Raw genomic sequence first — 144,179 nt, 5'->3', positions numbered from 1 at the left:
TCTGTTAGGCTGAACATATAGACAAGTGCTGAAAATGGAAAGATATAAAAGGAAGGCTTAACTATGCAAACCCTTTGTGTGGATCCAGCATCTGTCTTAGGCATACCAGCCAGCAGAGACCTCTTGAGGCTGCTCAAGGCTTCATCTTCCTGCATGTTGGCATCCATCATACAGGGGATGCATCTAAATACTCCACCATCTGTGGGACAGCCATTTGCTCCCATGGTGTGTACATGAAAGTCCCACAGCTTTCCCATTTCTGGACCATATGCTGCTCTCATTTATATCCCATGGATTTGGAACTGAGGCGTAATGTAAATGGGGAAGCCTAGTTATCTGGCTCTGCTGTTTAATTTATGCAAAACTGGGCCACTGTCATTCTACAAATCATATGGCATCAATTTCAGGAATCCATCCATTTGCATAAAGTTGGGGGTGTCTTTTAAAGTAGATGGGAACATATGCATATCCACATCTGAATCACCAAATTCACACTTAGATATCTATTACTGGCTCATCTCTGGCTTCTATGATACTCCATTTCTGACATCTAGGTCAGATCATTGCAGACACAAATACAAAATTTACACCTAGCCTAGGTTTCCAAATTCCCTCAATATTTAGGTGGATATGCAGTTTTCAGCCAGCCATTCTCTATTTTAAAGTTTTCTTTTATGCAAAATTCTACAAAGACTCTTCTTTCTCTCTGGTAAAAATATTCTTTAGACCAATTTAATCTGTGAACATTTCGATTCTCTGTGGATAATAGAGGTTATTCTCTTTTTCTTCTGAGTTAAAATATCAAATTGATTCCACCGGGATAGGGACTGGATAATCTGTGTTTCAAGTCGGATGCTATGGATAGATCTTTCCAAATGATTTCTAATATGAGCCTAATAAGAATCTGCAGTCAAACTCATATTGTTTTATTGTTTCCATCCATGCAAACTGATATGCTTTTTTTTTTTTTTTTTTTTTTTTTTTTTTACTTTTGGCAGTAATTACTTTCAGAATATTCAGAATAGCCCTGTGGTGAGTACCAAGTAGTGCCACTGAAAGTTGGACTTTGACTAAGCTCCTTGTGTGAGCCAATCTTGGTCAGCAGCTAGGTAGCTGTTATTGTCTAGAAAAGGGTTGGGGGAGGTACAACAGGGCAAGCTCCTCATTGTGTTTGCTGCTCGCTTGCATGCCATATGCTTTTCTCAGATGACCTATTTTCTTCTGTTGCCCTGACTAAAGGCCAGATGCATAATACTCAAAGCAGTCATTGGCTAGGAGTTAGATGTCTAAATACCTTTGTGGATTTGAACTTCAATGTCTCCCTCCTGATACCACAAAACTATCACCTCTACTGTAAGCCACTGTACCACTGGGGTAAACCATTGAAAAACTGCTGGTGCCACCACTAGGCTTTTTTATTTCTATTGCTACGAAGAGTGGGTGAGTTGTTTTTCATGCCCCATTTGGCATAGCTCTGCCTATTGAGGATTCTCTTCAATAAAATAACAGTCTAGCAGTCTTCTAGATGAAGGGACGGAGTGCCTCCTCAACAAGTTTGCAGATGATATCAAGCTGGGAGGAGTGGCTGATACACCGAGGGCTGTGCTGCCATTTAGAAAGTCCTGGACAGGCTGGAGAGTTGGGTAGAGAGGAACCTCATGAGGTTCAACCAGGGCAAGTGAAGAGTCCTGCACCTAGAGAAAAATAACCCTAAGCACAAGTACAAGCTGGGGGCTGACCTTGTGGAGAGCAGCTCTGCAGAGAAGGACCTGGGAGTGCTGGCGGATGACAGATTGACCATGAGCCACAAATGTGCCCTTGTGGCCAGGAAGGCCAATGGTCTCCTGGGGTGCATTAGGAAGAGTGTTGCCAGCAGGTCGAGGGAGGTGATCCTGCCCCTCCTCTCAGCCCTGCTGAGGCCTCATCTCGAGTACTGTGTCCAGTTCTGGGCTCCCCAGTACAAGAGAGACATGGAGCTACTGGAGAGAGACCAGCATAGAGCTGCGAAGATGATCAGAGGGCTGGAGCACCTGCCCTATGAGGAACGGCTGCGAGAGCTGGGCCTGTTCAGCCTGGAGAAGAGAAGACTGAGAGGGGATCTGATCAATGTGTACAAGTACCTGAAGGGAGGGTGTCAAGGGGACGGGGACAAACTCTTTTCAGTTGTCCCGTGTGACAGGACAAGAGGCAATGGGCAGAAATTGAACCACAGGAAGTTCTGTCTGACCATGAGGGGGAATTTCTTCACTGTGAGAGTGAGGGAGCACTGGCAAAGGTTGCCCAGAGAGGTTGTGGAGTCTCCTCTGGAGATCTTCAAGGCCCACCTGGATGCAACCCTGTCTAACATGCTCTAGCTGACCCTGCTGAGCAGGGAGGTTGGACTAGATGATCTCCAGAGGTCCCTTCCAACCTTACTGATTCTATGATTCTATAATTCAAAAGAGAAAGAAAAAAAGGGGGGGGGGGGGATTGAATAGTTGTTTTTTCGCTTGTGTTTCTCAGTTCATATTTCCTTTAATTTCTGAAACACTGCCAAACAATATAGAGCTTAGGGAAATATTCGATTGCCACTTCAACTTAACACTGGAATAAGCTATCAGAACTCCTTATATCATCAAACTATGTCAAGCATTAACTGCAAAGCTACAGAAATTGGAGTCCAACAGTACCCTACTATGTCACAGTAGTGTATATAAAAGTACATGTGTAAGTGTATAAGTACCTTGAGGCACAACTGGTGTTTGCTGAATGCCTTAAAAGAAGCAAGGAGCTTGAAGGAAGGTTCAGCCAAGTTGCATATGTTGGTAGGTGATGCCATCATCTGGTGTACTATCATTTTTCACAGCATATTGTCATGACACCCTTCCTTGGCTGAGCAGTCACTGCAAGGGCTATAGTTGGAGTTCTGTCCACCCGTTCTGGCCAGGTGTCCTTTGGTGACCAGGGTCAGGCCAGGCTGTGTAAGGAGAGCTCGACCTGTGAAGCTAACAGATGAGCTGTGAGGCAGTAAGACTGTAGCATGGAGTATATTAAAACTACTTGCTACTAAAACACTTGTACAAAGAATATAGTGAAGATCTTCCTTGTATGGGGAAGGTACGACAAAGAGGACCCTCAACTAGTAAATATTATAAAGATATGAATGCTTATACTATCTGATGCTGTTGCAATTCAAAATGTGCAGCCTTGTATCACATATTGAATTCTTTAAGTAAAATGCGACAATGCTTAGCTAATGATCTGTCTCTCCCAGAAAGACAGTGCTTGTTGTGTTGCATTGTGTGAAATTTATCTCATCTCTGCTAGTTAGCTCTCCTTTTAGTTTATTTGTTGAAGGAACCAATCTTTCCCTTGTATTTTGTCAAAGGATTAAGAAGTAATTTGAGATATTTGGCTCTTTAAAGAGCAACAAGTGGAAAGATATTGTCTCTTCTTCAGAAGCCCTGCTCACGTAGTACCTGTTTCTGTGTGGCTGCTAAAAGCACAGAGAAATGGACCAAAAGCTTTGCAATGTTACATGTCATGCTCTATTTTCTGTCAGTGGTGTGTTAACTATAAGTGGCTAGTCCATGCCGTAATGCGAAATGCCTGTTCTTCACCGTTTTTGATCCCAACCACATTTCCCAGGCTGTATATAAAGCATAGTCTCCTCAGTGCCTGATTTTATTTCTCTTTTGTCTTGTTTAGAGATTTATTTATCTGGCAAGAGAACTGAAATTGACTGATGCATCCTCATTCTGAGCTCTCTAATCACCCTCCTGTACAGAATATTATATTTAGTGCTTAAATACAACTTAATGCTAGCTGTCTAGTAATGATCAGCAACTAATTATTGCCTTTCATGAGGACTATGGAGACTGTAAATAATTCAGCCTGTTAAACCTGAAGAAGAGATGCTAAACTTGCTATGACTCATGAAACAAAGAAGCATACCAGTCAAGAGCAGACCCGAGACTAATGTTCCTCTAAAGCTACCCTGGACTCCTCAGAGAACCATGCACATTTCTCCAATCATTTGTGAAACATCCCGCCTAATCAAAGTACCTTGATATTTGCGGACGGCTAGGACATAGATAACAGGAGTCAGAGGTTGGAGACAGGACTATGTACCTTGGTAAGGGTCTCCATCCATCTTCAGGATTCTTGTATAAGTTTCTAAACCCTGCAAAGTAGAGTGAATTATCCATAACGTTTTAACTTGATATGTCTGGGTATGTTCAAAGATGGCTGTTTTATAGATATTTTTACTTCTTTCTGCTTCTCCTTCTTCAGTTTCATGTGTGTGTCTCAATAGTTTTCATTCTGCATGATGATGATGGACTTTGATTTTGTGAAGGATGAGTTTTAACTAGAGTTTTGTGTTTTATTTGTCAATAATGGCTCCAGTAAACACCTAACTTACTGTGACGAATCTAACTTTGTGCTCTATTTTAGGAGTTAGGGCTATCATCAGTTATTGCAGGAAAGAATAAAGAGACACAGCCTTGAAGTACAAAAAAAACAAAATACAGGAGAATAGTATCTTCAGTTATTTTATATTTTTAATGTGATTATAACTCTACCTATTTAATACAGCTGGTTTTGGCAGCTAATTTGTTTATATAAATCTGTATAAACATGTATATTTGTGAAAAAAGGTAGATATGTGTAGAAATGTAATAGGAATGTATAATGTGTTTTTTTCCAAACTAAAGCACATTCTTTATGCTTAGTTTGGATCTCATTATATGCTTGAATAAAATTTCTCTCCATATTCCTTCCTGAGAGAAAATAGAGCTTAATTATATCTCTTGTAATACTTGCTATTTTTACCTCCAGTTTTAAAACACTTTTCTAGCCTCAGACGAGAAAGTGGAAGGCAGATAGCTGTCAGAGCTGTTCAGATGTAGACACAAAAATCTAGGCCTCCGTATTTCTAGGCTCATGTCCTGTGGATCATGCCTGGGGAAGAGAAGCCTGAGGGGGGATCTTATCAATGTGTACAAGTACCTGAAGGGAGGGTGTCAAGGGGACGGGGACAAACTCTTTTCAGTTGTCCCGTGTGACAGGACAAGAGGCAATGGGCAGAAATTGAACCACAGGAAATTCCGCCTGAATATGAGGAGGAATTTCTTCCCTGTGAGAGTGACAGAGCACTGGACCAGGTTGCCCAGAGAGGTGGTGAAGTCTCCTTCTCTGGAGATCTTCAAGGCCTGCCTGGTTGCAACCCTGTCTACCATGCTCTAGGTGACCCTGCTGAGCGAGGATGTTGGACTAGATGATCTGCAGAGGTCCCTTCCAACCTTGCTGATTCTGTGATTCTATGATCAGTTTGTCACCTACGCAAGGGCAGTTAAAGAAAAGTGCATCTGCAGGACCTGGGGGAATAGAAAGAGAATGCAGCTGCTGCTATACACTAAGTATAAATCCACTTTTTAACAGCTGTTCCAAGGTGTCTCATGGCAAACACTCATCAAGACAAAGAAGTCCTGTAGCAGAATAGTTATAACCATATAAATTCAAAATGGCCAAACTAGTGCCAGAACAAGAAGGTCTGTTATAGTGCAGCTTGACAAATATTCACCAACAGAGATAATTTCCACCAGCGTGGAAATTAGATCTTGTGCTTCAGACCTCAGATTCCTTGTCTTCCTTAGACTGAGTCAAAGTGGGGACTTGTACCATGAGTGACTCCTAGTGAGACTCAGGCAACCAGCAGGCACTCTTGCCCTTGTTGTATTCTTCCAGCCTGGTCTTCACAGAAAGCAAACTTCCATGTACAGGCCAGAAGGGAACTGCAGCAGGCTACATCCAGGCACCTGGAGGTTTAGCCTCATTTTTTACTTCTTTGGGCTTATTTTTGTATCTCTGTAGAATGAAAGGAGGATAAAATTTCAAATATAATAGGGAATGGGGGGGGGTCACAGCTATGAACAAAACATAAAATTTGACACTGTATAAATGAATATCTGACTGTTTTTGATTAGTTCTCACTTTGTCAAGATGTCAGTTAAGAGCTTGGAAAATAGATTTCTTTGTGGTAGCTAAACCAGTTCATTGGGAGGCTGCTTCTTATTTAAGGTTCTAGATTGTAACAGATGCTATCAGCCTGATTTGACCAAATGCAAGAGAAACCAAGCCGTGACACTAAGGATTCAGTATTCAAACTATTACTGCTTTGTAATGTTCTGATCCAGGATTCAGACTGTTTTAAATAACAGGGCCATCAAATGTGTGTACATTATGTACTTAGGGTTTTTTTATGTAGTATGCCATAGTGTTTATTAGACAGTCAGATAGTAGTACTATGGAATTTGTAGGATGAGTATATTAACTCCCCCAAATACATTTTTTTTTTTTTTGTTATTTTAGTGCTACTCACAATGTTAATTCTGCAGCTTTTGGGGCTTCTGGAAGACAGGGCTTAATCATGATTTTAACCCACGGAGCAAGGTATTATAAAGGGAATGGGAAAAGATGAAACTATATGATAATGCAAGTTCGTTGTGCCCTTATGCAGAGATCTTTTCTAAAGACATAGTCTAGTTCTGTGCTTGTTAAAGCCATCACAATGTCACCCCTACTCCTCCTTACTTTGAATGTATCCAGTTCCAAGGTCTATACCCACTGATTATCTCAGGCTTTATTTAAACTTCCCAATCCCCTTGAAAGTCAGAGAAATAATTAATAAAAATGAGTTATAGTCCTCTCAAGTTTGGTCTTGTGGATATTGCCTAGAAAGATCAGACAAAACTACAGATATCTCTGATGAGGTTTAGCCATGTCTGTGGTTGGTGTGGAACCATGTGTGGTTGGATTTCTAATTCCAAGGCTAGCTGGCAAAAAACAATAGTCTCAACACTGATCTCTTTAAGTGCTATGAATTCATTAATTTACACGGAAAAGATTTTGGAAAGAAAATGGACAATTAGCATAGAGTGCTTGCTCTTCAGCAAGTAGTGATGATGACTGCAAAAATAAAACATAAAACATAAAATCTGTATAAACACTAGATGGTGTAAATCAATCTATTTTAAAAAATACAAACGCAATCTTATCCAAAACTCTGGAACCAAGTGTTCCATGATACATTAATTTTCAGGATGTATTCCCTATCTGCAGTAATGAATGAGAAGAATACACTTTGCTATCTTGTAGCTGAGACCAATGATTGTACTGACATCTACTGGTACAGTAGTATTTATAACTAGTATATGACATTTGAGATAAAAGATTATAAACTTGTTAGCTGTGGTATAGAAAAAATAATTCTCTGCAAGTCACTTCTTTTCTGCATTAAAACAAATAGCTGTTATTTTTTTAATATCTTTCAATAGCAGAATGGAATTGCGTTTTCTGAAGGTGAAATGCCACTGCTATACTTTAAGTATTTTAGCAATATGCAGAATGATGTAAACTGTCTCTGGGGAGAAAATCTTATGAATATGTATTGGCTGCAGGAGAGAAATGCAGAGGAAATCTAGCTGAGCTGGGCTGAGGGATAAGGCAGCACATCTCTGCAGCCCTCAGCATCACAGCTGATCTCTGCAGAGATCGAAGCAGGAAGAGATATGCTGGGACTAAGGGTTGTTCAGGGGAACGGCAGAGGCACGCGTGATGGGTGAGACCTTGCACCACTTGTCATCCCACAGAAAGGGACTGGGATGCTACAGCCTAATTCTGCCCTGAATGTAAGTGATTGCAGGGATATAGAAGGGAATGACTACAACCTTAATGTTAGACATATGTTTACTGGATTAAGGTTTAAATTGCCCTTGGGTTGCTACTAAACTGAACTACTGTGCTATCACTTTGACATTGCACATGTCCTGCACTTGGCATCTCCGTGAGGACTAAAAGACATCCATCCCTTTCCTACATTTCTCTGTGAACAAACATATTTTGGCACTTCTTGGAGGAATTATTAATTTATACTTGGCCAAGTACATTATGAAATGAAAGGGAATCTCATTAGAAATTAATATACTAGAACTTGTCTGGGAGGGAACAGTATATGTGAATTATTGCTCTTCACAAATCATTTTGTTAAAAAGACAAAAAGGACAAATAAACCAGAATTATTAAGTGTAATAAAATTTCCAATGAAAAATATGCTAATCCATTTAAGACATGAAAGACTTCAGGTCAGTCTGTTTTAAACATCAACTTGAAAGCTCTCAGTAGGTAAATTATACTATGTTTTAGATGTCTTTGTATCTCAAAATTTAAAAAAGAAAAAAATAAGTTAAGGCAACACTTTCCAATACTGTTTCATTGCTGGAAAAGTCATATCATACAAAATGTCTAAAGTTTCTAATGTTCTCCCTAATTTTGATTGAGACTCCCCTGATGGCAGAACAGCATTCTTGATCTTGACCAGAGAAGAGAGGCAAAAAGTCACTGTGCAAATTCAGGAGTGGACTGGAGATGGCTGAGATCTTTTGTGATTTAATAAGATATGTGTGTGCTTTGTCTCTCAGAAGCTCTTTGAAGTGGTCTCTGGAATAGCCTATTTAAAAATGAAATTTGTAGGATGTGTATAGCAGCTGTTGCTTGATTTTTATTACCATCATTGAATTTACCTCACAAGATGTGCAAAAGGTCCACATAACTCTGTATAGGTCTGTGTTAGTGTGAGCACAGCTACCCTTAAAATAGCTGATTTATATTTGACCTGCAATCAGACGGAAACTACAGAGTTACAGATTTCTTAAATGTTATTATATGTTTTATCTCAGGTTTGAGATTTTATCAAAACAATGAGAAAATATGAAGCTGAAATCAAAGAAGCAGTAATCTTGATTATGAGCTTAACTTGGGAAGTTAGAATATTAATAGATTCTTGATTACTAGCAGCTTTGAATATTAGAATATTTGTATGTGTGACTATCTCAGATTCTTTATAATTTAATCATCCTACTTACCTTAAATGAATTCTTTACATTTGAGTCATACATAATTCACTATCATGTATGATACTTGAGCTACTAAGAGAAACTGCTGATTGATAGGCATGTCCTTTAGCCACTAATGCTTTTTCTTTACTGATAAGCTTTCCAAAACTACGACAAAATATGAACATTTGACCCAATCTTATCATAACATATTTTCAGTGTGCCGTTAGAGAAAATATGATGAATATTAATTCACTTTTAAATAAATGGCTGTTATTTTTAAGATAATTAAATACAGTTAGCAACTATATAAAAAGCAGCTTTTAGTTTGAGCCTTCAAACTGAATATCACACAAATGCTATTCATAAAACACGGCACTTTCACAGTGTTAATTTATGTGAATTACATTCTTTTTTTTTCAATTCCAAATAATCCTTGTATATCTTTCAATAATCCCTAAGACAATGGCAAGAGAAAATCCAAACTGAGATTCAAGGCTACAGACACTGAATTTATTTTAAATTTAATGGAAATGTTGCTGTAACTAGCAAAGCTAAATATTTGAAAATGAGAATTTAATGTCCCCACATAGGCTTAAAGCTAACATTTTATTTTCAAATTGTGGGAGTATTGTAACAGAGTTTTGTCTCTACAAAGGGAGACAAAGATAAACATACTGATAAGCTGTTATAGCTGCTTTTAGAAATTGTTCATACAATTAGATATCATACTCAGATACCTATCTGCTGGAATTGTTACCCATACACCTTTAATGTCCATAGTATGTTGCTACCTATGTTCAAATCTATTACTTACTCGATGTTGGAAGACATTATGTACCTCTGAAGCAATGTCCCTTCATTACATATAACTCTGAAGGATAAAACAGTGTTTCTACTCTGAATTTGTCGATTCACTGATGCTGAGACCATGAAAGTAACTTTAAGCATACCAGTCTGATTCCTTCTCTTTTCTGGAATATTTGATTTTACATAGCCTCTTCCTTTGTTAAGATCACTGATATATATTTAAATAAAGTTTACTTTCTAGTTAGCCATAGCGTTTCTTCCAGGAAGACATGCAGCCTTTATGAGGAAGCTTAGCAAGCAGCATATCTATTGCTTTAATTCAGAGTTTACTGTATACCTAATCATCATCACTCTTAAAACAAAAATACATGCTGAAGTTACATTCTGATTTTGTCTGCTTTAGTTAACCAAGAATTGGATCTAGAAAAAAATATATAAAAGCTCATTTGCATAATGTCACAATGACAAACACAGGACCTGACATGCTGTTTAATTGCCCTAGACATGAACCTTGGTATTTTGGCACTTTGAAAATAAAACATTCGTTATTAAAAAAAAATCTTATTTAATTTGTCTTCATGAAAATAAGCCATGTTTCAGTGACAGAAACTCTTGATGACCAGCCTTGGTCCAAAGAGTACAGTCTTTTGACATTGATAGACATTCTACTAACTTTTGTTGGGAAGGTCTGATCCCAGAGGTGGACAAGACAGGATGTTGTTGACTATTTAAAATTAGATAAAAGGTCCCTACTGGTGAACTGCCTTCCATTATCTGACTGTGCCTAATGAAGAGTGTGATAAAATTATGAGCAGAAATATGAGACTTCCTCAAAATATCTTCTCTGTACTCTGTTGTTTGTCATGTCTTTGTATTTCACAACCCTGAATAGTTTTTTTTTTAATCTTATACTGATCCCATGCAAACTTCTGTCTTCCATATGTGCAGTACAAAGAAGCATCTCCTTCTGCTTCAATTGGTACCTTTGTACCTGGTCTTGGTTACAAGGTCTCGGTACCAAATCTGGATTACAAGTTCAGTTTGAGGTCTCCTAATGTTTGTACTGGAAGGGACAATGAACTATTGTTTCCAGTTTTCCTTTTTCATGACATTTGTTGTTCTACAGAGTCCCCCAGTGTTGACTTCAGTAAGCAAAAATTTCAGCAGCTTTTATTACACCTGTTGGGGAAATATATTTGATGCTGCTGCAATCAACTAATTTATACATCTTTAATTTCAGTGTTTTAACCAAAAAACATTAGCAGTAGGTTATCATATTGTAAAACAGTGATGATATGTTAATAGCTTGTGCACACTGTGGATTGTTTATGCCCTGTACTAAATATTTGATACTTGGCTGTATCAACATGACGTGCCTATGGGGGTACCAGGAGCAGAATAGACAGGTTAGCACAGCATCCACCTGGTCTAACATACTCTGCTGCTCAGTAGGACTAATCAGCTTTGAGAGAGTACTGCAGAAATGTGGATCTAGTATTTCTGGCACCCAGGTTATCTCTGAACATCTGAGCAGGCTGAGCTGCCTATCTCTGCACAGCAGAGCATCATGCCACATAAACACCTCTGAAGTTCCAGGTAGTAATAGTGGTGCTGACAAAATACCAGGATATGTCCCACAGGCAGCTTTAGCCACCCTGGGTGGCCAATTCTGCAGAGAAATTAATGGGGACTAGCTGTCTTTCTTGCTTTATGAGCTTGTAATAGGCTTAGTAAGTTCCATTGATGAGGTACTCAATTATATTGTACACATCTCCTCATTTGACACTTGGTAAATGTAATCCTTAAATTTCTCTTCGTTTCTCTTGGGTGTTCTACTGATTTATTTACAATTTTGAAGAGAAATTAAGAAGCTTTTTTTTTTTAACCATCTGCCAAATTAATTTGAAGTATCAATCTCTTTTGTTTATTCTCTCCAAGCTTCTATGCTGACAGTCTATCAGATTTATTATTTCACTCATTAGAGAAGCACTTACTGGGTTTTAACAGATGTTCAATTTCTTTAATTTCTAGAGTTTGCAATTCCCCCCTGATCTTAATGAGTTTCTTCTGTACCTCTGGGTTATGAGATGTTTATGTTCTTATACAAAATTTGATTTCTCAAATCTCCCATCAAGGGTGAAAAATCACTTACCCCCTGCAACTAAAGCTTGTAGGGAAGATACCCTTGTAAGCAACACCCGACTGTTACTGCTCTATTTGGTACATGCTTCCCTAGCTGTGTGCTGATGCTCAGGGCCTAGTGAAAGCTGGAAGTCAGGAGTCAAAACTTTTCTCAAGATTATTTATAACTCAGTATAAACATGCTGTCTCCTAAACAAAATTACAGAAGTGAGTCTTACTGCACTATTATGAAAATGAATTTGTCTTTTGAATGTACTTTGAGCATTTCCTGTACAATTAATACAAAAGGATTCAATCAAGATGTTCCCAAACTGTAAGGAGTTAAGAGAATTTTTTCAGCCTTCTCCTGAGACAAAAAGTAGAAGGTAAGAAATTTTGATCTGAATCAAAAAAAAAAAAAAAAAAAAAAAAAAAAAAAAAAAAAAAAGTCCAGGTTAGTATGGATTTACAAATCCATTTGCTTGAAGAAAGAACTGAGATTTGGGCAGGGAGCATGTAGAATCTCAGTGATGCATTCCAGACCAAAAGTTGCCTCAGTTAGGAAGATAATCTATAAACAAGCATATTTAAATCTTCTGTCGCTTCTGAGATTGCAGCTCTTCATGTAAGATTTATAGATCATGAAGTTCTCTGGCTAGCTGGTACCTGAAACAGAAGATTGCTCCTTTCCATATCCACTTACACAGAGAGGATAATTCACGGTATGGACTGGTGTGTAGCAGACCTTGATTCAATTTTCATTCCTTTCTGTGTTTGGAACAAGGGCAGAAGTATGGCATGGCTTTCTTGATCAAGGACACTATCTATGGCATGATATTCTTATAGGGGTAAAAGCCTAAGCCAAACACCTAAATATTGCCTCTATTTTCAAATGTAAATAATGCACATGGACTGCAAAATGGAACAATATCAGTGCTAGATGTGAAGATGGTGACTAACTCAGCATAACATTCATTAGATATGGATCGCTTAGGATACTTTTGCAAGAGTATGAGTTTATATCCCTTTCAAGAGGGTTCTGATCAGCATTCATTGGTCTGAGCATCAAATTTTTGCTTAAAAACAGTGAAGAAACACCAAGTTGCCTTTTGGTTGATGCAGTACCTGGGCAAGAAGGTATTTCTAATGGAGAAGCCCGGGTACAAACCTCATAATCTGACAGAAAAATGTCTGGTTTATGAATCATAGCAGGGCTTGCATGAGGGTAGACCAAAGGTATATCAGTAAAAAAAAAAAGAAAAAAAAAGTTAATCTAGGAAACTGTAATGTCACACACTTAACTCTGATGGATCTTGAGAAGTGAAGAAAAGCAGCAGCCTTGGGTGAGACTAAGTGTTGGGTCTAGCAACACTGCAAATCTTTTTTAGGCAACCCGGGACTTTTGCAGATCTAGAGAAAGGCTTTTTGGTCTCTCCAATTGCAGTAGATTCAGTAAGAACTGATTATCCCTTACCTACCTAGAAAAGTTTCACTATGTAAGTCCCACATTTATTTTATTGCAGAGCAATGGACAGTGGTAATATTAGAAAAAGTCATCTACATGAGACATCTACAGTGAGTGTGGCCATGTGGGTACAGTAGAGAAATTCTGACTGACAGCACCAGCAATTATTCCTGCTGTGAAGTCTGTGGGAAGCATCATGCCCGAGGTCTCAGAACAGGGAGATCACAAACCCGGTAATCTGGCAGAAAGAAGGAGGAAGGCTGCTTGTAGCCTCCGGAGGGCTACAAGGGCTCTTGTGCTGTGTGATGAGGGGCTGTATGGAAATTAGTGGTATGAGAAGCCTCCTTTGGTTTATGCAAAGATCATTCCTAAAAATTAGCAGGGCTGTTCTCCTGCTAGCAGCTTTTCTCTCATCTCTCTTGTCAAGTCTTTCCCATTGAAAACTGTTCAAAGGGAGGTGAGAACTGTAGAAACATCTCTCTTGTTGGCTGCAGCAGCTCCTTTCCTCTGTCAGAGTAGAATTTGGCAAAGCAGATGTGTACTTCAGAGCATCTTTATGATTCAAGAATGGCTATGCATGATAAGGTAATATGGGGTTATAGGATTTAATAACTTCAAGATTTTTGTGCTCTTTACTTTCTCATTTTCCTACTATGAGAGAGGAGAGCATAGGAAGGAAAAGTTGATTTTTGTTTTTTTTTTTCTGGTTGGGTTCTGTTTATTTTCTGAAACAGCATTATTATTCCTCATTCCTCCTGCATGTAAATCAGATTCAGAGTTCAAATATTAGTAACAGCAGCTTTAAAATTCATCACTTTGCAGTTGTTAAATCCATTTCCTCTTGGTTTGTCCCCTTGGCAACAAAAATTAAAAGTTAACCATATGATGGAAAAAAAATTGCGGTTCATCTGAGCCTGTTTTTTCATAACACAGGCTGAGATTCTGACTGGCTGTAGACTTGAGGTTGGCTCAAGTTAGAAAATTGGAAGCAGCAGGTTTATGAGTTGCTTGGGACCTTGTCCTGTCCTCTGTACACCATGAATGCTTAAAGGCTGGAGAAAAAAATGGAAACCAGATTAACAACAGTGTTGACAACATCTAGATAGGAAATGAACTGTTTTCTGCACATAAAATTGGAAGTACAGATAGGTGTGTATTTTACTGCTGGAAGTGAGGGGTTCAGCTTACTAGAGTTATGTGCATTTATATGAAATATTCATTCTTATTTTTAATTATTATGCAAGTTTCTGACATCTACTGAGCAGCTAAGCAACAGCTTCTCATGGCAATGCTACTGTGAGAAGGAATCCTTATCTATAAGAGAAGCAGCTGACCAAAACAAATGAGGCGTACTTTGATCTAAAATAAGAGATTTACCGTATCAGCTTCCTGCTCTAACACAGCTCTTTTAGAGACACACTAAATTTGTGTTTGTTTCATTTGCTGAAATGATTTTGATTTAAGACTAAATTACTATTTAAAAATGAAATAAGATTGACCTTACAAACAGTTGTCAGATGTTTGTGTAAATGGGTTTATTCCAGAAACATCAAGTTCTTTTCAGCTTTCAGTCAGTTCCTGTTTTCTAGTTGTGCTCCTTTACAATTCTCTTAGTTTTCCTAGAGGTGTGTAGAAATCCTAAACTCCTTTGCACTGTCTACCTGGGAAGGCAGGTCAGGTACCAGTTCAAGCCTTTTGCAAGGATTCTTTTATCAGTGAACCTGCCTGACACCTTACAAACTCTGTCAGTTATAAAAAGACCTCGTTCACATCTAGGCTCACAGCTTGTAGCTCAGAGCATCAGCAGTCTCCTCCTTTCATCCTGCTTACCGAATAGAAGATGTTCTCAGTATGAGAAAGCTTCTCAACTTTGCCTGTCTTTGCAGGTGCTGACCTTGCTAGGCAAAATAACATGGGTAGGGAATGACCTGGCAAGCTGCTAAAAGCCGGTTTCCTGGGTAGCCTCTTCAAGAAATTAAAGCTACTTTCCTGGCAATGCTGCTTGGTCATCCTTAAATGACTGTTCTCTGAGCTGACCTAAAGGAGGAATATGCAATTTGCATGTTCTTAGGCAAGGTGATGCAAACTTTATATGTTTAAAATTTAGATTCTCAAAATCTCCATACTGTATATCAACACGGTGTTGATAAATCATAGTCTGTAAAAATCAGATATCCTGCTGCAATATGTAATAATGGTATTAACTGGTAGTTTAGTACAAATAATACTATCAGAACCATAGAATCACAGAATCAGTAAGGCTGAAAGGGACCTCTGGAGATCATCTAGTCCAACCTCCCCGCTCAGCAGGGTCACCCAGAGTATGTTAGATAGGGTTGCATCTAGGCAGGCCTTGAAGATCTCCAGAGAAGGAGACTCCACCACCTCTCTGGGCAACCTGGTCCAGTGCTCTGTCACTCTCACAGGGAAGAAATTCCCCCTCAGGTTCAGGCAGAACTTCCTGTGGTTCAATTTCTGCCCATTGCCTCTTGTCCTGTCACATGGGACTACTGAAAAGAGTTTGTCCCTGTCCCCTTGACACCCTCCCTTCAGGTACTTGTACACATTGATCAGATCCCCCCTCAGGCTTCTCTTCCCCAGGCTGAAGAGGCCCAGCTCTCGCAGCCGTTTCTCATAGGGCAGGTGCTCCAGCCCTCGGATCATCCTCGTAGCCTTGCACTGGACTCTCTCCAGTAGCTCCATGTCTCTCTTGTACTGGGGAGCCCAGAACTGGACACAGCACTCGACCTTCTTGGCCACAAGGGCACATTGCTGCCTCATAGTCAATCTGTCATCCACCAGCACTCCCAGGTCTTTCTCTGCAGAGCTGCTCTCCACAAGGTCAGCCCCCAGCTTTTACTGGTGCCTACAGTTATTTCTCCCTAGGTGCAGGACTCTGCACTTGCCCTTGTTGAACCTCATGAGGTTCCTCTCTGCCCAACTCTCCAGCCTATCCAAGTCTCTCTGAATGGCAGCACAGCCCTCAGGTGTGTCAGCCACTCCTCCCAGCTTGATATCATTTGCAAAGTTGTTGAGGAGGCATTCCATCCCCTCATCCAGGTCACTGATGAAGTTGAACAGGATGGGACCCAGTACTGAGCCCTGGGGGATGCCACTAGCCACAGGCCTCCAACTAGACTCGACGCCACTGATGACAACCCTCTGAGCTCTGCCTTTCAGCCAGTTCTCAATCCACCTCCCAGCCCACCCATCTAACCCACACTTCCTGAGCTTATCTAGGAGGATGTTCTAGGAGACAGTGTCAAAAGCCTTGCTGAAGTCAAGGTACACAACATCCACTGCTCTCCCCTCATCTAGCCAGCCAGTCATTCCATCAGAGAAGGCTATCAGATTGGTTAAGCAGGATTTCCCCTTGGTGAATCCATGCTGGCTACTCCTGATCACCTTCTTATCCTCCATACGTCTGGAGATGACCTCCAGAATGAGCTGTTCCATCACCTTTCCAAGGGTGGAGGTGAGGCTGACTGGCATATAGTTACCTGGGTCCTCCTTCTTGCCCTTCTTGAAGACTGGAGTGACTTTGGCTTTCTTCCAGTCCTCAGGCACCTCTCCCGTTCTCCAGGACCAGAATTTAAATTTAGTCCTTAAATAAAATGCAGATACCTTTAGAAAGATATCCTTCATCATATTTATGAGTCATGATACATGGTAAAAGATATAGATGTAACTTTGGTTTTTCCATTGACATAACTTAAAATTGAGAGGCCAAGGGGCCAAGCAGAAACAGTCCCCTTGGAAAAGCATCTTCTGAAGGGTTGGGGGGAGGGGTGTCTTGCAAAGTCTCTCCCTGCACAGAATCGCTAGGAAAATTTATCCATAAATCCCATGGTCATTCATTGCCCTCTTTACCAGTTCACACTTCTGATGTCTGAGGCTGGAAGTTCTTTCAACCCTCAAATACACTGAAGTAAATCCAAATAGAAACACCTCTCCAGTTCTGTAGTTTGAGACAGAAGCAAAGAATTTAAGTAGACATAGTCTTAAAGCTAGTCTTTATTATACACTGTGTAGGAGCAAATCTCAGACACATTAGCTGAATAGCATATATAGTGGAAAATACTGGTGATTTGGACACTACCACATATGGGATGATGACATCTATGTAATAAACTGCAAAGCTATGTGACAAATTGAGTGTATGCATACTGGTCTGCTTTACTTTAGTTCCAGTAATTTATCTTCAAGAGAATTCATTCTGAAAATAAATCAATCTGTCAGAGAAATATTTCCTTTTTTTCCTACAAATATGTCTCTCTTCTATCTATAATACACTTTAGCTTAGCTGGCTGCAAAGCTAGTTAATTACATGGCCTTTTCAGTCAAATTTATATCATTATTCCCATATACCACTACTTAGCAAAGAAATGCTATAATTTTTAATATGTAACGTTAACATGAGCGACCGCATACAAAATCCTCAACTGGTCGGTTCTTCCAACTCCGTGTTTTTGAAACTCAAAGCAATCTCATGTAGGACCCATCTATTTTTCTAACACAAAGTTTATTAAAAAGATATCTTGCCTTTTTAATAACTGGAACGACCGTTACATTGGTGAATATCACATGTTGCTTCTGGACTGTCCCCCCCCCCCCCCCCCCCCAAAGCATTTCTGATGAAACCTCTTTGAATCAGACTTTCTGTGAGTAGGGTCCATTAAACCTGTGGTCACCCTGAGGAAAACACAACGCTTCTAAAAATAGTCTTAAGCTGACCAGGACAGATTCTTCTTGTAGGTATTCTGTGTCTGAAAAATCTATGATAAGGTTAATACGCTTTGTCATTTATTTGGCAGCTACGGGCAAGGCCTGTGGTTTTAATCTTATTTGTGGGTAAATAAATGCCCTTTTAGTTTACCATAATTTCAAGTATTTTGTTTTGTAGTTACGAAGAATTAACATACTTTTTTTTTTTTTTTTTTTTTTTTTTTTTTTTTAAATCTGTTCTACCTTCTAGGGCATACTTTCTCTTCTGGACACACATGTAACCTCCAACAGCAATAACAGTTATGAAGTATATCTCCAGGGGAGACAATTTCCCTAAAAATTTTTAAAATGTAAATCTATGCAATGTTCTTGCCAAAATGTATGCTCCAATAAGTGAAACTAATATTCTATATTTGCCAGCATAATAATCCAAACTGAAATAAATTCCAAACTTAAGAGCAAGTTTGTAATTTTAACTTTGCATAATAACATGCATGGTGTTACCTCCAACTGCATAGTTACTTCTTGCCATCTGACTTTTGAAGCGTAACTTTTATGTTGAGGTGAGGGAGGAGAAGAGTGTTATGTTTTATTTGATAGTACGCTTCTGCTAGTAAAACTTCTGGAAAATGTAGTACAAAAGTATTGTGTTCTAACCAGTTCCATGGAAAAGAAGAATAGTGATGCAGCCTTAATCAGACAGATAAGGATAGAATGCACAACTACATGCTTCATATACTTAGATTAGTTGTTATAGCAATTAGGATCACTGTTACCTTTGAGCTCATGCTGGTTTTCTACTGTTTAGTTGTACATAATGAGATGGATTATTTTTAATGTACACATCTTGGAATAACATTTGATCTATAATAATTACTGTTTTCTAACAAAGAAGATTGTTACTAGTTGTGTTTAGCCTAAATTACGAATAAATGCTCTATTTGATAATATAATACTATGTCTATGTATACGCACACTCATATTCAATACTGTAAGTATTGAGGGTAAGATATAAAAGCTGAAATTATACTTTCAATTAATATTTCTGAAAAAAGTTTATTGGAATCTTTCTTTGTGTTTTATTCTTAATACAGAAACAGAATTTTTCAAGCAATACTTACACATCTGTGACTATATATATATACACGCAAATATAAAAATGTATAAATTATATGTAGTGTTTATATTATATACATATAACATATATAACATCCAACAGCAATGTCTATACACAGATACTATACCCAGAGTGATTAAACTAAACAAATTTTTGTGAATACACCTTTTTCTTAGGAGATAGATTAACTTGTGCCATAAATGCCATCAAATATCCTTTAGAGGCAATATTCTTTTTCTGGGGAAATCAATGTTTATGACTCAAATAGAGTAGAATAAGAGTCACTCTCATTTAATTTTTTAGATCCTGTTCCCATTACCATTTTCAAAGATTCCCAACAGTGATCTAATTGGATGACATAATGGACACTTAGCTTTCTATTTCTATTTATTTTTGTGCATTTACTTTTCCTTCACATCTTTGAATACATCTATGCAGTGCACTGTTAATATTAATCTGTGATATTTTACTAGCAAGATGTGAATACTGTAACTAAATCAGAAAGACAGATATCTCATCCAATAATGATATTTCTGCCATGAGTATTTTTTTAAATTGGTTTCAGAAATGAAACATTACTGGGGGCTAATATTAAACAATATTGAATGTTCTTAGTTTCTCCTTCATTTCCTCCTTGAGAGTCTTTTCTGACAGGATTTACATTAAGACTTCTGTTGCAGGTCTCTGAGGAAAGCTTGTTTTACAAAGCTATTTGTAATTTTTATTTAAAACCACATGCATATGTGTATGTAGATAAATTGGTTAATCTTTAGTTCACAAATGATTTGTATACAAGTAGATTCTCTTCTCTCCCAGTTTAAGAATGATGGTATCCTTCCAAACAACACCACACTCACAAGTAGACCACTCACACTAACGAAGCACAATACCACCTAAACTCTGCATCCAGCACACGCCAGCCAGCCCACCCTGTGGGACCATCAGCAGTTTGCGACCTTCTTTCTCTGGGAGGTAGCTGGAGAGATAACAGGGTTACCACTGCAGAGTTAGTAAAATGATGATCTGTTTGTCCTACTTGGTAGCACTTCCTGTAGAAAGAAGAAACAAGTGAATAGAAATTGTCTATCGATGTCTGTCTAGTGATCTCCTTAAACCTATAATTAAATAGATCTGCAGGACAGCTACTGTAGTCCAACCCTCAATAGTTTTATTTGCTGAAACTATGTCTGCATGAAGAGAATCAGTTATTTTAAGTGAGTTTATTATGTTATGGTGATGTAAATTCCTGGTACAGATGTGTTATGACTATCCACCAAGTGGTTAGGTTTGTGGGTACTGCTAAATTAGTATAATTATACCCATCCAAATACTTTTAATACAGGCAAAGCCTAAGATAGCATGATTCTTTGAACTTTAGTGAGTATAATCTACTTAATATATACTTCAAAAACCACGGCAAAATCTGAGTATAATAGCAGATGCAATTCTACCTGAGAATAGCAGATTGTACATTAAAGGAATTATCTGGAAGATACATCCCGTACAAATACATGCTGCCATGGGAAGAACTGTCACACAGTTGATGGATGTTTTTACACATCAGAAAGAATAAACTGTCACTTGGACCGATTTTGGGCCAGCTTTAGCTGCAAATACGCTTACTAGTGTCATTGTATTTTATTTCAGTGGGATGCCATGGCTACAGCCAGAGCAACAGAATCAGTAACAACAGCTGTCTGGTATTGCATTCAACTGACGTGCTGTGGTTCATTTTATTTATTGAATAATGAGGTATGCAAACAAGCTGTACCTTCTTTCTGAGATATCATTTTGGAGTCAGGCAACATGGAAAGCTGGTGGAGTGTTTTATGGAGCAGCCACTGTTATAACTATAGCACACAGACTTTCTATAATTTAAAGGATCAATATGTTAACCAGCAAATGTTGGATCAAAAATGTGAAACTGCAATTTCCAGATCTTGAAAATGGTTAAGTTTTTCTCAGGTAAGACATGGAAGAACAACTTTTAAATAGGCGTCATTACATACACGTTTCACGTAAAACAAAAGAAAAAGGTAGCTAATCATCTGGAGTTTTTCAATCTGACAGTTGTAATAAGCAAGAAAAATATGATGTGGGGGTAATCATTTTTTCAGAAGATAATATAAAAAATTAAAACCAACAATCCTGGAAGTGTACAAAGAGCTGTATTTCTTAAACTTTACACAAGAGATTTCTAGCTTGTGAAAGTGCTTGTATCAGAATTGCATTTAATGAGCTTCTTTTAAATATGGAATGGTATTTTATCTCCAAAATAAAGAGTTTTAAAAAACTGTTTGTGAGACAAAAAAGAAAAAATACTATTACATGAATATGATAACACAATTCAAATATGTTCGGAGGAAAAAAAATCAAACCAGAAGACAAGCAAAATAACAATGAAGCAAAAGAACAATGTACCAAAGTTCAACAGACTAGGAGATGACATATTCAGTAGAATGGTCCAGATTTCTTTTAAGCTTGAAAGGTGCTATTACAACAGAGCTGACTGAGTAAATATAATTGGCAGCAAAAAGGGGAGATCGTGATCCTGATCACATTGACTAGAAGAAGCAAATACAAGAAATAAAAAGCAAAATACTTGGACTTTCCGCTGAACTAATTTCTGTTGTCATAGCAATCACTCCAGCATTATGTTCTTACTTGTATGATGTTTATACACATATACACGTATGTACAAGGCACACAGCATCTTTTGATTTTTACTTAAGACACTTATTAATCCGTAGTTGCTTAAAAAGGAAAATCATCTCCTCTTTAGTCCTATGACATTATTCATTGTTTTGTCTTATTTCATCATGCTTTCCTATTTCCAAACCACTCCTATTTTTCTCCATTCAAACCTAGGCTTGTCGTCTTCAAATTGTGTCGGGAGGAAAAATGGTGGTTTGTAGGGGAACAAGGAGATGGATGCTCTTGCACTTCTGTAGCGGCAGAATGAGTTACAAGGCTAGGCCCAAACTTTTTAGCAGGCATATCTACAAAATGTGGAAGAGTTTCTTAGAGACATGGTGCGCAGTATCTTTTTATATATTTAGAGGAGAGCATAATTGCACTTGGTTAATTTTACAAAGTGCAAAATTTGAGAAAATTGGTGGCAACTCTCCTCCCTCAAAAAAAAAAAAAAAAAAAAAAAAAAAAGTAGTACGATCTATTTTTAGATCTAATCAAGTAAGCCAACATTTGTGCGTGCTGAGCCACCCTGCCCAGTTTGCCGCCTTGCAGCAAAACGGAGAAACTTCATTGGGGGGGGGGAGGAAGGGGGCACGAATACAAAAAAAAAAAAAAAAAAAAAATTAAGCGACAGGGAGGGGTAGGTCTGGGAAGCCCCAAGCCGGCTCTGTTTTTCTTTTTCCCCTTCCTTTCCCTCCGCACGATGCCCTGCGGGCCGGCGCCGGGGGAGGCGGAGAGCGAGCGCGGGGCCGCGCCGCGCCGCGCCGGGGGGGCGGCGGGCAGGATTAGGTTTCAGGGCCGCCGGGGCGGGCCTGCGTGCGCTGCCCCCGCGGCTCGGCGCCGCTGCGCGGGGGCGGGCGGGGCGCAGGCGGCGAGCGGGGCCCGCGGAGCCGGCGCGGTAAGCGGGGCGCGGGGGGCGGCGGCGGGGTCCAGCGCCCTTCGCCGGCCTCACGGGGCGGGGTGCCGGCCGCCGGCCGCCCTCCGCCGGCGCTAAAGTTTTGTGTTTATTTTATTCGAATTTAATTTATTTTCTTTATTTTGCAAAGTTTTTTTTTCCCTTTCTTTCTTTTTGCTGTCCCCCGCCGCCGGGTTTTGCCGGGGGGCGGTGGTGGCGGTCGGGAGGAGGAGGGAGGCCGCGGAGGGAAGGGGGCCGCGGGCGGCGGCGGAGCCTGTTGCTGCTGCCCGGGTGGAGCCCGCAGCCCCGCGGGCAGCGCCCCGGGGTCCCCGCGGCACCGCTCCGCGCCGCTCCTCTCCGCGCCGCGCCGCGGCTCCTGCCCGGCCCCGGCGATGCGCCCCGGCCGTCGGTCCGCGGGGCCGGCCCGGAGTCATCCCCATGTAAACAAAAGCCGGGTCTCCTGTTGCTGCAAGGCTGGCTTTCATTTTTCTTTCCCTCCCCCCTCCTCCTCTTTTCTTCCCCCCTCCCTTTTTTTTTTTTTTTTTTTTTTTTTTTTCAGTGAGGAATTTTTCACCCTTTGCAGAAAGTCTCCTCTCTCACCCTTGCTGCTCACCTGCTGCACACTGAGCACACGAGACCTATTTTTGAAGGTGTGTTTTGCAAGTGATGCCGTGGTGGTTACAGCTCCCTCCTTGAGCAGGGCTGGGCAGGCCTCTGAAATCCCGTATCCCGCTTTTGTGTGTGTGTGTGTGTGTGTGAGTGTGTGCGTGAGTGTGTGTGTGTGTGTGGTGTGGGGAGCTGCTGCGGCGGGAGGGGGGGATGAGGCGTGCTGCAGACATGTTGCATGCGCAGTGGCCCACGTCGGGCCCGAGTGGGATGTGGATTATGGGAACCAGCCTCCTCCTGCACCGCTTGTGCCAGGGAATTTGCGCAGCGCTGTCAGCCAGCGGCTGCCGGAGCCCTGGGCGACGGCGCTGAGGCTGGCTCTTCGGGCGGGAGCCCCTGCTTTGCTGTGGGGTTTAGCTAGAGTCCGTGGTCCTGGGAGCACCCTGGTTCTCATCCAGGACTTCTGCACCAAAACTCTTTTAAAGTGAAAAACAGCAAAACCCCGAAGGCCCAGCCAAAGCCGCTAGTTCAATGCATCAGGTCTGTGTGAAAGACTCCATAAAAACTGGCTGGCTCCTTGACATCGTTGTAACTGCTGATAAGAGGTCACGAGTGTTTTTAGTCTTATTCCTCTATCTTATTTTATTTATGTTAGGGATTTCTTGCAGTTATGGTCCCGATTATAGCTTTCTAAAGTCCCAGTGAATGTTTATTTAAACATATTAATCTACAATGTGCGGTGGATTTAGGCAAAATGTAAGCCTAAATTTTGCCTTTTGATAGATCTCGCCAATGGAAACTGCACAGGTTGTATTAAGAAAAGGATATTATTTGGGGGATAGTTTCTTTTGCTGTGTGGTTTTCATTTTTCCTTCCAGGATATTCATAAATTATGGGAAAGAATAGTCGTCTGTCACAAAGCTGACAATTTAATTCCCTGTACTGCATTTTACAGATTTAGTGAACCATGTTTTATCCTTTTTCTCTCCTCTCCCATTTATTTTCTTCAGTTGTAAAAATAGCACCTTTTGCATTTGTATTTTTGGTCTTCAACACTTGTAGGAAGTTTTGCTAGTACAACCTGTTGAATGGAAATTGTCTTTACTACTTACGATGCCAGAAAGTACAACAAGAGATTTTGACCCAGTGAGAGCCATGGCCTACATTCAGAAGGTCTGAATTCTGCTGTCCTTGAAGTTTATTTTGAAATGCCAGCTGGTATCAGTATCAGCAATGCATTTTCCTACAGAACAACTGCTTGGGAGGATAGAATCTAAACTAGGAAGGAGGAAAGTGGTAAATGCTCTTGGAAAATGCTACTTGAAGCTCCCAGGCAAATAGAAAGATGTGTAATGTTAGAAAAAAAGAGTGCAGAAGTGAAATATCTGAGGATGTATTTAAGTAGCTATTGACTAGCAGCAAGGGTTTTTTTACAGCATCACCTTAGCTTTTCTGTTTTTTCCCAAACTTTTGTCCCTTTTTAGCATATATCTTTTTGTACTTCCAGCCTATTAACAGAAACATGCATGTAACAGTTGCTTGTTATCACTGGTGTTTCCAGTGGTTTCTTTTGTGCTTTCAAGTTTTTCTTCAGGAATTGGATACATTCTTCCATCTCTGAGAATGAAAGTACACTAGGAAAGCTAGATCAGTATCAGCACTAGGGAAGAAAGAGCTGCACTACTTACATTCTAATTTTCTATCTGTCTGTGTCATGAGCTCTGTGGGAATTAATGCCATACAACTTCTTAGTCACTCAGCTCACTGTAAATGATGTTTCTCTGTTTTTTTATTCTTTTTATTATTTTTTGATCATTATTTAGTCATTGTAATGAAAACCATTATGAAGATCTTTAGATTATCTGATCTGTGTTTCATATATAGAAATTTAAATTTCTATGGATAGAATTTAGTAAATTTTCTGTCTAAATGGCTTTGTATTGAAACACCCCATGAAGGCAGTTTAAAGCTAGTGGAATACCATGCTGGTGGTGTGCAGCCCTACCGTTGGAAAGGATAGTTTAATTTCACCATTGGCCTTCCCAGCAAGTCAGAATCTGAATATGTCATTTTGTTTTCAGTGCCCTCTGTTCCCTGAAGGAAAGCTTTGGGGTACTGCTCACTCCTGTGTCTGGAATAACTGGCTCAGGCCGTATTGGGGCATTTCTCTTACAGGCTTTTCAAACTTGATCCTAGCATCTGAGCGGCCTTCTGCAGTATTCTTGTTACATGTTGCAACAGTGATCTGCACTGCTCTTCCTGTATTTTCACAGCACACAATATTTATTTTATAGTGCTGTGAGATAATAAGGAAAAAAGTTTTATTTGTTCATTTATGTATGCGATTTTCATCTCTATGGAGTATCCAGTGTGTGTTAAGAGATGCGACTGTAGGAACTAAGTTTAATTAAGTTCAACTGAATTTAATAAATGCAGACATTAATTCCTTATGCTAAAAGAAAATAGAAAATATTAACCTTATATATAATTGTTCTTGAGATGTAAACATACTTGGATTTTACATACTTATTTGATGTATATATATAATGAGACATGTTTGCTACATATGCTGAAAATTTGCTTTTTGGTTTTTGAAGATAATTCTGTGTTTTAAATGTTTGAAGAAAGTGATTCCAGTTAATGCAAATTTAAAATATTTAATGAAAGACCCATTTTTCTGAACAGATTATCTATTTGTTCCGTTCTATTTGTTCCTTACTTTTCCTTCTCCCCCAAAAAAGAAAGGTTCTCCTAATATGTTATTGCCTTCATAGGCAACACTACTGCTTAGTTCTGAATAACCTGCATTACACATATTTGTCAATGGGTGAAATCAATAAGTATATTTTAGGCCCAATTCTAAATTCCGCTTGTAGCTTGTTCATCAACTAACAGGAGTATTGCAGTCATGCAGAGTACCTTGCTGAATCACAGGACATTATTAATTAAAACAAAGTGGATAGATAGCTTTATCCAAAAGCATTATAAATTTCTCTTGAAACATTATTGTGACTTGTACAGAAACTTAAAATAGTTGAACATTCAAAATCCCTTGTTCATAGTTGCTTCAAAATATATAATACTATTTAGCTCTATCACAGTACATTTTGTGTGACATATGAAGTTACTGCTCTTACCTTTTAAAATCTTTTTGGTGCATTCAGTGTGCTAAATTCGAAGAGGCTAGTGGCACCACTTTTCAAAAAAAAAATACTTGCAGTTTTAATGTAAGATATACGTTAGTTTGTGAACTGCCTTTTTGTTTTTGCTTTGAATGTTTCAGAACAATTTTTCCAAAGTGCAGCTTTTAAAGGTAAATCTGAGGCTTCTTGTGTTTTTGTCTGTTACATTCTAGCTAGTCATTGGAAATCTGCTTTGTGCATTGTGGAGTAATGCATATCACTTTTTCTTGTATTAAATCCTTAATACAAATTACTTTTACTTGTATTGAATCAGTTCTGTCTTCTATCATCTGGAGCTGTGCAGTCCAAGCTCTCTTGGCTGATAAAGCAAGCAGTTGGTGTTAATTTTGTACATTGCTGTCCTGTCAGTGAAGCAGTAGGATAGCATTTTTTTTTCCAGTGTCTGTCTTTATGTTTATTGTTTCTGTTTCTCCTTTCCCTGCCTGTCACTGCCCTCCATAATTTATTTATTTCCACCCCCTTTTCCTGCATGCTAAAATATGCGTATCACTTTCATTATGAGTAGTAAAGGCCATACAGCCAGGCTATACTTGTCAGATCTCTGCAAAATTGCTTGTAAGCCTAGGAAGAAGGTATGTAATAACAGAATTCCCTCCATGGGAGTAGAAGGATAACTAGGAAGAAAAGAGATTTTTTTTTCCCAATATCCCTTGTATGTTTTTAGATGTTTTTATATGGATGGAAAACACACTTTTTCCAGGAGTCCAGAGACCACTTTAATTTTCTTCTCATGAAAGGCAGCCAGTGTGAGGAAGGTAACTGAGTGAAACTGAAGATCTCCTGCTGTAAATTGCAGGCAAAAGAGAAGCTTTAGCAGTAATTAGTATCTTCCCCTTCCTGTATGGTTTGGTTTTCCTTCCACTGCTAAGTGGTGCTAACACAACGTGCCTGCTTGCGTGGTAGTCGCGAAGTAGCAGAGGGGAAGGACATGGGATTTAAACCAAGCACAAAACGGTATCTCCAGCTCAGCAAAATTCAGGCCCAGGTGTTGAAATGTAGATTAAACATTTGAAATACTCGTTTTAGGAGCTATAAGCTGTATGTTGTGATTACTGTGCTGTTTAATTGAACTGGAGTTGGTTTTAATCTCCCACGCCTCCTGGCCAAAATTTGGGCCTCGGTATCGTTCTTTCTGTTGTATCTTGAGCACACGTCCAGTAATGGAAGAGCTATACAGCAAAGCCTGTTACTAGTTTCTATCTTTGGCATTGCATGTTTGCTAATCCACTGCTATGAGCATTAGTTTCTAAGGTATTATCTGAAATGGATTTGTGAAACGGTAGATGGAGTATCAGTCAGTGAAACAGAATAATTTTCCTTATAGAAGATGCATGATCAAGCATGGAAGAATAGTTTGTGAACCTTCTGGCTGTACAGCCAGAAGACTTGGATAGTTGCAATGAAAAAAGGGAAGAAAAGTCAACATAAATTTCATGGCTGTGTTTTGTAAATTCTTACACTCATGGACTTTAGTGTTTTAGGACTGGGTGCTAAGAAACCACAACTGCAGACTGTCAACTGTTTTCTGCCTCAGAAGAAGGGCACCTTAAAAATGAGGATGCAAATATATTTTCGTGAGTCAGCATGGGAAGAGTAAAATTTCAGAAGTGAAGTGCATCAGTGATTATTTAAAAGGGATCATCTTTAACTTTTCACAGAATCACAGAATGGTTGAGGTTGGAAAGGACCTCTGGGGATCATCTAGTCTGACTCTACCTCTACTCAACCAGGGTCACCTAAAGTACGTTGCCTTTCCAGATCAGTTTTGAATATATCTAAGAAGGACATATTTTATATATCTAAGAATGTATTTTGAATATATCTAAGAATATTTCTAAGATATCTACTCTACAACCTCTCTGGGCATCCCATCCATGTTGCTTAGGCACACTCGCAGTAAAAAGTTTATCCTTAAATTGAATCAAAACTTCCTGTGTTTCATTTTGTGCCTGTTGTCTCTCATCCTGTTGCTGGGCACCATTGAGAAGAATCTGGCCCCATCCTCTGTACCATCTCTTTAGATACTTATATGCATTGATAAACTCCCCTTTCAGTTTTTTCTTTCTGCAGGCTGAACAACCCCAGTGCTCTCAGCCTTTTTTCACATGAGAGATGCTCCAGTTGCTTCATTATCTTAGTGGCCCTTCACTTAGTTTGCTCCAGTATGTCCATGGCCTCTTGTACTGTGGAGCCCAGTGCTGACACCCGTAAAGATGTGGGCTTACCAGGGCTGAGCAGAAATCACCTCCTTCTACCTGCTGGCAACGCTCTGTCTAGTGCCATCCAGGAGGCTGGTGACCTCCTTGGTTGCAAGGCTCATGGCTACCTTGAAGGTAACCCCAGGATCCCTAGATCTGTCTCTGAAAACTACTTTCGAGCTGATCAGCCCCCTTTTGTGCATGCTTTAGGAGATTACATGACTCTTACAGTGTTTCTTGGCTAACATTATCTGTGTTATACACTTTCCTATTATGAAACAGAAAGAAAGAAAGGAAATGTGTTTTCATTTCCAATGCCTCATCTTTCAGACACCCATGACTTTAAAAATCTGAGTTTAACTTTGTGTTTAGCTAGCAATATTTTTTCATGTTGCCAATAAAAAGGTCTAATTCAGTTCATGCTCTTATTACTGTGAAAAGATTAATGAACTTTAGTACCGAAACACAAAAATAGTTAAATCTACTTTAAGCTAAGCTTGTAAGCTCTTTGAGGCATGAACAGTGTTTGTATCATGTATAGAAGGGCTGGTTTTGGCATAAGCCTACTGCAAGACAGTTGGCAAGAGCACAGAAAGTGACAGAATCAGAAATAAATTTATCTTTTGTACATCTAAAAGCATGTGATGGTATTATAAAAATGTTCACTATAGCAAATTTCATTCTTTCCACAAATAATTGTGTATGCCTCCATATTTCTCCTCAGGCAAGTTTTGCTCCACTGCATAATTATTAAAGTATTTGGAAAAAAGCTTTCTAAAGACCAGGAATTATATTTGCAATGAGTGGTGGTGACTATGTGTATGCCTACGTGGTGCATTTTGGACAGACATATGCTTGCTTCTCCACTACCTTCGCTATGTTAAAATGATATTAGGCTGGTGCTGACAGGTTCTGCTTGTTGGCATGGATGTGACACAGCAGGGGCAGAGTCATGTGGCTCTCTGCCATTTCGGAGTGCAGGCAGGCACGAACGTGGGTCAGCACAGAATACAACATATAGAAATACCTTGTGTGGCTGAATACACTGCTAATGCCTCTGGCCTGATTCTGTGTCAGAAGTAGTGTCTTGAGTGAAAACATGCTGATGGCAATTTCATTCTGCATCCAATTTTTTGCCACAGACCACAGAAGCATTAAGCAGATCAGCTGACAAGGGAATCTCTGCTAATACAAACACAAAATAAGGAGATTTAAAGAGAATTAAAATAAACTGAGAGATAAAAATTGATTTGCTGACATTAAGATAGTTCTGAACAATATTCCTACCTGTAAAGCAAGGGGCAGAGGGGCAGAGAATTATAATGTAAGATTCTTATGTTATCTCAAGAGCCAAGCTTGTCTTTTCATTGCAAATTAGATAGAATCGTCTTCATCCATATAGTGTATTTAATGACTTCTGTCGGTAAGTGTCTGTTTTGAGAAAACTTCCATTATTAATCATCAGAGATCTTGTCTCTAGGCCTGCATGAGCATGGTGGTGACCTTGTCCATTCTCTCACTTGTGAAACATGCTTTTCACAGTACACCAAGAGTAAGATTTTAGGCAAGTCTGGTCAAAATTTAAAGCAAGATCTAGCTAGTTAGGATAAAGAGATATAGACTGTCTTTATAGGTGTCCTCTTTTTTGAGGCAGTCAGAAGCCAAAGCAGAACAGTAGCCATGTATTTTTATTTTTCCTGCTCAATTCTTCTGAAGGTAGAGCTGAAGATCTGATGCCCATTTCCACAGTCACTTCTGTCAGTTGTTTGTCACTGTGCCTGTGCAACCTCATCGGTTGTGCTGCTACACGCGTGCGTGTGCAGGAGCATGATAAATAGGATCCTCAGACTGAGGCAACTTAAAATCCATGGGTATTTTTTTGTTTATTTCTTTTTTCTTTTTTTCTCCCCCCCCCCCCCCCTTTTTTTTTGACTCAGTTCTCTGGTTGCATTCACTATGCAGCCCCATAATAGAGAAAAAGCTGTAATGGTGAAACAGGAAAGAGCACTGCCACTGAGAAAAACAACGTGGCATAAATGCTGCTATTAATACATAGGGGTTCTGAATAAAGGATATGATTGTGGTTTGTTGATATGGAAGTAACCTTCCTTGGTAATCTTAAAAATTCAACCTTTTTCATATGGAATAGATATTTTTGTCTTGTTTTTATAGGTTGATAAAGTAAAAACATAAGGTCATCTTTGGTTTAATTTTCAGATGTGATAATCGAATTCTGGCATTTACCTTGCCAAATGAGAGAACGAATTCATAAAAGCTTGTTTCGTTTATTACTATATTTACATGTATTTATTACTGACATGTATGACTGTGTAGTTTAGATCATAGAATAAGGTTACTCTAAGAAACTGAATTTCTTGCCTAGCCCAAGGTGGTAGATTGTGATAAAAGGATCCTCAGTGATTCAGTATCAATGTATCTACCTATTCAGATGCAGTAAAATAAACTGATATGAAGCTTCAGGCTTGTTGAAACTGGAGATATTTTGGCAATAAAACTTAAAACAATTTTATATTCACTTGAGTTTTCTACACAAACTACAGCTAATACAGATTTTTCGAAATATTCAGCCTGGCGTGTGATCCTTCCAAGCAAATCTGTGTTGTCAGCTTTTTCCTCAGGTTTATTGTGGGGATTGATGCATGCTAATGTGTTCGGGTTGTATGCCTAATTGTCCTTTTGAGTTTTACTTGGGCTCTCTTATACCGTTGTCTGTCAACACTATCTTTTAGCTATTCATTTTCTGAGTTTCATTAAAATTTGCTTTTCCTGAGTGAGAGAACATAACTCTCGTAGTATATCATATATAGTAGATCATAGTACAGTAATAAGCTTACCAGATTTAAATTGGGTTTGTCTATTTAACTTCTTTGCTATTATCAAGAATACAAAGGTACTAATGTGAAAGATATGAAGATAAAATGCATAGTTCAAATTGTAAACCTATGATGATATTTGGACTCCTTCCTTGTTTTTTTGCGCTGTTATCCGTCTGCATCAAATGTGTTCAAACACTCCAGACTTCTTAGCAACTTCAGATAGGCATTGAAAGTAAGGATAAAAAATAAACAAACAAACGCCACACAATAAAATTTGTATTTTTTCCTTCCAGTGTGGAATTTCTAGCTGTCTAGATCTGGGTTGGCAAAAATTAGCTGTGGATCAGAACTGACTCTTAAAATCAGTGTGTTGATAGTGGAGGCTGTAGTGCCTGAGTGGCATTAGGGCTTCGTGACTTGTTATTTTTAAAAGGTGATTTGAAAAATGTGCTATGGCTCATTCTGAGGCTCTTATGTTTGCACTTAAAAATGCAGCTGAAATTGTCAACATAGGTCTTGAAAATGGTTCCCATAGGGAATGTTGTTATGAATCACTGAAAAGTAAAGGAATGAAACTGTAACGTATCAGTGACAGCTATGAGTCATAGCTTCTGATGGAAGTAATGTAGGACAGTTTGTGCAACTGTATGCAGACAGCAGCTCTGATATGGAAATGTGAAAATACTACAAAATATATTCCTAAAAACAATTTGCAGGCAGGGTTTAAGCTCCAAAGGGAATCAGAATAGGGTCAGTTCCGAGGTTATTTTAGTTATCCAAGGAGACTGGATTTTGGTTCCTGGGTTGTTATATTTCTCTGGTTTTGAGAGTTCTTTTATTTTTTTTTCTCCTTCAAAGCTTAGTACTTGGGATTCTGTAAATGTGACCCTTTTCCCTATCTGTTCTTTTTCAGGGAAATCCTGTACTAGCTGCCTGTTATCATTTTGAAATAGAAGCTGAGAAGCTGAAAACATGTTGGAAACAATTGGTAATATTTATCAGCCTATTTCTGTGACTAAATTAAGCGTGCCTGATAGATTTAGGACATTACTATACATAGCTGAAATACATTTTGTCAAAAATAGCTACTGCATTTAGAAATATATTGTATATTTTATTTTTGCATTTTGTATTGAAAAACACAAAGATGTATCATCATTTGTTTAGTGTATTTAATTTAGCCTGTTGTCTTAATTTCATTAATTTAATTTTTAATAGTATTAAAACAGTTTGTATGAAAAAGACTTCCCCTCCCCGCTTTTGGGTCTCTCTGTTGCTTCTTATTTACAGTTGCCTGTAGCCACGATTTCTGCAACTGAATTTTAATGAAGATTCTTATGCATTTGCAACCCAATTCTTAACGAACAAGAGTGCAATTTCCTTTGACTTCAGTTTTGTGCTTTGCCTGTGACTTCCTGATTAATTAAGACATGTTTGGGCTGGGATTTTTTTTCAGACCTGAACCATTCAAGTTCCCTCAACAAAAGAGGGTGATACCTTAAACTCTGTTTACCTGCTTGTACGTGAATCTTTCTAAACTGCTGCTGACTGGGTATGAATGTCACTACAGATACGCATCGGGCCCTCCAGGCCGTGGAGCGCTTGCAGGCCAGGCTTCGGGATCGAGGTGATACTGCAAATGAGGAAAAGCTGAGCTTACTAAAATCAGTGCTGCAGAGTCCCCTCTTCAGCCAGATTCTCAACCTTCAGACCTCTGTTCAGCAGCTGAGAGATCAGGTAGGAAAATCCCCCTCCCCAGCTCAAGAGGAAAATTGATTACAAGTTGCAAAATGTATGTGTCTCTTTGCATGCTGAATAGTGAAATGGGGTAGCTTGAATTAAGAGCTGATCGAAGGCTTCAGAGAACCGCAGGAGAGATAGGCACTGACTTCACTGGGCTTTGCTGAAGCCCGCAGTGTGTGTGTTTTTATGTTTTTGTGTACTTGCTGTTACTTATTGATGTGTGAGGTGTAGAAATGCTGATGTTGGGTGGAGTGTTAACATATGACTATCTCTGCCCTTCAAAAGGAAGCAGCAGACATATTTTGGATGTGGTCTTAAGACTCTTAGGAACCTTTTCCTGCTCTTCTGCATCTTACCCTGCTAAAAATGAGAATATGCAAGGAAAATTGTTTCCATAATACAGACTTTGTAAGGAAATGAGTATTGATCCTTCTTATTATTTAGAAGTAAGTGATTAAAGACAACCAAAGCTCCTACTGGGAACACTATCCCTTCCCTTGCTTGAGATAGTGTTACTTTTCTGCATGTCCTCAGTGAGGGTAAGGAAAAGGACATCTGTATTTTAAAGATTCAGTTAGTAGTATTATTTCCTTGTCATCAAGAGTAAAAACTTGAATATAAAAAGTAGTTCAGCAATTTGGTTAGGACTAGACTGTGCATCTAGCACTGCAAATAATAGTTGCTGCTGTTAACTGCTGTAAGATGGGTAGCTCTGAGTCTGGTATGCAGAAATGATGAAGTGGGAGGAGACAGCCCCTGCAGTTTGCCCTTGCTGGCTGCTTGGAGTTGCATCTGGTCGTTGACAAGATCGCCACTGGTGAAAAGTCCTAGTGTTCTGGAGCCTGTCACAGCAGAAAACCACGGCCTGGCTCTTTGTTGTTTATTGTTGATCATCTTGGTGCTATTTTTCATACAGCCAAGAAACACGCTGGAGTGGTATTTACAGCACCATATATTACCCTCTTTTTCCAGTTTTGATTTTTTGGTATGTAGAAACTAGGTTACTTGAAATGATTGGAGTGATTAAAAAAATTCTAAGAAAAAAGTTCATTCTACTATATGAAAAGGAAAATCTAAAACTGACCTCCAAAATTTACAGTAAATTCTGTGGTTTATGGCTCTGGAAACACATCCTCAGAAGTGAAGGTGTGCCCGAAGCTTTACTAGGAATTTGCTGAAAAAGCAAATTAAATTCTCAATGCTAGACATTAACTGTGAGGTTAAAGGATACTTCTCTGCTTAAAAACACTCACCAAAACTAATTAAATGAAGCAACTAAACTGATAGCGGAGATAGGTAATTTCAGATACATATTTTTTAAAAAGCAAATCAGACACTCAGCTGCCCTGTACCTACAGGTTTATCTGTGCAGTAATTTTAGGGGTCTGTGCTTTTGGACGGTACCTACCCAGTCTTGCTGCCATAGGAACTATTTGTGTTCTAATGTGTGTTAATAGGAACACTTTCGCATGCAAATGTATGTTTCTACGTGTTCTTAGATTTGGGTCAGCTCTTTAGCAATGAGGCCAGTGTCTCTGTAAAACCATTTTTTCCCTGGATTTTAGATTACAACATTATCTGTTTCTTCTTTGCTTTATTTAAATGTTTATAAAGAACACTATTGAAACAGGACAAATAAGAAAATAGACAGAAAATAAGAAAATACGTTAAAGAAATTAATTTTCTTGGTATTTTTCAGTTTTGTTCAAGACCACTCTTCACTTTTCTATTTTTGGTTGGTTTGTTGATGTTGTGGTTTTGAAACTCTTAACTTACTGGTTGGTGAGATTGCAAGGCACATGAATGGTGGCGCAGCTTTTTCACTAAGCTCTGGCAGAGAGAGGAAGGAGGCAAGATGTTTCCCAAGCACTTGGAGTTGTCTGTTTGGGCCATGATATCAAACGGAGCTGAGCTGTGCAGTGACGAGGTGTTGTGGGGTGATACTCAGTAAAGACTTAAGGTAGCTAAACTTATTTTGACTTCTCACAGTGACCTGGACTGAAAGTTGTACTGAAGTCTCTTTCTTTTCGGAGTTAAGCATAGGTGACAGTTTAACAATTTGTTCATTATTTTTTTGATTGTTTGTGAGTTTTTAAAGAGTTCTAAGGCTCTTGCAAACTCAGGAGAGGGCCATCTTTTAGGAAAGAGTGGGCTGGAAGAGAGCATGGAAGCAGAGGAGTGGCAGTTGCAATTTATTTCTAAATCAAACTGATTTATTGCAGGCATCAAAACGCAAGTAGGTCACTAAATGAGACCTGCTTGTGGGTGTATAGTGGCCTCATCAATGATTCTGAGAGTGGGAGATAATACCATTTGGAGCAGCCATACGCAGAAAGCATAGAAATGATAACACGAACCGCATCTTTTGTTTGTGTAATGAGTCTGGAAAGTAGTTTGAGAAATCGAATAATTGCTGTGTTTTCCTAGACAAAAGACAAGCTGGAAATGTCTAGTTTTCACACACAAATACTATTAGCATTCTTGTGACAATCACTACCTTCTTTTAGGGTGTAAAATAGAATGCTTGTTTTTTCTTTCCTATGGATATGTATTCTTTTAAGCACCAAATGAAGATGCGAGACAGCTTGTGTTTCTCCATATGTGGTGGTGTTTTGGAATACGTTACCCAGTTTCCTTAAAGCTTCTCTGTGTTAATTGGAAATTGATCCCTTTCACTGTTGGTGTGTGCTACCAGGAATCTCTTGAGTTATGCACAGTGGTGTGGACTTACCGGCATGTTGCTTCATCTGAATGTTGATGAGGCATGCTGACTTTGAATCTGATACTTTGATGCCTATTTATACGTGCTTTAAAGACTTTTTCTTAAATAGGCAAACAAAACATGTTTTCATTGCAAAGTGAAGAATTTGAGTAGGAAAACTGTAGAATATGATTGTATTTATTAAATGGGTGTTTTTTTGAGAATGACTGTTATGACTTCACCAGTCACTTGAACTGGGGAGCACCAAAATAACCAGATATTTTTTTCTCCCACTTAATATCTTCATTCTTCAGTAAGTGTTTGTTTTCTGATGCTGAAAAGCAAGCTCAGTGTTTGAAGATACAGGAGTGAAACAAAGTAAAATTAGAGATTGTGTGTGCCTAATTAATGTTTTCTTTTCCTGACAAAATAATAATATTCAGGCAGCAGTGGCAGTCCTTCCCTGTCTCTTGTTTCCTTTCCTTTTTGTCTCTCACTTGTCCAGCTCCTCCTCCCTCCTCCACTCAGCTCAGCTCTACCAAAACAAAAAAAATCCTTTCCTTGGCTAGGCTACATTCCTCAGATTTTTTTTCCTTGCGAGTTTGACCCTAGTTATTTCCACACAATGCAAGAATGGAAAAGCACTTTCTCTGCAGTGCAGCCACATACTGGATTACACGTGACAGCTGGGTGCTCAGCACTGCACAGCGAATTTAGGAAAGATGTGAAATGGAGAAACTATACCTTTTGAATTGTTTGTGAATAGTCCTTTAACTCAGTGATTTGCACAATGAATGAGAACGTTTGGTTATTATTTTGAATGCTTGTCTCCACAAAAACATTGTGCTGCCATTTGAAACAAAATATTTCACATACTCAATTAGGGGGGGAAAAAAAAAGAAAGAAAAAAAGAAAAATCCGCTGCGCAGGGCTGGGGATGGAGCCCGTTCCCGGAGCAGTGACGGCGCAGCGGCCGGAGCTGCTTCGGAAGGGTGTCTCCTCAATAGCTGGAACTGCTTTTTCTCCTCAAAAGAGGAGTTTGGGGGGAGGGGCGGATAGACTTCTGCGAAGGGACTTTCGGCGGGTTCCTCGCTCCCCGTCCCCTCCTGCAGGATTTCCGCCGCAGCCGAGCTGTGCTTCGTTACTTTTCGTTACTGCTGTCACTCGTGTTGACCTTTTTGTTGCTCAGCACGCCCAAATACCAGATGAGATATTTCCTCGTGTTGCATGTGATCTTAGAAGGTGGTGGGCTCAAAGCCTGAGATGCAGAAGCGCTGAGAGTTTTCCTTTGAATGCTGAAATCTAGAAGTGCTGATTCTGTTCCTTTAAGTGCTGGTATACCGCAGACGTGACTGGAATAGTGTCTTTTTTATTAAAAACATCTTAAGCAACTACATGTAAGCAGTATTTGATTGCATTTAGCATCTAACTATGTGTGTCTGTAGCATAAGTTTTATCACGCTCTGTGGTATCAGTGAATTTTCTTTTTGTCTAATGCCAAATTATGTCAATATTGCAGATGTTACATACCGTAAAGAGAAAGCCAATCAAGGCAAATTAGCATAAGCCAAATTATAGAACAAAGCAATATTCTTTCATGCAGTACTTACATAATCACAGTGCTATGAAACACTTTCATGATGGAATTAAAGTGATTTTATTACTGCCAAGTAGTACAATTTATATTTTATGATTTTTTTTTTTTTTTTTTTTTTTTTGCAACCACAAGAGCATCATTTTTCCAAGATTTCCACTTGTGGTGTATTTTTCCCTCTGGAATGACCTATACTTGTGTGGTTAGCAATAATACACACCAGTTTTTCTCCACTTTTCCTCTTAAGAGCCTGTATTTGGGGAGTGGGAGGGGCGGTGAACAAAAAGAAAGAGATCATGACATTTCCTTTTCCAGTTCCTCTGGGAATTCTGAACTCCAGCCTTTGGATTCATTATAAATGTCATTATAAAATAGCAATTTTTTGAGATTGTGTGTTTGGGGAGAGAAGGGAAGATTGATTCTGAAATACGTGTTTTTGCCACAGATATGCAACACACTGTTTTGTTAACAGTTTGGTGTTTTTTTTTCCATATGAGTTTTGATCACAAATCAGAAGCCAGTTCATGTGAGGCAGGATTTTCCTATTAAGCATGTCCTCCATTGAACATTTAACTCTATTTCCTTAAAAACAGATGTAATCTGAATGAAATGCCACTGTCAGTTATTACAGAAGACCTAATGTTTCACAGTGCATTCTAGATATGCCATAGTCATGAGTTTTATTGCAAATTGGAGGTGAAGCTTTTAAAAGGTCTAATTAAACTGCTGTAGATTGGAGAGTGCCTCTTCCTAGTCTATGAAGAGTGCAGCATTTCTTTTCAGCAATATTTCAGCTAGCATGCAAACCTCAGAAAGAGGGATAGTTCAGTGCTGTTCTCTGCAATGCACAGAATGATTTAGAAAAAGAGTATCTTTCTTTGACTTTATAGCATTTAGGATACCAGATCCATGTACAATGGCCTTTGAGTACATATTAGAAATAATTTGAGTTTGAGCCTCAAAGGCCACTTCATCATGCCTTGGAAATGTAAAAAGATTTTTAGGCAGAAGCAAATTGTGAATCCTGCTAATTGTAGTGATGTAATAATAGTCCTAAAGATAATCAGTTGATCCATAAAAAATGTTTGCAGTAAGGAATGTGACAGTGGCATATATTAAAATATTTGAAGGTGAATGAGAGCAAAAAATGAAGCAAACTGACTGACAAAATTTCAATTATATATGGACAAATACTGAAACAGGTGAGGTGTGAAGGTGAAAGATCTATTGTGTGGATGCTTATGCAGGTAGGAAAACATGCTGTAACATGACCTTTATGATTAATATGATTACTTTAACAGAAGTGACATATTTAAAAAGTTGAAACTGATGCATTAATCATTTAGAAAAAATAGAGTTTAGAAAGTAATTTTAAAAATACACTTAACATTTAGATTTTTTTTTCATTTTTGAAATTTGAAAATAAGATTTTTAGGAAAGAAAAAATTCCTGTTTTCTGTACTGAAGTACAGAAAGCTGTGGGTTTTTTGCACCATTGAACTATTAAAAGTATTTAGTGCCACACTGTTGCAGTCTTTGAAATTATTGTGCCGTGCAAACATGAAACAGGTTGATTTGAAGTAAAATAGTTCTTGCTGGTAGTCAACAAGCAAGTGGGACAATGGACAAACTTCTGCTTCTCCTGAGGTATATTCATTTGTATAAAGAAACATCTGCATTCTGCTACTCCCAACCACTCTATTAGATGGATCAGCAGACTCCTGGTTGGAAATGGGCAGTTAACTGTGGCTGAGCAGGTTGGAGGTTTTTTCTACTTTTATTTTCTGCTGTGAGAAATAGTTGTCTTTCTAAAAGTAGGATTGTGATTTTTCAAACCATCCTGGTGATTTTAGACTTGTAGACTTATCATTTTTTTTTCATTGCAAAATAATTGATTACTTTATCTTAAAAAATCTGGATTCTATTGAAACAGCTTGTTCAGACTTTTTTACCACTATGTAAAGCTACCTTTTTTTACCACTACCTTTGGGCTGCTGTGTTTGTATGATTAAAAAATTTCTAGGCAGAGTGTGGAGAACAGTTTTATATTATTTCTATCAATTTTGTGTTGTGTGTTATGCTGATAACTTGAAACTTCACATCAGTTATTAATGTACAAAACATTCTTTTTGTAATACTGAGATACTAAATATTTTTAACAAACAGTTGGCTAACCATAATACTGTTTAATCAGTAGGATGAGTTTGTCTGTGGCTATAGATGTATATACTATTACCAATCTTTTTCAGGTAAATATAACACCTTCCATACATACCACTAGTGAGTTCCCTCAGCTTCTCCATCATGGTCTGAGTGTGGGTTCCTCACTGCATAATGAGTCGTATTTATTGGCTCAGCAGAACGGCAGCACAGCTAACGTACTGGAAGCGTCGATGAGATCTGTCACTCCTCAGATTAATGGAAAATCCTCTAGTGATGACTTTGAGCAGCTGATCAGAAATATGTCCCAGGTAACTGTGTCTTCTGGTAACCATGAAGTATATATCACCATTTATCTGGTAGATTAAAATATATGTTTACTTATTTTAAGGGAATTGAGTTATTAAGCAAACCTCAACTCTTTTGATATATGAAACAAAATTAGCCTTTTAATTTGAGGAACAATTGTGAAAGAAGAAAATGGTCTTGGAAAAATAGCCTTGATGTTGTCACTGCCTATTTATTGTCCTTTGCTGGTCATCTCAGGTTGGCACGCTCATGTGTAGGACAGCTGTCCCACATGAAGGGACTGTTTATCATAGTATGCTCTTGAATGCACAACTAATTAAAACCTTATTTTGATACTTGATTTCAAATAAGATGGAAAATTCCTTTTTGGTCTTATTGTGCATTGTTCTGTAATTTTAAAATCATTTCCTGTGGTAGGCCACAGTCATGTGGCCCTTCAGTTCTTGGGGCAGACATTGGCCCAGAGTGTATTCCAGCATGTTTCTAGTTAACCTTTAAAAGATGTTGGAAGTCTTTTACCATTCTCCTGGAAAGTCTTCTACAGAGTCCTGTATTTTTCCTCTTTCTGAAATTCATCCTGTTTTTTCTAGCTCTTCTTCAAAGCTGTGCTGTCCCCTCTAAAAATGCATAGACATATGAATCCTGCTTTAGCTACTGTTGAGCTCTAACTTACGTATGAAACTGCTTTTCCTAATCTTCTCTTCTTTATGGCTGCAATAATTTTTATTTCGCATTCTGTTGTATTTTCAGCCTCTGTATCATAGTGAGAAGTCAGAACTGAACAACTTTGTTTCAATTATTGTTTATCCTTCTCCAGGTGTAGCAGTCAAATTGAAACTAATTTACCAAGCTGTTTACCATACTCACATGCTACTTTCCAACATTTTTAATATTTGTACCCTTTTCTTTTCTTCTGCTGAACAGGGTCGTCTTGTTGAGACCATTGAGCTTATTAAACCTTTAAGTGGTGGTCTGGGCTTCAGTGTTGTGGGCCTGAAGAGTGAAAACAGGGGAGAACTAGGAATATTTGTTCAGGAAATCCAGGAGGGGAGTGTGGCACATAGGTAAGATTACAAAAGCAGTATTTCACTATACCAAGTATTACTGTGACACTGTAGTCTTGATGTTGTTTTTATGGCACAAGGACTTGTTCTCTGTTAGTCTAAGCCATACATTCTGGCAGATTTATATTATCTATTTTATATATATTTTTTATGACATTAGAACAGAGAAACAGATGATACATACTTGAATTTTGCTCGGATGTAGTTCCTCTGTGGTATGCTTATGTCATCTCCCTTTCAGCTGAGGAAACAGGGAGGTTGGAGTTGAGAGCAATATAGATTTTGACACCATTGATTATACTGAAAAATAATCTAGTGCAAAAAAATCCGATGCAATTAATCACATTGCTTGTGGGATAGAGTGCCGCTGAGCGGGTGTCGGAAAAAGCTGTCAAATGGCTTTTAAGTCAAGCTTGACCTAAAGTCCTTGGACTCTTAAAAAAGCTGATGTTACCAAAAACTCAGCAATAATAACAGCTTGCTGAAAGTACCTTTTTGACTTCAGTCCTGTTCCCACAAGTCCTGTTGGAGAGAGGGCAGAAAAAGACAAAGGTAGAAGGATTTGTGCTGTAAGAACAGCCTGTGGTAGCAAGCGAACTCGGTAGCGAGCGTTAGCAATGCTGGTCCATCGCAGAGCGATGTTTGTGTTGCTGTGCAGTGTATGACTGCATGTGGATTTGCTGACCAGGCTTCCAGTGGCTGTTAGAGGTCACATCTGGTGTCACCGGTGCGTTGTGCAGGGGCTGAGGCATCGTCTCCATGCTGTTTCTCTCCCTGCTGTGGGGAACAGTTTTCTGGTGACTTAGATCTGAATGTTGTCATTTTAAGAGTGCAGAGCATGGCCTGCAGAGTTAATTCAGTTTAAGAAAAGCAGCTTGCTGTATGTCATTATGATATACTCTAATTTGCCAAAAGTGCCCTTTCATTTCTTGTTTTTTTTATTGTCCCTTCAAATGGTCTTTGCTTTTTCTCCTCTTATTCCGCTATAGAGAGTAGACCTATCAATATCTATCTATATCTACATTGAGGCATATCTGTACCTACTCAGGTCCTGATTCCCTGGTGATAACAACGCGGGTCAGCAAGTAATATAGGCTGCGTCAAATACAAATCTAGAGCAATAATAAATCTGGAGAACTCAGAAAAATTACTCAAATTGAAAAGTAAAATATTGCAGCTTGGAGCTAGGTAGCGTTTTTCCTGAATGCTGTTGAGTATTTTGGCTTCTGTACTATAAGTGCACACAAAAGCTGGCATAATAGGCATTATTGTTTTTTTTGCTGGCCTTTGTTTCGTGAAGCATTTCTGCACAGGGATTCTGAAGATGTGACCTCCAGAGTCTTTGTTTTTTATTGTAGAAGCAGGGGAGAAGACAGAGAGTAACTTGTCTGTGTGGGCTTCATGAGCTTTCTTTGAAGTAGGTCCAGGGAAAGGCTCAGTATGTGATTTTACAGTAGTGCTTCCTTTATCAGCAAGTGAAGAATTGTTTTATAATTTATTCAACTTTTTTTTTTTTTTTTTTTTTTTTAATTTAAAAAGGATTTTTTTGGGGTGTGTGTGTGGATTTTGTGCAAAACAAAATTAGTTTCCCTAACATCTTGATGAAAATGTGTTCCACTCTACGGTTTGATGAATATTCAGAATGGATGCACTGAACAAAGTAGAGCACTTGGTCTGTTAAGCAGGAGGCTCAAAGTTGAGAATAAACATAAGTTCCCAGGCTATGGTTGGGAGGGACTGAGATCTAATATGCTTAGTCTCGGATGGGGGTACAGGGAGAAGAAAGCTAGCTAGGGGGTAGCAGCCAGGGGAGAGTGGCAGTGGGATTAGCTTCAAAGGAGGCGATCACCAGGGTGCCGCTGCAGCTCCTTGTAGTAGAACTGCAGGGAGAGATTAAAAAATGGGGAAAGTAGAGAACTGGATATTAAGAATACTGGAAAATTGTCAAAATACTATAATTTCTGAGGCAACACTTTTTTGTAGTTTCTTGTTTGCTTGTTTTGTCGTCCTCATTCCCTCTTTATATGTATGAGACAGAGATGGAAAGCTGAAGGAAGCAGATCAAATCCTTGCTATTAATGGACAAGCACTCGATCAGACAATTACACATCAACAGGCTATCAGCATCCTACAGAAGGCAAAAGATAATGTCCAGTTGGTTGTGGCCAGGGGCACTTACCCTCAGCTCATCAGTCCTGTAGTTTCCCGATCCCCATCTGCTGCTAGCACAGTTTCAGCCCATTCCAACCCGGTGAGTATACCCCACAAGTGTCTGTGTTCAGTTCTGGGCTTGTATGCGCTTATTGCGTCTAGTGTTTTTTTTTTTGAGATATTTTTTGTAACTTACATGTGCATTTCCTTCACAATTTTTGACTTTTTTTTTTTTTTTTTTTTCTTCCATGTATCTGTGTTGTACCTTTTCCCCAGCAAATAACAGAAAATACCTAGGCTTGCTAAGAAGACATTGATCTTGGCCATGTTCCTATTCCCTTACACCAAATTCTCAATATCTAGCAGTGCAAATAGAGCATGTTTACCTTCTATTATAAAACTTTATTTGGAGGTAGCATTTTTTTCCTCTTTTCCCTCCACTTGGACAAACAGATTTCCGAGGCATTACAATGTGATCTGCACTGCCAGCTGAACAGGTGCTTTTCTGTTTGTTCCTCTGTTGTCTTTTAGCAGTGGAGCTCAAACAAAGCGACAGAGAGGGCCATCAAGATGCTGTGGGTGGGGAGAACACTTCAGGACCCACAGAGAGCAGCTCTGCTGCAGTTCCTTTCCTTTGAAATGTGTGGTGTTGCTAGGTATGGCAAAGATAGTTCAAAATCAGGTATTAACTGCACATTTCTCTTGATCTCTTTCTCCTGTAATGGACCATATATTTTTGCTTGCCTGGAGATGGAGTAGCCTATCTTTTGTTCCTGTAGGAACATTTGACTGTTCAGATATCTGCGGCTTTTCTTCAAGGGATTCAGAAATCAGTGGTGTGATGTCTTGAAAAGGCGGTTATTTTATTGTTTATTTTAACCACTAGCATAAACTACTTAGTGAAATTCATAATGATTTTCTTCTCTATGCAGATTTTTACATATAAAATGACTTAAAACTTCTTACTTAATTACTTAGTAGTACATGCAAAGGCCTACTTTCTTCCAGCAGTCCTGTTATATACTTCTTTCTCAGTTTGATTACCTCCATTTTCTCTGAACAGCTTCTTTTTCTTGAAAAAAATTCTTATTAAACATACCACGGTTCCTTCTGTTTTCTCTCCCCCCCTCTCTCTTTCCTTTCTCTCTCTCTCTCTCTCTCTTTTTTTTTTTTTTTTTTTTTTTTTTAATACATGCCTTTTCCTTGTGATCTCTTAGCTTTCAAATGCTGTGGAAAGCAGCTTATCTTGAGCTGTTTTTCCTACTGGCTTTTCTTTTTAGTCATCGGTTTGTGCTAAGACTATGCATACCCAAACAAGTACTTCAGGTCTTTGAATTTACAGTACCTTGATTATATCCAATATATCTATTAAAGATGCTACCTGGCAGAATGCCTGGTGCACTTTTGAATTTTAGATTAGTTTATGATGTGATTTGTCCTTACACCAGAAGCAGACCTGTGTGAACTCCAGTACTCAGTTCAGTACCATGGAGTAGGAACTAGCATTTGTGTTTCTTTCAGAGCAGTTGCTCTTCTGTCACAAAATGAAGCCAACCACCAGAATTACTTCATTCTGATACTGTCAACATCAGATAATCCAAAAATCTTTGTCTGCTACACAGGCAGATTTTGCAAACATACATCTCATAATATCTAGTGTGCTTTCAAACTTAGTTACACCTGTGAGTTGGGCTTATGCTTTTTTTTGATGTTGTTCTAGTTACCAGTTTGAACATGCACGTATCTGAATTTTTAGTCCCGTGAGAATTCCTGTAAGCAGTACTTTTGTCACTGATCCCAATGGGGCATTAAGATGGACAATTCTGGGCTGTTTCAAAAATTCCTGCAGTGTTCAGGTTCCTGAAAAGGACTGCTCGGCTCCAGTTTTTACCACAGCAATTCCAAATGTGATGGGATGAACAATTTATTATGTTAAATATAATGTACTCTTATACTTATTGGTCCTGTGTTTCCATCCTCCTTTATTCTAAAGCCTACCTGAGAAATAAGAGAAAATATTTTGCCAATTTTTAATACATACGTCCTTACAAACTTATATTTATTCATTTTAGATTCACTGGCAGCATGTGGAGACCATTGAGTTGGTGAATGATGGCTCTGGTTTGGGATTTGGAATAGTGGGAGGAAAGTCAACTGGAGTGATAGTTAAGACCATTCTCCCAGGAGGAGTAGCTGATCAGGTAAATTCAACTCAACCTAGTGTTTGCCAGTCAGTGCAGTGTGAGGTTACTATTTCTAATGCTTTTGAGTAACAGTAACTTTTTTCTCCTTACAAGTATAAGAAACAGAGGAAGTGCTTACCTTAGTAAAGGTGTGTTTAGTGCATGGGAGCCTCACGTGTAGGTCCAAAAGCTGGATTAGTCTTTAAATCACTTTTCCAGACCAATTACAGTATACCTGGATTACGCAAATGCGTGCAGACTACTGTATCTGAGACAGATATCCTGGTACTAGTCCTGGGGAAGGACTGAGCAGTAACGGTGTGTATTCCTGCCTGGTGGGGCTCAGATGAAGTGAATTGGGTCAGCTCAGTCAATGTCAAGTTCATCTGGTGGACAAGTGCCCGTATGATTGTGCTGCTGCTGCTGAAGGGCTCCTCTGTTACAGAGGAGGTCGAGGGCTGAAGAGACACCGAAACTCATCAGTCTTGTGTGTACGGGAACTGTGCCTTGAAGACAGGGCTTTGAGGGGCATCGGCAGAATCTGTGAGCAGAAAGATGGGTTCTTTTTCCATGTCTTCTTCAGTAGATAGGCTAGTTCATGTGAAGCACTTTATTGTTTAAAAGTAAAATAAATTTGAAAATAAAAATAAATCAGTTGGAGAATAAGCCATTATAAAGCAAGATTGCAGATCACAGCAAGTGAGAAACGTGTTTTGTTCTAGAGATATGGCTAATCATGATGACAGGTTTTTAAATAAAAGCATAAAACTTGAATGTACTTTTATATACTCTCATTTGAAAGTGTGTTTGGAGGTGAAATTCTCTAATGTATGTATATATGTTTTAAATAACAACTAGTCTTAAATTGGAAGGATTTTTTTCATGCTCAGGTGTGTGTCTTTTTGAAAAGGGATTCATCCTTAATATTTCTGTGGAAGTCTGTAGTAAAATTAGTATGTGCTTTGATAACCTACTTTTCTTCTGCATACTATTAGGATATTGACAGGACATTCAAAAATTAAAGTTACTTAGCCATATATTAAGTGACTATAGCCACGTAGTAGTCTTCTAATGGAACGACTTTTCTGATTTTTTTCCATGATACATCTGAGGGAAATGGCAGGATGTTACAGATTTTTTTCACGGTTATTGTCACTCACTGGTTACTTCCTCCAGCATGGCAGATTATGCAGTGGAGACCACATCTTGAAAATTGGTGACACAGACCTGGCTGGAATGAGCAGTGAGCAGGTGGCCCAAGTCCTCAGACAGTGTGGAAATCGAGTGAAACTGGTGATTGCAAGAGGTCCTATTGAGGATCCACCCCCACCAGCAGTCCCCCCAGGTACACCAGTACCCACCCCTACACCAGAGAAACAGGTAAGTACCAGCGAGAATGCTTAACTTGTGACAAACTTTTACTTCAAACTCTTTATTTATTTTTCAATTGCTATTGGAATACCTTGCACATATGTGTTCTCTAGAGCCAGTATTTCCACTCCCACTAGCAGCGTTTTCAGCCTGTGGTCTGGGAGAATTTACACGCTGTCAGTCACAGTGCACTGAATACATCCCTGAGGCCTTTCAGGGTCCCAGCTCAGAGACAGAAGGGTGATCCAAATGACTTCTGGGTTGATTAATTCATTAGCTTGCTTGTGGTTATGCACAAATACTTTGGAACAGCAGAAACTGTTCAATCTTCCCTTTAAATGGAGCAAGCTGGCTCTGCAGCACTTCGCTGTCTCCCCGTCCTTTCCGTCTCCAGGAGCACTTTTCATTCCCGTGTCATTGCAGCCGTCCGTCAGACAGCTCTTCCCTGTGCCAGCCAGCACACAGATGCCACTTTTTTCAGACGTCATCTGGCACTGTTCGTTTGCTAGTTGTTTTCCAAAAAACCAGTCAGCCAGCTGCTACCCGTGTTGCCCTGCAGATGACTGCACTCACTCTGCTCTGTTACTCCTCAGACTCGTCGTGACTCCCTCAGCCACTTTGAAAGTGCTGTAAACATCATAATGTTTTGTCAGCTTAAAGCCGCTACAAAATAGGTCATTTGTGTGTGTTTACAGCAAAGTCTAGTTTGGGAAAAGTCAGCACACTGGTGTTTTGTGATATGTAGTTAATGCCAGATACGTTTAAGAGTTCTGAATGCACGTGAAATCAGTTAGTGAGAGAAGAAAGAGGTGGTTGCTTTTGGATTTGATGCAGATACAGCTTATGCCCTACAAAGATTTCTTTTTCTCTTTTAGTTTCCTGTTTGCCTCACAGATACAAATTGCATTTCAGATAAGTCACTTTAAAAAAAAAAACCCTCTCCTCTGACAGTTCCTTGTGTGATTACATCTTTTTACAGCTATCCATTTTAGTGGTATCTATATAGAAAAAAAAAAAGGCAAAATAGCACATAGATATAATCATCCGTTCAATCTATAAAATTAGACTAAGAAAATTAATCTTAGCACATGCACTGATTTTTTTCTGAGCAAATGAGAGGAAGATTGGGATTCTGGTGTTTGTACAGCACTCAGAGGTGTGAGGGCCGGACTGTATTTTTGATAGAGGGATCAATAAAATCAAGATTATTTATCTGTGGAGTAGTTGTCTCAGAAGAAGGCTGAATTGGATAATTTCCTCTATACTGATTTCTTCTGTGTCTATCCGCAGTTATGTGGTGTGATGTTGAATGTCATGTCTGCAATTTCAGGAGCATGCGTGGAATTTACCGAACTGAGGGCTGAAATGCCCCAGGGAGCCAAAACCAACTTTTTTTGCCACCTTTCTCTCCATTTCTGTCCTTTTCAATGCACATCTCCTGGCAGGAGGCAGGCTGTTTTTAAGTAGCTACCTCTGCCTGGACGAAGTGTTATTCTTGGAGGGAGCACTCAGTGAATGATGCTGCTGCAAACCTCATTAACAGGGCTCTGGGTATTAAACACCACTGGAGCAGAGATGCTGATGAGTGCAGCTCGGGATGCCTGTTTCTTCCTGGCAAATACAGAGTAGGTAAAAATGTCATTGTGCTTCAGGCTGTCGGTGGGAGCAGAGGAGTGGGCACTTCTTGTCGCATCCCCGAGGTCTCCATCCTGTAACAGTCCGTGAGGTCATGGAGATAGGAGCAGCTTTAAAGTAGCGTTACATGTGGCCAAAATAATTGTGTATTATGGAGTGGAGATGTAGCAGAAGCTGTAGATTTTTATTTTCATGATGTTGGACTGTGTGGACTTTCTAGATGGAGTTGTTATGACAAAAAAAAAAGAAACCAGATTCTTATTTGACAAGTAGCATCACAGTTCTGAAGTCTTTTTTTTTTTTTTCTTTTTTTTTTTCTGCATGCATGTACCCATTTAGTCATCAGAGTGGGTTTAGTTGGTATCTACCTGTTTGAAATACCATCTGTTTAAACAAATATGCTGCTATACTTTTCATAGAGAAGAAACTGGATAAAATAGGGGTATGCAGAAGGATCTTAATAAGTTTGTACTATATATATGAATTTACATTTCAAATGCATGTTAAAATATTGAAATTTGTTTAAATACAATGACATTGAAGCCCTAAATTTGTACTCCTGTATTGATACATACCCGCTATGGAAGTATCCATTTTAGACAACTAAAGGATCAATATCTTTGGAAAAGAAGTATTTTGAAGTAGTGGAATTAAATTCTTTTAGTTTTTTTTTTCTTTTACTATGAATGCAATATTCTTAAAATGGAGTTTTAATATGCACTTTCCTATGGCATTAGAAATAAATAAATGAATTCATTACAACAAAAATTCTTTATTACAGAAGTTCAGAGGACTGTAGTGGCTGTTAGTGGTGATTGTCATTTAACTAGCTGGAAGTGTAATTGCTACTTGCTGAAACAGAAATTTTAAGCCCTTCTAAAAACAGGAAGCATGATTGTTTCAATAGAAATAGCTTTCATTATATTTCAGACTCAATGTGCATAGGAAAAAAAATTAGCTAGCATTACTGAGAATAAATTTAAACAAATAGAATACAAAATATAATTTTGATCGTTCTTTTGTTTTAATACAACAGTCTGTGAAGCTGGTGCTTAGGAAGTTCCAGAACGGAAGCGAGCTACAAGTTACAACATTTAAGCATGCGTTGTTTAATTTAATCTAAGTGACAGTCAGTGTTCAATTCGTTCAGGTTTCGCCAGTCATTTTAGTTATGAAATAATGATCTTATAGGCTAGTACCCCAGTGAGGAGGGGTGGGAGTGACTGAAACTGCATTGTTACCTATGTGTAGTATATTTGCTGAATACCAGAAAAAAAACAGAAGCAAATTTGCTACTTTCTTGGTGTCATTTGTGTTTAATGTTGCATTTTAATGTTAGTGATGTAAGAGAATGTGTGGACTTCCCAAGAACAACAAAAAAAGGTTTCCTTTCCAATCACTCTTTTCTTATTAGGCAGAGGCTTCTTTTGACAACTGTGAAGATGGAGAGAAGTTTAACGTGGAACTCACTAAAAACATCCAAGGTTTAGGAATAACTATTGCTGGTTACATTGGAGACAAAACCTCAGGTAAAGAATGTCCTAGAGCTTGCTTCACGTTCTGTTGCGTAGACTGGCCTGCCTGCAGTGCAAGGTCAGTTTGAGGTGTGGTATCGCATCTCTGAACAAAACCTTCATTCTCTAAAACTTCTAAAGCTTGCAACAACAGCAACAACAAAAGGTGTTTTCCTGTAGGAAGTATGAAATCCAGATTACAAACAATAGGTATTCTTTAGAAAATCCCTCCTCAGGGTCTTGCATCATTTATTTTTTAAAATTCACTCTTAGCTGAAGCTTGTCATAGGTATATTTTTGGAAAACATTTCTAAAGTAGACTGAGACAGCCGCTTTTGTTAGAATAGTGGTGCTTTTTAAATCACATTTTCATTTTAAAAGACTCTCATAAAATAATACATTAATATTCTGAGCAGTTCTAGGAGCATTTTTTTCTTTTGAACTATAGATAATGCTGATTGCAGATGAAGAATTCATCACAGTGATGAAGATCTTGATGTTGTTAGCTGACCTCTTGATTTACTGGAAATTTACATTAGTGTATTTGGGAGGCAGTCAGCAGCCAGTCAGTTTAAATCAGTGGATTCATCCACGGTCATGTACAGTTGCTTGTTTTTGCCCATAATTTCAACCGCATTTTTAGAGAAATTATTGAGAAGTATTGGGGCTCACTGTTTGGCAAACGCAGTACTGTCATGAAAGGCTGCTTGTGTCATAACGCTTCACAAAGAGTTCGTGCTGTGATTCTTACTCATATGTATATTTTTAGAAAAAAGTATGGGTAGGTATATCACACATCGTTGTTGGTTTACGGACATAAGGTATTGGCTTTGAGAAGCTGAACTAAGTTTTAATGGTCTATTAAGTTAGGTTCCATAGGATGAGTAGTTAGAATTTATGTAACTTTACATTCTAGCATCTTGAATAAACCATTAAAAGGCAAATTAAGTTGTAGAATATGTGATTTGATTGGTCATTTTAACTGATCTAATATTGGAGTATCATAATCCACACTTTAAGTTATTTTGCTGCATGTAACTATATTTAAAAATCTTCTTGCCTTTGGAACTGATTGAGCATTACACTTAATTTTACTTAACCACTTAATGCATGGTTGAAGAATTTCCAGGCTATCACAGATACAGCAATAGAATTACTGGACAATGAGATCTGCAATTCAGTCTTTTTCACCTTGGCTAATAGAAACTTATCATATTGCCACATAGCTGTTACAGAATGTAAAGACACTGTGAAATTAGGAAGACTATCCATTTAATTATTCACAAATTCTGGAAACAACAAACTAAGATAAAAACAAAAGGGGCAAATGTGGACTGTTTTGCAAAGAAAAAAGTAGTGATGTCATGGTGTAAGTATATTTGTTTTCTCATTCTTCACAAGTTAAGCCTAGTCATTAGAGATGCCTTAGTGCTAACTTTTGTCACATTGAGGCTGAGAAGAGGATGATATTAGGTCTGTTAAGGCACTGAGGTTTCTTGAGAGCTTAAGAAGTAGATTATCTTCCCATCAGAGATTATTTGTTTAACCAAAACAGATTTCTTTTTGTAAAATATCCCTTCCAAAGGTGCTTTGTATGTCTGACTTTTTCTCAATTCAGAATTAATGGTTGCCTAAATGAGTTTGTTACTGCTGTGTTTTTTCTTTTTGAATCAAATTCTGGCTTATAGCTGTAGTTAAAAGTTAAAAAACATACATTGTAGTTCTGCTTGTTTATGTTCCGTGCATTTAGTTATCCAAGATTCATTTTCGTAAGGAGGTATAGAAAATATAATAACAGGTGGGTGATAAATAGTTGCTAGTGTACTCAAACTGAATTTTCTCTCTCATTAGTTATAAATTAGACCAAGAGTTAGAAATAAAGCTTTTTGTCAATGTTGTTTCAAGATTTAAGTTAAACTAGAATTTTTGTTGCTCTTTTAGTACAGAAAATAGGATTTTAAGATTGTTAAATTTTTTGTGAAATATGGTAGTGTGAGCTGTTAGTCAGGTTCATCCTTTTGAAAAATAGTAATACGTATGTTTCAGTTTAAGCATCTACTTTCGTATTAATTCCTTATTTTGGAGATTGTGTTTTCTTTTTTTCCTCTCTCTTTAGCTCCTGTCCCTAGCATGAGATTGTAGTGTTATTTGGGTTATTTCTGTAATATATTAGTTAATTTTCTCTGTTTTCTTCATTCCAGAACCTTCTGGTATCTTTGTGAAAAGCATTACGAAAGGCAGTGCTGTTGAACGTGACGGCAGAATCCATGTTGGAGATCAAATTATAGTTGTAAGTAAACACAGAAAGAAGGCTGAGTCTTCTGGATCATGTATGAAATCACCTGTCTGTAAAAAACTGTAGTTTTGAAAGTTGCAAAGTAAGGCTTATGTAATACTTGTTCAAAGCATTTGAAATTGGCCTTTAAATTATAAGCCCTTTTTTTTGTCTGAGTATTTGATCACATTGTCTTTTTGGATTATGTTATCGGTGTGCAGCTCTGTTTCTTAAAGAAATCTGAGAGTACGAGTGTTGTGTTTCTTAGCAGTATGAGCTTTTTAGACTGCTTAGTAAAGGCAAAGTGTAATATTTGGTTTCACACAAATTAAGCAATGATTTTCAAAATCTTTTTTTAAAGTATGTCACTAAAGTTTTGATACCTAGCGAAAGAAGAAAATATTTATCAATATTAGGAAAAAATGCATAAAACTTTACATCTGTTTTGTGGTGAAAATTGAGATATAAATGCAGGGACCACTTTTCTGCGACTGTCTCAGATGTGACTTCTCACTTGTGTGAAGGAAGCATGTAAAAGTGCTTGGTATTCAGCTAACTAGGTATGTGCCTGAATGTGCATAGGTAGAAATATATTTCGTTTTTCTGATGATTTGTATAATGAGTACAAACTGAAATAGAATATTGCTAAATTTGACCTCTGCTGCTGCTGTAGGTGCAGGAGGAAAAAAGTGGCTTGAATTGACTTAAGACATCAGAATAATAAACATGTTTTTAAAATCTGTTTTGCTTAAGTGTGGTGGAAATAAAGATAATACCGGCTCAGTTTAAATTGTTTTAAATTTAGAAGAGCACTGGAGTTGAAAGAAGTTCAGAGGAAGGCAACAAAATGATTAAGCATCTGGAGAGATTGATTTTTTCATGAAGGAAGGATTAAAATAATGGAATATGTGTAGACAGACTCAAACAGCGCCTGGGGTTAGGGGTAGATCACTATTGGGCATGTTTGAGAAATTACAGTCACCAAGGGGTGAAAAGGAGAAGGAATGAGGAAATTTGGAGCTTGCAGAGAAGAGGAGAAAAAAGGTCTATATACTAGGAATAATCAGATGAAACTGATAATCCTCATCGCCTTCCCCTCCACCTTGCCAGTTACCGGGGGGATTTCAGCCTTTCTGCCTGCAGAGGGGATGGTTGGGGCCAGGAGCGGGCGCAGCGGGGGCTCTGCCCTCTGGCGCTGTGCAGAGCAGACCACCTGGCACCGCCGCGTTCCCACCGCTGCTGCCCTGTGCTGCTGGTCGGCGGCTGTGGGGCAGTCCGGTGAAAATGCTTAGTGTAGCTGAGGCCACTAAAGCTTCTGGTTTTTTTTTTGTTCTTGTCCCTCTGTTTGCTTTGTGCTCAGCCCAACAGCCGCTGAGCCCTCAACACAGAGAAGGATGAAGAACGTGCAGAAAGTGACCGTGACCGTTTTCTATGGGTAGTGTCTTGCTGGCTAATAAGCTGCTTAATCCTGCAGGTGGATGGAACAAATCTTCAGGGTTTTACGAACCAGCAAGCAGTGGATGTTTTGCGGCATACGGGACAAACAGTTCGACTCACTTTGATCAGAAGAAGGCTTAAGCAGGAAAATCAGACTCAGCCCCAGGAAGACTTCAGTGCTGCTGTTGAAAAGGACTTCCTGCTCCAAATGATGGATAGTGGCACAGCCAAGGGTAATTAAAATGGACTTTGCTTCAGAATTTGCATGAAATAGTTTTCTTCCCAGTTACAAACTGGAAGTAATGGGCCAGGTTCATTCTGAATAGCTATTCTTGATCGCAGAGCTGTTTCCTGTGAGGGGATATTTGGCCTAATATGGTTTAATTAATTTTTAGAAGCGAAGCTGTTATTTTTTACATTTCCAAAGCAATTGCTGAAATCACTGCACAGCTATTCTAGCTAATTTACCTCAAGAGTTTCATCCTGCAAGCTTTTGAATGGTGAGAAGGCAGGGAACATTGTACTTGGGCTTAAGGGTGATAATTGCATTCAAGTGCAAGCGCAGATTGACCCTCTGCACTGAGCACAAATACATCTTAGATCCTTTTGCTCTTGCATATCAAGTTCAGGATCTAAAAAAAACTGGCCTATATGTGGAGTTTATTAGTAGTCTGATAGGACATTAGCTGTTTGTGTGCACATAGCTCAGAAGTTGATGGCCAACAGTAGATCTGCCAGTACTGAGCTGGAATGAGACTAGGGACTTTTCAGTGGAAGCCCTTAACTTCATATTTTGTTCATATTGAAATCCATACGTTATACCTTTAAGTCAATGTGTTTGAATATCCACACAAATACTGGATGCATAAGCAGATTTTTTCAGCTACTTATGTCATAGATTGATGTCAACAGAGGTATATTGCAAGTCACAGTTTAAGCCATAATCACCCCCCTCACATAAGATTTTGAAAGACAGAATAGTGTGTTCCCAGTATGGCATCCTGTTATGCATACATTCAGCAGAAATTATGAAGGAGATAATGAATACTGTTTCTCTTGCCTAAAGGTGTTCAAGCCAGCAGCCAGCAACATACCTAACAAAACTATTGTAATAGAACAGGCTTTCTAAAAGTGTAAAATCGGTGAAGTATCCAGATCCCAAAGTATATAGAATTTTCTTTGTGCAGCATCAGATTCTTGAATTGCGCACAAGAAAGAAATAGGAAAAATACAAGCATAGCTTTAGCGTGTGTATGCTAAAGAATGCTAACTTTGTATGCTTTCCAGTAGCTGTTCTTTCAGTCATAGGCAGAGATACAACTACTCGCAGATGTATTTTCATATTTTCATTTTTAATTTAAAAATTAAATTGGCAATTCTGCATTAGCAGAAGACAAAATATCTGTAAAATACAGCATTTCTTCCTAATTCTTTATTCCACACTGCCACAGGAGCCATTTCCCAAATGTGGATCCTCTGAAGTCATGTAGAATACAAGACAGGCATGCCAAAGAGCTTAACTGAAAATTGCAATGCATAAAATAGCTGAAGAATCTTCTCCTTTTTTCCAGAAAACAGTGAAACAGAACAGGGATCTCCATCACTGCCATACAGCACCAGTGCGGTAAACATTGGAGAGGACATTAAACAACAGGAAACAGGTTCCCGATATTTAATATTTTTTTCTGTGAAAATGCATTCAATTATGCTTACACAAAAAGTTAGTTTTTTTGTGTGCCTTTCCATCTTACATGTGCTGCATATCTGAGGTTGTACAGCTAGAAAGTGGAAATAATCACACATGAAAGCATGTGCTCTGGGCTCTACAGAGAAAATATGGTCATGGACAAATACTGCATGTGGCTGAAAATAGTAATTATGTCTGTGTATCTGAGACCTCGTGTGAAGCAGTATGTTTTGGCTACATATTCATCCTTCTGTTTAGTCTTTCTCCTTCGTTGTTCCCCTCCCTCTCCACCACCATGCCATATCTTCCAAGCTCCCTGCAGCTATCTGGCTACAGCTCCAGGACTTTTACCTCTTGCGATAAGCTTCCTTTTAACAAATTCCCCAAAATCCAGGCATTTCAATCTATGTTCTCTGATAATGTTTGCAATTTGGTTGATTGTGACTCACTGATATAGTCTGATTTTCTCATTCTCTTTACAGAAATTCTTATTTTCTGACAGGTATTTCCTTTCCTTCTTAAGCTCTCAGGCAGAGTGCTATGTTTCAGAAGTCCTGTCAGGTGATGCGTTTTCCAAGTTGATAGAGCACTAGATGTGTGTCATAACATTTTATTGCATCTGGAGTTAGAGAGGAGCTGAAAAACATCACTTACAAGAGTTCTGTAACGTATTTCTCTTCTGTATATCTTTTCATAACTTCTATTTGCCGTTATTCTAGAAAGCTGAAGAATTTTAAGCACTTTCCTTCAGACACTGCTGTATCTTCTGGGTATGGGGAGGAACCTTCACGTTTAAATTCTCCACAGCATCTAAGCAGCTGGCTTTAGTTGTAACAAAGTTTCAGGGCAATGACTTTAAAACACTTTATGAGGCACTTTCATTTTTTTCCTAAAATCAGTGTGAGTTGGGAAATTATTTTGTTTGTTTGTATGAAGATTCTGGCCTTTGTCTGTGATAAGCATTCAGATTTGAAGAGTTTATTTTGATACTTTCTGTGTGAACAGCACAGTCCTTGTAACTTACATAGGTAGATTTCTGTTAAAACTGCTCAGTTTATTAGATATTCCATTCAAATACTGTGTTTGTTTCCTATTGTACAATCTAAGCAGTTTTAATGAGGACAAAAAAGGGCAGAAGACAACTATTTCTCTGTAGTTTGAGTTTGTAGATAAACTTTAAGTCAGTTTAAGAACTCCTGCAGTTTGCCTTCTTGCCTGTCATTTTTCTCACATCATCAGTATTTTTCTTCTCCGCTTCTCTTCCAAAAGACATTTCATTGCTACTCTTCAACTGTTAGAATTATTTCTCTTTGTACGTTTGTGTGTGTGTGTGTGTGTGTGTGTGTGTGTGTGAATCTAATGGGGAAAAAAGAGCTAGGACTTGCGTTCTGTCACTGCTTTCTAGGGCCTTTTTTTGATTTCAAAAAAATCTTCTCCAGTCATTCTCACAGTTTTGAGAACAGTTTTTCTTTTTTTTTTTTTTTTTTTCCCCTTCACTTTGACACTTTCTGTGAAAGTTCATCCACACGTATGCTGGGTCTGTCTGAAAGGAGCCATGTGCAGTGTGATGGCTGTTGACATTTCAGCTGGCCCACCAAATCAGCCTGAGCAGCCCGCATACAGCCTGATTTAGCAGGTGCCTGGGGCATGTAACTTTTTCCTTTTTTCTGCACCCGTTCTCTTGGTAGGGTTGCATTAAAGTAAAGACTGAAGCTATTTAAATGTTTGTCCTCTGAAAAAATATGGTTAGTTTTGGAAACTGGAGGTGAATTTAATACTATTTGATTACAAGCCCTTAACAGGCCAACAGGGAGGGGACTTATGAGCTGAAAGGGGACAAAATGTCACTACCTCATCTTTTTGAAAGATTTTATTCTGGTTAATCTAAACCTGCTGACGCAAAACATGTCAAGTTTTTAGTCACACCTAGGTGAGTGCTGGTGTCACCGAATAGTTCTGAAGTTCTCCATGATCCACTTACTTTATCAGTGGTAAGAATAAACAAGAGTGTTTTGTTTGCGTCGTAGTAATTTCAGACATAACTTTTAGATTTCCAGTTAACTACTGCAGAAGAATTAGCTCTGAAGAATAGATGGCAGAGAATTATGGGTTCAAATTATGAAATAGTGGTAAGTAAACTTTTATTATTGTTATATTGGTTACTTATATGTATAGTATACATTATATTTGCGGCTTTATATATACAATGCATTTGTGTGCTCCCTAATCTGCTGAGATGATTTTATTTCAGTTACAAATTTTGAATATAGATATATATTTTTTCTACAGTGACTGGAAAAATAATCACAGGCTTCAAAGATTGATACGCCTTTGAGTACTGATAGCTATTTCACAGGTCTCCTACCTGCCTGGGGGGTTAATGTGTAGTCGGGAAAAATAAGTTTTTGAGATGAACATCAAAACTCACTTGATTGATTAGCAAGAATTTCAAACTAGTATCTGAAACTTCCTACCCACCCTATGTATTGAATGAATCCTCACTTGTTGTAGCGATCTAAACAACATACAGGACACTTACTGTAACTACAATTAAAAAATCCAATATCCAAGTTTAGGACTTTATTTCGAAACTATATGCCCCAAGCTGTATTCTCTACAGAAGTTTACTCTCTTACATATGTGGTCATCAAATACAGTTTTTGCTTGCATATGCCGAAGTAATGCATTTATTGTGACAAAAGTTCCAGTTTTTACCTGACTGCTCATTGATCCAAGTATCTTTACACAAGTTCAAATTTAGGTGCACATAGCCTGTTCCCCATCTCACAGAGATCCTATTGGATGAGATTTTGTTTCAGTTGCTGCACTGCAAGGACTTTTTGGTTGTTTTTGCCTCAGAATCTGAAATACCACAGTAAAATAGATAAAAGAAAAAAAAAAAAGATCTGTTTTGCTGACCTTTTATTTGCACACATAGGGCAATGTAGGCATGTTACTCCAGTTGTGTCTGTTGGTTCCTTGGTGAATGATACCACAGCAGTAGCTTTTCGGCAGAATAGTCTACTAATTTGTGATTTCATACTTTTCACTGGTACATATGGTCTGTACATCTTAATCTTTTTCCAGTATTTGTCCCTCGTGGTGCTTTTCATCTCACTGGGAAGTTAAAACTGGATGATTTCTTTTGGCTGCTGCTGTTATTTCCCATAGTTTTAAGAAATATAAAACCCAAACTAGTAACTTTGAATGTTTTTTGCAACCTGAAAAGTTGGATTACACATGATCGTATTTCTAGTTTTTCAGTTCTGAAATACTTCACAGTATGTGAATTGAAATGGAAAGTAACAAATGTCTTTAATATCATCATCAAAAATAACTTTTACTGTATCTTCTTTTAGGTGGTTGTAGTTAACAAATTTAGTGAAAGCAGTGGGTTAGGGATAAGCCTTGAAGCTACAGTGGGACATCATTTCATCAGATCTATCTTACCAGAGGGGCCAGTTGGACGAAGTGGCAAGTTGGTTAGTGGAGATGAGCTGCTGGAAGTAAGAAAAAATTCTGACTTCATCTTAGTCTACCTTCAGTAAGATTCTTGTGAAATGACTTGCTTTTCACAGGTGATAACTTGGGAATGTAGCTTATCTTATTGTGCATCAGCCCTAATGAAAAATGTTTTGAGTAATCACCTAGTGTGCCTTCCTGTATATGTTTATTTATGTAAATGATTGACACATGTCTCTCAGCTAATTTCTGATTTTTCAGAGATATAATTCAAGGTGACCAAAAAAGAATTCTTAACAAAAGAATTAAGGCTTGATAGAACTATCCCTACCCCATGACAGGAATAAACAACTCTATATTCTTACCTTTTATATTCTACCTGGGGGTTCTTGCCTAAGAAGTGCCAGCAACCAAGGTTGATTGGCAGTTTGTGGGACTTACCCTTTCAGCTCAAAACTTATTTAGGTGCCACCAATTCTACTAAATAAATAAATAAAACAGTGGAACCATTGATATTTTCTGTTAGTAATATTTTTAAACTTTTTAATTTTTTTTCATTATACTTCTACTAAACACTTTTTATTCTTTGTTTCTTGAGGTAAATGAGATCTCCTTGCTTGGAGAAAATCACAAGGATGTGGTCAATATCTTGAAAGAATTGCCTATTAAGGTGACGATGGTGTGCTGCCGTCTGGTGGCTTCCCCTATCAGTCACCCAGAAGTAACGGACAGTCTAAGCCTCTCTGAGGTTCAGCTCACAGAAAAGGTATTTTGTTTTAAAATTGTTAAGAAAAGAAATGTGTCTTTGAGCGAAACATGCAAACTTAAATGTAGAAGATTAGAAGGACATTTTAGTATTTTGGGATTTGGAATCAAATAAATAGAAAAAGACAAATTATATCCACTAACCCCAATTTAAGACAATCAGAAGCTATAGATATTAGTAAAGAGTGTGTGCGTGGGGCAGATTTGAAATCCAAGAATATTTACCCAGGTACCTAACGTCTGTTCTTCAGGTAGGCTGTGTTGGTGTAGCAAATTGAGCTATGTATTTTTTGAGAATCTGGATATATTTAATCCAATTTTGAACTTAGCTTTCTGATTTTCCTTTCTGTAGATCTCCCTATATATTCTCTGATACATGTTTTTTTCGTCATTCATAACGTCAAAGCTCTGGGCAGCCTGATGTGCCAAACATGTAGAAAGGGTATTTTAATGAATTATTTCAGTTTTGGGCAAGGGAAAAAGTTTGGCTCATTTTTAAGCATTTTCATGAAGTGAACCAAATAGAAAAAACATATATATGTATATATGTATGCACAAGTGTGTGCTTGTATGTTTTCTTTTTTTAAATGTTTTGACTTCTGTTGTAGTGGTATGTTCAGATCTATGCCTGTTTTTTTAATGTACCTTCTAGTAACAGGTATTGTCTTTGTATTAGATAAAAGTATTAATGGGTGTTTTCTAAAATGATTAGTTGGACAGAAATTCCATTTTGTAAATATTCTTACTAATGAGTGCTTTAATGCATATTAACTGCTTTACAGCATAGGTGTTTTGTTACAAAGATCCATGATTTCTATGTTAGATCCGTCAGACATGGTTTTTAACAGTATATGAGTGCTTATACTTTCTCTATGTTTAGGGAAACATAACTTAGTTTTTTATCTTGTTTTGATGAACAGTTTAGTCTCTGCTTATGAACGTTGTCATATATGTGTGTATGGTGGATATTCTCTGTTTTTTCCAGGCTCACGTAGAACTTGGTTTCATTGGCTCCTCAGACACAGAGGGAAGAGCTTTGGAAATCACTGATGATGATCAGAATATGGAAGACGTGCCAGGCTCTTCCTTGGCAATGTGGGAAACAGAAGTACAGCACATTGAGCTGGAAAAAGGGAATATGGGACTTGGATTTAGCATATTAGACTACCAGGTAACTTCTATATTCCTTCCTCTGAGCAGAGAACATGATACTTTGCCTTGTTTGGATCTCATTATGTGATCTGAATATGTTTTTTTAATTGTAAATGTTAACATAAATTAGACAATATAATAAAACCACATGGATGTCACTGTTAGCAGGCAGTCCATTAACTGTGTTACTTATTCTTCTTGCTGTGTTAAGACTATCGCTTCTCTCATATTAATCCAGAAAAATAATCAATCCTCAGATCCTCTGAAACCTCACCTCCTGGTGCCCCAGGGGCAGCGAATGATGATATTCAGGCATCTGGCCATATATTTTACATCTGCAGTTGGGTGCTTAGAGCTAGATCCAATAAAGGACTTAGGTGGTTAAAGCAGGATTTACTAAAATCCAGAACTGCAGTTCTGAAATCCCTTGCTTAGCTACTGTCTAACCGGGACATGCCTAAATGCTCCAGTTCATTTTGTGTTTGGCTTCAAAACTCCTGGCCTCTGAGTCTGTGATTCTTGGTGTGCCCAGATGTTAGGGCCTCTCACTACCTGCCTGCTGCCTGGGTATCAGGATCCGAGAGCAAACACTCCTTCGTTCAAGACAGGCACCCAAATTTTAGAGAGTAGAGGGGAGGTTATCTGTTTCCTGTTGTCTCCATGAGTACTTTTTGTAAAGCCAAATAATTTCTTCCTACGGTCAGTATAGGCTTCTGCTCCAGCATTTAGTGATGCTGCAGAAATGTTAGTTACCCAGTTCTGCTTTGGATCTTCTCTGTAAAAGCATGTCGCGTTCACATCCGGACTTCACCTGCAGATGGCAATGATGCCCGCAGGGCACTGCTTAGAGTTACTCTGTGCCCTAGTGATATTTTGTGTTTGCAAACTGATAAAGGTGTATGCAGAGCAGGGAGTTCCAGTATTGAGCACAAAATATGAAGATTAGAGGCACGATCAAACATCTGTTCTATACAGCAGTGATTACAGTTTAATGTGTTATATTTGGTGTTCTGCATTGAGATACCTTAGTTGAGCCTGAGTATTTCCAGTCCATGTCAGCAGAAAGTAAGGCATATTTTTCAACCTCAGCCTTCTATCTTATCTCTTATTGATTGTTGAAACAAACTAGGATTGCCATATGGTCAGCTGCAGCATTTCATTTATGGGTGGTGATAATGAAGAGTTATGGGAAGTGCCTTATAATATTAAGTTAGATTGATTATATCCTATAGTTCTAGGAATCTTTCTGAAACTTACTTATCTCTATTTAGAATTTTGTGGTTGTGATTATTTATTCAGTAGTCTTTCCTCTAAGATGTGGTTAAAACTTTTCAGTTTGTCACTGAAATTTATTCTTTCATTCTGGGATTGTGAACAATAAACTAGATTTATAGTACATATACGTTCTATCTTTGTGCTTTGCTATTTTTGTTGAACTTTAGTCATTCTTCATTGAAGATAAATTAAAAATTGTGGGCTATGTTCATACTAACATATTTATCATTTTTTATACAGTTGCAGGCCTGTTCGTGTTCCATTTTGGCCTAACAAAAACTGTCATGTACACTACAGAGCTGATTTTTTTTTCCAAAGAATTTGTCATACAGTGTCATTTCATGTGTCTGTAAATATCTGTTGGGGAAATAATGAGGAAACAGTGTTCAGTCCCAAGTAATATCTTCAGCAATTCTAGTTCTGATTCAACTTGTAAATTGTCTTATTGCTCTGTGCCAGTGTCCATATTGCATTAATTACCATGAGCTGTCAAGGAGCTTCTTACTCTCCATCCTTCCCTCTCCCCCTTTCTCTCAGATTAGCTTAGAACAGTATCCTATTCCTGTATTTTCAGATGATGATTTTATGGTATTCCTCTTATCAGTTGTACATCTTGGCATGGAAACTTGTTACAGTTGCATGCCAATTTGTAAATATTTTCTTTGCTTTTCTTTTTGGTTTCAGTAAAGCTGATACAGTGTTACATTTTCTTTTTCTTCTTCTTTTTTTTTTATGCATGTGCCCACAAGTCCACAAGTGAATTAAATGTATTGGTAGCATTAACATGTATCTGTGTTCCTTATGAATATATTCTGTAATGATTATTCAAAGGTATTCACCTCTGATAACTGCTACAACAGAACGGTGTGTTCCTGTTGTTAGCATTTGATGGTAACACGTTTATTAAAATCAATGTATGGGAGAGTGTGGACTATAAAACAGTTTTCTTTTTAAAATCAAACTTTGCTTTGTTTGATCTTGTTGATTGAAGAGTGCTCTACTGGTATACTCCTATCTCTCTTGCACATACAAGCACTTTTCTATTGTAAAGTGCTTTCTCAGCTGAGTGAGATCTGGTACCATGAAGTACAAGACAGATCTTGAAAATAAGCCCTTTGCTCCGACAGCTGAGGACAAGGGAGGGCTAAGCCTATGAACTTTTCATTACAGCAGAAATATTTGAATTTTTGGTGTGTAGTTATTTATTACAGTAAAAAGTGCACTCTTTGGTTTAGCAAAATTTTTGTATGGACATGGAGCATCACCTGATAATAATTCTCACATTTCAGGACTGAAAATAGGGGAAAGTGTAAATGCATGGACAGGCGGGTAAGCACCTGCTGAGGGTTCATCTGGAGCAGGAACTGGTTTCAGTTCTTAAAAGTTAATGCATAGAAATTACCCTCTCAAGACGTAAAAGAATAAATGAAATGGAATGCTTTTCTTTCATCTGATCAGGATCCCGTGGACCCAGCAAACACGGTAATTGTAATTCGCTCCTTAGTTCCTGGTGGTGTGGCTGAGCAAGATGGCAGGCTTCTTCCTGGAGATCGGCTCATGTTTGTCAACGATACCAACCTGGAAAACGGCAGCCTGGAAGAAGCGGTACAGGCGCTGAAAGGAGCCCCGGCAGGAACAGTGAAAATAGGAGTTGCCAAACCACTGCCTGTAAGGATTTGGGAATTAGATGGGTACTTTTGATGACTTTTAGGTTGATACATAGTAATTCTGACTTCCATGTACTCTTTGCATGCTTTAGAATATAGTTGGATGACTCAGAGCATCCAAAAAACTATCTTAACCAGATTCCTCTTTGCATACAGCGGAGGCCTGTGTAGTGTATGAATATTGTCATGATTCCAGGACCTAGCATGCTTGTCTTTTAGGTCGGGGGTTGTAGCTGTGGAAACAGCAAAGCATCTTGCAACCAACACAGTCTTTCAGGGCTGCAGGCTACCAGACATAAGTTTGTAACCTTCACAAAATCTTCAGGTGTGCAAAATGGTGACATGATGTCAGTTTTATGTTGTTCTCTGGAATTTGCAAAGTTTGCTTTGCAAAGTCTGGTCTGCTGCAGGTGTAACACATAGGCAGTCTGTATTCAGACTGTACATTTTATATTAGAAAAATGCTAAGTAGCCTTCAGCTCAGATATTATGGGCTTAATGGTTATTTTGATTTGTCCATAAATAGTATTGGGCTTGATTTTGGAATATGATATTTAACATTTAGAATAATTAAGTTGTAGAACTGTCCTCCTGCAGCTATTCAGGGGCAAAAATAGCTAAGCAGTTTTCAGAGGGAGCTCAGTAACTTTGAGATTTGCTTTGCATGATGGCTCGGGAATTACAAGGGGCTCAAGATGTAGAAGGTGCAGTAGCAGGATTACCTAGATAATGAGCCTGCAAGGATGCTGTGAAGTTACTCATTGCTGCAGTTATCTTCTAACAGTTCACTATCTGCGTTTGGGACAGCTAAGAGTCCTCATTTGCACAATGCCGAAGTCTTCATGTACTTTGGAATATGTTAAGAGCTATAATTTACAAATAAAGGAGAATTTAGAGGATTGCCCAGGATAGAAAACAGCTGTTTTAAGATTACATGGGATACAATTAAAGAAAAAGCCCGTGACTTTTTGAGCTGCGTTTGTTTCCTCACTGACATTTCGGAGAAACAGATTATAAAACCCCAGTGCAACCCTCTTGACTATTAACCCTAATTTTTCAGAGTAAAGTCAGAGTGTGGACTGGAGGTCCTAGCGTATTACATTTCAATCAGTGGAATGGCACTGGTCTGTATGAGTACAGAAGATTTGGCTCTCTGTTTTTGGAAATCCGAAAGTTGTGTTTTGGGTTTGCCTCTTATGAAATGTTTATCTTGCAGTCCCTGAGGATGCAGATTTCAAATCTTGGTTCTTAGTGGTTTTCTGTGTGGGAAGTGGGGAGGAATGGGTGATTTTTAAGTTACTGGGAACTTTTCTTTCCTTTTCAATGTAAGAGGGCATTTTTTAGGCTTGCTTTATGAAATTATTTTTTTGTAGTGGAGACTGTATGGTGCACACCAACATGTCTTGAAAATCAACATTTTCATGCTTAAGAAAGTGTCTGTTCAAAAGAGGGCTTGTGTGGTTGTTCCATTGCTGTTCCCAGCATTATGTAAAGCTTCAGTATTTGGACTTTAATGTTACACATATTCACATGCTAATTAATTAAACATTTCAAATAATCTTTTTTTTTTTTTTTTTTTTTTTTTGAAATAATGGGCAATTGTATCTAAAATCAGATTTTGTGGAGAAAAGCTACTGATTTTCAACGATAAGTATCTTTTATCCTTTTGTGGCTGCTCCACCCAGCAGTTATAGTCTTAACACATGCGGTGGATGCAGTTCTTACCTATTGACATGATTACTGTGTGGCTAGTGAGGCCTCTGCTATTGGGCTCAGTTCCTGGAGGAAGCTCTGAGGGCGTTTTTAGAAAACGTTTGATAATAAGAATAGAAATCTAAAACAAATGTAGACTAAGCTGTGAGTATTGTGGAATGCGTACGTATTTTTCATTACTTGTGCATATAAAATAATATTATGGAGCTGAATCAGTTCAGATGAATTAAAAAAGACGTGGAAACAAAGTTTGCTTACTTGCCCAACACTGTAACTGTGACTGAGATGAACTCTTTGCTGCATTTGGTATTCACTTGCCTCTCTGAACTCCCTCACGTAATGCGCTTTGCACATCTTCTCTCCTGGCCACTCATCCAACTCAGAGCTTCGTTCTCTCTGCAGCTGTCACCAGAAGAGGGCTATGTCTCTGCTAAGGAAGATTGCTTTTTCTGCACTGTCCAGTCACTTGAGGAGGAGGGCCCAGCTGATGCAGCCCTCTTCCGTGCTGAGCTGGCTCTGGTTAGTGGCCCAACTTACCAAAGATTTTGTTAAGTCCTTGCGTTTTGTAATGAAAAAGGTTGCTTTGTCACTGTTCATGTGGTTCCCCACGTGGTGGAAACTGGCACCTGGAGATCTTGTCTGTTTGCATGAGCTGTGGATCTGGCCTGTAATATTTTAATTGCTGAAAAGGAAGGAAAGATTCTGCTGAGATTTTCAAAAGAGCATGACCACCCACTGCTGCTTGCATCCATTGACCATCCCTTTGAAAATCTCACCTTGTGTTGAGAAATGTTCATGCACTTATTTTATAAATAAATCTCTTAACCTGTATTTAATAACATACCTCTTTCTGCTTTCTCAGACACCCTGAAAAGTTTTTGGAACTCTGTTTTTGCATGTAAACCAGCCTTATGAGGAATGCTGTCTGTCTTCAAAAGTTTTCAACACTTCATCTTAATAGTATTCTTTAGACTTAGCATCAATCAGTGATTATGAGATTTGCAGGGCTAAAGAGTGTTTACTTGTGCAGAGAATACAACTTAACTGCCTTATATAGCCCAGAAGTTACCAATAATAATTCACGTTAAAAAAAGACAAAGGATAAAGGACTCCTGTATACCAAAAAAAAAAAAAAAAAAAAAAAAAAAAAGTTTTGTGTTTTTCTGATTGTTCATACTGATCTGAGCCTGATATTTGAGGTTGTTATGTCTCCATTTGGTTGGGACATGAATAGGGAAGCAGATTCTAGTAAACAACAGAATTTAATGTGTTAAAAAAACAAATCAAGCAAGAAAAAAAAATATAATTGGATCCTTCCTCACAGAAAAATCTCTGAATTACTGATTCCAGTATGTTTGTTGTCTTCTAAAATATTTGCAAATGACAAGGTGTTTTTAACAACATGCTTTTAAGGAAGACTTCCTGTCTTCTCTTCCTTAGTTTGGTATATTGGCACAATAGTTAGGCTACTAGTTACTTCAGAATAACAGAATTTGCCTTCTTCCATTCATTGAGAAGAAATATGAAGAAACTAGGTTAGCAGAAATATACTTTAAAAATATGTGGAAGAGATCAGATAAAACTTAAGGACATAAAAAATTGACTTCTGTGTGTAACTTACAAAAACATTTTTAAAATAATGCTGAAAAATAGTGAAAATGCATGGCAGATAACAATAGGGTTGAAGTCAAATGGGCTTTCTAACTTAATGGGAATTGAATGAACAAATTACACAGCTGAGGTTGGGCTTGTAAGGTATTGAAGGTTCACAAGGAATTATTTTTCATTGATAAATCCACAATCATATTGTAAAGATCTTTCCTCTTTTTGTACAATCCCTTTTTAGTTCCAGATTCCCTTAGCGTTAATATGTATATTTTGCAGAAGATGGACTGGGAGTGAGTTACCTCAAGGGAATAGTCTGAATTAGATGTTCTTTCTTTGGAGTTGAGACAAACAAACAAAAAAGGATCATTTTTACTCTCCAGAAAATAATATATCTTCTGGTGTCACTGGAGATTTTTGCTGTTGTGAATCTTCCATGATCAATTCACAGTATGATTAACCATAAACCCTAAAAAGCCTGACACTTAGGTCTCCTTTCTGCAGATTATTGGCTAGGTGTCCTTAGCTGCTTCCCAAGAGTTTCTAGTATGGTCATGATCCTAAGATCGCTGTGATGCTTTATATTAGCATACACTGTGTTCTTGAACTCTACCAGAGGAGATGAAAATAGAATCAAAGTATGGTATGTGAAGCACTGTGAAGTTGTTTTAGGACTGAATTTTGCCCTAGTACTTGAAAAAATGGAAATCTTGAAAAATAATCTATTTTGTTTTAGGAAAGAGAACAAAAAAAGATTAGAAAATACCACATCTAAAAATTTATTTTTCTTTTGTAAGACAGGAGAATGGTCCGTATTAATCTTATTATTATTGGATATTTTGGAAATGAAAGTATAAAACCATATATATCTTAAATATTTCCTACAAATGTTTTCAAAAGTATTACATTTTCCAGCTGGTTATATTTTGTGTGCTTTTAAAAGCAACCAAACCTATGAAGTTGAGGAACAGGAAACATTCCTGAAATGTGTTGTTTAAGTGAAGCTTTTTATTGTTCCAGCATTAATTCTTATAAAATAAAAGCAAAAAGAAAAAAATTGTTAAATAAACCCAAATATTGACCACAGGGAGTACAGCAGAATTTTCCTTACATCCAATATTTCAAATATTTGGCATTAGCCTGTATCAACTCTAAAATACATTTCAGTTCAGACTCCCACTTAATTTCACATACTCCTTGCAACCTCTAAAGTTGGAGTAACATGAATTGCAACTGGAGGCAGAAATTTTGCGTGCTGTGCAGCGTATATAAAATTCCATTGCAAAGCCTAGGGAGGAAAAAAAAAGAGCAGCCAAGTGCCAGTCAGTGTGTAGCGGCTGAGGTGCATGTGTTCAGGGCTTATGTGGTGTGGAGGTAAGAGAGATCCCAGCTGATTAACTTGCTGTTGTTGTTAGGTGGACTCCAGCGAGGCAGATCTGGCGGACGAGTCCACCTTCGACTCGCAGTGCTCCCCGGACGATGACAGCACCTTCCGGGCATCCACGGTAGCTCTGCGCGGCAGCGCCTGCAGCGATGAGCTCAGCTACAGCCTCCCTCTCCCGTCGTCAACTCCCAAGGTAACCAGGAGGATGGGTTTTATGGATGACAGACCTTGGCTGTGACTGTGGAAAAGGCTCGGTGTCCCTGTGTGGCAGCAGTACTGCTAGATGTAAAAGCATCATGTTGTCACAGCTCCATCTGCACCTACGTTTGCTGCCAGATAAGGTGCAGTTTCGTTTCGGGGTAGCCCTGGTGTCTTTCGGACGTCTGCATTGAGGAGGGAGGCAGCCAGAAGGTTCAGAGTTGGGACTGCGTTTTGTATAGTCGGGTGAACTGCTGTGAGATTTTTTGCAGTGCTAAAACTGTGGTGATCAGCCTGCCACAAAGAGGTTAATTGCTACTAATTCAGAGCTGTTTAAAGAGTGGTTGCACAATGTTAACTGCATTACTCTGCAGTATTTTAGCCATAAAAAGCAAGAGTAACTTTCATAATAAGTTTTGCTTTTATCCTGTATGGTTATAATATATGATAAATTACAGGGCTTTTGAATAAATTATTCACAATGATACTGTAACTGAAAGTGCATCTGTAGCATATCAAGCCTCTGGTTGCTAATTCAGTGGTATATAAAATAGTAAAAGAAGATAAGTTCCTTAAAAGTATTTTTATTCTTGCCAGCCACATACCTGCGTTGAATTGTTTTTTATATCAGTAACGGTGTTTTGTTTCTTTCCATGGTTTTTCTTCCTCCTTCTTGGTAATCTGCAGATTTATTTCTCTAATCCAGAGTCTTTAAGGCCATTTCTTCTAATACGCATTGTCTGTAACAGTAGCAAAATGGAACTTTCCCCAAATCCGGCCTTGCACAGAGTAGCTGCCTCTTCTCCTTCCACACCTGAGTCTCAGTAACTGCCTTTACCCTTTCCGGACTATGTTCAGCCCTTGCAGGGCACTTGTCCGAAAGCTGAGTTCATCTTCTAATGGACTCTCCTAATCCACAGTAGAGGCCGTCTTTGCTATGCCAATGGGACAGCTTGCATTGTTTAACTCTGTAATTGTTACTTAAAGGGATTATGCATATTGCATGCTGAGAAGCATTTTATGAGATACAGACTGGATTTATGTTCTGTACAGTGCTGAAGCTGCCAGAAGTCTTGAGTTATTTATGGCACTGGCTTGAAGACTTGTTCACTTTTTGTTTAAGATCATGGTCCTGACATTTCACTGTTCTTTGTTGTGCAGTCATATGAACCAGTGTGAACTGACTGTTAACTTCTCATCAAACAGCATTTTTACTCTCTGCAGAGTTAAGGGTGGCTTCGTGAAGTAAGCATGAGGAAATCAGTTCTTAAAGGAGGACTTTTCAAGCAAATGAGAGATGCAGTAAACAAAAAAGTGCTTTAGATGTTAGGAGGAATGCAGAGGTGTTTCAGCTATTTCTGGTAATAAGGGTGGCTGAAATACAGGCTCCAAATGCCTTTGCTACTTTTAAAATAGATGGTGTAAAAATATTTTAAAGCAAAGTAATATTAATGGTCTAATGAGGCCACACCTTCCTGCTGATACAAATTCCTGATGTTAACTTTACCTTCAAAGATTAACGCATTGACCTTTCTTTAAGTGAAACAAAAATAAGAAAGGGTGTGTACTGCTGCTTTATGTCTAGTAGCATATGGAATAAATGTTGAATATAATCTAGACTTTGGTAATGAGTGTGTTTTCACAGATACGGAAATAGATATATAAAAAGGCTTAAAAGTAGACATGGCAGCTGTTACTGAAACCTTGTAAAATCATTTAAATAGATTAGAGAACAGAACATCAGGACTCTAGAAGGTAGGAAATGATTTCTTGATTACATCATGCAGATTAGTGGTATTTAGGCTTTGCTCAATTATCTTCTCAGAAGTTACTTAAAGCAATTGTTCACAAGTGAACCATTTTTGATGATTGTTTGCGGACAAGTTCCTCCAGAAGTAGTTGCCTGCATTGTCCACTTTCTTTCTTCTTTTTCTGAGTTGTAGTGAATTTATTGGGACTCTTGCAAGCATGGTATTTACATTGATATCTGAGCAGGAGCTGGCTAGCTTGCATCTATATCCGGAGTTTGTACTTGGATGCTTCTTTGTATCAAGAAAGCTGCAATGTTAATTTGCACACAACAGAAAGCAAGAAGCAATTGTTTTTGAGTCTCATTTAGCTTTGCTGGACCTTTATTTAAAATATCACTGAAATTAGGGAATTTCCCTCATGAGGGATTATCTGCTCATATTTATATTCCAGGAAGTGGTATTTTTACTTTCTGAAAAGTGAATCCTCTGATATTTTTAGTTGCATTATCTGCTTACTTTTAGAAATGTGTCAGCAAGCACTGAAGCACTTTGTGAAGAGATGAGGAAAGTCAGTTCTAATGCCTTTGGTGCACAATATTGCAAAATTGCTTTTGTGAATTTTGATTTAATATCTTCCATAAAATAAACTGGAGAAATGCCTTTTCCAACTTTTGCGAAAAGGAGTAGAAGTATTAATAGGGCCAATAGATAAGAGACAGACATAGGTAGAGATTCTTGTGTCCACATTTACTATGTTAGACAGAAAAATCACTAGTATTGATACAGAACATTTATGTCCTTGATGCATCTTCTTAGTAACTAATGGCCTATGTATTTTCAACATCACTTTGAAAGCTCAGATAGGGAGTACTTATTTATTTGTCTATTTAGTCAGAAGGTGGTTGTTGGAATCGCTTATGTATATGAAGTTAGGCCACTTAGAATCTTGAAAATACAAATAAATTTTATGTGGAGGGCTTAACCTTAGTACTGCAGTCATTATGAGTGAAGCTTGCAATAAGTACTAATTGCCAACGATGTTGTTACAGATGTGCTTTTTGTCAATGTGCACATCAGTGCTGTTATACTTCAAAACCTCTGTAATCACATTTTGCCCAAGTTTGACTGAAGGTTTTTCTGTATTCCTTCTTTGCATAAGAGGGATAGCAAAATATATTTCATTAAATTAACTTTATTGTCAGATTGTAAGTTTATTGCATAAACTGCTTGAAGTTTCCCTTACCTTGTTATGTTTGCTATGTATTTGGAGAATAAAGATCTTGATCTTACAGAGTTTTTCTCCCTGGAAAAGTGATTGTAAACTTTAATTTTAATAACTTGCTGTAGCTATGTCTAGTCTAAGAATGTACGAGTTGACAGTGCTGAAATAAATAGAGTTACATTGGTGAGCACCAATTAGAATTTGGCCTGTGACGTTTGGCGATAATGTTACTTGTTGCTCTCATTGATTTCTGGTACTATAAGTTGGAAAAAATTGTCTGAGGAATTAAGTCAATTTTATAGTAAGAAGTCTGTAGCAATCTATTGGAGATAGTGCCATGACAATAAATATATTCACAATCTGTAAAGTTAGTTTCTGTTGAAGATTTTAGAGTGACATACACTTTTTAGAGAAGAATGTTAGTTGTTTACCATCTCCACTGTTTGACAGGCTATTGGAGAGGAAAGTTCAAAAACTGCAGCTGATTTCCAACTATCCGGCAAGAGTCTGTACAACATGGATCTGAATCAGAGAGTTAGAGAGAAAACATCCCTAGCGGGCAAGAGCTTGGAAACTGCCTCTGGTTTTACTAACAAAGAGCTTCTGCCTTTGGATGTTTCGGATATCAACCAAAATGAAAATGAAAACACAGCAACTCAGACTGGACCTCAGCCAGCAGCAGAAGATGCACGAAATACAAACCTTGCTACTACGATGCAGCTGGATCTCACTGGAAAAGTAAAGATTTTTTTTTTTAATAAAAAATAACCATAGAAAGGCTATATTAAATCATAAAAAAATTCCTACAGAAATTGACACTGGCTAACAGCCATTCATGGTTATTTGATTATAAATGTCAGTCAGATGTGGTAAATCACATCAAAGCGAATGAATTTAGAGCCAAAACAGGAGATGATTTGTGGTTCCAGAGACTCGGGGTATGGAGGGATATAAAAATTTGCTCATTTCTCATGGCAGTAGACACTGGTGAGCCACAGCTGGGCAGTTGGCCTTGCTAGAGCAAGGCTTTTCTTCTCTCCCGTTAGCCCCTGCCAAGGTGCGGGCATAGGCGGGAGGAAGGCACATAGCTAGAAAGTAGGACTGGGAAGCCAAGGGAGGAATTTGTGGGAGTGCTTTACGTTCTGGTGCTCATGCAAGGGCACCCAGTTCAGCTCACAAACTAGTCTGTGATGCTACAGTGTGTGCAAACAGTTTTTCCTAATGACAGTCACTATATTATGTGTTCATATTCCTTCCATGCTGTGATTTATTAAGGAAGTCTTTTTTTTTTTTTTTTTTTTTTTTTTTTAAGTCTTGGCATATTTTCAGACATCTGTGGAGAGTGTGTCAGAGAGCCCTAAATTCATACCGCTTATTTTAGGAATGTAAGTGATGTCCCTAAATTAAGATCATACTTTGCAAAAGACTTCCTGTATTATATGGAAGAAAACAGGAACCTCACATATGTCAGTCTGATCTCTGATGGATTGTCTTCTTTTAACTATGTAAGGAATCCATATTAATTATGCTCCTAGTTTTGGTATAAGGTAGGATGAGCTGAGGTCAGACTTTCTGTCTTGTTCTTCTGAACTGATGTTATTTTTCTTTATGTCAGGATCAAGTGCTTTTAATGGAAAAGAGCTGCCCAGTATCTGTGGAGGGAAGTTCTGCAGTCCCAAATTCAGTCAAAAACATGTATGAGAGGACTATTACTATCGCAAAAGGCAATTCAAGTCTAGGTAAGGTAACTAATGTCAACATTTCTGTAACCTCTTCAGAAACATGATTTTCTATTTCTCTCCTGTGTTTCATGTTTGGAAATAAATGTCTGCGCATTTTCATTTTAGTGGGAAAAGCATGAAAAAATATTAATATTTGATTGGTTCAACAAGGGCAAGTGCAGAGTCCTGCACCTAGGGAAAAATAACCCCGGGCACCAGCACAAGCTGGGGGGCTGACCTGCTGGAGAGCAGCTCTGCAGAGAAAGACCTGGGAGTGCTGGTGGACAACAGGTTGACCATGAACCAGCAATGTACCCATGTGGCCTGGAAGGCCAATGGTCTCCTGGGGTGCATTAGGAAGAGTGTTGCCAGCAGGTCGAGGGAGGTGATCCTGCCCCTCTCCTCAGCCCTGGGGAGGCCTCATCTCAAGTACTGTGTCTAGTTCTGGGCTCCCCAGTCCAAGAGAGACATGGTGCTACTGGGGAGAGTCCAGCGTAGGGCTACGAGGATGATCAGAGGGCTGGAGCACCTGCCCTATGAGGAACGGCTGTGAGAGCTGGGCCTCTTCAGCCTGGGGAAGAGAAGCCTGAGGGGGGATCTGATCAATGTGTATAAGTACCTGAAGGGAGGGTGTCAAGGGGATGGGGACAAACTCTTTTCAGTTGTCCCGTGTGACAGGGAAAGAGGCAGTGGGCAGAAATTGAACCACAGGCAGTTCCGCCTGACCGTGGGGAGGAATTTCTTCCCTGTGAGAGTGACGGGGCACTGGACCAGGTTGCCCAGAGAGGTTGCAGAGTCTCCTTCTCTGGAGATACTCAAAAGCTGCCTGGCTGCAACCCTGTGTACCATGCTGTAGGTGACCCTGCTGAGCAGGGAGGTTGGACTAGATGATCTCCAGAGGTGCCTTCCAACCTTACTGATTCCATGATTCTATGATTCTTTGCAGCTCTTGGTCTATTTAGCTATGATGATAGTGAATCCAACTGTAACTGTAACCACCTTCAACAGGGAAATGAAGCATCCAGTTTCAATGAGATTTTCTTTTTTTTTTCCATATAGAAGAGTTGTGTACTCACTCCTAAATGTTAATAGCATATTTTAATACATTGTCTTTTATTGTCTATACATTTATGTAATACAGTGGAAAAATATGATATAGCCAAAGAGTTCTGTACTGTAGCATGAAAAAGTCTTTGGTCAAAGGATTGCAGACTAGACTTTCAAATGCAGGTAAATAGCAAAGGATCCTGCTTTCTGGGGTTACTCCAAAAGTCTAAACTTCTTCGCTTACTTGCTTCTGTTAGTGAACTTACAGCAAGTGAAATTACTTGCTGCTGAATTTTATATGTATCCTTGAGCGTCCTGATATTTACAAAAATTGGATCACTGATCCCTTTAATGGCAATGTCTTTAACTCAGATGCTTGGACAGCTTAGGTAACGAGCGGCTTTACAGACCTCACTGCCAGGCTGCAGAGAAAGCAAGACACAGTGCAGTCCCACACATTTGGATTTTGTTAAAACAATTTTGTTAGTAATAACCTCTTAGGAAACACACAGCTCTACTTAGCTATGTGGCTATGAGTATTGTAAATGCGGTGAGCATACAAAGCATGTTTCATGACACATATAACAATAAAGCATAAAAATACAAGCCTGGGGTGGGGTGAGAGCTGTCAGACCTTAGGAGCATGAAAAGCAGGAATAGCCGCATATTGTGTATCCATGTTATGAACGTGAATTATGCTCTCTCTTGACTGTAGATCTTCCAGTCTGTACTCTAGTCTGGTTTGGTGCCTGGGCTCAGTGCTGATCAATTTACACACATGGCTGCACTGCTTTTAACTTTCATTTTTACAAAAGGAGCTAAATCAAGAGATGTGAATGAAGTTGAAAGCTGCAGCTGCATTAATTATTTCAGTTGAGAACTGGCATTTTTTTTTCCTTTTAAATGACAATACTCATGGCTTGCAATAGCTCTTCAAATCTAGCTGTAACTGGAGAAAAGTGAGAGCAGTGAGCATCCACATGAAAGAGGGCATCTGTGATAGGATTTCTGTGATGTGTGGGTGACTCAGCAGTAGCATTTACATTTTTCACCTGTAACTGTCTAATGTGTGATATCAGAGTTGCAGTTATGTTGTAATGAGGACGTGATCATCGAAAAGTAGAGTCATATTTTATTTGAGTACTGCTATGCTAGCTTTAGTGAAACTGTGTTATTGGCTTCATCAAGTAATAAACATAGGCTCAGAGTTTTAAACCGTATTTTATTTGTTTCCAGAGAAACTGGCTTTTCTGTGGGTGCTACCTGTAATCTGGTGCAGAACTATGCCTACATTCAGATGTGACTGAGTAATCTGTGCGAGCACATCCATAGAGAGACCTTTGTTGGAAGGATTAAATGAATGTAAATAGTAGGTCATCTGTCTTAGTGTAGCACCTGTAATTTCCATCTGTGATGTGTTCAGTGTTGTAACACCACTGACCTTGGAGGACGAATTCAGGTAGTATATCTCTATTGTATACTTCCTCTAATGGCAAGAGATAAATCAGGGGCATTGTGTTTCTGTATCAGAAGTCTGATATTCCCCTGTTTAAATTATATGAAATGCAATTAGCCTAAGCACAGCTGACATAATTACCTGGAAAATCCTAAATACAAATCTCCATTCTTCAATAATTCCATAATCTTTCATCTCTTTAATACTAATTGCCATCAGGAAGATGGGGTTGTGTTCTTTCCAAAATGTTAAATGATCACTTCTACATACCAAAATAGACAGGTATATTTCTGTGTCTAAGAAGATTATTGAACAGCTCCTTGCTAGTCAGGGCCACCTTCTTTTTATAGCTTGACAGTTACGCTGGTCTCAGCTGCAGATGGATGTGGGGAGCCAAGACCAGTAAAAGCTCTGGCTTTTGGAAGGAGTTTCTGGAAGGAGTCCTAAAAAACACAAGTGAATATTAGTGTTGTTTTCTAAGATTACGGTATTTTCTTTTCTCAGACAGATGCAGAAGCAGATGTTTTTATGGTTGGCTGAGTTTGTGTGCTCTGATGGTTAGAGCTGTTTTCTAAAACCTACTCAGCCAGTTCATATTCTGTAGTCGGTCTCCCAAAGTATGCTTACAGAGTGATATGTTCAATCTTTGTCTTCTGTAGCCATGTGTGCATATAGATGGTTTTATATATATATATATATATATATATATATATATATAAAACCTTTTTTTTCATAATGAGTGTCCTGGAAGCTTTTGCTGTGGGTAGCTATCACCTTGGAGATCCTTCTCCTTCCATTCACAGCCTAGACAACATGGTAGAGGTCTGCATCAAGTTAGCAAACCCTGATAGCACAGTTCTATATGTGTTTACTTGCAAAACCAGGAGAACACAAGTGGAGTTGTCCTGCTGCTTTCTCCAGGAAATTTTGCTGTGTGATGCACTGTTTTTTTCAGCTGCCTGATATTGTTACTAAGGGACAGTTTCTGTGTTTGTCACTCCACAAAAAAGAATAAAAATAATTTTTTGTGAAATTAAGACAATAGAAGCCCAAAACTATTGAGAGGAGAAGGCTCTGCTGTCCTTGCAGGTACATTTTGCTTGTCTGGCTAGGGAAAGGCACTTTTTCCTAGAGTTGGCATCAGTATTATTTCTTGAGCACCAACTGCCCTGAAAATAACAGTTGGAACTCATGCATGTAAGAAAGACATGTGAAACGTTATGCTAAGAGTAGGTCAGAACCAAAAGGGGATGAAGGGGGGGGGGGGAAGCGTGTTTCTGTCTCATTTCGTGTTAGAGGAAAGAATGTGGCGTTAAATGGTGTGTACATCTAGAGAAGCATTGCACTGCTGTGCCGTAGGAAGGATCATTGGGTAGCTCAAGGAATATGCTGTATCCTTTGGTAGTGTGTGGGCTCTTGCGGAAGTCAGGATGCTCTTCTGGGCCACCCACAGGCATTGGGAAGACACTGCTGTCTCTGATGGGGTCTGATTCAGGCCTTCCACCAGGGACAAAGGGTATGCAATGCAGCTGGGTTATTTGGTGTACTCTTCTCCGGCCTTATCTACCTCCCTCTTTTCTTTCGAAACAGAAGCCCCACAAAGCACAGCAAAATGTGAAATATGAACTCAGTGAAACATACAGAAGAGTGGTGAATTAAGTGGTTTTAGAATCAGTTTCATTGTGTTGAGATCTATTTGTTCTTCTTCTGTTTGTTTATTTGAAGCTTTTTTGGCTTAAATTTTCCACAGCTTTTTTTTTTTTTTTTTTTTTTTTTTTTTTTTTTGGGGGGGGGAGGGGGAGAGGGAGACATTAATACACTTATATTAAGCTTGATAATTGTGGCTATGCTTTGTATCTCCTGTCTCGTGTTGGGAAGAAGGAAATGCAAGGAGAACATGAGCAATGCACAATAGCTTTGCTGATACTCGCAAGTTGGTTGGCTAACTTTTACTTTCTCACCTCAGTTTATGTTCTCTCCCTTGAAACTCAAAGCAGTAGAGAATGTTTTGACTTTTATAAAGATGAGGATTAACTGTTGTTTGTTGCCTGCGTATTTCACTACAGGGATGACAGTAAGTTCCAATAAAGATGGCTCAGGAATGATAGTCCGCAGCGTCATCCACGGAGGCTCGATCAGTCGTGACGGACGGATTGGTGTGGGGGACTGTATCCTGTCTATTAATGAAGAATCAACCTCTAACTTAACCAATGCACAAGCACGGGCTATGCTAAGGAGGCATTCGCTCATTGGACCAGATATAAAGTAGGTGAAGCTAAAATATGAATTATGGTAGGAAAAGGCTAATAATTAAAATTGTCTGTAAATATCTTAAATCAGAATTTTATTTGTTTGCTTTTACAATGTGAATTCACCTATAAATTACAGCTTCATGTGGATAATTCATCTTCAAATTACAGCTTCATGGGTCTGAAGGAGAAAATCATTTGTGTAACAGGCTTTGGATGGTTTTAAAAAAGCGTCTGCCATTAGTTATCATTGTCACTGCTCTCTTGACTGGCTTTACTGAAGGAATAGGATAATTGTGAGTATTTAATATGGATTTGATTGGATTTTTTTTTTTTTTTTTCAAAAATCAGGCTGTTTGATCCAGGATTGTCATTGCTAGAGAGTTGCAGTCAGTGGTATGACATGTGGCATTCATGGTATGACTCTTCTAAAAAAAGTAAGGTTTTTGGTTAGGTATTTGTGTTTCTGAAACATGAACTGTCCTGGCCATTGCACAAATGATTTTATTTGATGGGTATCTTTCTAATGGATTTTCTTTTTGACTGCCAGACAGAAAGTATGACACTTGATGTTAATGCAGAAAAATAATGTTTATAAATTTTTCAGTACATCTTTGAGAAACAGTAGAATCAATCTGTTCTGTGAAGTCACTTCCAAGTTTTTGCTACTATATACAAAGGAGCTGTTGTTCTATTATGCAAATATCTGTTCTTCAGAGTACCTCTTAAAACTTTCATTTTTTAATAAGAAGACTTGAAAAATCCACTTGTTTGATGATTAAAATTTCTTCGAGTTCTATCAACTTACGAAGTTTTAACGTTTCTTTAAAGTGATTTTTTCTCTAGCTTTCCTAGGTTATGGAGTTAACTTTGCCAACGTGCACACAATTTAGAAAGATCAGATTCCTAAGTGTGTGGACAGTATTCCTGATCCATAAATGCTGGACTTATAGCTCAAAGAAACAGTTAGCTGTTTTTGTGAAATCCATGGTAGCATGATTGTGTCAGGTCTGCTGGTGACATAACTAGAGCTATCTGTACTAGAAGCCTCTACTTACTTAGGAGAACGGCCCTGAAAAGGAGCAGCTCAGTCCAAGTGGCAGGTAATCATGTAGTTTCTAATAATAAAATGGGCTGCACAACATTCCCTTCTTACCCTCAAACTGTTCTAATTTTGAACAGGTCTAGCTTTTGAGGGAACAGCTATGCAGGGAGTCTTCACTGTGGGCTGTAGGTTTAGTTGTCTACCACATAGCTGTCATGTGTTTAGGATTTAAAGTTCTTTAAATGATGGAATATGCTCAGATAACGAATTACATTATTGTCAGTGCTTTCACAAACATGAGTGAGTCAGTGGTGATAAGACATGAAATTGAATATTATTCCAAGCTGTCAAACTGCATTATAATTCCCACTGCTGTTACTGAAATTGACTTAGTATGTGCGTGTGCATGTGCGTGTATGTCTGCTTAGATAGACAAATGCAACAGCACCGTTTTTCTGTGAGGAGTCTTTTATTAATGCCAAAGTTATGCAGTCAAACACAGATGTGTTCATTAGTTGTGCTTATCTTTTTATAGCTGCTACATTTTAAACTATGTGAACAGAGGTTTTGTTTGTAGTCATAGCCTTTTTCCAGATAGCTCTGGAAGACCAAAATCTCATCTTAAGACATGAAGTATTCAGCTGTTCTGAGAAACAGCACCACCGTTCTGAGAGATCTCACAGGAAAAGGGCAGTTGCCCATCCAATTCTGACAAAGATTTTTGTCTTTCACTTTATATTTTTCAGTGCATTCCTGTGATAGGGGTTCAAAATGAAGCCAGCTTCTTCATTTCAAAAAAATGAAAGACCAAATCCTTTGCTAGCTTCCAAAGCTTGCAAGAATATAGACAAAACTTTTGGACTACATAGTTTTGGTAGAAAGCTATTCTGTCAACATGACTGAAGTTCTCTTTAATTTGTACTTTCAAGAGTAATACAAGATCCTAGAAACATATTATGATACAGATCTCCAAAAATGTGTCCCATATTGGATATTTGGAAGTATGGAACACTATTACGATTCCTATTTACTCAGAAGGCTAAAACACACACCTCCTGCTGCAGAGCTAACATGGTGTACCACCATGCAGGAAGTCTCTGTGATTTAAGAGTTTACCTTTCAAGCAAAGCAAAAACTGGGTCTCTGTGGTGTTATCATGGGGAAACAAAAGTGCACAACCATCAGATGTGACCACCTTGGTAATTGTTCCTCTTTATCATACAGAGCTTCAAGGTTGAGACCTCAACTGTTAAGCTGAGTATTTTTGGGTTCCAAAGTGGCCCCAAAAGGTGATTCGGCAGAAGTATTTTAATTTCAAAATTGTATATTCAGTGGCAAATGTTACTTTCTGAGCAAACATCAAACCATTTTTACTTGCAACATAAAACTTTGTTTTATTTTATTCAAGGAAATTTGATTTTTAATAGTTCAAGGACCAGCAATCTGAGTTCCAGATTTATGTATTTAATTTTTTATTTTTGTGTGTGGAAAACTAGATGTGTGGTCTTACTAGAAAGCAGTATGTTTCATTTCTCACTCCACCTTGCCAGGAGTTCTTCTATTTCTGCAAGAACAGCCAGGGGTTTGTGCTCAGCAGCAGCTGCTTGTAACATCTGCAAGATAATCGCTGAGCTGAATCAGAATTCACCTGCCTTAACCTAAAGTGTGGGGATGAATTCCTGATCAAGGAGTACAGTATTCATTGCAATTCAATTCTTCCATGCTTGTTAAAAATCACTGTTATAGACACTAATAAGGTACAAATGCTTTCTGGGGGAGATGTAGGCAGAGTGGAGGTGGAATGGGAGAAAATAAGGAAAAGAAAAAGACGAAAGCAAAAAGAAAAAAAAAAGCAGCTCCAACTTTTAACTACGATATTTTAACTACATAATTATGCCTCACACTTTCAACCATGAGACATTGACATTTGTTAACACCATTGTAAAAAGATGCTGCATCATATGCTTCACATTCTAGATCTTCTCCAGCACCTGCTGATGATCAGGCCCTCTTTTATGTGTGAGTATTGGTGATTCACAACTCATTACGGCTCTGTGTTGCAACTTGTCTGTAAAATCATTTCATGCTTTTACGACATCCACAATGTCAGGGATATATCCAGATATAGGTACATATTCAGGGTGTGTGTTTGTGTGTGTGTGTGTATGTAGGTGTGTATGCTTCTACAAGTCTGTATGGCTTTAAATATGAGGATTGGAGCATGCTTCCTAAAACTGGAATGAAATCACCTCTATTCTAAGAAAATTACATTTTTTAATTTTGTCTATGTTAACCATCCCAGATGTGCTCAGAGCACGTGTGTGTGTGTGTGTATATGGTTCACTGCTAGAATTGGCATGAGTATGATGTACTGATATCTGGATTAATCTCAGTGTCATATTTTCTGTGGCACTCTACTTACATTTTATTTTTGTCACGTATAAAAAGGTTCAAATTAGATCTTAAGTGCTAATGACAGTAATTTGTCCTGAACATTTTACGTACTTCGTTATTTGGTTTGTTGATGTTTCAGGGGTTTCTGTGTGGCTGTTCAGTCTAGCATGTGACAAATGTTCCTTCCCTCTGTGCTGCATGCAGTGTTGTGTTCACAAGACGTTTTTGTGTGTTCACCACGTGGTGTTTCATTGTCACTGCTTTCACTGCTAGTGCGTATCTCTGTTGGCTGGGGGGTTTGTATCTCTCAAAAAAAGGAAACAACACTTTCTCTTTAAAGCTGAACAGCTATGAAAGAGCAGAAGTGGTCAACTTTGCATATACTTTCCCTTGAAGCTGTTAAATCTTAGCTTCTCTTGCAGATAAGAAATGCAGCACAGTAGTAAAGCAGTCATTTACTTGTTTCCTCTATTTTCTCTATTTTCCTCCCTATTTCCTGGCATTTCTTTTCTTACTCTTTCTTTCCTTCCTGTGGTGTTTTAAAGCAGATCCTGGGCCAGGTGCCCAGGTTGTTTTTTCCCCTGAAGCAGTAGTGAGTACACCCACACCCTCGCTGTTAGGGGGCTGGCACAGAGGTCTGTCTGGAGGCATGCCCTGAGCAGGGTAGGGACATGCCTGGTATCTTCAGTCTTTGCTGAGACCTCCAAGAAGAAAGCTGTGATAGCTATGAGCTATGAGAGACAAACTTCATAGCTGTGAGAGTTATATCCAAATATTAGAAAAGGAACAAATTCTTGGCAGATGTGAAAACCAAGGGCAAGGTAAATCCAAGGGCTTTAGTACAATCTGATTTTACTGTATCTCACAGAAAGGAGCCTAACAAATGGAGTAGGAGAGACAGCCACTCAGCACAGATTAATTTCTACTGAACACACTCCCTAAAACTCTAATTTTCAGCAGAGCTAGCTTTGTGGATTCATTTCATTTCAGTAATAATGTGCAGAAGAGAGAGGGAAGGTGATTCTGGCTGACTGTCATATCAGTAAGATAGCTAATAAAAGCAGCTAGGGAAACCTGTCTGATTAACTAAACTTGGGAAAATAGCAAGCAAGAAACAGACTGTGTAATTTAGTTTTCTTTTTTATGATATTTTTCAATATTCAAGTAAATATTCTGGGTTATATATGTGAAATACATGAAGCATTGTTGATATTTATTTGCAGATAAGAACAAACAGCTCAGCTAAAATAAATGGAACGTTCCTTTGCTTAAAACTAGGTAGTTACGTGTATAGATAAAACACTAAAATACGAATAAAGTAATTCTCAGAAGAGCTAAAATTTAATAGCTCCCGGTGGTACAATCCAAACTTGAATTTATCTATGGAAGTTAATTAGGTAATTCAACTGCTCAGTTTTAGATGGCCAGGTTTAAAATGGGCAGAGTGAACTACTTTACTTCTCAGTTTCTGTGCACTGTGCAATACAGATATCTACCTAACAGAGTTGTAGGGAGCTCCTACTCAGTAATATATAAGGCCCCTTTAAAGCATCTTTTGAACTGCATCTTTCAAATACCCTACTTAGCACAATGTCAGTTATTCACTGATACAGTTAATCTATGAGGTGTCCCAGTTGTTGGGGAGCATATACTCCCCCCCTACCCCTCCGCTTTAGCTGAGCCCTCATGCTAATGTTGCATGGATGAGGGTGAGGGGGAAGGACTGCTACTACCCTTGGACCTTGGGACCCAGCAAAATCATTTGCCTTGTGCTCCCTGAATGAAAGGACTGGGCAAGAGTTGAAATGTGCTGGACACCCTCCCATCAGCAGTCACTCCCTACTGTCTCATCTGGGCTGAATCTTGAGCCGTGGTGCATCTGTTTCCCATTTAAGAGCCTGCCATTCTCTTTTCTCTTCTATGAGCAATAGCTTCAAGCTACAGTTTAGCATAAAGGAGATGCTCCAGCCAGCAGAAACATTGCTTGCAATTCTGATGTCTTCATTGCAGTTGCCTTTCAGAGGAAAATGTATTATTTCCTACTTATTTTTATGGGATGAAAATTGATAAATTTGAAGGATAGGTGAATGTAACTGGATGAGTAATGCATTTTCTTTCATTGAAATGCAATTTGCACATTTAGTAGCATTTATAATGGCAAGAATCTTATGGGCTTACGGGTTGGAACATCTGTAGCAGCATTTGTCCCTGTGAGAGTTTTATGAGCTTAACATAGCACATTAAACATGTACAGAATTGGAGATGGCTGATGAGCAGTTATAGTCACTTTCAAAAACCCAAAGAACTTTTCAAAGATTATTTCTAAAATCATCATTTCCATTCTTTCCCCTCTTAGTCCTCTCCATTTCACTGTTTAGGCTTGAAAGAGTAGGTGTGTTGTGCTGTTGTGTGTTCTGGCTTGTCCTCAGGAAAGATAGATAAAAATCAGTGACCATATGTTGACTAATTCTTATTGTGTGTTACCTTCTGAGGATTTCAGAATGAAAACGCTGAATACATGGCTCTTGTGTTTGAAAAGAAGGCTAAGGCAGAAGAGGGAATAGATTTCAAGGAAGAGAGAAAAAGCAAGTGGTAATATATAGGGACTATACAGTCTTAATAGCTATCTGCTGCCCTTTTCAAGGTATGGTGGCTATGAAGGGAGATAGGGAACATGCTTGGGCGTGGATGAAGAAGACGAGAGAGCATTAGTTATATAAAAGTTTATTTACTCTGCTTTCTGTCACTTGCTGTATTCAGCAAAAAAACAATGGCAGAATGAATCATTGGCTGTTTCAGACAATGATGAACAGGAGAAGGGCTGCCGTAAGCAAGCAACCTCTAAGCTGAAGGATCCTCAGTGTTTTCCATATCTCTGTGAAGTGGGGAAGATACATTTTTTTGCCCTACCTGTTCTGTAGGGAAATAGGCTCGTATTTTTTTCAATTATATGCTGAATGGGAGGACATCCTGTTTGTTGAGCTTTTTTTTCCAACCTTCTTGACAGACTTGGAACTATTAGCTAAGCTGTTTGTCAAACAACTGAAGATTTTTGGCACGACAAATGTTGGTTAAACTACTTTTTTTAGTAGTAGACTGTCTCCTTTATCTAAAGGTCCTCAATTTGATCATGATGTCCTTCTGTAGCTAAAGGGAAGTTTTTTAAGAAAGATTTCTCATGTCTTATTCTTCCTTCTCTCTGTATCTCTGTGCCAAATCTTTTTCTGGTGTTCAGTTATGACTAGGTTATGCCAGGGCTTTAGGAGTCTGCATGTCATTTGGCCAGTGAAACATGACTGTCTGCTTATCCCAAGCTGACTGGAAGTGTACAATGAATTGGTAGGAAGGATCTGAGTACAGGCTGTGGATTGCTCCCTGCAGCTTTGGTGATGTGCTGTAAAATATCTGTATGTCCAAATCCATGGAGGGTTCTTCACCAAAATCTAAAACGTATCCAGAATTTGCCTTCTGACTTCCAGAAGCATTTTCAGCCAGCATGTGGAATGCACACCTCCCAGATCATTCAGTGTTTTTCTGTGCACGAAGTATCTCTGTTTTGAATGTGCCTTTCAGCAGGGCTATCTCAACAGTGCTTCGTTACTGTCCAGGCATCATTTACTTGAAGTGGAGTGGTGAACCCTAAATAAATTGCATGCTGTTCAGCTACTAATTAGATCATAGATGCTTCTTTGTGTCAAAGTCACACAGGTTGTATATAGTTTCATATTCCCAAGATACCAGCATGGTGGCTTTCGAGTCACTTGCGTATGAAGTAGTCATTAGTGGCGTTCATATACTCATTCCTCACATACCAAAGGCAGGACCAGCACTTCTGATGTTACTTTAATCGTGTTCTGTTTTTTACAGTATTACCTATGTGGCAGCAGAAAATTTAGAAGAGTACCGAGCCAGCTTAGGACAACAGACAGAGGGAGCTGTGCCACTTGATCTTTTTTCTTCACATGCTGTCAAGTGAGTCAAAAGACTTATCTCCTGATGAGTCTCTTTGGTTTAACTTTTTCCATATACTGGTAAACTTTGCATTGTTCTTCTCAAGGAAATAAGCTTTGATTTAGAAGATTTGAAAGATGAATGATCTTCTTCAGACCAGCAGACATCACAATGAACAGTTGTTGAGAATTCAATTTTTGCTTTGGGTAGCAAACTCCATAGACGCTTGATATATGTATTAAGGAGATTATATGCTGTTTCTTCCTAAATTTCTCCTAAATTCTGTGTTGATAGACTTTTATTTCTTTTACTTGCACAGATAAATTTTCTGTCAAATATGCAGACTGTGTGCAGGTATTCTTCTTTAATTTCTCCTAGACTTTTTTAAGACTGGTTATCTGAAAACAATAGGAAAAAATACTGATATGATATCCTAATATGAAATCTGATGAACAATAGAAATATATGTTTCCGTCAAATATGATGTTATACCATAGAAGTTATTGTAAGGGTGAAGCTATCTGATTTATATGTGACCATGCATACTCAGTCCTTGCAACGTGAGAGTTTAGTAGTGGTTGTTTCTCCAGACTGTATCTGAAAAGTGTGAGTTGTGCTGTCCTTTTCCTTTGGTTTCAGGAATTCATTACAGCTATAACCCAAGATACTCAAAATGACTAATAATTCTTTTCGTCCGGTTTTGTGATCTGCTCTGTGGGCACTTTGAAGACACTTGATTTTTAGAGTATGCACACGATAGTTTCTAATAAGCATTCTTTCTAATTACCTGAAATAAATCTCCCAAAGCACTAACTGTTTTTGAGCACTGCTGTTGTTTTTCCTTTCATTTTGGAAACAATAAGCAAAATGCAGTCTCCTTTGTTCTTTAGGTGTCACTTGATTAAAAAAAATAATTACAGAGGCAAGGGGAAGGGAAATTCCTAAATGCAATGTGTGTTTGAGCAGTCTGCTTATAAGGAAATCTACTGCATGACTGCTGTCTCTAGATGGTTTGCAGTTGTACTATAAATATTTTCTAGGTTTTCTTGTAACATAAGGGAACACTGAGGGGTAAATATGGGTCTAATGCATTTTAAATACTTAAAATTACTTTCAAATGGATTTCAACTTTTTTGTTTAAAAAACTTCTTTTAGTAGTATGTATTTTTGTGTCTTGTGGAAACCTACAGAGTTCTTTTATTCATATCATAACTGCAATTTACAAGTAATGCACAAATTCTAACACTGGCAGTATGGTCCAATACATGAAATTTTGCTGTGAAATCTACTGATTTTATTGGCATTTTAAAAATGGATTGCATATTCCTGTTTATTAGCAGAGAAATTCCAGAACTTCCAGAACGTGAAGAGGGGGAGGGAGAAGAAAGTGAACTTCAAAATGCAGCTTTCAGTAACTGGAACCAGCCCAGAAAGTAAGTGCAGATCTAGTTCTACAGTGAGTGTGTAAAATCTCATCTCCAGAAGTTCAAAAATTTGTGAAACTATTTCAAGAAGAATAAGAAAACAACAGAAATAGTGCACTTATGTATCATGCATTGCAAGAGTAATTCAGTGTTGATTTTTATTGTCATTGGGCTAAATCTCTGCAATCTAACAAGTTGTTGATTGCCTTGTAGACTGTATCTATGAGATCACATAGGAAGAGATGAGGAGAAGGATTCAAAGATTTAATTAGAAGCCAAAATAAAATGAGGGACAGTAGACACAATTATAGATTGAATAAATAACTCCCACTGAAAGACGAAAAACTTTGCAGGAATAATTATGGAATCACAGAATCACTGAGGTTAGAGACCATCTGGTCCAACCTCTCTGCTCAAGCAGGGGAGCTATTCATGAATGAGTTATTCATGAAGAGATATTCATGCACAGCTTTTTTAAAAAAGTGTACAGATAGGTGGAAGGCAGAGTAGAGAGGGCATTATTATAACACAGTAGATTTTCACTTATTCTTGTATTCATTTTTATCATGACAGGGTTGAACTTTGGAGAGAGCCTGGCAAGTCACTGGGGATCAGCATCGTTGGTGGGCGAGGGATGGGGAGCCGCCTGAGTAATGGGGAAGTGATGAGGGGGATCTTTATCAAACACATCCTGGAAGACAGCCCAGCAGGCAAAAATGGCACACTGAAAACCGGAGATCGAATTGTGGAGGTACCAGCTTCCTTTTGCTCGCAATACCCCTTGCATCTCCGTAGTCACTGAGATGGATGCTCGGTCCTGAGGTGATGACTGTGTAGCTGCTCCAGCAGTCAGCACTTGAGCTGACTCAAGTTTATTTATTATTTTTTTATAAACACTGTAGTACCATCTGCTGATACTTGCATGCCGATAGCTTTAAGTTGTATATATGTTCTGCAGTATAGGTGGCTGTCCGTGTTTACATGGAGTCTACTCAGCCTGTGGCTCTGCCTATCTCTTTTTGAAGCCAGAGTGTCCAGGAAGGAGCTTATTCTGGTAAAGCTAAGGAGTTCTACCAGTGCATACTGGATAGGAGCAACAGTGGAATGAGATTGGGAAGTCTTGCAAAGGAATGCCAAGCTTATCTCACTGTAAAATCTTTCACTAATCCCAATTCTTGCTCACCTTGTGCAGGAATTAAAGATTTAATCTTTCTTTTTCCTGCTGACATGAGGGTAACTGAATTTGATAGGGGGATGTTGCAGGGAAGCTGAGAGTATGTATCCATGACAGAGAACAGATAAACCAATGGTTTTGCAGAGAGCAATTTGTACAGATTTCTCATCTCCTTTTTAGCCAGTTCTTTGCTTTTAAAGTTATTTCAACTTCCTTGTTCAAGGAAATTGGTGAATTAGCATGCTGAAAGGAATTTATCTTTCCCAAGATGTTTTGCAGTAAGTCAAACATTACCCCATCTCCATCATCAGGCTGCTAGGAGCTGCTCTTCTCTTCTCCCTCGTGGATGTTGTTAGCTGGCTCCACCAGTGCAAATGTATTGAGCCAGGTGGTGGAGATGTAACTCTTCCTCTGAAAGAAAGTGAGCCTACTTTACACTGTGTCATTCAAACAGGTGGTGTACAACTATTCTTGATACAAGATCTAAATATAAGACCTTGAAATAATGCAGAAATATAAGCAGCACTTTCTAGGACAGGATGGAAGAGCTTCCAGCAGATTCAGAGATGGAATTTTGCTCAATGGCCACAAAGTTAAAAAATACTCATTATAACTGAATATCTGGATTTTTATGAATGCAGCATTTGTCTCTGTTAATGGTGCTTGCAGAAGTGGAAGTGAGTGAGCAAAAATAATAATTAATACTGAATGAGTGTTTCTGAATGGATAGTTTCCGTTTCTCAAGTTGAGATGGTAGCTATGCTTTCCTTTCTGCTAATGTACATAGTATTTCAGACAGGGGAAGTCAGAAAACTGTAACATTACTCTTCATTTCCTAGATTGAGAATATTCTCTTTCAGATAATTTCTCTCCTTATTTTACATTGGATGGTTAAGCCTGAGATAGAGTTATACAGAGGCAGAGGTAACCCTCATTGTATAACTTCTTGTGCAAGAATTGCCACTAACAAATAACCTATGTTAGCTTCTGTCTTTTATTGTTGTCACTGTGAGAATGCTTTTCTGATGCTAACCTCAACATAACACGATTCTTACCTGGATAGCAAGAAAAAGTATTTTACACACAAATACATAGGAAGGCACCAAGACAATCAACAAGAACAAAAAATTTGTTCTTAGCCATCCTTTGTAAATGCTTTCTTTAAGAAGAGAGAGAGCTTTTCAGCTTTAAAAAAATAAATTCTGGGGAAAATGTCAAACAGCTGTTTATTAAAAAAAAAGCAAGGAAAAAAATGCTATATGCTGACATAATACCCTAAGTGAAAGATCCTCCAGCACTTACAAGTTTCACTTTGTTAAATGTTGGGATGTACTGGAGAGGTAATTTACTCTGAGAAGGGATTTACTTGCAGCAGTGTTTGGCAAATGCTATCACTGTTCTCGTATAGTTGTTTCTCTTGTATCACATTGCCTGTGGGAAAACCTATGGAGCTTGAACCAAGAAGGTTGAATAACCTGTTTTGAAAACCTTTGAGAATATTTAAAACCTGAAATTTGATTTTGGGCAAGGAACCATCCCAGTTACAGTTGGAGTAGAAGGGGACTATTGGAAGTCCCTTCAGCGCTCTTGTAAATCTCAATCCTGTATGTGCAGACTTGGCTCCACTTCAGGCCAGATCAGGTCAGAAACCTCTCCACTGAATACAGTGGTTTGAGCTTAGGTTTCCATAAAAGTTCACAGATAAAAACCCAAACCTGATTTGTAATACTGTTAGCTTCTCGTGATGATAAGATGAGGACTTCCAATTACAGGTGGATGGAATTGACCTCAGAGATGCCAGCCACGAACAAGCTGTGGAAGCCATACGGAAGGCAGGCAATCCTGTAGTCTTTATGGTACAAAGCATTATAAGCAGACCAAGGGTAAGCATGAAAAATATGGAAAGAGACATAATATGTAGTAATAGATTAAATAATTGTTCAAGGTGGTGGTGTTTGGGAATGGGATATTTAATCCTGAAACTTCCATCTCAGCTATTCTAGGAACAAAGATTTGATTTAAGTATTATTTCCATTTAGAATGAAATCGATTTGGAATTGGAATTACCCTCCAGCACGCCATCCTCAAACTATTTTGAAAAGCCTCAAGAATGATAATTTGTTGGGGGGCGGAGCAGGAGTCTAACTAAAATCAACTCTTAGCAATTGACAGCATGTCTGAGGAGCGCATGCAGAAATACAACACCTGTTAAAATATTCATTGGACATTAATGAAAGGACTTAGAAGTACACGGAAGTTTTCCGTCACTAAGCTGCATGGACATTACAGACACAAGCTAATGGGCTTTAATAGAGTAGCTTGCATCACTTGAAACTAAACTTCCTCATTGTAGAGTCTGTGTAATCTGCATGTTTATTTACTAGTTGTCTCATAACTCTTGTTCCCCAGCCAGAGTCTCTTTATAGCCCTTCTTCAGCTTCTGCTCAGTGTGGGCAGAAACCTACTAACCCCTTTTACCATCAGTCATCTCAGGTAAAGTTGCATGAAAAAAATTTGTTGAATGTTAGTTTTGATACTTGAGATGCTGAAATGGCTTTTGTATTTGCTGTGATATGAGCAAAATTACCATTACCGAATAATCAGACCATCGTATGGGATGTGAAAGCTGCCATTACTTTATCACAACTTACTTTTCTTACTTAGAGAATTCTCCTTTGCTATTTTTAATTGCATTTCGTTCTCTCTTTCTTCCACTTATTAAGCTTGTTAGTTGTTTCTTGGTTGTTTATTAACAAACTTCTGTTTCCCTGTAAGCAGAAACATTGCAAATGCTCTTACTGTATACATGCTTTGTGTTGTGATCTTTGTAAACAGCATTATTTTTATTGTCTTCATTTTCTGAAACCTGCATCTGTACTTTATATTAAGATCTTTAAGGGAATTTCCTGTCTTCATTCATGTGCAGTCACCCAGACAGCTAGCTGCCTGCAGACAGTAGCTGTAAATATGGTACTGCTATGTATTTAGTAAGGCAGTCATTTTCAAGTGACATGCTGCTAATGAATCAGATTCTCTTTCTTTCTATTCTTTTTTTTTCCTCCTCCATTCAGGCTGCTGTAGGTAAAATGGGCCTAAGCGTACAGCAGATGGCCGAGATAATGCAAATGAGCTGTGTTGCTGTGAGAAACTAGTTCAATAATTTTGATTGCAAGCAGTTATTCATCAAATCTGTGTTGATACTGCTCTGTTTATTTCTAAGTAAGAATTAATCTGTCACTGGAGTTATGGTCTCAGACGATCTGTAGGGCTACAGTATTATGCTTTGCAAAATGCTTGCTTCTGGTACCTAAGCAACCTGAACACATTTGTGAAAAATGCACACAACAGTAAAAAAAAAAAAGAAAAAAAAAAAAAGTTTTGCAAAAATCAGTAAAAACCGCTTTATTTTAGTACTTGTTTTGATTCTCCTAAATTGTGCAAGAAAAGTTGCTTCATGCATATTGTATACAATATACCTGTGTCAGCAGACTGAAGTGCTCCATAGTTCATAAAGTTAAGCAGTCCCAATTAATACAATACAGTTGCATGGGTAGAAATTTAAATTAGCAGTTGTCTCATGTGCTATGCCATCGTGTCCAAACATGAAGATTTTGAACTACTGTGGTTATCTGTTTTCTGTTTCACTAGGACTTCACTGTTTTTATGCAAAATATTTGTGATGCTTTTTTTCTTTGCATAACATTCCATCAAGTTACAGTTTAAAATTTTATGCAGATGGCAAATGTGATAGTTAAAGCGTAATAGATCATTTTACTCATAAATCACTTCTCCAAGACTGTCTTTATGCAAGACGAAGTGAAATTTGAATTGTGTACATAAGTAGAAAATCCTGTTGTGTAGAGAAAACTTTGCCTGTTGTCTTTGAGTGACTGGTCAGTGATGAAATCTTGTTCATGCACAGCTTTACAGCTTTACTTCCTCGGTACTAAAGATGTGGTGGAACCAAGATGTTGTTTTATGAAATGATATTAGTTTTTGTTTTGCAAAATGAAACTTGAGAATAAATATTTAGAATACATCTGTTTTCAGGAATATTTTAAAAAAAGGAAAAAAAAAAGCCTCAAGAAAATTTTAAATGGCATATATATATGGATTATGTTCCTAAATTTATTAGTTGGTGTAGCAAGCCTTTTACATTATTTTCTACTTATTCTACTTATTTTCCAGCAGCATTAAGGAACATTACAGCAAAGACACATTCAGGCAATAACCAGAAAACACATTCTTTTCAGAAATTATTTTAAGTATTCATTTGACAGTCTTTCCAACTTACTTATATCAGGGTTATTCACTCTTTCTTTCAGGTAAATAAGTTTGTTCAAAGGAAATCTGATCTTGAAAGAGTGCTTTGCAAGAACTGCACTGGGAATATGAAAATTCAAATTGCATCCTTGATTTTTTCTAAATACTAGAACACTTTTTATGTTAAAGTAACATGATAATATTAAGCAAGCACTTTGTACTTTTAAGGACTAGAGAGTTTTATTTTACTAAGCTATAAACTGTACACACATGCTCACGCATACAAAGTGATCTATCAGAGGTATCATGAAGGTAATTTATAAAGTTATCCAACACTACTAAACCTTCTATTTTGAAACATACACTGCTGGTATGTCACCACATAAGCTAATTCAAACAATGAGAATTAATCTGAAATTTAAAAAATAAACTAAAATTTGTGCTGGGTTATCACTAAGAATTACATTTATTCTGGTCCAAGAATCCGCAATTTTGTAGTTATTAATATCAATGTATAAGAGAGTTCCTTGTGCTGAGATTCTTGGACAAAATTTTGCAGATATCATAAGAAGTAAATTTTCTGTTATTCAGACTTTATGGTTGGTGGGCTAGGGCAGGTATGAGGGTCAGTGCTTTTGTCCGCTCTCCCTTTAGCACGGCTAGTATAGCCACAGAGCAAATGCAGTTTTACCTGTGTTCATGCATCTGTAGCAAAGTGCATGAAGTGGATCTTTTCTTTCATTTAGCACAGACAACAAAATAAGTATGGTTTGTTTCATGAATCCCAAAGGTTTAATCTAAAATTTTTGCTTAGTTTCTATTGTGTTTTCCTTTTAGAACCCCTCCCTGGCTTTCCTGCAGAACAATCTTTTCTGTAGGCCAGCCGTCTTCAGCAGCACTAACCCGTTTGTTGATGCTTCTCAGTTCAACACTAACAAGGTTTGATGATGACAGACTGTTTGCCGAACATTATATATGTGCTTCTTCATCATTTGTGTCTCTCTGTGCTTGTTTTTTTAAACCGAATTTGGATAGAATACTCTGCTGATGAGGATGGAAAGTCTGTGTAGTGAGTTTAAAAGATACAGATCAGGCACCAGCATGGAAAAGTTTTGAAGAAGTTAAAAAAAATATATCAGCTCCATTAATCATGACTACTCAGTCTGAGCTGTTCAGAACTACTGAAGGAGTAGTTTCCACCTGAGCATAAATGATCCCTCATCAGTGTGAGATATTTTGCTGTTGTATACTTTATTTTTCGTTTTTGTGGTTAGGACTTTCCAGCTATGATTTCTCTTACTTTGCATGAAAAAAAAATTTTTTTTTGAAAGCTTTCATTTGATAATGGTGAAAATATTTCCCCCCTGCTTATTGGAAGTTCTTTTGATGCCCCTTGAACAGGATGCTGACATCTTTGGAAATCTGAAAAATGTTAGATTCTGTTCTTTTGTGGTTAGTGCTTACTGCATGTTATTTGTATCGGGAAACTGGTCTCTAACACAATATGAATAAAGGCTGAGTTCTTATGTGCATGCATTTCTGATTTAATACAGTAGTTCCTAGTTGCTTCTACATCTTCAGAGTTATTGTACCCTCTCATTTTTTCAGTGTTGCAGTATGTCAGATGTCTCAAATACATAAAGAACGTTTATGACGTGTGCTGCATAGCTGTATGTGTATTTTTGAAATCTGTATAGATATTTTTTACAGTTGTGAGGAGAGGAAGTATCATAAAAGTAACATAAAGTATAACATGAATGATGGCTTATTTTCTGTATTTTCAGAAGTATTTTGGGAAAAAGTTTCACATATTTATAGAGAAAACCTTACGTTTTTGGCAGTTTCTCTACAGCTATATTTTTAAAAAAATCAGATAAGACTGGCCTTTTGCCTTCTCTCCTACTTCTTCTGCAGAAGTGGACTAAGATTTAGATATGCAGAGTAGGATACTTTGCTGAATCACCATTCTTAACTCCTTAAATAAATGCAGTTGAAAATTGTCTGCAGATAGTTGAGTTAAATCTATAATTTAAGCCAAGCTGTTTGTTAATACCACTCTGTGTTGCCGAAGATACTGTGATGTATGGATTGCTGTTTTCTGTTGTTGTAGGAGGTATCGAATCCAGTTAGGGTTACCTTCCGTTGTTCCCCAACTAACCCTTTTGCTCCCACACTGTTCAAGGTTTGTCTTGATGCCAGTGAGTGGGTCATACCCTGTGTGTGCTGTGCATTTGTGTATGGCGTGTGATAACTTCCAAAGTGCTGCTCCTTCTTCCACGTGTACCTCCTATGCTGAAAGTAGAAGTGCTCCAGATTTGCTGACATTTTTAATATCCGCTTGGCTGTGACCAGAGCGACCCTGGCAGCCAAAGAGTTCATATACTGTCTGATGTCTTGCCTTTCAAATGGCATAATATGAAATATTATGTCATGGCACGTTGGAAATATTTGATAAGTTAAAACGGTATAGTGTTTTCCTTGAACATGGCCCGATTCAGGGAGCAAAAGTCTTATGTGTGTGTAAACAGAGGGAGCCACTGTCCGCTGCCAGAAGTGCAGCGTGGCAGACTGGGTGCTGAACGCAGGTACAGCCTTTTTACCCTTCTCACAAAAGAGCCTTGTTTTTATTTCCATTTCAGCATTTCCTTAAACGTAAAACATTCAAATTTATGTGTGTTTGTGCGGAGGTGTGGAAGGAAGCATGTTTTCCATCAATGAAATTTTGATGGCTGCAGCTGATAAGGGATTATTTGTCAGGTGTAGCTATATATCCACACCTTACAGATATTCCAGAGTTCCAGAGTAGTGTATCGATTTTGAATTTAAAACACATACACTACAGTAAGGTCTGTTCACACATTGTATTTTCTCATTTCTTTCTGTACATTAATTAGTTCTGAGTTAAACCTCTAGGAAGCAGTCTGGTAAATTAGTGCATTTATAGAACTAACTCACCCTTTCTCACCTTCTTGAGGTAATATTCTGCCATTTCTCTGTGTTGGATACATGAATTTTTGATAATGAAAAGATGTCTTGAACTTTGGTTTCCACCCTACTCTGATTCTAATGGGTAAAAATGTCTTTGCTATAATTCTGCTGCTTCAGTTGAGGTTTATATAAAAAACTATGCTGTAACTATTAGCATATTTTAGGATATTATTTGCATAAGCTGTAAAATAATTCCAAATGCAAATTCAGTCATGTAAGATATCTTAACTGAGTGCTATGACTTGTTTATATGACCCACAGATTTGAAGCACAGACCAACAATACAAAAATTTGTTTTTGATACAACAATACAAAAATTCATATGGCATTTACATGACATTTTTAATGTAAACCATTGCCTTGGGTGCCATTTTAACATTTCCCTCGGATTTTGCAATTATTGACTTCTTAGTTAATTTCCTAGAGGAAATTTTTGAATAAGGGGAAAATCTTTTCCAACCAGAAGCAGAAAAAGGGAACTGAAATAGGACATTTGCATTTTCTTTATATCTTTGGAGTACACAGAGAATGAAGGTAGCTTATTTCCCCTGAGAGATGAGAACTTTCTTAAATCGCAATATGACTAAATTGGAGAATTTCTTGTTCTCTCAAAACCTTCACATGAAAGCTGCACTGACATACAGCCCAACTTTGATGTCATCCAGAGCGCATGTTTGTTATCCATTTCACTGTTGTTTAGACCAAAGAAAGTGTCTCAGTTTTTGGCTCCCAGAGCTGCCATCTGAGGTGTTGTGTTCAAAGTTTTGCTAACTGAGGTACTGAAAAATGAAACGATAAAACTGCTAGGAAGCAGGACAATACCTGAAAATCCTAGTCCTTGAAAAATGCTTTTGGTTTTCATCTAAGGTTGATGTTGTTTACATCAACAATTGTTATTGCAAGTGAAATTCTCTTGGGCTTGGATTAGCTTCTGAATGATGATATTCAGGCATGAGTTTCTCGCCCCTATGTTTATTCTTGTTTATGGTACAGAGCAAACCAAAAAAGTACAAATTAGTGACACTTGGCCAAATCCTTGATCCGGATCCATGTTCCCATATTCCCCAGGGAAACTGACCTGACTGGAGTCTTGATAGAGGTTGGATTTAAGTATTCAACCATTATATTACAGTATTCGTATGTGCTTATACTTTGGGCTTTTTGTAAACATGAAGAAAATTGCACATATCAAGACCAAAAGTATTTTTGTCATTTTATTTATTTGATCTCCCCCATGCAGCTTATAGGAAACCAGTAAATAAGACTGAAGAAGTCCAATTATTGTGATTTTTTTTTCAGTTATATGTTTTATTTTGTATTTAAATTTTCTTTCGGTTAATACTCCAATTATTCTCCTTGACTGGAGGAGTTTTTAAAATTACTTAGTTTTTTTTCCTTTCTCTTTCTTCCTACATGCTTCCAAAGTGTATCACAGGAAGAAATTACATTTACTGGCTTTTAAAAGTAAAGTAAAATTCTTCAGTAAATACAATACTAAAAAAAATTCTTGAGCCTTCATATGAGACTTTTTCAGAGATGTAAAGTGGCCACATAAAACTTTACTGAATTGGGCTTTGATTGTCAATTCTGTTTGCTTCAAAGTACATTTTGGAGTGAAGTTGGTTTTTTTGCCTTGCCTAGTGTTTGTTTCCGTCTTTGATCTCTTGCAGCCTTTCTGTGCTGTGTTTTTCACTTAGAAGTCCTGCTACTTGGTATTTGAATTTCAAAGCTGTAGTCATTGCCATTTTGACATTTTTGTATACTAGTTTGCCCTACACAGCGTCTCCCTGTGCTTAGTCATTGCATTTTTCTTACTCTCCACAGGCATCCAGTCAATCAGATTCAGAGCCAGAAAAAACTTCATTTTGTAACTTGCCTCTGCCCCCTCCTTCAGCATTTTCAGGAATGAGCTGTGATGTTGCACAGTCATCTTCCAGCAAAGTCCCAGAGGATGTGGAGAAAGAGGATGAGTTTGGTTACAGCTGGAGTAAGTCTATCCTTTGTTACAATTTTTGAACTATTCAGCGTTGAAATAGCTATATAGCAGAAGATATGGGGGGTCTACTTTGAACTACTTTGTTTTTGTATGCTTTGTGGTTTGGGTGTTAAGTGTTGCTGTCAGCATTTAGTTGTGCGTGGTCAGATGCACACAGTGAAATGTTAGATTAATTTGCTCTTGTAGAGGGCACTGTAATCTCTGTGTTCCTCAGTGGACCAGACTCACTGTTCACATGTTGGACTACTTGAAGAATTTCACTAGGCTTTAGATAACTGATTGCAGTAATGTAAGATTGTTCCTGTTACTTGAAAGTGCCATTACAATGGAAATTACTGCTTTTCAATGTAAGTTCTTTCTTTCTTTCTTTCTTCTTCTTCTTCTTCTTCTTCTTCTTCTTCTTTTTTTTTTTTTTTTTTTTTTTTTTTTTTTTTTTTTAAGAGAAGTTTCAGTTCCTCCAAGGATAGAAGGAAAACAAGTGACTAGGAATACTATTATAAATCACCTAAGGCTTAGCTGAAAAGAAAGTGTGCTGCTGTACACTTAAAATTTCTCATCCCCAGTTTGGGATTCTACTCTTAAGTAGTGCATGTTGGAGACTGACCTTGGCTCTTCAGGTGACTGGTGAAACTTTATAATGTGAATCCAACCTCTGATTTTTACATTTAGAAAAGATCGTGCAGCGCTATGGAAATTTACCTGGGGAGCTACACATGATTGAGCTGGAAAAAGGAAGGACAGGTCTGGGACTTAGTCTTGCTGGTAACAAAGATCGATCCAGGATGAGTGTCTTTATAGTGGGAATTGATCCAGTTGGAGCAGCTGGCAAAGATGGCAGGTTACAGATTGCAGATGAGTTACTAGAGGTGAGTTCTTGCAGCTTGTCCTGAATCTCAAAAACAAAAGAGAAATGATTCAAAACAGAAATAAAATAATGGTGCAATATGTTGTGTTCTTCAGTGAACTGTATGACCTTGAAAACCCAAATTACCCAACCTGATAACACCGTGATACCAAATTTTCATTCCGATGTGTGTCAGATAATTGCAGTTGGGATTTTATATATATTTGCATATATATGTGTGTGTGTATACATATATACATACATATATACATATATTTTATGTATATATGTGTATATATATGTGTTTGTGCATGTATGTATACATTTAAAATGGCTAAAAATGGGTGAAGACGGGTGCTTTTGTATTGTGGAGATGTGTGGGAGGGGAATGCACTGTGGACCACGGAAACACTGCAGCCTGTTCATCCATCCACCTGTGGAGTTCTACAGACTTTCTAACTACAGATCAGTCTAATGAAAGTGTGGTAATACAGAATATATGCTGTGTACTGTATAAAATGGAAACTAAAAAAGGGAAATCAGGAACAGATCCGTTTGTATCATGGACTCTGATTGCATAACACGTTCAGGCTGTTCCCTCATCATATCATGATATGATATGATGAAGAGACCCACGAGCTTAATGCACATCTAGCATTCTCACTGTTTATATGAGCATAAGATGACTTTTTTTTAATATTGCCTCAGTTCAGTTATGATATTTGCAGGTATATTCTTTGCTGTTACTTTACCCACTCTCTCCAGAGCAGTAGGTAGCATGTTACTCACATGGAGATACTCCATGTAACTTCAAGACTGTGTTTAGAAGTTTGCAGGGATGCACTGGGAGATGATACACTGAAGAAAGGGTGAAATTCAACAAAGCATGAGGGAGACCCTGGAAGAACAACCTATATGGACTGGCATGTGCAGACTAGGAGAAAAGCTAGAGAATTTGTAGCTCTGTCGATCCAGCTGCACAGAGGGACTTGCAAGCTGCAAGTTCAGTGTGATCTGCTAAAAGGATCTCTTAAGTCAGTTAAAAAGTCCTTTTTTTAAAAAAAAAAACTTAATGCTGTAGATGCCAAGTATCCTCAGAACTCATTGAAACACATACGGCCTGAGCCGGTTCTCAAATAATCCCTTGCTTACTGTCTACACTATAAATATGCAAGATGATGCTAAGAGATGTCTCAGCCTGAGCACTCTTTGAGGAGGGATAGTCTGAACTTGCTTGCATTCACAAGTCCTTGTTGGTCAACGGTGGTGGCTGTGCCCCATCGCTAGCTGCTTTTCCTGATCACGGTCCTTCACAAGTACATATGAACACCAGAAGTACTGCTGCATCTGGGTTATCACCTCCTGTGTGAATGAAAGGATTGGGTATCCCTATAGTAATGCCTATTAGATGCAGTCTGCATGGGAGCTGAAGGATTGCTGTTATATTCAGCCCACTGTTGATTTTATTGCTTGTGTTGGTCCTACAGACTTTTGGTTAACCACTTCTCTGTGTCTATTAGTAGTACCTCGGTGTGCGTTGCATTATTTTCTCTCTGTGTAGGTCCAAGCTGTAATTTCCAAGTCTTTTCCCCATTCTTACAGCAGACTTTTCCACTGCAGCTTTGCATTTGCAAGAGCAAATGTAATTAATAAAATGTGAGTAAATTACGGCCTGATTCTGCAAACTCATATTAATATCTCCAGTGTGAATAAATTATGGCCTAATTCTGCAAACATTGCTATCTCCAATCTTATCTGAATCACATGAGCATCAAGGAGTTTCAGTGAGTCTGCTCTGTCAAGTAAAGACGATGACTGTAGGGTCAAATCTTCAGGTTGTAAATGAACCAGCATTCAGACTGCTGTGTGTAATGTGGCTGTCTCAGAGATGAGATGCAATGAATAATATTAATCTTGTTGCTGAATATAGATAATTCGTTTGTTATTTGTAGAATTTCTTATGACTCTGCTGTCTCCCTACATCCAACACAAGGTGATCAATGACAAGTGGAAATAGATGATGTGCCCAGTCAACCCACTATAACCCAAAGGGGACACTTTTAGTACTGTTCATTGAAGAGGGAGTGAAAGCAGGACAAAATATATTCCAGAATTCTAATATAATATTTAAAAAGCTGTTTTAGTAAGTGATGTGGAATAATAGTGTGTCTTTAAGGCTTATACATTAGTTTAAGGGAATTTAAATCTCCTGATAATTGTTATTTTCTTTAAATAGATAAATGGGCAAATACTCTATGGAAGGACTCATCAGAATGCGTCATCAATAATCAAATGTGCAGCATCTAAAGTAAAAATAATCTTTATCAGGTAAATTCTGTTTAAAGATTTTGCTAAAAAAATATTTTAAATATACTAAAATTCTTGAACAGGGAGAATTTCTGTTTTTGATTTTGGTGAGGCAGATGTGCCTGATGTGCTTTCTAACACAGTCCTTAGTAGTTGTTGAATATGTCATGTGTTTTTGCTTTTGGTATTTGCATTCTGACTGCCAGAAATAAAGCAGAAAAAAGAGCTAGAGTTAAACTTGTTTGAAGAAATATAATACTGCTTTATCACATGCCTTTAACTACATTAATTGTAGAAATAAAGATGCAGTAAATCAGATGGCTGTTTGTCCTGGGAAGTCAGTAGAGTCCTCATCTTGTACTTCAGGGGCACTTCAAAACCAAGAGGTAAAGCAAATTTTTGTTTTTTTTTTTCATTTGAGTGAATTATTAACATTATTGTGAGTAGTGCTCCATTTACTAAACAAATAATGAAAAATAAATTAAATGAAAAAATAAATGAGATTTTAGTACAGCTGTTACAGATCATGTGCTAATTCTATTTTACTTAATGCTCATCCAAATTGAGCGGTACTATGAAGAGAGTTATAGTGGCTTATATGGAACCATAAGACGATCTGACCCACTTTGAATGTTTGTTTTGTTGCTACTTCAGTTCAATGCAGAAGGTATTTAATTTTGAAAGTAGTTGCTCACAGATATGTTTTCTTTCTCTGCCAGACTGATCTCAGTGCTACGAATGCTAATGCTTTTGCTGACTTTAGTTCGTATAAAACCATTCAGCATGTGGAGCTACCTAAGGTATGTTTTGAAAATTAAACTGAGCTACCTAAGGTGTATTTTGAAAATTAAACTTAATTCAGCCACACTTGTGTCTATCAACTTTCTCTGTGTAATAGAGTCCCTCTTAAGCCAGACAGATTCTGTCCCTTTCTTACTCAAAGTCAAAATAGAGATTTCTAGTGATCTGCCCTTCTGGTCTGTGAATGCACTGCAAAGCTTCCCTGACCTAATGACCCTCTTTGGCAACTTCATGAGGCTCTGGCAGTTTATTTTAATTTTCTAATTACTGCGTGTCTTGGGAAGAAGGCATCTCTTGTGATAGCTGCAAAACTTCTGGTAGACAGGCTGTGGCTGAGTGCAGCGTGGGGCTGCTAGGTCTCTGCCCCCAGCACGGTGCAGTGAAGGGGGCAGCTTGGAGGCGTTTGGTAGCAGGTCGTGGAGGGCCAGTGGGCTCCCCCAGGCTGTCCTGCTACAGGATTTCTGTTGGATCAGACAAATTAATCGAAGAAAGAGAAGTGTGTGTTCTGACCACAGCAGAAAACTGGTTGCAGTGTCATGAGAGACGATAGACTGCATTTAACCAAAATTGGTTTCATCCTCTGACATACATCCACATTTTTCTAGTGGTTTAACACCTGCTTGACACTGCCTCAGGTAAAATAATTGCCTGAGTTGTTCCAAGTAAATTCTAATTAGCAGATTATGAGCATGGAATCCCCCAAACTAACATATACATAGTAACAAAAATCATGCGTTTGGAAGAAGATGACCAGGTGTTCTGTAATTATGAACCTTCCAAAGGAGAGTAAAATGGCTACTGCTGCTTATTGGCATGGCATGGAGAAGACTGTTGTATCGAACAGGCAGAAGTGCTGAGACTTTAGGATTGTTGGTTAGTTTGTAACTTGGCAGGCATCTGGCCTTGTTAACCTGGACTAGATGTTACAGTATGGTATCCAGATGATTTATTTCTAGGTGAAAAGTCTAGAGAAATTTCACTCTGCCACAACTATGTCCTAATTTTACAGGAAGAGCATGCATTTTTCCATCCTCTAAATATTCCATTCCTGTATGTACTTCTGTGGTTTCAAATACTATATTTAAGTAATATCGTGAAATTCTATTTACCTCAGTCCACAGTTTCCAAATATTCTGTGCGTCTTCCTTCTATTTATTAATTTAACAACTGATCTACATTTTTAAGTATTTAAATGGGTTTGAATTTAGAAGTATTTCAGATATATCTAGGTATCTGATATGCTGTAGGTAGGTTGAAAAATTCACTATTTCAAAAAGAAATTAGCTTGCAGAAAAAAGATTGAGGCACTGTGAATATCTAAACCTTTGTTATGTTGTGAAGCTTCACAGATGTTTAGTGAAAATGTTCTAACATTTTGATAAATGCAGGACCTAATTATCTGCGTTTTTCTGTTTGCTCAGGATCAAGGAGGATTGGGAATTGCTATTAGTGAAGAAGACACAATTAGTGGAGTAGTTATTAAGAGCTTGACAGATCATGGTGCAGCAGCAAAGGTGTGAGAACATTTAAAGTCCATATAAGGAAGGAAAAATAATTTTTGGAGTAGCAACCAGAGCTAATTTTTTTTTTCTATTTTGTTTCTAGGATGGACGAATCAAAGTTGGCGATCAAATCCTGGCAGTGGATGATGAAATTGTTGTGGGCTATCCAGTAGAAAAGGTGATTCTGGAGTAACAGGAAAATTGTAAAAACTAACCCTAAATGCTTGGAATGATTGTTTCCCTAACAAAACTAGAGTTTCCACAGCTATACTATAACTGTATTTTCAAAGCTGACTAAAGACCTGAAGACCTTCTCTGTAAGGCCTTGTCTATAAGACAAAAACTGTTGGGGAATAAGCCAGAATTGAAAGCTTAGTTTAGCTGTTATTTTTCGTTAATCACTGCTTGAAGAGTCTTGCTCTGTACTGCTTTTTTTTCTTTTCTTTTTTCTTTTTTTTTTTTTTTTTTTGGGGGGGGGATGTTTGTGTTTCTGTGATTTAGATTTATCAGAGGCACCTAACTGTGGAATAAAAACCATGAATTATTGCTGAATAATGACCTTTCCTAGCTATTGGACTTTAAAAATATTGGAACTTGTGAAAATATTAGTTGTATATTTTAAATCAGCAAATTGCATCAATGTTGTATCAGGTCACAAACTGCACTTATACATGGGAAGTGACTGTAATAACAGTCTTATATTATATTCCAAGTCTGGTATTTTAGCCTCTTGGGGAAAAGTAACTCCTTTCCTAAATAACAAGATATATTTTTAATTTCTAACTCTGCAAACTCAGCTTGGGTTCTGTAGTGAATCAAGGGGGGCTTTTTTATGGAATCTCCCTTGCTACCAAAAGAGGTGATTCTTTAATGGGAGAAGATCATTTTCCGTTTGTTAAAGGCTGAGAGAGCATCTGTCTTGCTCTCTGAGAGCACTGCTGTCTCTGGAGTAAGTATCAAAGGGGTAGCGAGGTTCTTTGTAGGGAACTAGGTAAAGTTTGGAAGAAAGGACAGAGTGATTGAACAAGAACTCATTTTTGGAAAAAAAAAAAAACATTTTTCTAGTTCTACTGATATGTTAAAGTTCCGAGGGGATTTGGTTTCTTCCTGTGCATCAGTAACACAAGATTGATCCTGAGTTTATTTCAATTCTGTGTTACAGGCCAGCATCCTTCTCTCCCTCCGGTAGTGCGGATAGTATTTTCAAGCTTTTCTTCTGCTTATATGTTTAATTAAGATGCTTGGATGGCATAATATCACGTTCATTTAAATTGAGAGATGTTTTGGCATTGACTTCAGTGGAATCAGAATTGGACTGCACGATTTTTCTACTAATTATTGTAAACAGATAATATTTTGTCCAGAAAGCTGTCCAAAGACTGCTGCATTCTCATCTACTGTAGTGTGGCATAGTTTTATTGAAGCTTGTGGATTAGCGAGATCTGGCCCTCAGCTATTAACTCTACTGCTGTTTATCACAGAAAACGTCAATTTTTGTCTCACAGGATTGCCATCCTAGCTCCTATTTCCAGAAAGTTATTCTGCCTAATCTTTGTTTTACAGCTGAACAGTCTAATTACTCTCTTTACCACCTGTTCTCTTTATCATTCAGTTTATCAGTCTCCTGAAGACATCCAAAACCACAGTGAAGCTTACAATCAACTCAGCGGAGGTGGACAGCCTGACTGCAGCACCAGTCCCTGCCAGCACTGCCCTAGCAGAGAAGAGGAATATCCAGCAGCCTGCAACTGTCCCCGCTTCAGGCTCACCAGAACCAGAGGCCATCAGAAGTAAGCTTCCTCCATGCATGTCTAGCTTCATGTTATGGTTGTAGGATAAAAAAAAAGATCCGTCTTACAAATACCTCTCTTCTTCTTGTGCGCTCAGCTGTCTTCTGGAATATAGATCAATCTAAATAAAGTAATGAAGCTCCACATGTAAGCTCTAGTCCTCACACGGGCCAGCTGCAGAGGTGGGAGAGGGGAGGAATTTCCTCCTCCATCCCAAAATCTGTGGAGTGAGTGCCTATGCCATGGTTGTCTAAGATAAGATGGGAGTCATTTCCATTAAGAGTGGTGAGAAAAATCACATTGTCCCTCCTAGCACAAGAGAATAGTGAGACTGTCTTGTGATGTATTACTGGCCAAGTCCAACTCTTCTCCCTTTAGTCTGGAGACTAGAGACACAACTGATTGAAATGATTATCGTGGCTGTTGATAAAACAACACGCCACTAAGAAGCTAATAATATCTTAAATGATGAATGAACACATCACAGTATTAACCTACATGTATATACCCATAATTATTACTTATTAATGGTTCTATTATGTATTATTAGTAGTAGCACTGATACAGAATTATAGTACTATAAAAATCTTAAAATTGCATGAAAGCTACTAAGTTACAATTCTGTTGCCTTTCCTTCTTCGCTTGTATTAAAGTTCCTTAAAAATCTGTCCCTTCTTATCCCACCTTGCCACATCAGGTCTTTTGGACACAGTCCTGATGGAAAGTTCAGCGTGCTGTTCAACGAGACTCTACCTCATGTACTGGGGTTTTCACAGCCCTACTGTCTGAAGATCTATTTCCTACGCTCCTTTGTTCTACACCTGATTAAATAGCTTATCCTCATTTTTAATTTTCCTAAGCCCCCTTATCACTGCCCCTGCACCTTTTTTTTCTCTTCACAGCCCTAATTTATTTTTCCTCATTGGTCCCATTTCTGCTACAATTGTACCTAAAATTGGTGTTGCCAACACTGTAACATAGCAGATTTTGTCCCAGCATAGTGTTACTGATACAGCTAACTAGACGAAGGCCAGTTTGTATCCCAAGGCTTCCTTCCAACCCTTTGATTGATACTAGTTATATTTCATTTATGTTAAATATCTTCTGGGCAGAATTATCTTACTTTAGCCTTAATTCCCCCCCTAAGCATAAGCAGTTTCTCATCTTACGCAGAGGGAGTTTGCCCACCGGAGCAACAGAGCTACCAGTGAGCCCACACAGATTTACCCTTGAAACATCATCACCCTCTGATTTCTGTCTAGCCTTAGCTAGTTTTGAGGCTTACTGTTCCAGTAGAACCAATTGTTCACACTGTACCTAAATATTTCATTAATATAAATATGTATTTCTGAATGGTCTATTTCTCAGTTTCGTTGGAACTTCTTTTAATCAGCATCTTTGTTTTAGATGCCTAAAATTTATGATTACGCATAAATTACTGCTTAAAAATGTACATTGCAAAGTCAGGAGGAGCTTTTCAATACAACATGTGGTTACACTGCGAGAATATATATTTACCCCGTGAGACTTCTTCCTGCAAATATCAAAAGTGACTTAAAAGGTGGACTGGCATACTGGTGTTAGTAAGCCCTTACTGAGGGCCATTAGATCTAATAATGTGTATGCAACCTTTGGCTTGTCCACAGATTGCTAGAATTGGGAAATATCACTATATTTGCCTCATATTCTTTCTGTAAACACATGGTATCAATCTGAGTCAGAGGCAGACTATTTGCACCTTAACTTTACCCATTACATAAGTTGCATATATTTGTTTAACACATATAGTATGTGCTTCATTTTTCAGTGATTGATATTTCATTGTTGTTGGAATAGATATTTAAATTAAAATTATCTTAATATAAGCAATTATGTGTTCCCTAGTGACTTTGGCTGTCCAAATTATGAGAGCTAGGCAGTACAAATGTAGGGTATTGTATGTATTAATCTTCCCAACAAACTCAAAACTGTGAATGTGGTACCTGCTGGCATCAAGACTGGGCCACTGTGACTGAAAGCTCGGGACAGTATTTGTCTGACGTGGAGTGAGAGCTGCATTGTTATGTGGGTGTTTTGAAATGAGAAGGTATTTGGTAACTCAGCTATTGCTGTTGGGTTATCAGTGGACGCTATTTTATGGTTACTTTTCTGATGTCAAGCCTGATGTTTAGCGTAATAAGGGTATTTAATTGTTGTTTTAGACACAAGCAGATCTTCAACTCCAGCCACGTTAGCTTCTGACCCAGCTACATGTCCCATCATTCCTGGATGTGAAACAACCATTGATATCTCCAAAGGACGGACTGGTCTTGGTCTGAGCATTGTTGGAGGAGCAGACACTTTGCTGGTTGGTTGGAAAAAAATCTGTGTCCCTCAAGCGAAATGGCAATAATGACATTAAAATATCTAATAGGAAAGATTTTGTCTTCATTTGGTCCTGTAGACTAAGTTTATAGAAAGATGCTAAACAGACAGGAAAACATTAGAAAAACAAACAAGCCAACCAAAAATTTTTAATTGGAAGTAGAAGAGATTTTCTTAAAAATTTTGATAATTTGTTCATCTGTCAATTAAATGTTTGGTTTTCCACCCTTTGGTTAATTTTATTAGGATATTTTTTAATAGCTCTTGTTTCAAAACAAGGGCGTGGTATACTTGCAGTGCAGTCTGTGTTCTTGCAGCATGCAATGCATTTTTGTTATCTATCCACAGGGAGCAATCATTATCCATGAAGTATATGAAGAAGGAGCGGCATCTAAAGATGGGAGACTATGGGCTGGGGATCAGATATTAGAGGTGTGATGTTTTTTTTGGTCGCTATCTATTGTCATCAATTACACATCTTCTATTTACATTGGAAAGCGTGGCATGGTTTATCCATTTGTGCTTACATTGCAGGTGAATGGGATTGATCTGAGGAATGCCACACATGATGAAGCAATAAATGTACTCAGACAGACGCCACAAAAAGTTCGTCTAACTGTATACAGAGATGAGGCCCAGTATAAGGAGGAAGATATGTATGATGTACTCAATATAGAGCTGCAAAAGAAGCCTGGTAAAGGCCTTGGACTGAGTATAGTTGGGAAAAGGTATGAAGATTGTGCGTGGAGGGTGAGCCTGGGATTTGGTGGGCAAGCTTGCGCTCTCCGTTGTGGTGCAGTGCTGGTGTCCTTTGAGCATGAGGGGAATGCGTCAGGGGATGGGATGGGGGGATGAAGGGAATGATCCTGTCTCAGAATCACTTATTTGCCCAAGCTAATTAACCTTACCTGCAGAAGCTACCCAAACACTGCTTGACACAAAACTGAGGGGACATCATGTTAGTTACAGGCAGGAGCCTTAAGAATTCAAAGAATGAAAATGATCTGTCAGCTCTGCTGTGATGCAAAATACATGTGTGTGTTTGCAGAAATGATACGGGAGTGTTTGTGTCAGACATCGTCAAAGGAGGAATAGCAGATGCAGATGGGAGATTGATGCAAGGAGACCAGATACTGACAGTGAATGGAGAAGATGTTCGAAATGCTAACCAAGAGGCTGTTGCAGCTTTGCTAAAGGTATCAGTGAAACTGGAAGTAGATGAAAGTGTAAATCCACATTTTCTGAAAGCTTAAGTTTTATTCAAAGTCAGAGTGCGTTCAGACTGTTATTGAAATGGCAGTAGGAATGAGCTTTAGCTCCAAGCATTCAGATTTTAATACTTTTCTTGATGGAACTGGGAACAGAGGTGGCACCATAGGGCTATAAAAGACCGTTACCTAGATCAGTCTAAAATCTATCCCTATAGTTCTCTAACAAACTGTTAACTAGTTAAGTATCTCACATTTTTGGAAAGATATTTTGAATTGACTTAACTGACAGAGAATTCATCAGATTTGTTGTTCCAGTAAGTGATATTTTCACAGTTAATGTGCATCTGATTTCTTCTGTATATACCTAGTGTTACCTTACATCTATTAAATTCTGTAATGTCTTTTCCAGTGAGCTAGTCATCTAATGTCAGAAATCATTTTCCCACAAAGATAACTGAAGTAACCTCAGATCTGCAGCTGTTCAGGAACCAGAATTTCTGTTCACAAGGAATTTTGTGTTTCTGATCTCCTCCCCCTATTTCCAAATCTAAATGAAGTCAGAAATATAGAATTTCCTGTGGTCTGGCAGGAAGTCCTGCTGGTCAGCCAGCTTGTCTGTTTTCCATCCACAGCTTTGAGACATTCCTGATGTATGTTAGGATTCCATCAAGTTAGCATTTTCCGATGGAAAATTGTACCACTGGAAAATTTTTAACAGATCCTACTCATAGCTGACTCTGGGATGCATAGACCAGATCATGCTTCTTTGCACTCAATAGCTATTAAAAGGTAGATTTTTCCAGGTCTTGAGCAGTTCCTGGAGGATTTTGGTTTTTTGAAATGCTTTTCCTGTATTTTTAGCATGTGCCCGTTAGTAAGTGTGCCAGAAATGGTGTGTGTTCAGGTAGTGAACTCATTAATATACTCTTCTCAGGCAATAGTACTTCTCCATTCTTACCTGATACTTCACTTATACGTATTTCATCTGTTGATGTGCTTTTACATCTCTTTTTAATTAAAGTACTTGGAAAGTTTCATTTTTATCAATTGATGAGAGTTTCGGGGTATCTAACCAAACACTTGTGGTTCCCATTTATCATTCATATTTTAAAGGTGTAAAGACTTAATCTTACTCAGTACTTGTAATTAATTGTCCTCATTCTGATGGAAATAAAGGCTTTTAAAATAATTTTCACATTGCTGTTAAAGGCTCAATTTAGTTCTTGCGGTATAAATGGAGTAAAGCATGATCTCTCACATGTAGGCAGTCACTATTTTTAATTCAGGGATCAGTTCTATTTTCACCCACAAGAGTAAGATCTAGGAGATCTTTGTCATGAATTGACTGAAATATGTTAAGTTAGAAATCTAAAATAAATTTTGTTAGAAAGTTATCGAGAATCTTTGGAACATCCAAATGCATTTTAGGTAGTGTGAGTCCACTCAACTGTGTCCTCAGGCTTAAAATTCTTCCTGTTCTTGCAGTTTTTATTTTTAAATATCACTACGACATATGAAAAGCTGGTGATTCTTTTCCCTCATTTGAATTAGTGATTTATCAAATGTGAGAGTTGGGGAAGAGAAAGGAAGTCTTAATAAAACTGAATGTGAATTGATTTATTCACGAATTTGGTTGGAAAGTATTACCTCCCAGTTTCACACATAATAACTTTTAAATCTCATTTGTGGGTTTGCATTTTATGTGAGGATGTGGTAGTTTTAGGTACAAAGACTGCTTCCTGAACTTTCCATTTTGGACAAGAGTGGTACATATGATCTGATATTAGTCAGTCATAGCACTAGGAAAGACTGCTTTGGCCTGAGCTCTGATCATGTCAATCTCAGAATATAGAAGAAGTCAATTATATTTAAAAATATAAAGAATAATATGTAATAAATCCCTTCTTAGTGTCATCCTAAAAGAACAGTAACTGTTTATGCTAGTTGTAAGGTACAGAAACCTTATTTGAATGGCTATAGCCTATTGTTGCTTTTGATATATTGGTCTATTTCTTACCATGAATTTTCTGTCAAATACATTTCTGTCAAAAAACGTTATTGGGATGCATGGATAAAGGAGTCTATATTAGCAACTTCCCTGTGGAAGAAAGAAGAAAAAGCAAAATAGTAATTACACACTGAAACTTCTGTATTTGAATATATTGCAGATAGATGTTGTTTTGACGCTTCTAACTAATTGCATTATTTCAGAAGTCCAGATTTTTAAATGTTGTTTGTGATAGTTAGATATCTGTATGTTTGCAAAATCAACTAGATGTCTTGGTTTCTAAATACTTGACTCCATGCTGAATTTTCTTCTGAGACATGAATTTCATGCAGCCATGTAGATACTTAACCCTATAATTTAAATCTCAAAGAGTAATGGAAGGATTTGCTGATGTGCAAAAAGTCCATCTTACCTAACCTCCTGTTGGGAACCAGGTATAAAAAGGGCAGTTAAACTACAGATGGATGTTTGGAAAACGTTCTTCTCAAAATCTGATTTCTTATGTTGGTGAAGCTCCAGAATAAGTGGTAATTTCAATAGCAGGAGTAAGATGGCTAACTACCAGTTTAAATAACATGCTCTCAGCTGCGTAAACAGAAATAATGATTGATAATTTGAGATTTTGTACTGGTTTTAGTAATTGCATTGAAAATACACTCCACTTCTATTAAGCTTTAAAAAATGATCTATTGAAAATATATTTTGGCATTACACTTCAGGAATCAATACTTCTCCAATTTAGGTGAAAGGTAACAGAATTAGGCTCCTTCATAATTTTCATAACTGCATTGTACTATTGGTTAATCCAAAATAATTTGCCCTTCTTTATTGGTGATTTTGCTGTACCTAGTTGGTAGAGCTCTGAGCCTGCCATTGAACTCGGTGCTGATTGCAGGGTTCTTAGACCTATATTTTCCCCTCTATTTTTCTTCTTCCATCATCTAATAAGTGACTTAACTATTTAAATATGCTTTAATAGGACTCCTGTAGTTAGAAGAGACACATTATAAATTACTGGTTCTTCAGTGTTCATTAGGTACAGTAAGACTAGAGGTCGGAAGAATAAAAGCTGGTCCGTTCCATTCTGAGAGGAGAACATCCCAGAGCAGCCAGGTTTGTAACTGTAAAACTGTTTAGTTTGGAAGAAATCAAATGTGGTTAAATAATGAAAGCAAATAAAAAGGACTGATTTTACAATGACAGTGATTTTCCACATACCCGATCCAAGATGAATAAATGTAGGGGCTTTTATGTACTTCACAGCTTTCTGGTAGCCATTTTATGTGCTCATTTTCGCATATTGTATCTGTTAAAGACATGATCCAGCCCCCAAAAATTTCCAGAAGTGACTCTGCTATGTTGTCTAAATATGATTTTTAGGGCTGCATCCTGGGAAGTAGAGAGAGCTCTAGTTCTCATGGATATCAGCAGAACTTGGAGTGGGCTTTAAGCCTCTTGGTTACTTTAGAAGTGCCTTTGCTGTAAGGGAATATTGTTTCTGCAAACTTAGTGAATTTCTCCCCTCCTTTCATACTCTTATCATAATCCTGACCACCAAAAGCAGCAAACTTGCATCTGTTTTTCAGGCTTCTCTGGTAAACTTGAACGATGTTGGTGTAACTGTCATTAGACAATTAGTGTTACAAACTTCCATCAGTTTCTACATGTGACTGTGTCTTGATGTGATAACAGCTCACATTGTGGTTCTCAGGTGATAAAGCATGAGGGTTTCCAGGAGAAACTATATTTCTGAAGCACTTACAGCTCACTTTAGAGCTGCTCTGGGTGTAAATTGTATATACAGATCGTACAGGGGTGAAGATAAACATAAAAAGTTTATCTCAAATCGTAATTAAGCAAAGAGACCTTCTGACATTTGAACTTAAACAGGTTAAGACTGAGTAAGGGCTAAACTGTTAGGTTCTCTTCAAAAAGGATAATGCCAGCCAAGATGAAAACATGTAGGCTATGTGAGGTCTTAATCCATGCTATTAAATTAGAAGAAACTCACAGTGAAGAACATTTTGAAGAGTCCATGTCACAGTCAGTGAATTAGACGCAGCATGAGCCATGTTGTTTCTTTACACTGCTTCACGAGTGTAGCAAAAATCTTTCTCGGATTTCTGCATGTGTAGCTGAATGGAGAGTCTAGTAGTTTTAGCTGATGGGAGTGTCTGGGTGAATGCAGGAGTACACATGATAACACATAAATGTTTTGTTTGTCTGTCTTCTGTATTCTGTCCCTACCTTGATAATTGTGGCTAACTTTTATGCCCGAAAATCCTTATGAAGTGATAGAAAATATAAAAATAAAGTCATAATCTGACCCTCAGAAGCAGAACTTCAAAGCCTTGTGCAGAAATTTAATCATCCAATCTCTGTTAGTCTAATGACATGTTTTAAATTAATAGTCATCTAGAATGCCCTAAAATACGTAGAAATTTAGTGTGTCAGCTTTTAACTGACAGAAAAAGTAGTAAAATGACTGAATATGGGAGATTATGCTTTTACTTTCTATCAAATTGGGAGTTTGAAGCTGCTGTCTAATCTCAATGTAAAACTGTATTTAGGTCAGTGAAGGAAGTGGCAGTCTCTCATCCTTCAGTTTCCCAGTTTCTGGTTCCAGTGCACCTGAGGTCTTTGAAAGTGGTCTGAAGAAGAATACCAGTAAGGTTCCTTTGCTTCTTTCACTGTTTAATACCTGTGAATTGATACTGAGATCTTTTGCTTTGTATAAAACATTGTCATTGTGTACTGTGGGCTTGAAAGTAATTAAAATCCTAGGGGAATGGTTATTGTACAATACATTTTGTTTACCTTTAAGTAGCCTTTTATGAATGAAAATAGCAACTTATCACACCAGCAATTTAGATGGTGAGGATATATGTTGAACGAATATTTTCTGTTTAATGTAAGTATGTCTTCAGTTAAACATTCATGGAAATCAGTGGTCAGTTGCTGATACAGTACAGTTGTTAGGATAGATAACTGAATTGGGATAGATGTGGGATTGTTTTCTGGTGCTCAGAAAGTTGCAAGTCACTGCAAAAGGTTAACAAAGTTACTGCCAACCCAAGTATTGCTTGAAATAGTTTTCCTGTTTTATTTGAGCGCTCTTGGCAGTCTTTTTTCCAGAAGTTATTTAAATCAAGAGAATGAATGAATGACCTTTTTTCATCCATCCTAGAAGTATTTCAATTCTGTTAATGTAATGATGGCCACTTTCAAAATCTGTTTAAACGTATACATACGTCTGTAATAAACAAAAGTTAGGCTGATGACCGTGGCTTGGATGACTTTACTGGAAAAGCATCTTCAAAATGCTAGTTTTAAAAAGCCTGGTTTAACTTACGTTTTTTGGAATTTTTTTTGACAGCAGCTTCTGAAATACAGGGATTAAGAACAGTCGAAATAAAAAAGGTAAGCTGTAATATAAAATTACATGTATCAGGAATATGTTCTGTACATACTGGCAATAGGTGTGTTTACGTAAGAGTAGAAATCTGGCCTTTTTAGTTATTTCAAGTCAAAACTATGTGACTCCCATAGACTTTATTCTTGTGTAAAATCAGTGTGACTCATATAATCATATTTTGTGACCTGTTTTGAAAGTGAAGGGAAAGAGCTAAGGGGGCTTTGTTTTATTGCTGTAAGATTAGGTTAAATCCACTTTTCACTAAAGTCAAGGGAACTGTATTAAAATTGCAAGCCCATTGCTTCAGATTTTATATTTTTGTCATTGCAAACCTTTTAGGTACTTATATAACAGTTGGCTTTTCTCTGTTCTGTTGATTTAAAAAATTGTTTATGTGTGTATTAGGAGACTGGTTTTGATTCTTAGCAGATTTTCAACAGTGAAATTCAATTGATACACTCATTTTCAGGATTATAAGATCTAAGTCAGAGACTATTTCTGATTGTCCAAAATGTATTTATTTATTTGACTTTATGTCATCCAATTTCTTTGTTTATATTTAGATACTCTCTTCTCAAAGTAGAATTTTCAAATACCACTTTATGGTAGTGGCTTTGGTTCATAGGTAGTGGAGTAACATACTGTAGTGAAGTAAGCTATTTTTGTCCGTCAGTAGTGAGATGCTAGGGGGAGCATAAAGATAATTTCTAATCTTCAGGTGATTCTTAATAGGAGATTGTTACTAAAGATCATGTAATTCCATCTATCCAGTTGTTGTTGCCCATGCCCTCTATACTTTACAAATCTGAGACTGGCTTCTCTAAGTATCTAGTTAGGTTAAGATCAGACATACAAGTGTGTTAGCAAATTTTCACCTGCAGCTGATAGGAAAAAAAAATATGTTGTGCTTTTTATGCTTTCTTAATAGGAAGAAAAATTCATTAACTTAAAATGTAGCTTGAGATAATAGTAAGATAAGGTGTTTGGAATTTTTTTAAGTTATGCCTGCAAATTCTCTCATATTCTTTCCAGAAAAAATCTAATTATTTTTCATGACTATAACAGGGCCCTGCAGATTCACTAGGAGTAAGCATTGCTGGAGGTGTAGGAAGTCCTCTTGGAGATGTCCCTATTTTTATCGCCATGATGCATCCAAATGGAGTTGCAGCTCAGACTCAGAAACTCAGAGTAAGTTAATTGTTATGGACTTCGTAAAGATTGCATTAGAAATGCACAAGATGACCAACATGTGGTATAGCTGTGAGTTCTTCTGGCTGTAACAACAATTTTTGCTGTTTAGATTGACAGCACAGTAACTCAGATTTGTGACATGCTAAAGGGTAATTTGTAAAAGGTATTAACATGAGAAAGAAGTTTTAAAGCACACTTGGATTGCAGAACTACTAAGGTTTTCAGAATTCAAAGCAGGGAGCATGGTTCAGAACAATAGGTTCTGTAAATGAGCTCTGATGATTAGTGTGCTGGTCGGTCCGGCAGCTGCAAAATAAATCTATTTTATGTCACGTTTTCCGTACTTGACTGTTTTAGGATTGAGTTAAAATGGAAGGTGAATTGCAATCTTATTTAATACCGCATGCACATGTGTACGATATTCAGCCTAGACCAGAGTCTGGTTTACTTTTTCATTGTTGAATTTGAATCATACTCGTTGGGAAATGAAGGGATTATTTCAAGATGAATTTGAACACATAATCTCTGGCATTAGTCTACTCCTTCAGCCTGTCTTCAAGTGATGCACAAAATGGACTTCTGTTTTCTGTATACTCTGTTTCGCTAATACTAGGATCGATTCTATAAAGAATCATTATTTTCTTACACTGAAAAGAGTAAGTCACCCTGAACTAGTGTAATTTTTAAATTGTGACACGAAATTTTCTACTTCTGTATCAGCTCATATGCTGGCTCGCTTTGTGCCTTAGAGAGAACATACCACGTGCAACTGCTAATTTCTTTCTTTATATCTTGCATTGCTGATAAAAACTAACTAAATCCGGATATTCATATCTGATGTTGTTGAAAGAAAGTGCTAAGTAAATCTATGTAACTGAACTATTATTGATAGCTGGATACTGTTTTTAATTCTGCAGGTTGGAGACAGGATTGTTAGCATCTGTGGAACATCTACCGAAGGTATGACTCACTCCCAAGCTGTTAGCCTCTTGAAGAATGCTTCTGGCACTATGGAGTTGCAGGTAAAAAAAAAAAAAAAAAAAAGTGACATTTAGAATATTCTTTGTGGAAAGGTCATATTGCAAGGAAATGTGGGAGAGGCAGTGGGTTCCCAATGCATGCTTTTGCTTCTTGGAATTTTAGCAAGTGGTCCTTTTTATGTAAGAAATGAGACAAGTTATGATGACTGTAGCTTTCTGAATGCCATTTTGTTGGCTGCTATATTGAATTGTTTGTGGATCAGCATTCTCATTTTACTGGCATATGAACTCTGTTCTTAGGTTGTAGCTGGAGGAGATGTGAGTGTCGTAACTGGTCAGCAGCAGGATCCACCTACATCCAATCTTTCATTTACAGGGCTAACTTCGACCAGCATTTTTCAGGATGATTTAGGGTGAGTATTACAATATACAACTTCTTCTGCCTCTTATTTTAAGTGGGACCTCACCTAAAATGCTTACATATTCTAACAAATCATTACCAAATGAATCGTTTATCATAATCATAGTGGACACACTTGGTATACATGGCACCAATAGGTCACATACCCAGTATTACATTTTTTTCCAATAAAATTCACTGTGCTGCTTTTTGCTCATCTGTAGAGTTACAGTGTCATTTGGTTTATTCTCCTCTTCCTTGTGCCTTTGTAACTGAACTTAGGTGATTCACCCAAAATATTTTTTCTCAGACTTCAATATCAAAGTCCAGGTAATACATATGGTTCCTTCCATACTGTGCTTTCTAGCACTGAACTATCAGAAACCTGTAACTTCTAACTTCGGAATACTGCAAGGCAGAGCTCTTGCTGTTGCTTAGCAAGTTTTATCTCAAACTCTATGATAAATCTGAGGTATTTTTCTTCTAGGAATAGGAAAAGAGAGAATGAGGTTCTTAAGTCACACAAATGTACTTCAGAACACAGAATTTTAAGAAGTTCTTATAACCAAAATACATTTACGGAAATATACTATGCCTGTACACGGTCTGTTAAAATACATATATACAAACATACAACCATGTATCTAAAGAGGAGAAGAGCACTTAAACCTTGCAAAATAGCTGTTGTGGCCATTTTTAGGCTTCTTTTAGCAAGTGTTAGAAGTTTCAGGATTTTAAAAGTAATTGTTTGTTATGAATTGTACCTTCTGTTCTTTGAGGTTAGAGATGCTGGTATTGCATCTGTATACGGCTGGGAAAGCACTGCTAAAGGAGCCTGCCAGCAGTAATTATATTGTGAGCTGGGTGGAAAAGGTATGAAAGGAGTGCGTAAAACTAGCTAAATGAAGGCCTTAGACAGAATTAGTATTTTACACGGATTAAAATGTCCAGCACATTGTGATTAAGACATCTGTAATTACAATGGAAAGCAAAATGTATTACTTAATTTGAAAGGAACGTTTTGTGTTGAGTATGCTACATGTCAAATCTTAAAATAAGAGAATGTAAAAATACTGTTCTTTCTTTTCTTTAGACCTCCTCAGTACAAAACCATTACACTGGATCGAGGACCAGACGGCCTAGGCTTTAGTATTGTGGGGGGATATGGCAGTCCCCATGGAGATTTGCCCATTTATGTGAAGACAGTATTTGCAAAGGTGAGTGAGTGTAAATTTGTTCAATCAAGCCATTCTTTTGTTAGTTCTCAGCAGCCATTTTCTTAAAGCATGGCCTGAGTTTGAGGCCAGACTATTGCTAGCAGTTTCTAACTGCTTTCCTTGCTAATACAAGTGCTGTTCAAAATGTGTTTGCACCATTTGAAGGAAGATTCAGAACTTCCACACTGTGCATGGCAGAGTCTGTTTCAACTCTCAGGTGCTGGAACTGTGCACATATTTTGAAAAAAGAAAAAAGCCCACACCTTGTACTGAGATTGTTTAGCTTCAGGTAGTGGATAGGACCATTTTATTTATTTTGACTGAGGGTCTGAAATGTAGACAAAGATAAAATAATGGAAATCAGTCCTTTGGAAAAGTTCCTGAGCAAGCTGCTTCGACTGCCTTGGAGATAGTCCTGTCAGCAAAAATGGAATCAAGTACCCCAAACTTTTATGGTAAGTCAAAATACAGGGCTGGGTTTGATTACCAAATTTCTAATACCAGTTGCTGAAACATTTGTCAGAAAAAACCTTACTGTTACCATTCCAGGGCTTAAAAGTTATATTAATTAGACTGGAAGGGTTGTAGGAGCTTGAAAGTCCTGTAGATCCAGCTTCAAGAGGAGATTCAACTTAGAGAAGGCCAGGGCACAGTGCAGAGCATAGAGACCATGCTGCTGTTGACTATAGTCAATAACACAGCATCACAGAAAATAAAAAAGGTTAATGGGCACTAAATCCATCCTATTAAGGCCATAAGGACAGCATAGCAGGGAGGGAGGAATACATGAGTCTGCAATTACGTATTGTATCGTTGCAGGGTGCAGCAGCAGAAGACGGACGCCTGAAGAGAGGGGATCAAATCATTGCTGTGAATGGGCAGAGTTTAGAAGGGGTCACCCATGAGGAAGCAGTTGCTATTTTAAAAAGGACAAAAGGAACAGTCACTCTGACCGTTTTGTCATGAACCAGCTGCTCAGAGAAGTAGGGTCAACAAGACCTTACTATTTACATTCCACATAGCAAAGAGAATGGAAGTGTTTATATAGCCTTCTTGTTCTTCTGGCTTCTTAGGACCATGTTACTTCACTGAAGAAAAATAACATTTAATCATATTTTTGTATATGATAGAAGTATTTGTCTTACGATTAGAGCACTGGGATGGAGTTACGTCACATCTATGGTAAAGTTATTTTTTCCTTGTAATATTATGATGGTGACTTGTGATCCACCAAAAAAAAAGTTTGATTTTTGATTTAATAACCATACAGAGAAACTGGAATGTTTTTCTCAGAGGCTTTGAATATTTGAAATATATGGGAAAAAGTTTGGATAAAATAAAGTCATCAAGTCAGTAAGGGGATGGCAAGGGCAAAACTTACCAAGCAGAAAGTGTAAGATTATTGAAGAAAGAAAGTATTGACAAAATATGGAAGTTTTGGAGGAGACAGAGAAGTAGGTAGTATGGAGGCAGATGATTCAATAATTTAGATGATTATTTGCATGATTTCACAATGCCCAAGTGGAAGGAGCTAGGAGGAAGAGCTGGCTTTTCTGTTTGTGTTGTTTTGTTTCATGTTTTTTTTTTTTTTCCTAAGTCATGGTGTATCCAACAAAAGGAAACTATTCTTTTTAGTTTCACTTACCTTTTTTTTTGGGGGGGGGGGGGGACAAGGGGGAGGCAGGGGAGGTGCTTCAAAGGGAAGGGAATTGTACTCAGGACTGAAAAATCTGTTTACCAGCGGAAACTTTCCCTGGTAAACAAAGAGAGCCCAACAACTGCAGTATTAGAAGGATTTAGAAGGATTTAGACTTTTCTTTTATCATAGTAGTATTTTCTAGCCTGTGTGGGTCTGCAAGTAACCTTCCCAATGTAAAGCGTGTGCAAGTGAGATCTGTCCTTTTCCAACATGCAAGATAAATTCAGTATCAGCACTGAAGTTCCTAAGAGCTGCTTGAAGCAGAAGTATGAACAAGCTGCTCAAGGCAGATTTGCCTTGGTGCACTGAAAGCCTTACAGATATTCGTTGAACTAAGGTGGAGGAAGTTAGTGTTACAGCTGTAAGTAGCAGCAAAGCTAGAGCCAACCCTGAGTGAGGAGGGCTAAAACTAGTAGCTGGAGGTGGGCAGAGAGCTGGAGACCCTCACAGCAAGGGATGGTGAGTGAGAGACCGTCGAGAAAGGTTTTCCTGCATCAGCATCAGGAATCAAGCTGAACGGGGGGTCAAGGGCCACAGACATTATATTATTGATATTATCACTAATTTATCGGACACTAATATACAAGCCAGTGTCTGGTAAGTAAATGCAGGTATGGAGTTCTTCGGGCAGCACCTTGGTCAATAAATGTATCAACATCCTCGGCTTCCTAAGAAGTTGGGATCCTCACTAAAATGTTTTCCCAAAACCTTACTCGCTGAATTTCTGTAGCTTTGCCCTTGCTGCTTTGGCAGGGAGCTCTTCAGCTCGTATGAATCTTGGAGATAATGCACACTTTGGCCACAATTTGCCTTTCTACAGAAAAATTCCATTAAGACTTCTGATGGAGAAAGACAGATAGCTAATTAGGATGCTATATATGCTTGTAATAGCAAGGCCCTTTGTGTTAATTAGCACAAACATTGTAGCAAGAAGGCCAACGTCAGCTGTCATTTAAGATAAACCACTGAACTCAAAATGCAGGAAATGGCTCAGACCATTATTAAACGGATATGGAAAAGACAGAAGACTAGCATTTGTTTTAGTGGCAAATAAAAACAGTATTAGGAATATCTGTGAAATAATATTAGCAAGTAGATCTAAGTGGATTAACTAAAAAACCCTCTTTGTCTCATTAACTGTTCTAGAAGCTACAGTGTGATAGCCTATGATGAAAGAAAACAGATGATATCATTACTAGAGGCTATGGTGATGAATTGGTCTTCTGTACTTATTCCTGGTTTAGAGTGAGAAATGCCTACATTAGAGTATGTAAAGTTACTTTAAATAGTATCTATATTTGTAACAGAAGTAGTGTACAGTTGTTTTATTACTGCTGTTGTGTCTAAGTGGAGGATTTAAATGAATAAATATGAAACTGTCAGTGATGAAAAAAAGTTGCAGATGTGTTTTTGGCTGCTTCACAATGATATGCTAATTTTGTTCATTCTGTTGTGAAAGGTCAATTCACAGCAAAAAGTTAATGATGTTACTTTCTGTTTGGAACTTAAAGCATCTGCTAGAAATAGCTTTATTTGGATTTTAAGATTTTGTCTTAATTCCCCAACTCCTAGCAAATCCATGAGACCAGGTATCAGACTGTCTGGGAATGAATACGAAGTTGACTTACTATTTTAAAACATAGAACATTAACAGTTGAAGTCCAGACTGTTTAAAAAGCAGCCCTTAAAGCGTTGGGGATCAAAAGAGTGAGGCGTGCAGCCTGGGCAGAGGCTTTTGGCTGTGACCCACACCTCTGTGTGAGAGTGCAGTGCAGGACCCCTGGCTTCCCCAGCCCCAGTGTGGAAAGCATTGCATGTGCATGTTGCATGACCCCTACTTTGCTGGCTGCCACAATTGGACCATGAGGTATAAAAAACTTTGCAAACCTAGGAGTTTTGATTTTCTTTGTTGTAAGGTAATCAGTGCTACTTTCATATCACATATCACTCTAATCCTGCAAGATGCTGAGTACTCTGGCCCTGACTCTGCCAAGTTCTCTGGTTTGGGGTGTGTATTGATTTTTCATATGACTGTTAACTACAGGATTTGACAGGACTAGAGCTGAAGGGCCTGGCATCTTATAGGATAAAACCATTATCTGTTCAGCTATCCAGTCTTTTATTTTAATTCAGTGCTAACTTAGAGTGATACTAATAAATCTGCCACCTTTTTTTGAGTTTGAGTCTGGACTGAGGACAGCTGGTGTAGGGGTATACACAAACTCCATTCCTTGGCCCTTGGGAGGTATCATTGGCACAGCTGCTTGCCTGGTGATTCCAGAAGGGAAATCCCTGCTGGATCTTATTTCTGGGTTAGCTTTATGGAAGCATTGGTAATGATATTTTCCAGTTGGAGCAAAGGGTGGGAGTTAGTAGCCATTGAAGATCACCTTATGCAGTGTATTTTTAAAAGAAGCAGCTGTATATTAAGTGGATCCTGACAGAGAGTTGAATAAATACATCTCTATATATACAAAATTGTATTCTTTGTTCGCAAGTGGCAAAAAGATTTTTTTTTCATTTAGTGATAGAAATTTGCAAATAACATGCAAATAATATTTGCATAAATATTTGCAAATAACATGGAAAAGCTGTCTCTATTATAGTGTCTTGCAAAGTAAGCATTGTTCCAAAGAGACATTGAAAATAGACGAATGGTACAACCGTATTCCCCCTTTATTCTTGCAACTGTTTGAAACTACTAAGAATAGAAAAAGTTTGTTAGTTCCTTTACAAGTGCTATTAAAACTGTGTCCTTATCACATTCAAGACCTGCAATATATACACAAGATAATTTTGTTTCTTTCTGACTTGTAGACCCTGCATCTTTCTGCACAGCTGTGTAGGTCTTGATTCATTTTATTCCATAGTCAACATTGCAGAGTTATTTGTTAGCTTGTGAATTTGTGCCACAGATATTCAGGAAAATCCAGACAGAAGCAGGTTTTACTGGTACATTTCAAACACTTGAAAATAGTATGCGTACTAATAGGAGATGATACCTGAGTAAGTTTAGCTTCCTTAACTTTTCCATACCTTTTCTTTTTCCCTGTGGTATTATCTTGCACAATATTAAAGTTTCTACTCTCAATTAAAGAGGACATTTGAAATATGGAGAAACATGTAGCTGTTGCTCTTGTCTGGTTGTAGAAAGAAGAGGAAGGTAAAACTAATCCTGCTGGCTGCCTACATCTCAGGTGAAGCAATTGGAATTCTTCAAACTAGATTATTAATTTTAACTCAAGACATTTATTAAGTTGCAGCAGCAAGTTTTTACAAAAAAAAACCCTCCTTTACAAGGAGGTTTGCATTAAGACTCATACAAAACAAATTTTTTTCATCTAAATACTTTGTAGTCACTCCACGTTTTTGATCTTCATATAGTTTAAATATTTTTTTTATTACATAGAAGTAGCATTTAGATAATCTTGAAAAGGTTTTATCTGTGTTTGTTCTTAGCTGAGAGTGCTATATTGGATATTTTAAGTACTTGGAGTTAGATATTATATGTCCAGTTTACCCATATATAGCCAAATGAAATGAAAAGTTTTTTTTAAAGATAAGAGTTTTAGATTTGTCATCCTTCGTTCATGTTTTCTTGTATTTCACTATTTGGCTGTGCGTTATGATTAGTTAAGAATACACTTCGGCTGAGCAAGATAGGCATTACAGATAAAAGGGAATAGCATTTTAGATTTTGCACAAATTCACTTGGCAGAGTAGATGAAATTCTATGCTTTCAGGAGAAAATGTTCTTTCTGAGTATTTCTGTGGGGTGCGGGCTACATCTTTGAGACTCTCAGCACTAGACAACAGAGCTCGCGGTTTGGTGAATCTTCATAGTGTTTTTTTTTACACTCCTAATTCTTCATATCACAGGAGGGAGCATGTTACAAGACTGGGAGGGTGGTACCTGAAGAGTACATTTTCAGAATGCCTTTTCTCAGGTTTCCCTTACTGCACGCAGAACAGAGATAACTGGGTCTGAGTTTCATGTCGGGCACTGTGCACCAGTGTTTAGGCAGAGGTACATAAAAGGTCTCTGTGCTGCACTTCACAGCTCTGGACGTTCAAGTACTTCATCACCGTAGAGATTCTGCAGCCTCCAGGTCCAACACTTTTGAGTTTCCCATTATTGGGGATTTTACAAAAATCAGTGGGCAGATGAGAGCAGCACCTGATATAGTTGATGGAAAATGACTTAATTTCCACCTGTTTAGGGAGAATCTTTCTGACTGAAACTGTTGTAGACATACATATTTCAGTTTGGCTTGAAAAAAGTCATTATTTACTCAGTATTAAATGTGAATGTGTCTACTATTGTGCAGAAAAGTCAGTGTTGCAGGTGAATTATATAAATATCAATATAGTCCTAATGATTACAGCAGTATGTCCTGTCTGGGCAAGTCCTGTCTGTGACAGGAACCACTAAGAACAGCAGATAATGATCGTTGTCATATGGGGAAAGTATTAACCTTTGCTACAATGACAAAGAGCCGAAGATGATTAAAAGTGACTGTTTATTTTTGTCATGCTTTTCTGTTAACTTCAGACCAAACACAAGTTACTCTTTTTTCCCAAGCTTATTCTTTTTTCCAAGTTTAAAGTGCTTGCAAAAAGCTAATAAGGTATTATTCATGTGAAATTCTTTGAATGAAAAAAATAATCATAGTTACAGACAGATCATTTTTGTTGCCTTGGTTGGATATCTACATAAGTAAGTAGTGAAGGAAAAGTCACTCTTAATGTTAGACTTCTCCTGGATAGTTCAAGCAAATCCAGACTGAGTTGGGGGCTTCACTTTTGCTAGTTTGTTATTCCAGTAGAACAAGAAACACATTTAACAAAATATGTTAGTGTTGTTTCATGGTAATCTTAAGTACTGGAAAATACTAGCTGCCCCTGCAGAGCTCTGCAGATGGTGCATATTAAATTGTGCAGCCTACTAGTTTTAAGCATATCTGGGACCATCTGAGATCACAGTGCCTATGTGGAGACCCTGTTCCTGCTATCACTTGGCTTAGGCTGGGGAGGCTGCATTCTCTCAAATGGCTCTGTAGATCTTCAATTGAGACAACAAAGTTTTACATATTTACTTTTGCACTTTACATAGGACTTGTTTTTTACTTTGAGTTAAAAATGCTTTAATTATTAAAGAGACTGGGTTTGATTTTTTCTCCTTTCTGCATGTATCTGGATGATTTACTCGTTAAATTCCCATATTCTGGCTAAATACTGTAGCTACTAGTCTTAGGTTATCATAAAAAAGTTCCAGCATTTCCTTTGCAACTCACATTTTAACAGGAAATAAGGTCCAGCATTGTTTTAGAAAAATTGGTTTTTGGTTTCTGTTGTTCTGTCTAATGAGAAATTCTAAGTTTTTGGTCCCAAGTGGACAAAAGCTCAGATACTGTTTGATGGAGGCACTTGCTTTCTGAGAGGTGTGGTAGTTAGAAACCCACTCCTGAGCATAGCACTCCATGTTTCCCTCCATGATCGGATTGTGGCCCTACCGAACACTTTCCCAAATGCCATGCAGATGTCTACCACAAAGCTGGGGAATTTTACTTGCAATCCTAGAAGCCAAGAAGACCAAGAATGTTTTGGCTTTCATTCCAAGATTATGTAAAGGACCTGCATTTGTTCCATATTTATCTCTAGCTCTGTCATATAATTTCAACCATATATGTAAGGAAAAAATCATTTCCCCAAACTCAGTGTGTTTTCTAACCAAATATGTTCTAGCATCATGCATGACAATTATTTAAGAAGAAATATTTGCGGATGCAGTCTCCCAGTGAAGCTTTTACATCTTACTCAGCACTGATAGACAACAGTGATTGCCTTTGTGTTAAGTTTTGCATTACAGAAATTTATGTGAGACTAACAAACAAAGCATTTCCAATAAGTATAAATCTCTTATGGCCAAGAAGCTGAATTGCTTGAGACAAAGTGGGGGCTTCCTGAGCTGAAATGGACTGCCTATTATGACAAGGCCTGTTCTTTTTTCAATCTGGCCATATCTTCCAGGAAACAATTTGGCTTTTATTAGGGCAAACTGCAGCTGACCGTCAAAATTCAATCTGTGCATTCTCCTGCCCTCTTAGAAGAGGCCTTTTTATTTTCTGATTACAATATCTAAAGCTGGAGAAAAAACTACAACTGGATCTTTGCCTATAAATACAGATTTATGGAAATTCAACATTTAGTAGAAATAACACATTAGTGACTGATTTGTTGCCATCATCTGGTATTTTCTTTTTTCCAGCATCAGAAGTCATAGACTATTCAAAGCTGTTTATTTTGCTAGAAGCCAAACCAGTCCTGTGTGCACTTCTTTATTGCTTATTCCATTTTGATTCATGTGTGTCTGGTGAGCAGTTGCATATCAAAAAATATTATAGAAAAAAGTTTAAACTTTTTATAAAAACCTTTTTTTTTTTAAAAAAAAAAAAATCTTTTCAAAAGTATTATATAAAAACCCTATATACATACATATGTACACACATATATATATAGTGTTAGGGTTTCTTGTGAATAGTCCTGGATAGGTGCTAATTGTTAAGCCTGAAGATAGTTTTCCACACATTATTTTTTTATGGAACAGTCACAGTAGGTACTTGTAGTCGTCACAGGTTGAAGAATGAGTATATTCCTGCTAGTACTTTCAGGGGCAATGAAATCCTATTTAAAGTTGAAAAATATTTGGATCTGGGGTTACCAATTCAATATTTCTGGGGCTAAGAGAACCTCTAAAAGTGTGAATCAGACCCCAGGATTCCTCACTGGTAATAGTTCTTTATTTAGGCTCATGTTAAAAATCCTGTGTTTTAGGTGTAGGGGACTGTTCCTTTTATATATTATTTTTATATATATATTTATATAAATATAGGCACTGAACTCAGCGTTACTCAGTTCGTAATTTGACATCTTTACTCATTTGTAATTTTCAAGTGTACTTATACATATCTTTCATTTAAGCTTAAGCCTTAATCTGTTGGCCAAATAGGCAAATCTCTTTGTTCTAGCCATTTCATGTGTCATCTTTTGACTGGGCCTAAAAGTAGCAACAGCTTTGAGGGACCTTAGTTTCTTTCTTAATGCCAAGTGGAAGATAAACCAAGCAAAACCTCTGGCAATAAGCAGCAAACAGACAAAGGATACTTGCTGGCGCCTGGCAGGCTGTTTACTTTTCTCTCGTGTGAAAACTAGCTGAAATTACCTCCAGTCTGAACTTCCAGTTCAAAAGTGAACTGCAGCAGCGGAGGGGAAATGCTCACACGTTTAGGCACAAGTAGGACTGGAGGTAGCCACCCACAGTCAAGAGAAGCCTGTCTGCATGAGTATTTCTTCTCTAGCCTGGTGAAACAAAAAATGTGCTTCTGCAGTCTGGTGCTGGCGTGTAGCCAGGAAATTTGGGTAAAATGAAGCTTTGTGGAGAAGTCTATTTGTCTTTAATCTGTAGCCCCACAGGTACTCCTTGAAGTCAGACTAGCTGTGGATGAGGGAGCTAGCTTTGTCTCTAAGTGCACAGGTCTCTGTAGCTGCATTTGTATATGTTAATCATTTTCACTACTAGCCACTAGATAGCACTAGAGAATCAAGGAAAGTCTGAAATAGTATGGGATTCAAAGATTTAAAGCAATTTCAAGCACTCCAAAAGCAACAACCAATGAGTCTGTGCTTAGTGTACAGCTCTGATCAGCAGCCTAATGGAAATTGTTCAGTCAGGAGAAAGTTATTTTAACTTCTGATGTATTTAAAATGTCCACACTGCTGTATTCCAAAGCAAAAGGAAATAAAATATAGAAGTAGAGAGAACACTACCCTCATTTCAGCCCTCTTTTTAATGCTCTTGATCATTATTGAAGGCCACAGGCTTCAACAGAATTTGCATTAAGCCTGCAATGCTTCATATGGGCCTTCACAAAATTATGAAGTGCAATTATGCCTCCAAAAACAGATCCACAGGACTTTTATTTTTCCTCAACAGAACTTATTTATAGAGAAGGTTAAAAAAAAAAAAAAAAAAAAAAAAAAAAAAAACCACTATGCCTGTCACTTTCTGAAAGTTTTCTCCAGTACTTGAAAAATTATCTGACATTTTTAGCTTCCCCAAAAGTATTTAAAATGGTAAGAGAAATCATTATGGACCATTTCTGTGAGAAGCCAAGAACTGATGTTTTTAATCTCTATGAAAAGTAATAAAGATGCAGCCCCCAATTGCTTGCTAATAACCTTTCAGTAAACCCATACGAAATACTCTTTTTCTAGGGGCAAGAGAAGGATAAAAAAGTCATGAAAAAAAAGGCATGGGTTACTGTATTCTTGTGATGTGCGTTTTCACAGGTGTCTCTGTTTCAAAACATATGACATCATACACTCAATAATTTTTGATCTGAGCATTCCTACATAGGTTTTCTGGCAGTTCTGAGGAGTGCACACAGGTAAGCATGGTGCTGTGCAAGATAAGAAACTTCTAGTATAATCTTCAAAAAATAAATTCCTGCTTTAGTTTCAACATACACTGTGAGTAATCACATATCCTGCTGTTATTTATTAACAGGGTTTGTATACCCAAATGCCACATCCTACTTTGATAAAGTACCTCAGGAGTTCATGGCAAGAACCTCAGATTTGAAAGTCTGAAAGTCATGATAGTGCATGGATAGATAGTTACATCTCCTAAATGCTTGTCTCAAAGGGCAGATCGATAATCAGCTCAGGGCATGTAGCCCTTGTGGGTTGCTTCTGAAGTTACATTAAATAGACTAGTATCAAAGCATGCAACTATACTGGGGCTAATTTGCTGTAGGCATGCTTCATCTCAGGTACACTGGATTTCAAGGACAGCAGCCTTGACTGTCACTGACAGAAGCTAGGATTCCCAGCAGACTGAGTTGATGAACATATGAACTCTCTCAGCTAGTAAGCTCTTTCTTCCAGAAATGACAGCCTGTTATCAGAAGATGCATGGGCAGTCTCTGAGGTTTGCTCACGCATATAGCACATCCAGAATATCATTACTCACAGCTTTCTATAGAAATTCAACTTTTCCCTTTAGTATGGGAGGAGAGTGTATGTTTAAACATGATAAGAGATTTAACAGCACTAAGGGCTGATCATGTATTTCTCCGCAATTTAAATGAGGAGTTTGCAGTCCATCTTTTACCTCCCACACCATTCCCTCAACTCCAGCTCAGAGAGCTGAACTTTCTTGGTGATAAGAGTCAAATATGCTAACACAGAGCTCAGCAGGGTTGATCAATCACACTTCTAGCCTGCTTGAGGCACTCTTCAGTAGTGGACAGCTATTTGCAATTGGCAGGTTTGTGAAGCAGTTACCTACAGTACTGCAAAGTGGACTAACATTATAGTGCAGCTAAAGCAAGATTAGCGACTGACATTGTACCATAAATCCTTCCAGCCTCTTTGTAGCCTTATTTATTTATTGCACATATAAAACTATACTAAGCGTGCCCTGACTATGACTATACTTCACTCTGAAATGCAGTTGATTTTACAGGGTTTGTTCTGTGATTCATTTCAATCCAAGCGCCAGTAGCAGGGAAGCTGTTTTTGTAAGTTCTTTGAAAACAAGTTTGAGCAAAACTGATCTTTATCATCTCCTGTTGAAAAGGCTGCACTTACTGAATAGTGAGCAGGCCAGTTAAATTTTAATCTGGGTTACATAAAGATTGTTCTCAAAGGAAAGCAGCACATATTGACATTGTTCTCACACCCATTAACTTCCAACCAGAAAGTGAAAAGGCCAAAAGATATATAAAACCTCTATGTTTGTGCGTGTGTGTGTATGAGTATGTGTTTCTGTATAAATATATATATAAGTATCTATCTATCTATCTCTCTGTATAAACAACTTCTAGCTAGGTTATGATAGCAAAACACGAACTCAGTTGTTTCTGCAGCATCTCTGCCAGCTTGTCATTTTTGAGGGGAGCAGAAGGTAGAGATTATCTCTTGCAGGATGAGTGTTAAGTAATTCAATATCTTTATGAGGAAGAATCCTTTTTTGGGAGACCTGCTGCCAGCAAACTGAGATTTTTTCTCACATAAAATTACAAGGGTAGTGGGCTTGTGCCCAGAAGCCTAGGCTTCTCTGGATCTAGAAAGATTCCTAAGAAAATATGAAAGGATACAAAAGAAATATACTCAAGCAAAGAACAGTATGCATTTAGCTTATCATTACAGGTGATAAAACTTAGCTGAGTTGCCCACATATATTTCCAGTCAGTTGTAATGTTTAAAAGCAAGTGATGCTGGCTGCTATGCTTTGTGAAGAATCTGGAGTTACTGCAAGAAGGGAAGCAACTAATGAAACTCTGCTTACACACATGGCAAGATAAACCAGCTAATGTTTTTAAGAACTGTAGAGTTGCACAGTTGTATCCTAGGAAAAAAAAAATGAGAAGACAGACTGGTGCATTAGACCTTTGACTGGATTTCTGAAGTTGTTCATTTTCTACAGTGAAACCCGAAGCAAGGGTTTTTCCAAGTAAGTGACCTCTGGTCTTTAGTATTTACCTTAAAGTATTTACAAAACTTATTTTTAATTTGTGTTTAACAAAAGGCATAATTTTTTGGTAGGGAGTTTACAACACAGAAAAACTGTTCTGAAATCATGCTTTAGGATATTTTAACATCTAAAAACATGTAAGTTCTATACTGTTCTAAACCCAGAGGTCATTTACATACTGGAGATGCCTAATATCTACATCAGAGAACTTTCAGGTTTGTGAAAATGTACCCGAGATAATAAAATGACCTGAGACCTCCCATTCCCTGCTTAGAAACCTGCCATTAGCATTAGGTCTGGCTTGACATACATACAAAATTGATTCTTAAATCACCACAGGAAACATACTCCTTGATTCACTTCTCGCCGCAGGAATTAAGTATCAGTCAAAATCCTACGAACACTGCTGTCGCTGGAAGGTGAGTCAGCCAGGCTGCAATGGCCTGCTGCTGGGTAAAATAAGGCCAGCTGAGAATGATATGCTCACCAGCAACAGGACACAAAACATCTCAAGAACTGCAGCGGAAAACTTTTCCTTACCTCATTCACTCTGAGTTTTGGGGAAGTTACTAATCCTCCTTTTCAAACGAATCCAGTCCCTAAAGTCAGCCAGGTGGGTACGGCTGTTTGTTAAATGTAATGAAATACCCAAATTATGGGTAGTGCAGTCTTTAACTGTGGGAAAGGATCAGAGCACAGAGGAGTTGAAAATAGGAAGATGACCCTTATGTTGTCCTAAAAGCTGTGTCTTGTTTGGAAGCTTGAGCGAGGCTCAATATCTGGTCCAGAAAAGCCATGTAAAATTGTATGGCTTGTGGACTAAAAATAGTTGTGAAAACCACACTTCACACGTTCTATTAGTAATGATTAAACCTAGTTTCCCCTTCAGTGTGAATGTGGTTTCAAACTTGCTTGCACTCAAGTTATGTGAGTAGTGGCTTGCTTTTCATTTCTTAATGAGGAAAATATGCCAGATGGAAGCAGAAGAGAGCCTGGAAAAGAGAGACTCCCTGTCAACAAACTGTGTGCTTCAAAAAAACAAGAAGATGTGAAGGAAAATGGTAGAATAACGCATAAGTGGTAGTATATAACTAATTAGTTGCTGATGACCCAGAAAGTGATGATAAACAAAGTTATCTGAGTGTAAACCTCACAAGCTAAAGCCTGTTCTGTCCTGTCTCAGGTTGGGTGCGGGCAGGCTACGTATTGCCTTTCTAGTGCTTTGTGTTCACTCCTCTGTGCTTACAGTCCAAGTGTCCAGGTAAGGTGCGGCTCAGAGAGATGAGGAAACTTCTTGCCCAGATATTTGTGCTCACTACAGGTACGCTGGGAAATCTGTGCTCTGTTACTTAGAGTCAGTGAGATCTGCAAGCAATCTCCTTTCTGGCTTGCTTGAACAGCAAATTTAGTCTTCCACATGCTTTCCATACATATCAGAGGATTAGATATGTGCATTTAGATTCTTAAAGCCCTAAAATCAAGCAGGACCCAGCTGGGGAAAAAAGAAAAAAAAAAAAAAAAAAAAAAAAAAAAAAAACTATCTCTTGTGAAGTGCGGTTACGTAAGAAAAATCAATATCTAAGAATACTTTAGCACTTAGGAAAGAGATAAAGCTAACTGAGGACAAACAGTAGCTAAGCTGCAGTGTGGCTAATGTTTCAAGGTAAGCTCAGTCCTAAAGGGAAATATAATGTCTGCTTTATTCGGAGACTTCTAAACAGATAGGTGATATGAGAAAAGAGATCTGACTTTCAGCTGGAAACAGTTCCCCCTCCACTAGTATAATTACTGTTTCCCTCTTGCTTCTTTCAAAGAACTATAATTACCACTTTAGCAAATAAACCTTGTAGAGTGAAGGCAACTGCAGTAAGTAACTGTCTTTGCATTAGTGATTAAATCAAGTTTTGAAGTAGATTTAAAAAGCATAAATTTGCTTTGTGACCAACCTAACTAACAGTAACACACCCTTTACCATGTGCTCAATGAAAGCTCCCAGGACTCATGTTACAAATATCTCCTGGAACAACTTTGGACAAATGGTCAAAATGCTTTAAGGAATGCATAGTCAAATTGATGGTATAACAGCTTCTTAGCCTTGTAGTGGCCAAAGCAAGTGCTTATTTTGCATTTTATATATATATATATATATATATATATATATATATAAAAAATATTTTTTATATGTATATATATATATATATATTTAAGCCAGAGTATAATTGTGATGTGAGGCTTACCATGTAATTCAGTACCTAAAAGGAATAGATTCAGGTACTTCTTTAGGAAGAAACCAGTTTACACATCCTGATAGAATATAAACTAATTATACACACATACACACGTGCATACACACACACACACACACGTATAGTTTTATGCATATATTTAGTTTTATATATATATATATGTATATATATATAAAATTAGTTAGTTAGTTAGAGTTAATATTTTTCTGAATTACTTCCCTTTCGTAATCATAATGAGTTAGGATCTTCAGGTAGCTGGTTCATGGAGTTTTGGATGTTTCTCAAACAATCTCTCATTTTACCATTTAGTTAGTATTTATGTGCATGTGCGTGTACATACACATATATATATATTTGTATGCCTCTGTGTGTGTATATATATGAAATGTATATATACATATATATACATATATACATATATATATGTATATATACACACACACAGGCATACACACACATACACATCTAAGACTAAATATTTTAATGTAACCAAGACAAACAAGATGGATAAATAGGATATGTATATATTCCATTCCAATGTTGACAGAACTATTAAATGATAGTAGATAAGAAATGCCATTGAAACGTACATCCCTACAACATGTGGATTCTGTCACCATCAGGCCCTTGCTTTAGTATAAGTCAGAACCATTTCACAAATCTGTCCCCAGCTTAATGCATTAACTCACTGTGATAGATCATAAACAGTCCCTGACAAGTGTCATTCTGGCTCTTTGCCAAATATTGGTTACCTTTTCTTTGACTAGGAGCCATATTTATTCCCACTTACACTGAGTCAATCAAAAATTTTAGCTATTTAGGGTCCTCCCCTAATGGGCTTCAAATACAAGATTATAATGTAGAATTCATCCTGGTGAGGTGTATTTGCCTGTCTATATCCAAAAGGCTGCAGCTCATTGCCAAACGGAGGACTGATTGGAACGGCAGCAAAGGCCAGATTTTTAGAGGTTTGTGGGTCAGAATCAATGCCTTCTAGTCTCTCTGAAAAGTCAGGGGCGGTGAAGGAGCAAGCGAGAGGAGCCAGGCTGATGAAGCCTGCAGCTGCATTTCGCACAGAGCGAGCGGAGGCAGCGCAGACGTCAGCGCTGCTGAGGTCCGAAACGCTGCGCGTTTCCTGGGGAGGAAGCAGTGCCGGGCTGCTGCCGGGCCAGAGGACATTCCAAGCTCTGTGCTTCAGCCTAATCTTATCAAGTGCTTGGTTTCACTTCCTGCTCAGACAATAATGTTTGCTCTCTGATTCAGGTCAGCATTTCATAGATCAGAGCAGCAGATATGCAGGGCAATGGCAGCTCCACTGAGCGGTTGTCCCCCTTTCTGAATCACATCCCTTTCCTAACCAGAATGAGTTAGGACCTCCAAGGAGCTGGTGTGTGGAGTTTTGGATGTTTCTCAATCTTTCATTTTAGCTGCAGTTGACTACTACATTCTGCTCTGTTAGGCTAATGCAAATTTTGGCTTTCTTGCTCTGCCCTTCGTTCTGCTTTTCAGCAGCTGCAGAGCATGGCAACAGTGGTTTTTCAAGGGTTGTTAGCATTGTGTGTCATTTTGCCCTGATTAGCCCTGAAGATCTACAAAGATAATTTAGAGAAGGTCTAGTGAAATGGAACAACGTTCACCAGACTGTTGCTTTTGTGGTCAGTGCCTTGTGATGTTGTTTCTCATGCTTCACTTTTATTTACCAGGTACATCAAAGGAAGATGATAGATTTTCTTTTTGCTCTCATTTCTCTATGAGTGGTCATAGAATCACGCATTACTTTCTATTTTCAGTTAAACATTTCTAAGATAGTAAGACACAGATTCTAAATTAGATTTTTGAATCATAGATAATGAGATATATATGTACTTTTTAACTGTGTTTCCCCACATCTGATTGCTGCTAAATACAGTTAAGCAATATTTAGAAACATAGAGCTGTATAATGCAGATCACAATGTCTCATCATAGACTTTCTTGAAAACAAAGTGGGGGAGAATATTTCAAAAGGTCAAAAGGCCTTACAGATTTTCTTGTTACAAACCTTCAGATAATTTCTCCAAGCACCAAACACCTTCAAAGTGTTTGCTCTCAGCAGCTATCTAGCTTCCTTCTCACTGCCATGGGTATATATTTCCATGTTATTAAAGCTATTCTCCACCTTATCATCTTGTACATTTATTTATTTTGTTGTAGGAAAACATTGCATTTCAATACCCTGTGACAACTTTAAAAAAAATATAGTGATAACCTAGAATCTAGAAAGCATGGGATCAAGACCTTTTGCTTGCCAGGTGCAATGTCTGTGCCACTTGGTGCTGTGCAAAAACTGTTGTAGATCAGTGTGGAGAAACAAACCAGTGTATGCTGGACAGCAGTAGTATCACTTATTCATGCCAAATTGATATTCTTCTGTTCCCTGCGTGGCATGATGCAGCAGCACAGAGGCAGATCAGCTGCCAAGGTGCCACCAAATGCCATCAGACCGCATAGTATATCAACAGGCACCTGGATGGAGCACTGGCAGCCCGTGCTGAGCCATGGGTCCTTGCCTTGAGGGAAAGCCACTTCTGAGAGAAAAGGTAAGGCCAGAGGCAAAGGGCTTGGAAGAGTACCAGGTAATGACTCCTGACATACGAGAAATGATTGGTGATTTGTGAAACAGAACAGAGTCAAAGAAAAAGCTGAGTCTGGTCATGGGACCTCTTAGCCTTCCGGCAAAGCAGGAGCAACAACAAAACATCTAACTACCATGGGCAAGGGAGAATCTCTCATTTGTCATACCTTGTGTGCAGGAAGATGTCGGCAGAAGCAGATCCTTTCCACATGGAGATGGCCCTTAGTTAAGGAATACAGGTTATAAAATTAATTCAGCTAAAAAAGAGATCAACCACTTCTGAAACTGCTGTGGTAGTAGATGTTATCACAGTCTAGTTTATCACCAAAGCTAAATATAGTGTTTCTTTGAGATATTTCTCAGAAAAATCTTTTAATTAATTAATTAAATTTATTTAATGTATTTATTTATTCAAAATATTTGAAAAGATAAATTGTTTTCAAAATGACACTTTTTATCTTGACAATCTGAAAGCAATGTGGTTAAACCTAAAGTCACCAAAGAGATCAGGCCTATTTGAGTCTATTCCTAGACTTGGTTTAAATTTGGAATTTCTGTGCAGCTTGTGGAGATGTTCCAAACTGCTGCTGGGCCCTCAGCACTTGAAAGACTGGAAAACCCTGTTCTAGGTCTTTCATCCCTGGGATCCACAAATATTGCCATCCACACATGTAAGCAGGAAATCTTAAGCTTAGTGAAATGAAGGAGGAAGAAATCCTGAACACACTGAACCTGATAGAAGTGGTCCAGTTGGTTTTAAGAGAGAAAAGATTTCAGCTTGAAAGTCCACTGCTTAGTACCAGAAACTGCAGAGAGTTTCAGCAAGAGGGAAACAAACTCTCTCCAGCTGAGACACTCCAAAGAAACTGAGTTGTGCCAGAAGCATTCCCACACGCATCCTGAAAATATAATGTGGAGAGTGAGGTGGGCAACTGTCCTCAGCTGACGTGCATTTGCAATTGTCACGTGATGATGACTTTGATATGGTTACTGGAAACAGCAATGATCTATTTAGTGCATAGCCTGTGGCGGGTTAATAATTGAAATTCAAAGGTAATGTTCCAAGGACACAGTGTACAGCCGTTTATTCGTATCCAGATCTTTGGCTGGTGACTGGATCTAAAACCCTGTGCTTGTCTATGTCCTGGTATTTCCTCTGTTAAACAGAGATAATAATGCATTCCATGAAAGACAGAGGAGACAGTCAATGGAGTACATTGGAATAGGCCCACGGTGTTTTGTTTTAAGTGCAGAGCACAAGGTAGCTCTTTAAAATAAGCTCCTGAAATAAAGAAAGCTGCAGTTTGGTTATTCAGGATAGAATAATGAGTGTACATATTACAGAGAAGTAGATAAACCAGTGGAATTATATAACGAATTTTCCTGTTAGACTTTGCATGGAGGAATCTTAACTGATGCTAAAATGCTGGTCATTTGTGTCCAATGCTGTAAAGTTGGCTTGTTCTTCTCTATCAAAGAAATTATTTCATGCAAGAGGGGATCTTACAGACAGTGTATAAAAATATATTGATGTCTGACCTTATTTGCAGGAGGTTACATAACTTTTTCCAGATAATTATTTTACTGTATTAATGAAAACCTATTGAGCTGTTATTTAATACTTTGCTACTGTACTGTGCTTCCAGAAAAGAGATCATACAAATATCTCTCTCTCCCTCTCCTAAAGTTGAGCACAACTTCTTGTCCCAAGTCTTTCCTCCTTTTCTCAAATTAAGAACTTGGTGCTTTTGAAATGTTTATCTGGGCCTCTAACTAAAAAAGCTGGCTTCCTGTGAATTATAGAAAAATACACTTGCCCTCAGAAAATCTGTAATCAAAACAAGGTATAGGTGGAACTGAGTTGCTTAAACATGAGTGTTTGACGTCAGTTCAGATGTAGTATCTGATATAGCTGCATAAGGGTGGAAGAGAAGATTCTGCCCAGGAAAATTCATGCTTCAGGTGTGTTTAGTCCAGGGAGTCTTTGCTGTACCTCTCACTTATGAATCTGAAAGCCATGTGAAAAGGGAAATATCAATGTGCTTTCCCACTTTAGTTTCTTTGTATTTCAGCAGAAGTCCTCCTGAACATTGCCTCGTGCAAGCATTTATCTGTTTCTAAAAATATATTTTTTAGAAGAAGTTCTGGCAGATGATAGAAACTGTCCCTCTGATTTCAAATGCATTCTGCAAACATGCCTATTTTTGTGGTTTCTACGTACAAGATTTGGATGCATGCTTACACCAACATAAAAGCAGGAAAAATGCATGTTCATGCAAGCATGTGGCCAATAGATTAAGCTTAACTTTCCTATTCCCAAATCACAGTCTTCCTGGTTGACACAAAAGCAGCACAGGTCATTGGCCAAAAGTAGCAGCTCCCACCTTGGATCGCGTTGAACAGTAGGCCATTTTCTACATGACAGCGGTCTGCTATAAATACTCACACCGCTTTCTTTATATTGGTTTAAGAGTCAAAGTAATTTTTAGGGTCTTATCTCCCATTAATTTCAGAAATAATTTGGTGCCAAAATAAACCTCTGAGTTTCTAGAACTTTGTCTCTATCATGCAAGTGCTTTATTTTCACTGAAGTCTTTTCGCATATATAAATATGCACTGGTATGCCTTGTTTGGTTGGGTGATCTCAAACCTTTACTTCAGCAGTGACTGATCCTCTTCTCTCGTCTTCATTTGTTTGAGTTTCTTGTGAGCCTTCTGACAGAACAGCACACAAAAAGGCATGAAAAAGGTCAGTGTAGACATTAAAAAAAAATCAGGAAAGAGGAAGCTGAGGGAGTCAAATGACTCATAAAAAAAAAAAAAAAAAAAAAAAAAAACTGCAGCATCTCCTATCTCTAATCATTTTGAGAATGTATTGTTCCTACAGATGTGAACTCCCTAACACAGAAAAGTCATTTGAAATTTTCATGCAATGTTGGCTGACAAGTTAAGTAAATAATAACTTTGTATTATACAAAAAATGCTGCCTTTTTTTTGTTGTGCCTTCGTTTTGTAGGTCCTAAAAGCTGATTTCAAGTGCTGTGTTCCTCTTATCTTTATAATAACATTGCTCAATCCAGCTGGGTTCCTGGGACTTGATATCCTCTTACGAGGGGATTCTCCTGTAGATCCCAAATCCTTGACTTCTTATTTGGTGACAGAAATTGTTTTCTGATGAACCTTTATTGCCTGCAAACATCTGGGCATGTGACACTTGTAAGAAGGCAGCATGCGTTATTGTGGGGATGGGTCCCTGCTCCTGACAAGTAACCCATGCTGTTGAGATGGGATTCTTAGCAATCAAGGATCTGATGTCTCACTAAGTTTGGCCCAGCTCTACTGAAAATGTATGGCTTGAAGTGAGTCAGTAATTTATGACAGTGAGGGAGAAATGGCCAGCAGAGAGGCTAGGTCAGCAATATGGCTCTGTGATGAGCCAAATAGTAGTAAGTGCCATTTTTACTTATATTCCATTTACAGTAAAATATTTCTATGGAAATAATCTCTCCCACTTCTTTTCCCCATTTCTCTTGATTATTTTCTCTTCAGAATTCTCTAGTTCTTGTTATTACATTATAAATTATCACCCAAGCTTTCACCAGCTTCATGTATTTAAAACAACTGGTGTGACTTTAGCACATCGTGATAGTTTTAAAACTTGATGATTTACAGCTATAATTTATAACTTTAATTCTCTCTTTTCATGCTGCTTATTTTTTTATCACTTTATTTGTTACAGTTGTCTAATGATGTATTTATGTCACCTGCGACAAATATTTCATGATGAAAGCTAGTAAACATATTGCATTCATAGAGACTCATGGGGACAGACTGTTGCAATTAGAAAGATTTCATGCTTGGATTTAATAGTCAGGAAGTCATAGATTACTTTTGGTATGGTGCTTCTCTGAATGCAGCCTGCCTACTTGTAATGCTCCAGACATAACTCTTCCTCTTTCATCCTTACAGGCTGAAGCAGAAGAAAACAAGAGCCATCAGACTTGAATTTAGGTGCTGGGAGTTAACGTGCAGTTCAGTCAGACAGTTTTTAATTTGGATCTGTGGTCTGTAGGTATACGTGTTCAGCTGCAGATGATTCTATCTAAGATGAGTGGCCTGGCAGTTCTAAGAAGCTTTGTCCTCCTGCTGTTTGAAAATGATACGTTAATTGATATGATAGATTTGTAAGTATATCTCCGGTGATACCTGTGACTCAGATTTTATTGCGTTCTCTGCCATACTTGCATTCTTAAAGCATGCTTTCTGTCACTAATAGGTGACAGGTGGCAGTACTTTTTAGAAAATTTTATCTCCCAGATCCTCATGTGTGCATAGCTCTTTTTCTCAAAGAGCAGTGAGGTGCTTAGAGTTAGTGCAATTCTCTAAAAAGTTTTGATACAAAAAATATTTCAATTATGTTTCTTTATTTTAAAACCTGTAACACTGTCCTACAGTGTACACTATGCAACGCTTGTTCACAGTGTAGTGACACTGTTGTGGGTAACTGTTGTGGTGGTTGTTGAGTTTCATACAGGTTATACATGTATTTCAAGCAATTGCTCTCTAGTCTATTTTAAAGTTCTAATATATGAAATTCCTATTTTGTTTCCTATCAACAACATTGATTATTCCTAGTGATAATATTAATGTCCCTCACTTTCAATTCAATGTCAAACTGCAGCATAGTTCCATCAGAAATTTCTGAATAATGAAAAAGCAACACAAATTGCTTGTTTCATGTGTATAAATAGACATATACACACGTATATAGCTGCCTCTATCTGTACCATTATATATGCTATGTTTTACTATTAAAGAATCAAATGACATCTGGGTTGAGACTCTGTATGAGCTTTTTTGTTGGTTTGTTTTCCAGGAGAAAAGATTCTCATTTGCTTGCCTTTAAAATTTCCAGAAACTTGTATCTGTAAGGAAATTGCATCATCCTTCTTTGGCTCAGTTACCTGTCACTGGTCAGAACTAGAAAATTTCTTTTCCCATTTCCTAGTGAAATGGGCTAACAAAGCTATTGCTACCAGTCTGTAGTTATTCAAAACTCAATAGAAAATTTTGTTCCATGCTTTACTGTTGTACAGCTCAATGACCTATGTAGCATAGGTACCTACATAGGAATGTGCATACACAATAAAAGGACAGTATTGTTCTTCTTCTAGGAACTCAATTTGTTTCCTCTAGGTACAACAGCTGATGGATTTTGAAAGGAAGATTTGTTAAGTAAGTGCCAAAGCCGACAAAGAAGGAAAGTCATGTTTCATATTAAACAAACATTATTTAAAAGAACTGGGCATATTACTGGTGGTTGCTGTACTTTAGCTTAATGCCATCACATAAATTATCTTTGACAAATTAGTCATGGAAGGGTATGCACATCTGTTTGATGTTGTTCTATGAAATACCCCTTTCACTGAAGCTCCTGTTTAACTGAATACATTTTTGCCTTCTCAATAGTTATTTTAGGGTCTGGGCATACTAAAAGTGCTACATTGCTTTGATTTACAATTAATTGAGACAAACATATAACGTTGTATTTTTTCTCCCATTTAAAGAATGGCAAAGATCCTCATTGAAACTTTCAGCTAAACTTTCAGGAAAAAATAGGGGAACTATGATTTGTTATTCCACATCAGTTACCTCTCATACTGAGGCTACAGAGAGAAAAGCTTTGATTTGTTTCTTCAGCATGAAAGTCTGATGCATTTCTACTTGTTTGATTTTATAACTATTGTGGAATATTTGTAGCTGAACCCTTTGCATTTAATTATCATTTTTAATAATTATACAAAAATATAAAAATATTAGTGATTAAGTGTTGAATTGAAATACAGCATTCATATTGAAAGGCTGATACAGTTTATTAACACACAGGCATAAAAGAATCAATTTTACTAAATATAAATTACTGTACCTGTATTGACTAGATGTTCTGATCTAGTATATCCCAGGAATTTTTTAATCTACTCATATTCCTGAGATGAAAGTTAAAAATTTATAAATTTACTATAGATTAGAAACAACACTGACTTATTGTAAATCCACAATAGAAAGTCCCTACTGCAGATTACAACCAGGATGGATTTGGCCTATGCCACTTTTACCCTTTTTCTTTTCTGTACATTGTGTAGCGCTTGACAGCTATAGTAACATGCCTGCATACTGAAGTTAAGCCCACTTGGACCACCCCCCCCCCAAAAAAAAAAAAAAAAAAGATATTAAAATGAATGTCTTTGGGTAGATGAAGTCTAGAGGAGCTTGTCATTTAAAACGTTACCTTAATATGTGTTCTGGGCTATGCTCTCAAGAACGTGTCAAGAGACAGCATTCAGGTTGATATTTTTCTTTATTAGGTCAAATATGGCAACGATGCAGTCCAAAATACACAGTGTTTCTGAGAGATTCTGTACTTTAGCAGGTAAATACGACAGTCATGGCCAGAGCTATGTGGAATATTATACTGCATTTTGCAGCATAGTTTTGGGTATGTGCATGTTGTACACCAGATCTGGGAACCAAACTCAAAGCTAAAAGTGCAACAGGAACATAACTCAAAGTACTTACTTTTTCTCTTAACCTTGACTGCATCCAGTTGGTGTGCATTATTTAGTGCATAGCCAGTGAGTGATCTGAAACCCAGCTGATAGGTGTTTGTTTGTTATTTTTCTTCCTGTTTCATTTGAAAGACATAATGACATGTCGTAAGGACAATTTAAGTAGTAGAAGAACATGGGCTTCATGAGTCACGAGTACTGATCTTTTCAGGCAAGAATTCAATTTCCTCTTTATGTTGATGCAGAACATGCTTTTCACCACCCTTCTCTGCTGTCTGGCTTGCTGCTAATCTTGTGCTTTAAGTATATATTTATATTCACTTCACTAGTCATGACCTCAGATGTCTTTTCTAGCCTTTCTGGTTCCTTGGGAAAAATCTCCAAACATGACACGCTGTGGTGTCTCTTCCTGATCTGGCAGTTGGCCTGAAAAAATGGTAGTAGAAAACAGTGCACATGTTTAAATTTGAATTCTACAGATAATAAGCAGGTGATGTTAACTCTGGCAAGCTATAGATGTTTGTTTTTTCTACTGTGAGAATATTTTCCCAGGGAAACAAGAAAAAAAACTTGAACCTTCTGGGCTTGAACTGGAATTGTATATAATCAAAAGTATTTAAAAACTTTATTCTCCTTAGCTTTTAAGACTAAACTTATGATTATCAAATAAAATTGCATAGGAATTACGAGGCTGCACAATGCTACAAATCATATTGTGGCTGATTATCTTGCATTGTGGTCCAAATTCTTCTCCAGTATTGGTATAATCATTGGTATATCATTGGTATAATGATAAGAGGACATAGTTATTGGTTAGTTATCTGTAACCTATCTGCGACGTATCACCATGACCTTGTGGAAGTGAACGGGTAGTGGCTGGAGAACTTCTGTAAGTATTTCCTAGGTTTGGGTAAAGTCAGGAAAGAAAGAAGCTGCCTGCACTTCTTGTCACTCCATTTCTAGTATATCAATATATACTCACCTTAATTAAGAATTTAAAAGCAGAATTAAATAAACTATAAAAGGTATCCTGTATTTGGCCTTTATCTGATGATATTCCCCCCAAACTCTTTAAATTGCTATCCAGATTAAGTGTTTTCATGTTATTGCCCAATAACTTAGATGAGGTAAAATCCATTTAAAACTAGAAAGAAAAGTATCTGAACAATTTCATTCTGTGTGAATAAAATTTCTAGATTCTTACTGTTGCTAGAAATGGCATATAAAACAAGGCTTCCTTCAGAGTGAAGTGAAAGCTAAGTTGTTGTATTAGACAAAGATGGAATGGAAATATCAAGAAATGTAAAAAGTGATTACTATTAACATAGACATGAAGTAATGATGACCACGATGCTCATTTTTGATTAGGGATTGTAAAAATACCTACAAGTAGGCAGAGCTGGCCAAAGCTGATTGGCTTTTATGTTATAGAAATGCTCTGAACAACTCAGTTTGAATTCAGCTGTGTGCTTGGTTTGGATCCCAGGTACACGGGAGATGGTAAAGGTAGGTTGTGAAATAGCAGTTATGGAAAATACTAGTGCCCTTGCATAACATGGAGTGATATTTCTGGATCTTCTTTAACTTTTTCTTACTCTTTCTGCCAGGGCCTAGCTATTGCTTCCTCAGCATGTTCAGCTGCGCAAATCTGCATGGTTTTATCATGTAAGAACATAATCTAGCACATTACTAAATACATGACCAATGTTCATCTATATTAATGATTTTGTGAGCAACAGTGAACACACAAAAATGAAATGTGGAAGAGCAAATCCAGAGATGCAGGCATGAACTTAGCATGAGGTCAGACTTGCCATCTAGCATAATCCGTGAGGTGCTAGGAGGAGGAAGAAACAATATGAGTGCCATGTCACTACTTGGGAGCTGCAACCACCTTTGCTCAGTCATCGTAAAGATAGATTTCTGCTCTTACATCATTTGACTGGAAGGGGCTTGGTAAATGTCACTAGATGCAAAGTGACAATGCTATGATAAATGCAGTAGTGAGGTCCTGAATGTCCTCCAGAGGAACTCACCCCTTTCGGCTATGCTAGAACATATCCTAATTGAGGACCTGACAGTACCTGCCACTCCCTCTCTTCTCTGTCTGGGTAGAATCCATTTGCCTGGTCTGGATGTTACTTGCTGATCTGAAGCAGATAAATAGTTTTCCGTTTGTTAAAATGAAGAAGAAGAGAAGGCCTATCTAGTCCAGATTATATTTTCTTATTCTGAAAGTCCAAGTTATTAAAAATATATATTCATTTTAAAGTATTTTTCTTCTGCAAGAGTAGGATTTGGTCTCTTTTTGCTAATTCTGAGACCTTTGGCTGTAAGCGCATGTAATGAAAGCAATACTACGTGGCAAGCCTACTTGACTAGTTCTTGGCAGTGAGTTAGCCTGTATGTGAACAGCGCACGTGCTCAGTGGCTCACAGCAAGACACTCCCCAAATTTTCCCCAAAGAGCTGGGACACAGCTTCCATGCTTTTCACCTACACGTTAGTCTCTCTGTGGGCCTCTGGGTTTTTCTCGTCCAGCCTCATGAGACGATGACACAATCCCCTTGGACAGCTGTTTTAAAGCATAAAAACCTTTGTGCACGGGCTTACAAAAGCATGCAGATATCTTTGAGCCAAGATATGAGATCATTGTGTGTGTTCAAAATAACAACAGAAAATGGCCATCTCGGGAGCAATGGACTTCACTTTTCAAGTGTTTCTGTAAGGCTCTCTTCTGTCTTAAACTCTTTTGTGGAATCTGAAATAAGAAGCCAACAAATGTAATTTTAGCCCCTTTCTTTTAAATCTGTGAGTGATCAGAGAAGACATTAAGTAAGACTATGAGGTCACGATATAAGGCACATCATAGAGAAACGGGTAGAAAAACACCTACAAACACTTCCCTTTAGCTGCGGTGGTGGTACCTGTTCTCATCATTCACAGGATATACTCCTTTATATGTGTGAGTGAAATAAGAGAACATTGTCCAAGGGCTGTTTGTTCTTATTGTTCTCCTTCAGAAGTTCTTGTTTAGAAAGGCATAACAATGGGCAAAAGAATACTGCTTGTCAATACAGAAGTATTTCCTATATACTCCCAACCTCCACTCCACCAAAAGGAAAGACTAAGACCAAACTGTAGAGGAAAGTATGTAATGGAAACCTTCATAAAGGAGAGAAGAAGAATTAATTTCCCACCTATGGAAATATGACCTGC

General features: G+C 38.0%; 1 protein-coding gene across 14 annotated transcripts; it reads left to right on the top strand.

Annotated features, from left to right (window-relative positions):
* Positions 1 to 22,637: 22,637 nt before the first annotated feature.
* On the top strand, positions 22,638 to 118,958 carry MPDZ (multiple PDZ domain crumbs cell polarity complex component). 14 transcript variants are annotated; one of them, XM_062600407.1, is made up of 48 exons: positions 22,638 to 22,703; positions 23,260 to 23,350; positions 32,458 to 32,532; positions 33,115 to 33,281; positions 39,943 to 40,053; positions 40,976 to 41,115; positions 43,153 to 43,366; positions 45,339 to 45,467; positions 46,626 to 46,829; positions 49,870 to 49,984; positions 52,171 to 52,259; positions 53,719 to 53,914; positions 55,253 to 55,342; positions 57,418 to 57,497; positions 58,728 to 58,874; positions 59,429 to 59,596; positions 60,581 to 60,766; positions 63,481 to 63,690; positions 65,805 to 65,921; positions 68,423 to 68,584; positions 72,013 to 72,300; positions 73,178 to 73,301; positions 77,853 to 78,051; positions 81,058 to 81,099; positions 85,342 to 85,446; positions 86,763 to 86,858; positions 87,423 to 87,600; positions 89,796 to 89,906; positions 97,099 to 97,261; positions 97,940 to 98,136; positions 100,351 to 100,442; positions 100,717 to 100,807; positions 101,141 to 101,221; positions 102,644 to 102,736; positions 102,828 to 102,902; positions 104,337 to 104,514; positions 106,716 to 106,861; positions 107,227 to 107,310; positions 107,413 to 107,606; positions 107,927 to 108,074; positions 111,124 to 111,210; positions 112,668 to 112,764; positions 113,474 to 113,517; positions 114,578 to 114,700; positions 115,621 to 115,725; positions 115,984 to 116,096; positions 117,177 to 117,300; positions 118,120 to 118,958. In XM_062600407.1, the coding sequence occupies exons 3-48, from the start codon at positions 32,517 to 32,519 to the stop codon at positions 118,264 to 118,266; spliced, it is 6,066 nt and encodes a 2,021-aa protein (XP_062456391.1). In that variant the 5' UTR covers positions 22,638 to 22,703; positions 23,260 to 23,350; positions 32,458 to 32,516; the 3' UTR covers positions 118,267 to 118,958. The 14 variants fall into 14 exon arrangements, with proteins under 14 accessions (XP_062456391.1, XP_062456389.1, XP_062456383.1 ...); XM_062600405.1 differs by having other exon boundaries at positions 39,940 to 40,053; XM_062600399.1 differs by having other exon boundaries at positions 39,832 to 40,053; positions 86,766 to 86,858.
* The last annotated feature ends 25,221 nt before the right edge of the window (positions 118,959 to 144,179 follow it).

This window comes from Rhea pennata, chromosome Z, assembly GCF_028389875.1.
Source record: "Rhea pennata isolate bPtePen1 chromosome Z, bPtePen1.pri, whole genome shotgun sequence".
In the NCBI taxonomy this organism is placed as follows: domain Eukaryota; kingdom Metazoa; phylum Chordata; class Aves; order Rheiformes; family Rheidae; genus Rhea; species Rhea pennata.
Note: the sequence above shows the minus strand (reverse complement) of the source record. Positions and strands in the feature narration are given on the sequence as shown.

What these genes read in the sequence shown, in the direction of transcription:
- MPDZ (XM_062600397.1), top strand. An exon ending in TTCAGCAGCTGAGAGATCAG is followed by an intron (nt 33,282 to 39,831) that starts GTAGGAAAATCC and finishes AATCTTTTTCAG; the next exon opens with GTAAATATAACACCTTCCAT. An exon ending in ATTTTTCAGGATGATTTAGG is followed by an intron (nt 116,097 to 117,176) that starts GTGAGTATTACA and finishes TCTTTTCTTTAG; the next exon opens with ACCTCCTCAGTACAAAACCA.